A 144179-nucleotide genomic window follows, 5' to 3' on the forward strand; every position below is an offset into this window, starting at 1 on the left:
TCCCAGGAGGTAAGTCGGATCAGAAGCAATGACTCCGCCAAAGACCTCTGGGAAAAATTCTTGGAGCTCCACGAAGACACCTCAGAAGCGAAGTTAACAAGGTGGGACATCCTCCGGGCTTAGCTTACAAATCTCCGGATGAACAATGGAGAGAAGGTAGCACAACTCCAAACAAGAATCAAAGAACTAATAACTCAACTGAACAACTTCGGAGAATCGGTAACAAATCGAGACTCGATCTAGTACACACTCAACGCCTTCCTAAGAACTCTAGAATGAGCATCCTTAGTAGATGCATACTACATCTCTAAGGACTTTGAGATAAGTACGCTAGAAAATTTATTTTCTACCTTCGAACTTCACGAATCTCGAATTATAGAACCTAAACAAATAGAGAAGTAAAATTTCAATATTGCCCTATAAGCCGAGATGGACGATCCCGACTCTAAAGCGTCAATCGACGAAACTGAAGCAATGGTATTGGTAAGAAAGTTAAATAAGTATATTAAGACTAATAAATTTAGATCGCAGTCAAGAAAGCATCAACGAAATAAAAGGACGGTCCGTTGCTACAATTGCAACGAAGAAGGGCACATCAAGTATGACTGCCCAAAAATAAAGAAAAGGGACAAGGAGAAGTCTCAAAGACCGACGTCCTCTAAACGCAAGAGTCTAAAGGTTACATGGGATGAATCATCATCCTCTGAATCTGAAGTCGAAGCCTACGCTGGACTTGCTCTAACAGCAATCCATCAAGAAGAAGATGAGACCAGCTCAGAAATGAGCATAGATGAAGGGAGAGGATCATTAGAAGAAGAAAGCTGCGATGAAGGGGGAGCATCAGAAATTGAGGTAAGTAAGGTACGTGCTCTAACTCCCAAGCAGTCCTTTCAGTTCATTAAAGTGCTTACTAAATATTTAGTTAAATTTAAAAAGAAAAATGATGAGTTAAAATTAAACTTAGCAAAGACATGTCCTCTAGAAATGTACGATAATCTAAAATTAGATAATGCAAAATTGAAAATTAAAATTGAAAAATTGAAAAAATGAGCATGCCTGCTTAAATAAATTTCAAAAATCAAAACTTAATTTGTATGAAAAATTAAACTGATACATTAGAAAACATCAGGGACAACTTAGAAAAGTTTCCAAAAATTATGTACCTTCTAAATACTTGATTATTCTAGTAAGAAGGAATCTATACTGAGTTCCAAAACCTTTTCTAGATTAAATTTTTGTGAGTTAGCGATTTCAGCAAGAAAAATTAAACAGTTAATTTCTTTATGAGACATTGTCTAAGAAAATGGTTGTTGCTCCAATAACTAAGAAAGCCTAGTGCCTCGCCACTGTCTGGAAGTCAAAATATTGAAATAAAATATTTAATTAACTTACTGATAAAACATGAAAATAGAAATTAGATAATGCTTTAACAAGTTTTTTTTTTAAAACATTTTTGGAAATTTCTCAAAAATATTTTGTTTAAATTGCCTAAAGGTTAGAGTTCTTTGTTAACTTAGAATTTATTTTGAAAAATTCCTACCCAATTTTTGCTGTGATAAAAAAGGGAGAGATAAAAACAAGTTTAGGGGGAGTTAATATTTTGAGAGTTAATATATTTTTTAAAAGATTTGGTTTTAAATTTTTTTTTAAAAAAAGTTGGATAGGAACATGTTAATATTCTTTTCTCAAAAAATTACAAATTCTATTATTGCAATCTTTATGCTTAAAATGTTACTTTAGTAATTTCTTTAAATTACTTATTGTCTGTTTTTACCCTAACTTGAACTTGGGTTGATGCACATCAAAAAGAGGGAGATTGTTGGTCCCAGTGGTTGTTTTGATGTGATCAACAAAGTTAAGTTAGGTCATGTTTGGGTTTGATCCATATGTCTAAGTGCGCAGAAGCTTAGAAGCGCAGGAAGTCGAGTGGAAGACGCAGCTAGTGAGAAGGACGACATGGGAAGGGAGCTACAAGCTCGGTGCGTCTGAAAGACGAAAGAGCTGCGGAAGAGTACACAAGTGGACGAGAAGAACATGAGTGACGTTTGAGGGACGAGAAGCCAGAGCGGAAGCCTGCTCGAGGACAAGGGCGGAAATTGGATTCGGGTGAGCCCTATTTCGGTTGGCCGCAATCACCCAAGCAATCGGAACTTCGGAAGCTAAAGAGAAGATGAAGAAATGCTGGAAAAGTAGCTGGAGGCGACCTCAATAGTCGTTGGAGACGCCTCTGCCCTCTTAGCTTGAGGGCACCCTCAACAACATTGAGGGCACCCTCAATTGAGTCAAACAGACCATTTGCGAGCGGATAAAGTTTTATCCGCTTATCCCCTTGGAGACGCCCTCAACCCCTTTGGAGGCATCCTCAAGACTCGAGATAGGATTTCCAGGAGCTATATAAAGGCCCCTGGAGTTAGGAATTATTCATTTAACTTTGTATTCAATTCCTAACAACGCTTAAGAGATTTCATTGTGTAAAAGGCTTCTCCGCCTTCAAAGAAGGAGATTCTGTCTGAGCTGTTCAACCGCCTTAGATTAACAACCACCTACGTTGTAACCAAGTCAAATGGCTGAGTCTCTTATTTTATGTTTATTTTATTTTATTTGTTATTATTTTATTGTTGCTATTTTAGAGTTGAAAGAACGAGGAGGGTATTTTCTTATTGCAGACAATTCACTCCTCCCCTCTTGCCGACCCCACTGTACCAACAAAGGCAGGTGCTATAAAACCATCGCATAGGGAGCCGCTGAAGTTGATAGAGCGGAGGGGTCCCGACCAAGCGACTACCCCGCTCGACCAAGTAGCGGGACTTGATCGTGGATGGAGCGGAGTTCCGACCGAGCGGCTACTCCGCTCGGCCCAACAACGGGATCACTGTAGTATCTCTCGACATCCTTTTGGGAGATAGTGTCGTTGAAAGAAGACATGGTCGATAGGCGGATTGTATGGCCAAAGCATCTACTGTCGCATTAAGGATATGCATGCTAATACGAATATATTTGGAGGACCCAGTGGAATTAAGGAGAAAGGGGAATGTATTTTGGTAAAAGCACTGTTTAGGACATAAGTGGGGGAGTGAGCACTGTCCACAGGGGGGGGGGGGGGTTTGGGTTTCGTGGGTTCTCTTCTCCACTGCGACCACAGCTGTGAGGGGCGCACGCCGCCACCCCCATTCGACGCCACCTCGCCGGAGGTTCTCGCCGCCACCTCACCGGAGGCTCATACACTGCTCTCTCACTCACTTTTTTGTGTTTTCCACTGCCAGGGGGGAAGGCAGCGGAGGGAGGCTTGTGCGCCACCACCTCCTCCCTTCTTTGTGTCGACACCACCACAAGTAGCCTCCTTTTCTTCCTCTCCACGCAGATGCTGCCGATTGCTCCGCACGTCGCTTCCCAACGCTATTGACGCTATAGCAGCAGCCTCCCTCTTCCTCGCCCCCGTGGCTTCCAGCGGTCGCCGGCTTTGAGCGGCTGCTTCTCGCATACAAAGACCCTGTGGCCGCCTCCAGCAGCCATCACCGCTTTCGGCGGTTACTACCCCAACCGTTCACCCTTTGTCTTCCGACCAACACCCTTGCTCCAACCGACCGACACTTTCCACGCTGAGCTAGCCTTGCTAGCAACCTCCATCAACGATCTAGTGCAAAACCTCCACTGCCGGTGCGGATTTGCCCAAGTCGTATGCTTTCAGTGTTGGTCGGGCCTTCTAGCTTCCATTGCTGTGCACTCCCTTAGTGCTTCGAGCCTTTATTGTGGATCGGGACTCGTAGCCCTCATTGCTATTGTGTTCTAATCTGATTTGTTGTGTTTAGACCTTCGTGCCGTTACTACTATCTGACTTATGTGTTGTTATCCTATCTCAACCTGTATACCAATGTCATATCCCGACCTGTGTGCCGCTATTATCTCTCGGTCTGTGTGCCAATATTATGTCCCGGTTTGTGTGTCGATGTCATAGCCCGACCTGCGTGCCGAGGTCACATCCGGTTTCGTGCCATCGTGTCCGACTCTGCGTCGTCAGATCCAACTCTTCACCCTGTTCAGAGTCATCTACTCTTTCGGGTCACGATAACTCGACCAATGTCCTGACCAGCTCACCAATCCATCCGACGGCGCCGCCTGGGCCAGGGTACGTTCTCCATTCTTATTATATGCCCATTTCATTATTATATGTCTTAATATGTTACTTATATATTCATTGGATTTGCCTTGATTATCGGGGTACCAGAGACCGGGGCGACCTGGTTGCTGGTTGCAAGTGGTGTTGACCAGAGGACTTCTGACGACTCAGTCAACATAGAAGTCATCTCAGCATACCCCCCTCCGGGACATCGCAATTTGGTCAACATTCTATCCACCTCACCCGGCGGTCCGTCTGACTAAGATTCCGGACAGGATCACCTGTCATATTAAGGTATGGTGTCAGGGATACTTTCCTGACAAGGCCCTTTCATGGGACATATGGGAGAACATGTCCATACCTCGAGAAGCGTGTACACTGCCCACCATGGCTCTATATAAAAGGGGTCTTTCACCGATGGAGATACGTGTTACTATTGAGTTCTATTGTTGATACTATTGCTTCACTTTTCTCCATATTCCAGTGACTGATTTAAGCATCGGAGGGCCAATGTCGGGGATCCCTTCCCTGGCCTGGCACTAACGCCGTTTGTTTTGCAGAGCGGAACGAAGTCCATGCACTGTCAGTGAAACCACCACCTCCTATCTTTCCAGCTTCACGATTTCAGACAGGATCATTTTGGCGCACTCTGTGGGAACACAACTTGCATCCGAATGGGAAAATGGAAGACACTGGACGATTCACGATGGTGACGCTAACTCAAAAGGAGCTCGACATTCTGATACAAGCCCAAGCAATGAAGATAGTGGAGCAACAACAACAATAGGCTCTGGACGACTCCTACTCCAAGGCCCGCGATCGTTGATCGCTTTCGGCGGACAATCACTAATAGTTTGGAAATCTTTTACAAGTAAGCAATTACAAGTATTAAAAAATTAAAGTATACCGACAATAAGGAATTAGGAATTTGTTATTCGGTTGTCGGAGTAGTGTTGAAGAGAGCAGCAGTTGTTTGTTCTTGATCTCAATAATTGTGTTGTTGAAGCAACTGGTCGAGCCCTCCTTAAATAGCCAAGCTAGGTCCGATCTAGATCCACTGATCTCGGGATTAAGTTTGACTCATCGCTAATCGGTCAATCGATCCCTTGGTTCGGTTAACTAATCCTGCCTGAATCGATCCGTCTTCCCGTCCAGATTTAGCTTCGGATAAGTCCTTATTCGGTTGACCGATCCTATCGTTTGGTTAACCGATCTCGCTATGCTCGATAACTTATCTAGTCTGATCCAATCAATCTGACTTGATCACGGTCACTATATATCCACTGTTCGGTCGACCGAAGTCGATCGATCCTTCAGTCAAACCCGTTCATCTGGCTGGAAATCTATCTGTTTGCTTTAGAGGTTCAGTTGACCGATCCCTGGTTCGGTCGACCGATCAAGGCCGAAACTAACCCTACACAATTGTTAGTTTCCTGCAAAATAGAGTTAGATAAAATAGCAAATGATATATAAATCAATAACTTGACAGCCTTCAAACTGTCCGGTTCTAATTTCGGATTTCCTCCAGAAACCCTAGGTCAAACTGACGCCTACTGTTCCCTCATCGGGGAACGCGTTCTCACCACTCCTCTTAGGAGAAGTTACTTGTTGTCAAACCGGTCCTCCATACCGACTGGACTTTTCGCCTAGGGTTATAGCCCCTTACGACCTAGGATTACCTCCCCTATAACCTAGAGTTACCACCTCCTAGGACCTAGGGTTACCTCCCCCATAACTTAAGGTTACCACCTCTTAGGACCTAGAGTTACCTCCCCTAGGGGTTTTCACCTTTTCTAACCGTAGCTAGGGCTTTTCATCACCAAGGGTTACCGCCCCCTAGGACCTAGGGTTACCTCCTCCTAGGAGTTTCCATTTGCCTAACAGCAGCTAGGACTTTTGGCTAAGCCAACTTAGGACTTTCCTGCAAGTTCAATCAACCTTGTTAGATCACAAGACAACTTAACTTTGGACCCTTTGATATAATCAAAATCCAAGTTTGATTGTATAATGCTTCCCGCACCAACAGTGCTAACTCTGTTTTACAGGATCTCTTGTTCTAACTCTGTGTTATAGTAATCGAAGTTTTTCAGTCGACCGAACAAAGTTGACTCAGACCAGAGACTAGTTCAAACCAAAGTAGAGCCCGATCAAAGCCTGATCGGTCGATCGAACCTTGATAATGTGGCATAGATCTCACCGAGCCAAAGCAGAGAAGGAAACCTGGCTGATCGGTCGACCTAACCAGAGGATCGGTCGATCGAACGATCGCTACATTAATGAAGCATTAAGTGTGAATCTTGGTGAATAGGAAAATTCACTATTCGATCGACCGAACAAGGTGTTCGGTTGATCGAGCCATTAAATGTCATCAATATCGGAGATCAAATCTCAAAGAAGAAGAAAGGGAGAGGGTTCGGTTTACCGAACCCAAGGATTAGTTGACTGAACATTGATGATTCTTATAAAAAGGAGCTCAAAGTCCGAGGCTGAAAAACAATCAAGCCAATCAAGGTTTCTATTCACCTCTGTGCAAAAGTTTCATGCAACTACTCTGTAACAGTTCTTCAAGCAAGCTACTACTTTATTCAAGTGTCGATCGAGCTTCATCGATTTTCTACTATCGGTATAATTTTATATTGCTTGTATTGTACTTAGTTTCAATAAGATAGTAGGCTGTTACTATCTTATATTATTCATTGTATGAATTCCTTCTTTCTGAAGGTTTTGGAAAGAACAATTATAGTGAATTGTCCAACGGTGTGATCAAGGATCGCGAGTCTTGGAGTAAGAGTTGACATAGGCTCTGAACCAATTAACTACCCGAGTCGTCTATTTTATTTTTCGCTACTTACTATGATTATTTTTATGATACGATAGGAAGAGTTTTTAAAGAGCAATATTCACCTCCTTCCCCTCTATCGCTTTCTATCGATCCTTCACAATATGTTGTTGAACTTCTAAAAATCAACAACTCTTTGTAGCAACTATGAAATCATAGGTGCTACAACATAAGATATAACTTCGAGAGACCATAACTTTTGATTCAGGTGGAACTATAAAACTTATAATATATCAAATCAAAGATCTCTAAATGAGTTCAATTTGATATATTGTGCGTCTCATGGCTTAATTCCAATCAAAAGTTATGATCTCCCAAAGTTTATGATTTAACACGTTATTACTGGTCTTTATTGCTAAATTTTTGAATACCAACATGTTGTTGTTAATCTTTTGAAGATTTACAACACGTTGTAGCAACTACGAAATTGTAGTTGCTACAACTACGAGTTATAACTTCAAAAGACCATAACTTTTGATTTAGGCTGAACTACGAAACATATAATATATCAAATTGAAAATCTCTGAACAAGCTTCGATTTGATATATTGTGCATTTCGTGATTCAATTCTAATCAAAAGTTATGACCTTTTAAATTATATGATTGTATGATTCAATATCTTATTGCTCGTCTTTATTACTAAATTTCTAAAGACCATCAACATGTTGTTTCTAATCTTCTGAAGATCAGTGACACATTGTAGCAACTATGAAATCATAGTTGCTACAATTATAAGTTATAACATCTAGATGTCATAACTTTTAATTTAGATTGAACTATAAAATCCATAATATATCAAATCAAAGATATATTGTGTGTTTTATAATTCAACTCGAATTATAAGTTATGACCTCTTAAATTTGAACTTGTAGTTGTAGCAGCTACGGTTTCATAACAACTACAACGTGTATACTTTGTAAACTTTGTGAGATCATAACTTTTGACTTAATTTGAATTATGGTACACACATTAGATCAAATTGAAGAACTTTAAACAAGCTTCAGTTTGATATATTATGAATCCCATTATTCAACCCTAATCAAAAGTTATAATCTTATAATTTAAAGTCTAACACGTTGTTGCTTGTCTTTGTTGTTGATCTTCTGGAGATCAACAACACATTGTAGCAGGTATGAAATTGTAGCTGCTACAACTATAGGTTACAACTTCAAAAGGTCATAACTTTTAATTTGGGTTGAACTAAAAATTGTTAGTGCAGGATACACCAGAATCAAACCTGAGTTTTGATGTTATCAAAGGTTCAAGTTAAGTCTTATTGTGATCTGATAAATTAACTAAGTGTGCAGGCTGTTTACTCAATCTGAAAAGCCCTAGTCACGGCTAGATAGAAAAGTCTTAGTAGATCATGGAAGCCAGGCAAGAAGTCTAAGTGGGTTGAGTACCTGACACTTGGCAGTTGGAGTTTATAGGTCTGGAGGACATGATATCGAGAGGAAGTCCTGGTGAGCCGATCCGATGCTAAGCCAAAGTCCAAAAAAGTTTGGAGGACCCGATGTTTGACAAGTAGGTTGAGGTAAGCAACTGGAGTGGAGCAACAGGAAGGTCGTGTTCTGGGAGGGAACAAATACTAGGTCGTTGATCCAACTGAAAAAACTGGTAGGTTTCCAAGTTGAGATCAAGACAAGTTTTACTATCTTTCCTATTCATGCATTATTATTGTGCTAACTTTATGATATAGGGATATTTTATACTACTATGAAACTAACTCTGTTTTACAGAATTCAGGTGGATCGATCAACCGAACAAGAGGATCGATCGACTGAACCAAGCTGACATGTCACAGAGTCTAGTCGAACAGAGCACTTTTGGTATTCAAGGTTGATCGGTTGACCCAATCCAAGGACCAGTCGATCGAACATATTTTGGCAAACAAGCTGCAAGATCAAATCTCAACAAACATGGAATCAGGAGGTTCAGTCGACCAATCAATAAATGCTCATTAATTGCGCAAAGATCCGATCTCATCAAAGAAGGAAGTGAGCGTGTTCCGTCAACTGATAGTGTGATCGATAGACCGAAAGGATCAGTCGATTGAACCCTTTTTTCAATCGACCAAACAAGGCTTATAAAAGGACCTCAGATCAGCGTTAAAAATAGAACTTTTGATTCAAACCTCTGTTACACTTTGCTCATACCTCTGCGGTTCAACGCTTCTACTTCACGTGCAAGCTACTACGCCAAGAAGTGCCAACGAGCTTCAACTTGCATTTCATTGTCAATATACTTTATATTTTTACTTGCATTCATTAAAAGAAGATAGTAGCGTGTTACTATCATTCTTTTCATTGTATGAATTACTTCATTCTGAAGGTTTTGGAAAGAAGAATCATAGTAAATTTTCCAACGATGCGATCAAGGATCACGAGTCTTGGAGTAGAAGTCGACATAGATTTCGAACTAAGTAACCACCTGAGTCTTCTATCTTTCTTTTGCTGCTTTAATTTGATCTTTTTCTTATAAAAGAAAATATTTTTAAAGCGAGCGATATTCAACCCCCCTTCTATCTTGTTTTCGATCCTTCACAAATCACATAGAATATCAAATAGAAGATCTTTGAACAAGTTTTAATTTGATATATTGTGCATCTTATGATTTAACCCGAATCAAAAGTTATGATCTCTTAAACTTAAACTTATAGTTGCAATAGTTACGATTTCATAGATGCTACAATGTATATGTTTGTTAAACTTTGTGATGTCATAACTTTTGACTCAAATTGAACCATGAGACACAATATATCATATCAAATAACTTTAAATGAGCTTCAATTTGATAAATAACTTTAAACAAGCTTCAATTTGATATATTGTGTGTTCCATAAGTCAACCCTAAACAAAAGTTATGATCTCTAAAAAATTATAACTTATAGTTATAGCAGATATGATTTCATAGCTATTACAATCTGTTGCTAATATTTAGAAAACTAGCAACATGTTATTATTGGTCTTCTAAAGACTAGCAGCACAGTCTTCTACAAATCAACAAACATCAGCTAGTTTCGTGCCAAAAGTGGTTGATAGACCTAGGGATGTTTGATTCACTCCAAACAAACTCCTATTTTCTCGACTCAGTCTCCTTATTATACCCATGCCATCAAACACCATCTCGATATACTATATTGAGAGCATCAATTTTTTCCCAACTCGATTCATGTATGATAAATGATGTTAAAAATGCATTATAAAGTTCAGAAGAGCACTTTTGGGATGAAACCAGCTGATAGCTGCTGGTCTATAGAAGACTGTGTTGTTGTTCTTCAGAAGATCAACAACAAGTTGTAGCAGCTATAATTTCATAGTTGCTATAACTACAAATTATAAATTTGAGAGGTCATAACTTTTAATTATAGTTGAATTACGGGATGCACAATATATCAAATCGAAGCTCATTCAAAGATCTTCGATTTAATATATTATGCGCCTCATAGTTCAATTTAAGTTAAAATTTATGATTTATCAAAGTTTATCCAACATACACGTTGTAGCAGCTACGAAACCGTAACTATTACAACTACAAGTTTTACTTTAAGAGGTCATAACTTTTGATTTGGATTGAATAATGAGACACACAATATATCTAATTGAAGCTTGTTTAGAAATCTTTAATTTGATATATATATATATATATTTCATCGTTCAACCTAAATTAAAAGTTATGACTTCTCGAAGTTATAACTTATAGTTGTAGCGACTATGATTTCATAGCTGCAACACATTATCGCTGATCTTTATTATATTGAGACCAAAAGAATTCACATATCTCAATAATAGTATGATATTGTCTACTTTGGGCTTAAGCTCTCATGATTTTATTTTTGAGCTCTACCTAAAAGGCCTCATACTAATGGAGATATATTCATCCCTTTTAAACTCATGATCATTTTTTATGTCTTTCTAATATGGGACTTTAATTATATTTCTAACAATTCTTCCCTCAAACAAAGGACCACCATTACTCTCATGGTCTGAGCTTTCCTATAACCATCCGATAACTCTTGACCTACTTTAGGCCTTCCTACTGTTGGACCCCGTGGTTATTTTGGTGTGATCAACCAAGTTAAGTTAGGTCCTATTTTAGTTTGATCCTTGTGTCTAAGTGTGTAGGAGCTTAGGAGCACAGAAAGTCGAGCGGAAGACGCAGCTAGCGAGAAAGATGACACAGGAAGGGAGCCGACGGGCTCGGTGCATCTGAGGGATGAGGTGTTGTGGAAGAGTACACCAGTGGACGAGAAGAACGTACACAACGTTCGAGGGACGAGAAGCCGGAGCGGAAGTCTGCTCGAGGAGAAGGTTAGAAATTGAGTTCGGGTGAACCCTATTTCGGTTAGCCGCAATGACCCAGGCGATCAGAGCAGTAGAAGAGCGAAAGAAGCTGATGAAAACTGCCAGAGTCCCCCTCAACAGGAGTTGAAGGAGCCTCCAAGGCGCCCATGCGCCTCTGCCACCTTCAGGTGGAAGGCGACTCCCATGAGCATGGAAGACACCCTTCGTAAGCATGGAAGGCGCCTTTCATGAGCATCGAAGGCGGTTTCGACCAGGAACATTGACCGTTGCCAGGGGATAAAACTCTATCCCTTGGTGTCTCGCTGGAGGCGCCCTCTAAGCCCTTTGGAGGCTCCCTCAAGCTACGGATAGGATTTCCAGGAGCTATAAAAAGGCTCTTGGAGCTAGGAAATAGTATAACAACTTCTGTAATCACTTTCCTAGTTATTTCTGAGCTTTCAGTGTGTGTAAAAGGCTTCTCCACCTTTAGAGAAGAAGATTCTTAGTGAGTTTTTCAACCGTCTTGGATTAACAACCAACTATGTTGTAACCAAGTAAATAGTGGTCTTTTACTTGTTTCTTTAAGTTGTTAATTTTGTTTTTAATTGCGTTTATAGTCTAAGTCCCAGGATCGGGAAGGGCTTTTATTTTTCTTTTTTAGGCAATTCACCCCCCTCTTGTCGGCTCCGCTGCGCCAACACCTACAAGCATCTGGTCATTCTTGACCTACTCTGGGTCTCTCCTCAACTTCGTTCAAGGCTATCCCACATGACATTCAGATGAACCATAACTCTGATACCATTTGTTGGGACTAAAGGAATTTAGATATATGTAGAATGATATGATATTATTCACTTTGGGCGTAAGCCCTCATGACTTTATTTTTGGACTTTACTTAAAAGGTCTCATACTAATGGAGATATATTTATCCCTTTTAAACTCATAATCTTTTTTATGTCTTTCCAATATGGAACTTTGATTGTATTTTCAATATGTTGATCTTCTAAAGATCAACAACAAAGACTAACAACAACGTGTTGAATCGTAAACTTTGAGAGGTCATAAATTTTAACTAGAATTAAACTACGATACACATAATATATCAAGTTTAAGTTTGTTCAAAGATCTTTGATTTAATTTATTGTGCATCCCGTGGTTCAATCTGAGTAAAAAATTATGGTGTCCCAAAGTTTAAGTATGCAACACGTGTTGCTAGTTTTTTGAAGATTAACAACACGTTGTTGGTTTCTTAAGATCGGAAGCACGTTGTTGCAGGTTTCTTAAGATCAATAAAAATATATTGCTTACTAAACTTTTGGCTTAGATTAAATCACGAGATACACAGTGTATCAAATAGAAGCTCATTTAGAGAGCTTCAATTTGATATATTGTTCGCCCTGTGATTTGATCTGAATGAAAAGTTATATTCTTTCAAAATTTAAGTCAATAACACTTTATATTGCTCACTAGAAATGAAGTTGAAAGATTACAATAAATGGTATGACAATGATATTCACTATCTGACCCCATAAATAAATAAGACTCCCTTATGATAAAATTAAATTTTTTATTTTTAGAATGTTTAGGTTCATCCGTCACTTTTGTCCCAAGACCTAAAGATGTCCAAATGACTATAAAAATAATTATTATACTATAAAAATATTGATTTATAATTGTTATACCATTAAATTACAACAATAATAGCAATAATTATTTTATTGAGTTTTACAATAACAATACACATTACAACAATAATACACATTACAACAACAACACACAAAAAGAGAACAATAATTTATATAAAGCAACAATTAGCAATCTTTATCAATAACAATTATTTATACAACAATAATAAAATATTATAAATATTCCTCATCAAGATCCACAACAAACCAACATGTTTGCGATTATATTAGCTTGGAAGAGTAAAGTTCTCTATATTATCTAATAAAAAATTAAGCTTTCCAATCTTTTTAGGTATCATAAATGATTTCCCATAGTAAGATACTTTAAGTGGTCCTCCTTAATATACCCTTGTAAATTGAGCAGCCAAAGATCATACCTAGAAAGATAGAAAGAAAATGGAAATATAAAGAAGCTATAAATAGCTTATTAGAAGATTTATAATCAATACAAGTAAAATAAAAAAATAGAAAAATAAAATACTAATTTGTATATGAAAAATTGATTATTTATCTGGCTATAAATATCATAATAGACAATTTTTTTAAAAAATTACATAAATTTTAGGTAACACAAGTGGAATTTATTTTACTGTGAATGATAAATTACTGATACTTCATTACTAATGGAGAACTAATGACATGGACTTATAGTATAAATTTAATATGCATACTATTAAGTAAGCTTATCAAGCGTATACATAATCTTTTTTTTTTTCTAAAAAATCTAATCTACCATCTATTCTTCTTCATCTCCGTCTTGATGAGTTTCCTCCATCGTTGTTCACCATGACATTTCATCAAATAATTACTGGTAAAAAAAATAGAACCACCCTAAAACATATACAATTCAATTTTTAATCCGAAATCAAAAACTTACTTCACCATTATGGATGTACTGACACTTCTACTACCCGAGTCATCCTTCTATGAAGAATCAATGAAGTCAGTCTCATTATTCGGAAGCGCTTATTTTTCTCCTCTTATGACCGGCTGAAAATGTAATGCAACAGTGTAGAGATCATGAAAAGAGAGTGAATGAAATTGGGATGGAATGGTGAAGAAATATAACCCCCCGTGCCTATTTTAAAATTGATGGAGTTGGCCACCATGAATTGATCCAAAGCTTATGTTGGTAGTTTTGAGAGCATGAAAACTAAAACAAGTAATTAAAATAATAATGCGGAAATTATAAACACTCACATTGATCTCCCGAAGAACCGCAACCAAAGACGCCGGTCGATGAAGTTGCTGATGAACCGCCGGAGACGTCGCTGCTGCTGTCGCCGAGAAGATCACCACACGGAACCTTCTCGGACTCTTCCACAAACCAAATCCCACTCTGGATGTTCTTCCTTTGCTCGACCAAATCACCTCACAGCTCTCTTCTCTGAACACCTTCACAATTCCTCTACTCACCTTGATCGCACACATTTTTTTGATTGCCTTGGACACCACCATTTATATCAAGCAAGACATCGGTTACCAACCGATGCCTTGATGAACTTTCAATGGAGGAAGATGAAGGATTGGCACCCCTTCATCTTCCCGACGTTGCAACTGATGCAACGTCTAACATCTCCCACTCGTCCAAGTCAATCCATATGGTCACATAGACCATGTTAGTCACATAGACTACAATGTGATCAAGTCACGAAGACCGGAGCGAAATTAGTCACAAAGACCAAATAAGTCACGAAGACTTTATGAGGATTAAGTCACGAGGACCAGAGCAAAATTTAGTCACAAAGACCAAATAAGTCACGAAGACTTTATGAGGATCAAGTCACGAAGACCAGAGCAAAATTTAGTCACAAAGACCAAATAAGTCACACAGACTTTATGAGAATCAAGTCACAAAGACCAGATCAGAACATCCATTCCATACATTAGGGAAAATGGTTCGTGCGACAGCAAGCACAGTGAGCATTCAATTGCTAAGAAGATTGTCACACCTTACTTAGCTGCTCCATAGAACAAATCAGAGACATAAATGTCCATAGAACGAATCATAGACATAAATGACTTGCCTTTACCCCAAATTAAATTATTTACATCATCATGAACATCTCTAATCCCTCATATTGACCATATGTCAAGAGCATGTTCAACACCTCCAATCAAACAAATTATTCACAATTACATTTTATGTACTGAACTAAAAATGTAACCGGTACCAGTGAATAAATGTCGTAGATGTAAATCAATCTTAATCTTCATTTTTAGCTAGAATCCATTCACTCTAATCAGTTGCTTTCCTAGTTATGCTCCATAGACCGAATCATCCATAGTCAATAGGGAACATGCTAAAGTAGCAGACACTGATCAGAACTTCAAGTAGACAACTAAATAGTCACTTAGGGTAAAATCGAGATTAACTTATAATCTCAAGGGTCTCACATAGTAGAGAAGCAGGGATCCATTCTCCTACAACCCTTCTTGTCGCCATAGCACATGTGGTATGAATCACATGCTACGATGTTATTCTCTTTACCAAAAAGAGCGCATGTTTTTCCCAAATTTAACATCGTACAAATTTCGATCTAGACATTCCCAATGTCTAATCCTGAATTCAACATATGAATTCTAATCTGGCTTCAAGCAGATTCAGTAAATGGTGGGTGCATTTACTCCAATCATTACACAAATGATATCATCTTGACACAAATATCAAGGCGACCTTAACTTATGGGTATGTCTCTATTCACAGCTATAAAAGTTGTCCCATAAGTAACGGTCTTACCTCTATTCGTACTTAACAAATAGAGATGATTGTCTATGTGAGTGGACCAATCCCAATCTACCAACATGCTCATCGAGATTTTTATTCGAATGTAACCAAGACATATACACTGAATAGATCATGGAATTTTTCATTTATCAAAATGTCTTTACAATTGTTACATTCTCCGAAGTCCCAAAGACTTCATATGCCCATGAAATGACTCTTTAGTCAATGGCTTAGTAAAAGGACCAGCAAGCATTTTTCGTGTAGGGATGTACTCAAGAATAATCTTTTTCTTGTCAACAATATCCCTTATAAAATTATACTTAATTTCTATATGCTTGCCTTTGCTGTGATATTTGGGATCCTTGGAAAAAGCTATCGCAGCTTGACTGTCACAGTACACAGTAACAGGACTCCCACTATCCTCAGCAATCCTCAGATGCTTCAGGAACCTTCTTAGCCATACAGCCTCTTGCACAGCCGCTGCACAAGCCACATACTCAGCTTCCATTGTCGACAAGGCTACACAAGTCTGCTTCTTGCTGTTCCATGAGATGGCGTCATCATTCAGCAAGAAGACATACCCAGATGTGGATTTTCTGTCATCAAGGTCCCCTGCCCAATCTGCATCTGAGTAGCCACTTAGGCTCATATCTGATCCTTGGAAACAGAGGCAATAATCAGCTATTCCTTTAAGATATCTGAATATCCTCTTCACCGCTTTCCAGTGTCTCGATCCTGGGTTTGACTGGAAACGACTAACTAAGCCAACAACATAGCTTATATCGGGACGAGTACACAACATAGTGTACATCAAACTACCAATAGCACTGGCATATGATTTCTTCTTCATTTCGGCTATTTCCTCTGGAGTCTTGGGATACATACTTTTGCTCAAGACAGTACCTTTCGCAATAGGCGTCTGTTCAATGTTGCAATCTGACATATTGAAGTGTTGTAGCATCTTAGTGATATAAGCTTCTTGAGACAAACCCAAAAGCCTCTTTGATCGGTCTCTTACGATCTTCACTCCTAAGATGTACTCTGCTTCTCCCATATCTATTATGTCAAATTGTGATGAAAGCCAACTTTTGACTTCTATCACACTCTTTATGTCACTTCCAGCTATTAGCATATCATCAACATATAATGATAAAATGACAAGCTTTCCTTTTTCCTTTCTTAGGTAAATACAATGATCCTCATTGATCATTTCGAAACTATAAGATAATATTACTTCATTAAATCTTATGTTCCATTATCTCGACGCTTGCTTTAGCCCATATATAGACTTCCGAAGTCTACATACTCTTTTCTCTTGGCCTTCAGCAACATAACCTTCTGGTTGTACCATATAGATTTCTTCGTCAAGATTACCATTAAGGAAAGTCGTTTTTACATCCATCTGATGTAATTCCTGTTGGTGCGGGTAGCACTAACGGTCTAACCTAGGTTTTGATGAATGACAAATGGGTTAAGTTAGTTTTGTTGTTGTCTGACACTTTGATCGAGTTGGCAGGAGAAGTCCAGACAGGTCGACGGGCTGACCGGATGTCTGGCACGAAGCCCAGCTAGGTCGACGGGCTGACCGGATAGCTGGCGAGAAGTCCAAGCGGGTCGACGGGCTGACCGGACGCTTGGCGAGAAGTCCAGCTAGGTCGATGGGCTGACCGGATAGCTGGCGAGAAGTCCAGACGGGTCGAAGGGTTGACCAGACGTCTGGCAGGTAAGTAAGGTAAGTCACTGGAGGGGAGTGATTGCGAGGACGCGTTCCCGGGAAGGGAACATTAGGCGTCGATCCGGCTTAGATCCATTTCGGAAATCTAAGTCGAGATCGTGACTAGATTCCGGTCTCGGAAAGACGGAATCTAAGTCATACTTTTTCTATTAATTCATACTTTATAAATTGTGCTAACAATCTGTGTTGCAGGGTATATTTTGCCTCAGACTAACCTTGTTTTGCAGGAGAAGGAATCTCTGGAAAAAGGTGGTCCGGGTGCCCGGAGGCAACTTTTATCCTCTGCGTCGCCTCACCACGTGGAGCATCCTGACTGTACTTGCCACGTCGCACCAGGGCGCCCGGAAGGGATCCAGGCGCCCGGAGCAGCATATAAAAGAAGCCCCAGGGGTGGAGCTTCAAAAATAACTGAGAACTCTTCGACTGCTTGCTCTGTTGCTCTACGCTCCTACGACGCTAACAAAGCTCCGACAAAGTGCTCCTTCTTCTTTGGTTAATTTCCTTGTCGGTATCACTTTGTTTCATTAGCATTTCTTGTACTCTTTTTGTAATCATATTCAAATTGCTAGTGATTGCCCAACGAAAGTGGTCAAGGACCACGGGCCTTCGAGTAGGAGTCGTCACAGGCTCCGAACGAAATAAAATCAACTGTGTTCATTTACTTTTCCGCTGCATACTTTTACGCTCGAGTTTTCAAATCGATATTCACCCCCCCCCTCTATCGAACGATCACGGTCCTACAATTCCATGTCATAGTGTGCTACTATAACTAGGATGACATGTATTGACACAAACTTTACAACTGGGGAGAATGTCTCTTCAAAGTCAATACCCTCCATTTGGGTATATCCTTTTGCAACTAATCGAGCTTGTATCGATTAATTGATCCATCTGCTTTCCTCTTTATTTTGAGAATCCACTTATTCCCAATAGCCATTCGGCCCGGAGGAAGATCGACTAAATCTCAAACTTGATTCTTCCTCATTGACTCCATTTCTTCATCCATTGCAATTTTCCATTCTTTTCTAACTGAGCTTTCTCAAAGCTTCCTCAACTGTTCGAGGTTCCTCATCATCAACTGGGAGAACCATCAATGCCTCATTCTCAATATCAAACCTTCTCCGAGGAATAATCTGACGACTACTTCTTCGAAGGTTAGACTGTTGAGAAACTAACTTATTCAGTGGCAAATTACTCCCACTCGGTTGACTAGATTCAGGCATCTCCTGATTTGTTGATAAAGGAACATTATCCTCCTCCTCTATCTCATATAGAGGAATTGTCTTATCAACTTTACCTCGTGTTGGGAACTCAGTTTCTAGAAAAGTAGCATCTCTTGACTCTATCTCAGAGATGGTTCCATCTTGTCGCTCACCAATAAAAACATAACCCTTAGAAGTCTCAGAGTACCTTATAAAGATACATTTCTTACCTCTGGGTCATAATTTTTCATATTCGTGAGTCTTATCATGAACATAGGCAGCTGACCCCCAAGGTCTCAGATTACTCAAATCCAGTTTTCTGCCTGTCCAACGTTCATGTGGGGTAGATGGAACTGACTTTGAAGGCACTTTGTTAAGTATATAGGTCGCAACTAATAATGCATCTCCCCAAAAGGAGATTGGCAAATTAGCCTGCGCCATCATAGACCTAACCATTTCAAGAAGAGTCCTATTTCTTCTTTCAGCAACCCCATTTTGCTGTGGAGTTCCAGGGATTGTAAGTTGTCTAATAATCCCTTTCTCATTACACATTATCTTGAACTGATCAGACAAATATTCTCCTCCACGATCAGTGCGCAAGGTTTTAACCTTAGGTTCCAATTGATTCTCAACTTCGTTCAAGTAACGAATAAAGCAATCCAATGCTTCAGATTTGTGAGAAATCAAATACACATGACCAAAACGTGTGAAGTCATCGATAAATGTAATGAAATAAGAACTCCCATTTCTAGCCTTCACATTCATTGGACCACAAATATCCGAATGAATTAATTGCAATGGTGATTCAACCCTAATAGCCTTACCAAATGGTTTCCTAGTCGCCTTTCCAGTAAGACAATGCTCACATATAGACAAGTTAATCTTAGCATGAGTGCCTAATAGGCCCTCCTTAGCTAATATATTCATTCGTTCTTGTCCTATATGTCCCAATCTAGCATGCCAAATTTCATCATTAACATCAGCATTACTAGTAAGAGCAATGTTTGAAAAACAACTATTATTATTTGGTTCTACATCAAGAACCATAAAACCATTTGTTACATAACCATATCCAATTAACACAGAGTTAATTCGAAGTTCGACACAACGGCTATAAAAATTTACATTGTAACCTAAATCAAGAAGACAAATAACGGAAACCAGATTCCGTCGAATCTCAAGAGCGTACAGGACATCATGTAGAAACAAGGTGCCTCCACCACGTAGGTTGAGCTTGCAAGTGCCAATTCCTTTGACTTCAATTCTTGCATTGTTTCCTACATATATCCATTTGTTGCCAGCTGGTACCCGACGATACTCCACATATGTAGCTCGATCACGAGCTACGTGGTTCGTTGCTTCTGAATCTACAATCCACAAAGGATACGAATCAGCTAACAACACTGTACTTGCAACATATTGCTCATGGAAAGAAGACAAAAATGGATCTACCTTTTTAGGCTCAGTACAATCCCGAGCAAAATGACCCTTCTTGCCACAGTTGAAGCAGGTCAACTTGCTCCTAGGTTTTTGTCCATATTTCTTTCCTTTCTTCTTGATTTGGTTTTTCGCAGCAACAGCATTAGCCTCCTTTCCTTTCCCCTTTCCTTTCTTAAACCACTTGTTCTTATTCTTGGAACCAGAATCTTCAGCTACAAAAGCTTGACCCGAAATCCTTGCGGGTTCAATCATCTCCGCCTCAAGTTCCACATGGCGTGAGACATCAGTGAAAGTCTTGATACTCTCACTATGGGTCAGGTTCTGTTTCATCGTTTCCCAAGAATCAGGAAGGGAACGGATAACTACCTGAACTTGTTGTTCATCGGTCAACGTATAACCTGCAGTCTTAAGCTCTCGAATCATGTTACCCATCTCCCTGAGATGTTAGACCATGGTAACATTCGAGCACTTCTTACAACTATCAAACTTGATAGTTAGCTGACGGAGCTTACTCAGACTGACTCCATTGTACTTCTCTCTAAGGGCTACCCAGACAGCATGAGCCGATGGTAATGGCTCATACTCAAATACCAGGTCATCCACCATTGAACTAATCAATATACCCTTAGCAATGGAGTCCTTCCTTTTCCATGCCTTATAGGCATCAAGGTCACGTCTGTGCTGTGCTGTGGAACCCTCAACCGGTTCCTCCATGATTTGGTTTACAACCTTCAGAACTTCTTGTTCCTCAAGAACATATTGTATCTTGAGGTGCCAGATTTTGTAGTTATCCCCATATAATTTCTCACCCTTATTGAGTTCAGCTATGATGTTTTTAGTTGCCATGATCTACATAAATAAACAAATTATTTATTATTTCAGTGTAATTCATATATGTGCAACTATTTATTGACTCAGTGTAAATTAGAGTTAGTTTACAAAATCAAGTGATAACATTGTTTCCACTCATCATTTGTATGTTCTAATCTAATCAACACTGATCAATTATATTACACATATCCAACTAATGAACAAATCATTTTATATAAACGAATCATATTTATATGAACTAATCATATCATGAAATGAACTAATCATTTCCAAGTTAGTTAACATATAACTTAACTTTTATTATATAATTCTGTTCGTACAAAACAACAGAAATTATTACATGACTCAAAAACTAGATGAGCTAACACTGCCTGTACATAACGACAGTAAACAAAACACTAATAAACTAGATAGGTCAGCACTGCTCCCACTAGGACAAACACTAGTATAGCAGCCAACACTATCCCTATTAACCTGGACTCATTTGGGATAATCTCAGATGGGGTAGCTGCAGGATTCTCCATTAGATCCATTTCTGGATCTTCCTTGAGCATCTCCTGGTCCTCTTCAGACTCTTCAGGCTCTTCTTCACCCATATGGTGAAGTAGTTCCTCACACAGTACTGAATATGTGACACGCCCTTGATGACGCCCCCATACATAGTCTGCTATTTTCCTGGGATACTCTGGCAATGAATGCATCAATGCCCAGATCCTATAACTGTCCAGGACTGGAAACTCTTCTTGTTCAAGTTTCCAAAATAGTCTATCCAGTCGTCTAACATGTCCGTCAACTCCATAAGCAGACTTATACTCTATCTCCTGAATCTCCTCTCGGAGCTGGTTTCGCCGCACTTCGCGACGAGTCAATGTGGTAATCGTCCGTGCCATCTGAAAAATTGAATTTAAATAAGTCAATACAAAACCGACTAACCAGTACAAAACCAGTTTAATTCAATTTATACAGGCATACCATCATTATAAATCAAGAAAAACAAATCTTCTCGATTTTGAGGAGTTTAAGTCGACTGACCCATTAGACCGGTCAATCAGGAGTCTGGATGTTAAACTTAGTCTATTGTCCTCATTAGAACTAATCTAATTGGACCTATGTTCTGTTCTCATTTAAGCTCATTTGAGTCAATCACAGACTTATGAATCAAACTCAGGTTCGTTTGACTCGTCCAACTGCCCATTGGATTAAGTCTGACTCATTAGAACAAATCCAATGTTTCTGATCAAATTTCGACACAACGGAACTAATCCGGTCATATTTGATCAGCCCAACTTTTGTAATCAAGAATACCCAATTAATTCAATAATAAATCGGACTGGTTAAACCAACAAATAATTTAAACCAGCTTTAGGTATTATTAAATCAAATTGGTCTGCTTAAATCAATCAATAATTTAAACCAGATCTGGGTTTGATCGGACAAGTTGGTCTGGTTCCATTTTCAGTAAATTGAACTATAAATTAATTAAATATTTATTTATTAATTAATAATATATTTTTTTATGTATTTAATTAATTAATAAATATATTTAATTAAAGTTTAACTCATGCACTGTTTATTGAATTTATTATCAATTAAATCTTAAACAGTAGTCTGCATGCAACGATTACAATTTACTTTGCTTGGAAGAAAAACAAAATTGTTCATGCCTTTAATTGATTCAAGGATACCTGAATCGATTCAGTTGATGATTTTTTTTTTTCAGTGCTTCGTTAAAAGCACTGTTCATCCCGCGATTTTGAATCGATTGAAAAACCATTTCAATCGATTCAATTGGTTAATCGATTCAATTGATGAATAGTATCGTCTTCTTCGCAACAGAAGAAGAAAACGCGAGCTTTTTCGCGTCGATTTTCATGCTTTCAAAAACTATGCATGCTCTGATACCATTGTTGGTAGTTTTGAGAGCATGAAAACTAAAACAAGTAATTAAAATAATAATGCGGAAATCATAAACAGTCACATTGATCTCTCGAAGAACTGCAACCAAAGACGCCGGTCGATGAAGTTGCTGATGAACCGCCGGAGACGTCGCTGCTACTGTCGCCGAGAAGATCACCACACGGAACCTTCTCGGACTCTTCCACAAACCAAATCCCACTCTGGATGTTCTTCCTTTGCTCGACCAAATCACCTCACAGCTCTCTTCTCTGAACACCTTCACAATTCCTCTGCTCACCTTGATCGCACACATTTTTTTTATTGCCTTGGATGCCACCATTTATATCAAGCAAGACATTGGTTACCAACCGATGTCTTGATGACAGCTTTCAATGGAGGAAGATGAAGGATTGGCACCCCTTCATCTTCCCGACGTTGCAACTGATGCAACGTCTAACAGCTTAGCCTTCTCAAACTGTCGCCGACTTACCGTATCTCTTTGTGCTACTTGGTGGAAGCGAAGGGATGATGACAAACAGTCACCGTCAATGCGAAGAGTAACAGTCATCGTCGTTGCGACAAGTAACCATCACCGTCGGTGCGACGAGAACCGAAGAAATAGAGATAAAAAAAAGAACAGATAGAGATTAAGTTTTTTAAAAAAAAATAAAATAAAAAAGAAAAGGGGTATGATGAAAAAGAAAATGAAAATTGATATATGATTTGATCAATTCCAAAATACTTTTTTTGGGTAACTTGTTCGGTAAATCGCCGATGAATAAATAAACAAAACTGTCTTGATTCTTAATTCATTTTTCTCAATCATTTCTCTCATTAGGGCATTAGCCTTTCGTCCTAACGCGGAGACAAAGAAAGGAAGAAATTGACTCGAAGATTCCCAGTCATTGCTTCCCTTCTTCTCCATTGACCATGTGTCTCCGTAGAAGTCAATCTTTGAATAAGTCAGCACAATGCTTTCCGTCTCTCTACTCAACTCTTTGACCATTGACCAGTCAAAGTCCCTTCGATTCCAGTAGCAGCAACCTGAATCCCATTCTTCTCATTAAAATCGTCACTTCAGCCACTTCATCCTCCAATCCAGCGAGCATCATCTCGTTCTTCCATTGGTAGGAGGGGCTAGATGTCGCCATCATTCCAAAATCTCTGTTCCAGTTGAAGTAGTTCTTGTTGATTTGTCTTTTTTTTTTCTTGGTCTGTTTAAAAAAAGATAAAAAAAAAATAAGTTTGGGAATGGAGGCCACCGCAGATGATGGCTGGGATTTCGACGCGCTGGTGGCGGCGCTGACGCAGGGGGAAGAGCAGCTGCGACAGCTGTGTGCGTCCATTGCTGAGCGGTCTCCGGCCGAGCAAGAGAAGAAGCTCGCTCTGGGGGCGCATTCCTGCTTCAAGAAGGCCATCTGCATAGCCCAAGCGATGGACTCCGGCCGGCTCCGGGCGGCCTCGGCGTCGGACTCGCCGCGCTCCAACAGCTGCCGCAGCCCGCAGAGCGACAGCTCGGAGCGGGCAGTCAAGGAGCACGAGCGCAAGGAGATGTGCAAGAAGAGGTAAACGAGAGGCGAATCGATCGATTAGCAACGACGACGACGACGACGACGACGACAGTTGAATGTCGCAGGCGTTTGATCAAATCGCTGCTGACTTTGAAACAGGAAGACGCTGAGGAAATGGACGAGCCGTGTCCGGGTGTCGGGATCGGATGGCCATGACGACGGATTTAGCTGGCGAAAGTACGGGCAGAAGGACATCCTCGGCGCCAATCATCCAAGGTCAATCACAAATCGCCATTTGCTTTGTAGCAGGTGATCGAAATTTTAACAGGAATGTTCTAAATGTCGCCGACGATCTTTCGACAGAGCTTATTACAGATGCACCTATCGCAATGCCACCGGATGTCTTGCGATGAAGCAGGTGCAGCGGGCGGACGACGACCCTTCCGTCGTCGACGTCACCTATCGAGGAGAGCACACTTGCCTCCAGAACCAGAGGCCGAAGCCGTCGCAAGGATCGCTGAGCGTCGCGGAGGAGAAAGAGGCTCCTCAGGACCAGCAGCTTCTCCTGAACTTCCAAGCGAGCCTCAAGGTGGAAACAGAGGGCTTGAGCTCCGACAACTCCTTCTCCTTCGCTTCCACGCCCGTGAGCGGCGGCTTCTCACCATCCTTCGTCTCGCCCGCGACCCCTGAGTCGAGCAACTTCTTGCTATCGCCGTGGCGAATGAGCGGAATCGGGGATTTATTCTCTGCCGTGGCTCCGGCGGATGCCTACGGCTCCGATGTCGGGTTCATGCTCGACTCGGCCGGCTTCGATGAGACTTCCCCGTTCGAAGCTGCTGACTTCTTCCCTGACTTATAAGCAAGCATTCGATTGTACGGAACTGGATTCCAGCGGCCGACCGTAGTTTTCCATGATGTTCTAATTTCCCATAACATTCTTTATGCAACGGAATAATCTGAACAGAGTTGCTGTTTTTTCTTGTTCTCGACGAGGTTGATTGTTTTGAATAAAAAAAAAATAATATAGGGTCAATCATACCTCTACTAAAACTATAAAAAAAATAAAGAAAAAAAATCTTCCCTATCAAACTCTAGGAACTTGTTTTGAATCATATCTTCTAAATAATATTTGTCTGCACCTTTTATGAATACATACACAATATACAAAACCCTCAAGATCAACTGGCGATCATAATCCTCAAGTGCACAAGAATGCCGCAGGCTTTCTTATCTGCTTCATTATGGGTTTCTAGGCTTTCTTGCATAAAAATGACCAAAGAGAAGGAATTTATTGCATCTCTAGAGCTCGATCTATACCTCGGGTAGTCCTGAATGATGAATCGGTGTCGCTGCATCGGAGAGTTGTGAATTGGTGATCCCCGCCACAGTTTTGCAAAGAGGACAAAGTGCATTTAGCTTGAGCCACTTATCCACACACTCCTTGTGAAAAAAATGAGTGCAGGGAAGCTCACGCAACTCGTCATTGTCCACATATTTTGCTAGACAAATGCAACAAACCTACAGCAAGCATAGCAGAGTTTTGCATTCAGCTGAGAGGATGTATCTCTACATTCCAAAGATTACCGAAACAGTTATGTATACAGTCATGATGCGCATTTAGCTAGAGAAACACATCAAATACTAGTAACAATTTATCCTGATCTTTGGAATATACAGTCGTGATGCCAAAATTACCACCCTATGCATTTCTAGGACATTATAGATGGCCTTTGTACTTATATCTGAAACATTGCTATCATGGCGAAATGAAATCCCATTATTCTAACACTAGAGTGATGATGATTTGGGTTAACTAAAAAGCAACTGCAAAATAATAAATCAAAAATTGACTTCCATATTGAAACATCGTGTAAAATCGAAAGATTTTGCATCCTTGTATCCAGAATAAAGCATAACAGAAAACTATGCTGTTTCTGATTGCTCCATTTTCTTTCTCCAGCAGTTGGAATAACTTGAGACCTAATTTTATGCTGAGTAAGGGTTTGTTCAAGTTATCCCTAGCTAGTCGGGTAGGAAAGGACTATAAGCAGATTGAATCCATGACAAATAACTGTTGTCTTTTCACCCTTAAAATAATTTCAGATGCTAAGATTTGTTGATAAAGAACATTTAGTTTGTAGGTCTTAACAAAAAAAAACAAAAACCAAATGAGGAACTTATTTTAAGATCCTTTAGCATCTTCATCAGGTGTCAGATGATCCTGCAGTAGAAATGTACGACACAATGGGCAATGGAATTATGTTTAACAAACGGCAACTACATAGTAGCTCCTTCACTACACCCAACCCAACTTACTAGTGACCTAGCTTCAATGATTTCAAGATGCTTATGGTTCAACGTGGTTTGGACTGTACAGTGACATCAGTGTCAGGTCACAAGGAGTCTGGAGATTGAAGGCCATTAACCTACATATGTACAGAGATTATTCTAACTGTCTGCAGCGCTAACTTAATGGCCATATGACCAAGTTGCAACTAGAATGAAAACTGAATGATTGTACTTAATATACACTAACTAAGCCGCAAATAGTTAAACTTCAGAAAGTGCCACTGTCTTCCGAATAATTACCCGCAACACATTCAAAAAATGAATAACAGTGAAAATAATAGCAAACAAAATTCTTACAGCATCTTCAGCAGAAATAGTTCTTTCCTTGTCAGTACCAGCAGCCAATATCCCATCTGTGGAATGGCCATCCAAGCTTCTTTCTGAATCCCCTTTATTCTTACGCCTCTTAGTTTTGAACTTATAACTAGGGAGTGCATTGATTGATTCCAAGGTAGCACCTCTATCATGGATCATATCCTCTCTTATGCCCAAAAACGATATAATGCAAGGCAAGCAACAACAAATCATTGTGCATAGAATGAAAGGCAAAGCATATCCTATACAGCTGAATGCAAGGAAGACAATACATAACCTGAGAACAAGTGAAAAAAGTGAATCTCCAAATTCTACATTATCAAGAAGAAAATAGCGTGTGGCGGTTATATAATACCTATATAAGTTTGGGGCATCATGGGGAGAGGAGCGCCCGCCAAACACCCACACATTGCCAACAACAAACCACACAGCAAAAAAGCAATCCAAGGCCATCTTCATATTGTCAACTATTGCATTTATCCTGGAAACAAAAATATGTGAACTTGATTTTGGTAACCAAATTCTATTATACATCAATTAGTGTGAACAAAAGAATGTTATAAATACAAATTAGCTTAAGAAAATCTAAGTCAGTAATAATTTTTCTAAGAGTATAAGCTTCATAGAATGTTCACCTCTACAAATGTTTCTTTGAAAAGAAGAATTAACCAATGCCAAACATACCAGAACCAGTGCTTCCAAAATCAATACTTCACTAAGCCTCTATTCAACTTTCCTGACTTTCACTTGTTTTGACCCATTTGATCATCAAGAAATGTATTGTAAAATCAAAGACAATGTCTTAGAATATAAGTCAGTGGACCCTAAGCACAACACCAGCAATATTTTATCATTGGAATGGATGATTTAGCTCAGCGGCAGAGCCAAAAATTATAATCTACCCAAGCTGATTGAAAAAAAGGCTGATTAAGTTTTTATAGCCTACATGAAGTTTTTCTCTTTCCCAACAACATTGCCCATTGTCATCTACCCTCTCCCTCTCTCTGTCTCTCTCACTCACACAACACATATTCTTTCTTTTTATATGATTTACCTCCCTTCACATAACCTAGGGACGGGCTATGAGGGGGAGTCTGAAGTGAACGTAATCACCTTTTGCTATAACGTTCTGTTGATGTGGGAAGTATCCGACGATTGAACCTGAGTTTTGATAATGGCAAAAGGTTCAAAGTTAAGGTTATTTGTGATCTAACGAGTTTGAATGAGATTGCAGGAAAATTCTAAGTGTACTTAGGCAAAATTCCTAACTGCGGTTAGGCAGGTGGAAAACCCCAAGGGGTGGTAACCCTAGGTGAGGAGAAGTCCTAACTTAGGTTAGGCGGGTGGAAAACCCTAGGGGGCGGTAACCCTAGGTCCTAGGGAGTGGTAACCCTAGGCGGAAAGTCTTGACGAGTCGAAGACTTCGGGCAAAAATCCTAGAGTCGGGAACTCTAGGTTGAAATCCTGGTGTCGCGAACCAGGTGGAAAACTGGACGGGTCATGGAGCGAACATCCAGCAGAAAGTCCTGAAAATTCGGACGCTGAGTAAAAGTCCAGTTGGTCTGGAGGATCAATCTGACAAACAGGTAAACTCTCCTGAGTGGAGTAGGTGAGGACGCGTTCCCCGGTGAGGGAACAGTAGGCGTCGGTTCGACTTAGGGTTTCCGGAGATGAAATCCGAAATCAGAACCGGACAGTCAAGAGACTTTCAAAATAAGTTTCTATTTATCTTATTTTATTGTACTAACCTTATTTTGCAGGATATACTGTGTTTGTAGACTAACATGTCTTGCAGAACAGAAATTACACAAGAAAAGCCTCGGATGAACAGTCCCGAGGCACCCCCCATGGAGCTTGGAGGCGCCTCGGGTGACTTGATCGACAACCCCACAGCAAGGCGCGAGGGCGAGCTCCATGGAGCTTGGAAGCGCCCTCTGGCGGATAAGCAGTGAAGATGGAGGAGCTTATCGACGCTGCGATTTTAGCGGGGTTGGAGGCGCCCTCAACAGGCCTGGTTCGAGCAGCAACTTGGAGACAACTTGAAATCCCAATTCTTCTTCTGTGTGCTGCCCAAAGAACGATCCGACAACGCCGTAACTCAACTCCGACAACCAAAAGCATTCAATTCTCATTTCATTATGTGTTGGTATAATCTTTGCATTGATTTTGTACTTCAAAGTTGTAATATTTTCCGAAGCTATAGTGATTGCCCATCGAAAGCACTCTTACGTATGAGCCTTGGAGTAGGAGTCGCCACAGGCTCCGAACCAAGTATATCTTGGTGTTTGCGTGTGTATTGTTTTGTTTTTCCGCTGTGTGTTTTACTCTAATGAACGAAATAGTCACGAGAGCTATTACCACCCCCCAGCGCTTTCGATCTTACACGTTCTTCCTTTCTCCCGCAGCAGTTCCTCCTCAACGTCATCAGCCCCCGGGCTAAAGCCCAGGTAGGCTAGCAGTTCCTCCTCAACGTCATCGACCCTCGACCTAAAGCCCAGGTAGGCTAACACGTGGCTCCGCCCTTGATGTAGCTGAATCAATTCTAATGGATCACTTCGATGCTAGGGAAGTTGATATGCGATCCCTCTCCTAATATCTTGAGATCTTGGAATAGGTGATAATGTCGATCAACTTTCAAATGGTATCTGAGAAAGAAGCAAGAGGTCGTTGTTCAAACCTTGCCTGTGATAATAATGTTACTTTAGATGAGTTATGCCCAACCAAATATGAAAGGGGAGCATTAAGATATAAATATATAGATTGATTTATTTGCTAATATCTTGAGTTTTTTAAATAAGTGGTTGACTGATCATTTTTAAGGCATGCAAATATGTAGAAATTTCAATTATGCAGAACCATATTATATAATCATAAGATGAATTGATGTCTTTGAAGACTTCTCAGTACCAAAAATTTATGGGACTCATCTATCTCATAGTTACTACTAGATCACATTTATCCTCATTGGTGTCATAAGTCAGTTTATGAAAATCTGAAAAAGTTTCATTGAGAAGTACTGTTAAGAAGATTTCTAGGGAATACTTTACTTTACAAAAACATGGAAATATCACATAATGATTTCTTTTAATATCTTGGATCTTTTTATTGATAAACGGTCCACTTCAAGATTTTTACATATATTAGAGGAAACCTAGTTATGTGGAAAACTACTGTGTTTTAGTATGGTTTATGGCTAAAACTGAAAATAGGCAATGACAGACATAAGTTGTGAAATGTGGATAGTCTTTCCTTAAGACCTCAATTTCAACAATATTAAACAAATGAATATGCATTGTGACTCGAACCCAATTAAAACACTCACCAGGGATACACTGGGTAAGCATGACTCAAATAAGGCTCCTAGAAACTTCCACAGAAACTTTCTATTCAGATCATCAAGAAAAATTCAAACTACCAATCACAAGAATTAATGAGATGAAGGAAAAGAGGGTAAAATCTACACCCTTACTAGCATGGATCTTTGTAACCACAAGAGTGCATCACACATGAACTCAATTGAGCAAGACAAAAAGAATAATCAGTGGTACTCATGAAGGAATGAATATGATCATGATTGAACAAAATAAAGCAATCATTAACAAGACACAAACATAACTTCCAACTACTTAAGCCAAGTGTCGGTCCTTGATCAATTGGCGGTGGCAGCGGCAGCGGCGGGGGCGGGGGTGGGGACGGGGGCGGTGGCGTTGGGCGGAGGCAAAACAAATATGAAAGCTAGAATGAAATACAAGAGTACAAGTGCTAACTCGATGATGTAACATGATTCGAAAATAAAAACTCCTACTCCACGAGGTGCCCGTGAAGTGGGCGATCTCTCAATCCGTCAGTGGATCAATCTCTAGCAAACTTTGGCTATCACCTCCTTGGTGGAGAAACCTTTACAAGAGTTCTCTTCTTCTTACAAAATGAAAGTACGGCTTAGGAAGACGACAGAATGAGAGTTTTTTTTCTTTTGGAATCACTTTGAGAGCTTATAACATGTATCAAATTTGAAAAACAAATCATTATTCTCTCCAAGTTCTAAAGCCTTTTATATATAAAGTTGTCGAGGCGAATTTCGAAATACCTGAAAACCTGATCACCAGTCGACTGATAACTCGTCTTAAGCAACAACTACTGTCACAACCGGAATTTCCTGGATTCTGAACGTCATCAACCCAACGACATTCTACCAATCGACTATCCACGATGAACCAATCGACTGGTCTTCATGGGCTGAGCAAACAAAGGTATTCTGTTCGCTCTTAGTTGACTAACCAATCGACTGGTAATTGATGACTTTACTAGTTCACTGGCAAAACCCCTAACTTGGGGTTTTGCTCTTGAGTATTCGCCCTTACAACCTTCATTTTGCCTTCTAGCCTCCTCCATCAGCCTTGCATCCCTCGAATGCTTTCCCATCCTTCACGCCTTGCCTTCAAGAGCCCCTTTTGCTTTGTCCTTGTTGTCGGGTCTTCTTTTGCCTAGAGGCTTCTCATCTCCGGGACTTCACCTTTGCCAAGAGCTCCTTGCTCCGAGACTTCAACTTTGCCAAGTCACACTTGGACTTACCTTTGCCAAGAGTACACTTGGACTTTCCTTTGCACCTGCCACTTGCACACTCAACCGTGCATATCAAATACAGATGCAAATCCTGACTTAAACCCTTTGCCCAAACATTAAAACCTAAGAGTACATTGATTGCTCCAACAATATCTCTCTTTTTGATGTTTGACAACTGTTTAAGTTAGAAAAATAATATAGCAATAATATAGCGATAAATATGCAAATGAATATGTAATCTACTCATGCATATGCAATGGAAAGACTCCCCCTCCATTTAAGCTCCCTCTTAAGCTAGGATTTCCTGTAACGGTATTTAGATTTCTCACTTAAACCAAAATCTTCTCCCCCTTTGCCACACAAAAAAAAACAACAATATCCCAATTATTTGACCTTTATACCCCCAATGACCATACTTATCATGCTTGTACCCCCATAAGATGGCTTTTATGGGTTAACCAATTCCAATTGCTAAAAGCTAGTTTCAGAGTATATCAGTCAATTAAATAGTACACCAGTACTGATATTCAGTGAATGAAACTTAAGAGGCATTCTGTGTGCAGGAAACTGTGATATCAGTCGAATGTCAAACACCCCAGTCGACTAGTTCTTGGTTTCTCTTCTAGCAACATTCTGAGTTATACTTCAGAAATGCGTAAACAATAGAGGACATGAAAGTTCACACTAAGATAAATAGACATAGTCTTATGATGTAACAAACATCGCATACTAAAAATCAAAGTTACTAAAGGAGTTTTTACCGTGTTTGAGATAGATATATAAAAGGAACATGTCTAAGAAAAAGACACACTCAACACCATCTATAAGGAGCTAATACTCTTAGGCATTACCACTAGATGGAGGGGGAGGAGCCTGGTATGCCAGATCCTAGTGTCACATCATCTCATACATCTTTATCTGACACTGCTAATAGAAGCCCATGTCCTAACGGATCCTCTGGATCTCTTGACGGACCGTCTCCTCCAGATGAGTCATTCGATCAGCCAATGTCATACGTGCCAGCTCTAGAGCGGGATCATCCTCCTCATCGTCAGAGTCTATCGCAGCCTGCCCATGCCTGTGACTCCATACCATCATGCCCTAACGGCAATCAATCCCTGCTAGAGATAGCTGTCGGGACCCAATCTAATCAAAATCCTTAGATAACTGATGTTGTTGACCCTTAGTGACATCTATACATCTAGATACGAAAAATGAGTTCAGAACATAGCAAAATGACATGTACAACTTCCCTTGTAGAGGGTCAGAAAAATACACGATGGACTCAAAGATTTGTAGAGCTATGTTGATGCCTACCCTCTACTCTAATGCATACATCATAACTAGATGCGACAACCTTATCTTGGATTGCCCTTTTGTAACAATGGGCAAGATACATGTAATAACAACCTTATACGTATGGCCTCAAAGATACGCTTAAGTGGGGCTCTAGGAGGATTAAAGTAATGCTGATGTATCATCTCTATGAACAAATGGGAAAATAACTCAGTGAGGGGCTCAATAACATGAGAAAAGCATGTGAACATGCTATCCAACCTCATACATCCTAAGAATGACCCTAGAACGCTAGGATTGAACTCAATGGAGGTCCCTCCAACATAAGTCGTATATGCTAGACCATCACTACTAATAAGATGTAGGTTATTATAGAACTCTTTACAAAGTTCTACATTAACCCTATGCGTGCAATAGACCAACTTATCTAATCCAAAATGCATGATCATGTCGTAAAATCAGTATTCTCAAATTTTTGCCATTCTTCCTCGGAGGGAAAATGGGCTGCATAGGAACTTGGGGGGATTACTGGGAGGTGCCTTCTCCCGCCCTCTGTTTCTGCCTAACTCTAAAAGCATGTAAATGCAAGACAAATGAACCCAAGATTGATCCAATCAAGGTGATTACCAAGGCAAACATGCACAAGAACTAGGGTTAGCCACTAATTAAGGAAAAATGGATGTGTTCCATTTGACTCGAATTTGAGAAGTGATGAGGTTTTGATGCGATTCTCAAAGCAAAACCTAACACTTAAACTTGAAGCTTGAGTTTTCCCAAGAAAGATTGAAGAGGAAGGTGTTAGGAAGTTGATCCGAAGATTTTGGAGTTAGAGGTGGCTGGAGGGGTTGAGCAAGGGTTTGCGTGGGATGAGAGCAGCGAGCGGCGACTGAAAATAGGGTTTCTGTCGCCACTTGCCCACACGTTGGTTTTATAAAATCCCACTTACCAGTTGATTGATATACTAATAAGTCGACTGTCCTCATCGAATCAACCTCACAGAGGCATTCTGTTTTCAATGAACAGTGTTTCTAGTTTCTGATGCAGTTGACCGGTACATAATTTCAACCCAAAATGCATTTCTGAACCCAATTTCAGAAATATATAAGAAATTCTGTAGACCTCTAAAAATTTCTAAATTTTGATGGAAAATTTTGTTTTACCATTGTCTATTTAGTAAAAATATATTTAAAAATATATATAGCTTGGATCCTAAGATAGACACAAAATCTAAAACTATCTAAATGGTTCAATTGAACCTTAACCTAAAGTCCTAGTTTTGACTTTCTCTTAATGTATCTGCTCATACTAAACTCATCTCTTACATTAGTTCATATAGCATCTATACATTTAAAATTAATTTTCATACCATACGAACTCAATTTCATATTTTCATGCAAGAGGCTCACATCCCAATTGTGCCAACCAACTTGACTAGAGACTCAAGTCCATCTCTAAACCCTTTGACATATTTCATGACCCAACTAGAATCCCAAGCAAGATCCACTTGAGATTTATTGACCAAGAGTCACAAATTAACTCTTTGAACTCCCCTAGAGCCTTAGATCGACACAAACTTGGAACCCTCTAAAAGCCCTAGTGAATTTCTACGGTTGGTACCACAATAAACATACTTCTCAATAATTGAAAATTTCAATCATATTCTAGGAGCTATGGACACATTAATTTTACACAAACTTTCCCAATGATTGGTCTAATAAAAGATTAATGTCTCTAGATGACAATTTGGTAAGGTGATGCATCATAACTAGCATGATGAACCAAATCATCGCTCTAACATCTCACATGATATCTAAGTTAATACCAATATCAAGGATTCTTAAGGCTTTTGTGAGATGTTGTGAGGTATATACCTAAAGTTAAGTTATGGGATCATACAAGGCTATACCCAATTACTTCACAAGGCACATACTAAGCCCTCTCCTAAGTGAGGTAAACTCTGCTTCGATTAAAGGCTTGGTAAAGGTGTCAACAAAGTTAAACTTAGAATCAACATAAATAAGTTCAATGTCTCCTCGTCACGTAATCTCTAATGAAGTGATGTTTCACTTCAATGTGCTTTGTCCTAGAGTGATGCACCGGATTTTTGGTCAAATTGATGGTGCTCACATTATCACACAAAATTTTGACTTTAGAGTAGTGAAGTGCGTAATCCTCTAGGGTATGTATCATCCAAAGTAATTGAGTCACACGGTCACCCATAGCCACATACTCGGCCTCGGTTGTGGACAAGGCAACACAAATTGCTTTCCACTACTCCAACTCACTAGGAAGGATCTAAGAAATTGACATCCAATACTAGTACTTTTCCTATCCAATTTGTAACCCGCATAATCGAAATCAGTGTACACTACCAAATCAAAATTTTGAGTCCTAGGATAACAAAAACCTACATTAAGAGTACCTTTAATATATCTTAATATTCTTTTAACTGCTACTAAATGAGACTCTTTGGCACAAATTTGGTATCTTGCACACATACCTACGACAAATTAAATATCCAGTCTATTAGCAGTTAGGTACAACAAACTACCAATCATACTCCTATATTGCTTTGAGTCTATTAATTTTCCTTCTAGATCACTATCTTAGTATTAGTTCCCATAGGATTAGACACTATTTTAGCATTTTCCAAACCAAATTTCTTAATAATTTCCTTAGCATACTTGATTTGATAAACATGTGTTCCTTCACTAGTTTTTTTACTTGTAATCCTAAGAAGAAGGTTAATACTATTACTCATCTCAAATTCATTTTCAACATGTTTGATGAAGTCTTTAAGGAGCTCATCATTTGTTGACCCAAAGACAATGCCATCAACATATACTTAAGCAACAAATATATCCTTGTCTTTAGACTTTAGAAATACAGTTGGGTCAATTTGTCCTTTTGAGATTAGGAAATTTAAGTCTTTTATACCAAGTTCAGGGAGCTTGTTTTAACCCATATAAGGCTTTCTTAAGCCTATAAACATGGCATGGGCAATCTACATTCTCAAATTCGGATGGTTGTTCTACATAAACTTCTTCCTTAATAAACTCATTAAGGAATGCTGATTTCACATCTATTTGATGAAGTTTAAAATCCATGTGAGCGACATATCCTAATAAGACCTAGATTGACTCTAACTGAGCTAGCGGAGAATAGGTTTCATCATAATCAAGTCCCTCAACTTGATTAAACTCCCTAGCCACTAACTTAGTCTTATTTCTAATGACTCTATCTTGATCACCCAATTTGTTTCTAAAGACTCATTTTGTTATAACAATTGTACTATCATTAGATCTTAGGACTAACTCTCATACTTCACTTCTCTTGGCTCAACTCTTTTTGCATTGCTAGGATCCAATCTGTATCAAATAAGGCTTCATCAACCGATTTTGACTCAATTTGAGAGATTATGGCAATTTGACTAGTATGATCTCTAAAGTAGGATCTAGCCCTTACATGGTCAATATGATGATTTTAATGAGTCCTTAAGATCTTAGGAACTGTGAGTACATCACATTTAGGATAATTATTGTTTACACCGGTCCTTTCATCATCGGAAACAATTCCCCCCACCCCCCCTTTTTTTATAAATACCTCCTAAATGTAGATTTTGAATTCCTTGGGTAATATTTTGATTTCTTTCATTTATATCCTTATGGAGGATTTCCTAGAGTGGGTGATAGTAGATTCATCAAATTCAACATTAAATGATTCCTCAACCGTTTGAGTCTTTTTATTGTATACTCTATATCCACTACTAGTAGATGAGTATCTAATGAGGATTCCTTCATCTGACTTAGACTCAAATTTTCCTAAATTATCTTTGGTATTTAGGATATAAACCTTGCAACAAAAAACTTTAAAATAATGAATGATAGGAATAGTCTCACTCCATAATTCAAAAGGTGTTTTTCCCAATAACCTATGAATTAAGACATGATTTTGGATATAGAATGCGGTATTTATCGCTTCCGCCCACAAGTAACTAGGTAAAGAATATACATTAAGCATAGTCCTAGCCGCCTCTTGTAGAGCACGATTATTCCCTTCCACTACACCATTTTGTTGAGGTGTTCTTGGATAAGAAAATTCATGCTTATATCCATTCTCTAAACAAAACTTAGAAAATTTAAAATTCTCAAACTCTCCACCATGATCACTCCAAATTTGATTGATTTTGAGATTCTTTTCGTTTTCTACCCTTTTGCTAAATCCTATGATTATTTCTAGAGTTTCATCCTTATGTTTCATGAAGTAAACGAAAGCATATTTAGAAAAATCATCAACTATCATCAAGCAATATTTGTTACCTATCAATGAAGGAGTACTATGACAATCAAAAAGATCTAAATGCAATAATTCTAACTATAATGAAGTACTAGTTAGAGTTTTACCTTTGTGTGATGACCTAAATTGCTTGCTCTCTTGGCATGCATCACACATTTTGTCCTTAATGTACTTGATTTTTGGTAGTCCCTTTACTAACTTCATTTTTGCTATCTTGGCTATATTCTTCATGTTGATATGTCCAAGTCTTCTATGCGTCATCCCTCCTCTTCTTTTGATATTAAATACTTAATAAAAAGATCAACATAATAAAGATTTGTTTTCATATATCCTTCAAACACAATTTTCTAAGCTATTATGTTTAACCAAGCATTTATTAGAATGAAACTCTACATTATATCCGGCATGACATAATTAGCTAACACTAAGCAAATTAAACTCCATATTTTTAACTAAAAGGACTCTATGAATGATGATCGTAGGTGATACCTCAATTGTACCTCTACCTATGATCTTGAGCTTCCCACTATTCCCAAATGATACCGTTCCTTTCTTTATATAATTGATTGTGGAAAACTTACTCACATGGTCATATATCTTGAGCAACAACTATCCACAATCCACATACTTGAATCCTTCTTCTCTTCTACCTAAACAACATGAAAAACACAACTTTTTGTTACCTATGCACTTGATCCGGAAATATCATGCAAATATTTCTTAGGTACCCAAGCTTATTTTTTCTTGCCCTTAAGGTTTTTCTTGATTTGGTTTCTAGATGCATCATTTCTAGTTCCATTAATAGGGAAATGTAGGCAACTTCCTTTTCTTTAGGTCTATAGCCTATTCCGACCTTGTTATAGACCGCTCTTTGGTCTCTAATGATCATATCTAGATATTTTGATCCAGTTGTGAATTTCTCAAAACATGTTCTCAATTCAATCACTTGGTTCTTCAAGTCATCATTTTCTTCCTTAAGCATATACATGCATCATTCCTAATAAACTTAAGTTCTACTTTTAAGGCATGAACCCTAGATTGTGACTTAACTAGAGCATTCTTGAGATAAGCAATAGTGTTATAAAGAAGTTCTATTTTTGGAGATTCTTTTACCTCATCGTCACTAGATGACAATTCATCACTTGATTCTCCACATAAATCTTCTTCTTGACTTGAAGCTTCCTTGTCATCTTCAAATGTCATAAGTGTCATGTGTTGAGTGACATGCCATAGTTCCTCCTCATCCGATGACTCGTCGAAGATTTTAGTATCCCAAGTAGCTTGAGCTACCATGGCCTCCTCCTTCTTTTCCTTTTTCTTCTTCTACTTTTCTTCTTTCTTCTTCAATTCTGGGCAATTCGGCTTGATGTGCCCTTTCTTGTTGCATTCATAACAAATGACATTAGTGTTAAAACTTGAACTTTACTACTCTTACCTTTTGAGGGTTGAAACATCTTCTTCACATCCCTCCTTTTGAAACTTTTTGCTTTTCTCATCATTTTCTTAACATAGTGAACTACTTCACTAGCCGACATTTCTTCATCGCTATCCGATGATTCTTGTTCAGATTCAGATGATGAGAATTCCTCCTCTTTCTTCTTCTTCTTCTTCTTCTTCTTCTTCTTCTTCTCCTTCTTGTCCTTCTTTTCTACAACAAGAGATAAACTTTTCTATTTTTAAGATATGTTAATTTGTTCATGAAGTTCAAATTCACAAAATAATTTATCAATATTAACTATGGATAGATCTTTAGATTCCTTATATGCATCAACCACTGATGTCCATAAGGTATTTCGAGGAAAGGCTTGAAGAACATAGCTTACTAGATCTCGGTTTTCAATCTAATGTGCATTTGACTCATGGTTTCATTTGTCTTCATAGTGAAAGTTTGAAGTTGACCGACCAAGAGATTCCTCTTGGCTCTCCTTGAGTCTTTTGATCCTTTATTCAACTCGATGAGCTTTTCCCATAGCTCTTTGGTGGAGTTGAATGATCCTACTTTGCTTAATTGCTCCTTGAAGAGTCCACATTGTAGAGTTGTTATGGCCTTTGCATTTGCTTGAGCCTTCTTTTAAATCTCTTTCGTCCAATCCTTGGTTGGAAGAGGTGCTCCAAGTGGATCCAACGGTTTTTCGAACTCATCTACAATACTAAATCAATTTTCAATATCATTTATTAAGTAATACTTCATCCTACCTTTTCAATATGCAAAGTCGTTGCCGTCGAAGAAAGATGGTCGAGTGGTGATATATCCCTCTTTTAATGTCATTTTGAAGCTTCGGCTGAAGGTTAGTTCTTCCGAGGCAAACCTCGCTCTGATACCACTTTTTGGTCTTTGATCAATTGGGGGGTAAATAGTCGTTCTTTGATTTCTTCCTACGACTTATTAGCAGAGGTAAAGCAAATATGCAAGCTAGAATGAAATACGAGTACAAATGCTAACTCAACGATGTAACGTAGTTCGGAGATAAAAACTCCTACTCCACGGCGTGTTCGTGAGGTGAATCCGTCAGTGGAACAATCTCCGGAAAACTCCGGCTATCACCTTCTTCTTGATGGAGAAACCTTCACAAGAATTCTCCTCTTCTTCTTACAAAATGAAAGTAAGGCTTAGGAAGAAGAGAGAATGAGAGCTTTTTTTTCTTTTGGAATCACTTGGAGAGCTTATAACATGTATCATATTTGAAAAGCAAATCATTATTCTCTCCAAGTTCTAAAGCCTTTTATGTATAAAGTTGTTGAGGCTGATTTCGAGATACCTGAAAACTCGATCACCAGTTGACTGATGAACTCTTAAGCAATGACTATTGTCACAACAAGGATTTCCTGGATCCTGCGGCATTCTATTAGTCAACTGCCCATCATGAACCAATCAACTGATCTTCATGGGCTGAGCAAACAAAGGCATTCTGTTCGCTCTTAGTTGATTGACCAGTCGACTGGTATACCAGTTGACTAATGACTTTACCAGTTGACCGGCAAAAACCTTAACTTGGGGGTTTGCTCTGAGTACTCACTCTTACAACCTTAGCCTTGTCTTCTAGTCTCCTCCATCAGCCTTGCGCCCTTCAGATGCTTCCTCATCTTTCATGTCTTGCCTTCAAGAGCTTCCTTCGGCCTTGTCCTTATTGTCTGGTCTTCTTTTGCCCAGAGGCTTCTCATCTACGGGACTTCACCTTTGCCAAGAGCTTCTTGCTCCGGGACTTCAACCTCGCCAAGTCACACTTAGACTTACCTTTGCCAAGATCACACTTGAACTTTCCTTTGCACCTGTCACCTGCACACTCAACTGCGCATATCAAATACAGATGCAAATCCTAACGCAAACCCTTTACCCAAACATTAAAACCTAAGGGTACATTGATTGCTCCGACACTACATATATCCCAAATAATCACTAAGACTATTACTGCTAGTACATGAATGATTTAAAGCCTTTTTAGCTATCAGGTAGAAGTTTTTTTGTCTCCATACTACTATAGTAAACAGCCAACCCCACTTAGTATGGAAAACGCTTGGTTGTTGTTGCATAATACCACAATAAACAACACATTTTCAACAGTAATTAATCCAACTTATCAAACAATACAATCAATTAGCCTTATGAACATATCCATAATATTTTACTTTCATGCAATTATTTGTAAGAACTCTGACAAATTGCTCTTCCATAGTAGGATCTTAAGCATATTTGTATCAGAAGTATAATACTATAAATGTAGACAATTCTATAAGCTCTCTGATGCATCAAAAATTCAAAATGTAATTGATTGTAATATGGTGTAATAATATCCAATCCAAGAAGAACAACATAAAGCAATCAGAATATCATGATACAACAAAATAAAAAAGTGCAAGAATATAATGTTAGGGTAAAAATAAGTCCATCAAAATTTTCTAAAAATTGTTGACACGATCAAGCTCGGAATAGAATCAATAAGAAAGGTGTCTTTTAAATTGTTGAGAGAAAGTAATTAAGAAAACACTATGGTGGTGTTTGGTAGGGTGTAATTTGTCTTGTAATGTAACCATGATTACATTACAAGACTGATTATTTTGTTTGGTCTACTTTTAAACTTGTAATGTAAAGTAATCTTGATTACAAAAGGTAAGTGAAGTTTTGCAATCTGGATTACAAAGCAAATACTATGTAATCCGATTACATTATGAGGTCATCGTTTAACCAAAATTTGAATGCCGAATATACACCTAGTCCGCCAGCCGCCGCCGGCCGCCAGCCGCTGTCATCACCCGCTGGCGACAACCGACGGTTGTCGCCGCCGCGGCCGGCGGTGGCGACCGCTGGTTGCCGGTGGCTGCCACAAGCTCCGGCAGAAGTGCAACGACCGCCGGTAGAAGTCACAGAATATTTTTGTCATTTTATAATAATACGAATTACATTCCTTATAAAAAATAATGGACACCAAACAAAAGATGTAATCACCCTTGTAATCAAAGATTACATATATTACATTACCAAACATAGTAATATAATCAAGATTACATTACATTACAAATTTGATTATATTAAAAGATCGATTACATTACACCCAACCAAACGTAGCATAAACTGCACCCAATAAGAAAATTTTATTTAGTCTACTGACACTGATCAACAAAAAAGTTATATTTTAAATGGTTCAAAATATGAATAATTAAGCAAAACATTAAAAAATGAAATAAAAAATCTTTATTTAGTTTACTGAATCAGCTACTTTGAAGTACCTTGGACTAGTGTTTACACTGGTTTGCTCAAGCTCGGTTGTAGGATTGTGAATATTTTGTTGCTGTGGGTTGTGTGTGCCAGCTCCATCAGCATAAGCATTAGAGTCATGATGGTTATTCCCTGTAGTTTCCTGGTTGGAATGTGCTGGATCTTGCTCAGTTCTCTGAGAACTGCGATGAAGGTAGCGCCAATACAGATGTGGTAGTGTAACAACGCAGCCTGCAGTATACCCTATGATCCACACAGTTAATGGAGTCCGGGGATGCTCATGTCTTGACAATGATAACACAATGACAGCTGCTAGAATTTGGCTCACATTAGCAACAAGCTCAACCGTAATCCACAAACCAGAGTTCAGAGGACTTCTGTTGTGATGACCATAGTTATCTGTTCTTCTCGTCAAAGATGAATTTGTTGAATTAGATAGATTTGGTGATGACAAAGCTAATTGGGAGGCAGGAGGTGGACTGCTTGTTGAAGGGTGATTTTCACTAAGTGTTTCATGTTGGCTACTGTGATCAGTTCGTGCAGGGATGGAGGTCGAAGCATCATTTGTGTCCAGTATACCAATAACATACTCAATTCCATTTAAGTTAGTTGCTCGATCCATCAGCATAAGATGTGTATCACTTTGATGCTCACAAATCATTCACTACGTTAGCATTTATAACCATCTGATAATGGGAGAGAAAAAGCAGCATCTGAAACTAGATGCGACCCACTCCAAACTTGTTTATTTCTGGGACAGCCTATAGTTTCTTCACAACTTGGTAGATATTATTGGGAGCACTTTAAATCCAATCTTTCAGCTTTGTTAAACTATTTTCTGAGATTTGCTTCACCTAATCCTTTATAAGCAAACCAAATAGCCAAAGGAGGAAACCCTTCAAGACATTCTGCTTTACAAAACATTGGAGAATAGTGTATCCATCCTATAAAAAGTGTGTATTCTGCACTCAAAACTGTAATATTAGCCAATAGCATCAACTAAAGATGCAAATTCAGGAGAAAACTAAATACAAGCACGTGCGTATCCAGAAATTCTGACTGTTCACAGAGAATAAAAGGAGAAGCTAGTTATTGAACGACATACTCTGTTGATAATAAACCGAGCCTAGGCATAGACAAGCGTTGGAACCAATATTCCCTCGTCTCTGCAACCTACAAGAATTTTTTATCAGGTTGAAGAAGGAATCTCACCAGCATTGAATAGAAAGATAACTTCAACATGAACATTTTTCCACTAAAAGCTGCCATATCCTAATGATACGATGTATGATTTACGCCATTGCATCCATAACCTACCAATTGTGGAAGGCAATGAACGAGGAATAATTAACGCGACGCAAATTAGCGTCAGAGCAAAAATCCTACCAAATTCGATATTGCCTTCGCAAACTAATCAATAAATACACCGATCGGAATCAACGGAGGTCAAACAAAAAAATTGATAAAAATAATTTCAAATCATAATTGATCCCACAAGAAATACACCGCAACCCGCCCGTGGATGCAATCTACAAGAGAGGAAGAGCCGAAGAAGGAGAATTAACGAACTCACAGGAACCCTTGATTCCACGCCCGTGCTCCTCCCACGGATCGGAAGCTCCCTCCCACACCGCGCTTAATGTCGCCCGATTTGGGGAGCTTTTTGGTGGAAAAATTAGCCCTGGCAGCGTCCGATCGATGAGGACGCGACGGAGAGCTGACTGGCTGGAAACGGTCCCAGCGACTCCGTTTTTATTTGGTCTGACCGGAATCCTCGCCCGTGCTACTGCACGGTCAGAATCCTCGGGCGCCCTTGTGTATTCTGGGCCACTTATTGAGCGTAGGATCGTGATCGAACGGCCTGTAATATACTTGAGCAACATTAGGCTTCTCGTTGGATTAGAGTAAGCTACATGTACTAGTCGACGCTATTGCAGGGCATCCTCAATAGTCAAATGTTTGAATTTGTTTTTATGATTTTAATATGTCATGTTAATATTATAAAATATCATTAAAATATCTCTAATAGTTAAAATTTTAAATGAGTTTTTTTATGATATAACTCATAGCATATAGTTACATGGCTCTATAAATATATATCAATTTAATACAAAAGAACAGGTTTGAATTTTCACTACTGCTCTTGAACTATAAACCTCAAACCTCATATGTACAATGATTTAAACTTTTTTATTCAGCTTTTTTGATTTTAAAAACCTCTCACAAACTTTGCATTGGAGATGCTCTTAGTATCATCTAGTCCCCTCGGGACGGTTTAGTAGCTAACGCATGAGGTGTTGTCATCATGAGGTCTGGAGTTCAAATCTCGGCAAAACTGAGATAAATGTCTCCCTTATGTGCTAGTCATTATTTCAAAGGTTAGTAGTCACCCGTGATTTACCTCCTCCGTGTTGGACGAGTTGACGGGAGCGCTAGGGACGAACGTATTCATCTTTTACCACCATATTTAGTATCATCCAAGCGCAAGAATAAATTTAATATTTAATTTAATAAATAATTATTATGATAATTTAATATATATAAGATCAAATAAATGAATAAATTTAAATAACTTATTAAATTAAATAAATAAATTTATATGCGTTTTAGTTGCTCATGAATAGAGATTATGAGTAATACTTGTAAATTTATTTATTAATAAAACTCCTATGATAAAAAAACAAACAAACTCTTATACTTAAACTCATTAATCTTTCTTGTGAACATGTAACTAAACATTCTATTTTTTTTTTTTTTTTAAATGTGTATACAACATAGTAAAATTAAACTTTGAAAGCAATAAATAGCATTAGTCAACTTTTAGAGCACGAACTGAACTAAATAGGCTTCACTCTACTATCAATCAAATCAATGTAAGGTGACAAACAACATAATAAACAGTACAAATATTTTTTTAAAAATTTATTTATTTTAATTGACATTAAATATTCAATTTTTTGAACTTACTAATCTTGAGGGATAACTAACCCGATCTTATAAAAATTTCCACCAACCATAAAAATAAACCAAGAAAAATAATAGAAGCCAACATTCTTAGACTAACTTTTCAACGAAGGAAAACAATCTCCCGTAACAGTTAAAATTTAAATTTTAAATCTCTTAATTATTTGTTAAAGGATTTAATCATTACTTCTAAAAAGGAAAAATTACTTACTCGTACAAGTAGAATGTTTAGGAGCTCGCAATCCAGACACTGATGTCTTATTACAGAAAATCAACTCCAGCTCAAACTTGCATTACTTGACATCAAATATCTATCCTCCTCTATTTTCATACCCACTTGACATCAGATATCTATCCTCGTACTACTACTAATTAAATGATTGAATATCTTTTATACTAATTTTTTTTTTTAATTCAATTATCATCATTCAACAAAATAACACCGTATTTTATATATATATATATATATATATAAATTAATCATCTATATAACCTGACACACAAAAATATAATTAGTGGATTTTTTTTAAAAAAATCTTTAATAAGAAATATAAATCTGATGGATGAAAATGTTCCATTCGAGATAAATTTTGCAGGAGATGATTATACCACAATGTCGGTGTCTATATCACAGTTTGGATACTACTGACTTGGCTAACAAAAATACATCTAAAATCTTGTTACTCGCCGCCAATTGGGCAGCACCCACCTTATTTTCCACAAAATTTTAGTATTCAGTAAAAGTAAATTTCCCTATGTATAGCCCATAATCGTATCGCTTGAACACTAGGAATTTCTCCTTTTCTTCAGTCGATTTCTAGCTTTCATAGCCTTTTCTAGGCTCCTAATCCGCAGGCTGATAAGAGTTGATGTCGATAGCCTCTTCCCAGGCGTGTTAGATTGTTCGGATTCTTTAGCTGGTAGTGGAGGGGCAGTTGGTGCCATTGGCTTCGATCCACCAAAAGTAGAGAAATCTGGCTGAGCAGCAGGAGCTGGTTGAGAAGCTAAATCAGGTAGCTTCAAAAACTTCCTGACCGGGGGTTGTCTCATGGCTGTCAACAAGTTAGATACAATACTCTTTAAGAATGCACTACCATAATCATTAATCCTTGTTACTGAACACACGAGCACAAGTAAAAGGGCTAAAATCTAACAACTCACCAAAGCCATGTGCAAGCGAGAAAAGGTTGGATGTTATCCAGTAACAGAAAATAGCCTGGAAATTCAAATAAAGGTAAATTCAGCAGGGGAAAAAGTGAAACATCATATCCATCCACCTTTGAATACTTCTACATAGATAACCAAATTACTTTAAAGGGAATAATTACATGAATAACACCACATTACCATCCTAATAAGATGTCTTCGCCAAATTACTACATCAATGAAAGAAAGTTACGACCTAAACATATTCAAATTTAAATAAGAAACATGGTTACCATATAGAGCTTCTACAAATGCGAGAGATAGACTGGAGGTTTCATTAGCACCAGAACAAGTTAATACCTTCATCATATATGTTATTTGTATGTGATCTTGGATAAATTAACAAGAGTTCAATAAGAATAGATGTGAAGTTTTGAATTATGGAGATAAGCTTTAGAAACAAAAGGGATTATGCTGACTGTGAGTCAACATATAAAATGTAACTTCAATTGTAATAAAAAAGATTAAAATAAAAGATTCTTAAGTTGAATGGACAAGAATGTAAGAGATAATATTACACTTATTGCAATCTATGTAAAGCATCTGTCATTGAATTCTTATGTAAAGCATCTATAGCGATTTTTTTTTAATTTCAACTAAAAGAGAATTTGATAAAGATATAATTTATACGATGGTTATTGGATCATTATGCAAAGTGCATGTTCTCAAACCATCATAATTGCATTTTGGCATGCAGGCTACTATGCAGCTGTTCTGAAAATTATGATATTAAGTGTATCAATAACGGTAAGCTTAAGAAATTGTTCACAATTAAAAAAAAACAGAAGCCTACAACATAAAAAGGGCAGCCCGGTGCACGAAGCTCCCGCCATGCGGGGTCCCGGAGAAGGATCCATTGTACGCAACCTTACCCTGCTTTTTGCAAGAGGCTGTTTCCAAGATTTGAACCCGTGACCTTTTTGCCCACAAAGCAACAACTTTACCGTTGCGCCAAGGCTCCCCTTCAACATAAATGACAAATTAAGATCTAAGATTGTAATACTTCCTATAAAACATGTACATCCTATGAGAATTTTTTTAAAAAAATTATCCTGTTAACTCTAAGGTGTCTACCATACAGATATTATCCCTATTGAACTTTATACGAGACATTATTGGATTTTAGTATTCAACAAAAAAATAAAATGAGAGATCGATGAAGACATCATCTTTATAGGATAATGATGTGTTTCATGTTGTGTAAATAAATTGTATGTGGTCAAATCACCACTATGCAGAATCATATGCAGTGATTATGAAAAAATCCTTAACTATTGTTTGTAACCAAAAGTAAATTATTAATGGTCAGAGAAGATAGTGGACGCCCACCATTTATATAACAAGGTAAATAAGAGTCGCGCCCATTCTCACAAATTAAGAGCAAGAAGACAGAAATAAATGGAAAAAAATAGGAAATCCACATGCCACACCCATTCTCTGTAACTTTGTAAATGATAATATCTTCTAGAAAATGATATTTTGTTACCTAATACTTCTACAATGGTAAGAAAAGGCTCCAGATAGTTCAATACCTTCGGAAAATGGGCTGTAAATGGGACAGTCATAAGAGCAATAACTCTGGAGAAGTTTTTCATAGTATTCAACATCGGATTTCCTTCCATTCCTTCTTGCATGTTAAGCTAAATAGACAATAAAAAATAACTATTTAGTTTTACTAGAAATAATATCAAATTACAAGAAAAAAAACTATTTCAGAAAAATAATTCTAATAAGTCGAAGAGAAAGAAGAACAGAATAATTAAATACAATTAACGTGAATTACTTTAAGACATTACTAGAAACAAAGATGAAGCTTTCACCTTAATAATCCTGTTTTAAGTACCATGGCAAACACAACAAAAAATATGCTTGCATTGAACATTGTCTTTGAGATGAAATAGCATTGTTTGCAAACTCAGCCAATCTTGATATGGATCGACTAAGTTGGCTGGAATCAGTAATAGTCAATTAAATTGTGGATAAAGATTTCAGGCATATGCCAGTCACTAATTTGAGGGTTGTCAGATATTGAAATAACAGTGGAATAATCATTTGAATGAAGTAAAAAATCATTAATCCAGCTGCCGCAACAGCGGATCTTCCGCTCGAACGGCCGCCGATCACAGTCGCTTCGGAGTTAGCTACTTCCCAGCGAACCCTTGCGACAGCGAAAGAGACGCCGCACGGAAGCGTCCTCCCGTTCTGCGACTTCTACCTTGCAGACCCCAACACCGGTCGTCTCTCAACCCTCCTCCGAGCAAAGCGAGACCTCCATTCCTCCTCTCGAGCAAGAAGTCGGAGAGCTTCCGGCTTCTGTGTCCTCCGATCAGACATCCTCATTGTCTGTGCTGCCTCAGGGGACAATTTGTGCGCCGCCAATCGCTTTCATGCCACCATCTTTGGCGATGACCCAAGTGTCACGCATCCGACCGGTTCCAACGTCCCAGTCTTCTGGCAGGGCGACTTTAGACCCTTTTGGCCCGAGCAGCCAGAGGCAAATAACGACAATCATCCATTTGCCGACCGACGAGTATCGCAGTACAGACGACCCAGCGTCCCTCACCCCCGAGCACTAGATAAGGATCCAAGGGTCGCTCGCACAAATATGGGTTGATGCCCGAACCCATGCGGTGGTCATCTCTCCGGGGGAGCTCGCCAACAGTCACACTCAAATGTCCACTGGGGTATGTACGCTGCTTTTGTATTTACTTTTTATCCGTTCGACACTCACAAATTTCTTGTTGCTACAGTTTTGGGTTGAGAGCCTAACTATGTGCCATAGGCTTGCCTATTTGGAGCACGAAGTCCAGCAGCTACGTGCTCAAGCGGCCAATCGGCTAGCTGCTCAAGCGGCCAATCGGCTACTTCACAGGTGCGCGTGGAGCAGATGGGCGCTGAAGTGGCCCAATTAAGGGCCGATCTGCATAGGAGCTCCGAGCTGTTGGGCAGAAAAGGGGAAGAGTGTCGAGCAGGCAACACGGCGAGGCTCAACAAGCAGGCTACCTCCTTTGAAGCAAAGATCCACTCGGCCAACGCCAGGAAGCTCTGAGTTATCGAGGATTTATAAATCAAGAACAAAGAGTTTCGGGTGTTGGCTCAGAACCTGAAGGAAGCGGAGGCCTCCTTGACTATCGAGCAGGAGGATCGATCGACCGAGCGCTCTACTGTGAAGACCAGCTTGCCGAAAAGGATGAGGAGCTGGCCAAATTGAAAGCGGACCTAGAAGCATCCCAAGCGGCCCTCGAGGTTTATCAGGGTGCTGAGTCTAGCCGGTTCGAGCTCATGAAGAGGGACTACCTCCGCTCGAACGCCTTCAATGATCAACTCACCGACCGGGCACTCTGTCTCTTTAACCTTGCCATCGACGAGATGCTCGACCAACTGAAGGGCGGCAACTATATCCCGACCGGTTCGACAAGTAGGGTCATCATCCGCGACAAGATGACTGAGTCGCTGCCCGACGAGGTGCTGGATTACCTCGAGTGAGCCCGCTCCTGCGGTGTCGGCCTTTTTGTATTGCTCGTTGGGCCTCTTCTTGTATTGCTCCTTAGAATTTTTCTAAGTGCTAATGGAAGATCACTCGTTCGACATGCTTTTTCTTTTATGCAATGATTTCCGCTCTGCTCGAGTAGGCCCACTTATCGTTTTTGCGAAAAATTTATTAAGTGTGGCTCCATGGACTACTGAGCGGCGACTTTATATTCGTCGATCGTCTTTATACGTAGTATGCTTAGCTTTAGAACAGTTGATCAACCGTTTTTTGTTGTAGTCTCGGTTTAGAGTCGCCGCTCGACCGTTGATGAAGATCAGGGTTTAACGTCGAGGGTTTAAGGTCGCCACTCGACCGCTAATGACGACAAGGGTTTAAGATCGTCGCTCGACCGCTGATGACGACAAGGGTTTAAGGTCGTCGCTCGACTGTCGATGAAGACTAGGGTTTATAATCGCCGCTCGACTTTTAACTTGGTTGATTGGCTCACGAGTCTGGAACACATGTGATTTTATTCATATTTGTCCTACATCCAGAAGACATACATGCACTTATACAGGTACATCTATATTTATTCACGCACCTCTCACCCCGCCCTATAGGATTGGAGATGGTTCACACTCGAAGGTCGCTCGAGCTGTCTTCCATCTTCATCCTTCCGATAGTAAGCTCCCGAGTGAAGCTTCTGCACGACCTTGTAGGGTCCCACCCAGGGGGCTTCGAGTTTGGTGACATCGCCGACCGGCTTTATTCTTTCCCACACTAGATCGCACCGACTTAAAAGGACCTCGGGATCACCCTCCGGTTGTAGTTCTATTTCATCCGCTGTCGGTACGCCATCAGCCGAACGACAGCCTTATCCCGTGCCTCATCCACCAAATCGAGCTTCATAAGTCTTCGATCGACGTTTCCCTCATCATAAAGTTGCACCCGATCGGATTCCACTCTGACTTCCATTGGGACTAACGCTTCACCGTCGTACACCAAATGGTGTTTCGCCGATCGCCTCCTTTGGAGTCGTGCGAAGGGCCCACAGGACGCTGGGGAGCTCGTCGACCTAACTGCCTCTTGCGTGGTCAGAGTCAAGCTCGTAAATATGTAAGGATTTCCCTATTAGTGACTTCCGCTTGGTCATTGCTCTAGGATAAGCTACTGAAGTGAAAGCTTGCTGAATGTCATAGCCTTCATACCACTCCTTGAGCTTCTAACCGACGAACTGCCTCCCGTTGTCTGAGACGAGCCGGTAGGGAATACTAAACCGGCACAAGATGTTCTGCCAAACGAATTTGATGACCATCTGCTCAGTTATTTTTGCTAACGGCTCGACTTCCACCCATTTTGAAAAATAATCCACGACGACGAGCAGGTCGCCATTGGAAACGGCCCAACGATGTCCATACCCCATTGGTTGAATGGGCAAGACACCGTGGACGCCTTCATTTCCTCGATTGGTCGATGCGAGATACTGTGATATTTTTAGCAGGACAAGTAGGTAGCTACCGTCCGAGCAGCGTCCTCTTGAAATATGAGCCAAAAATATCCGACAAAAAGGATCTTCCGGGCTAGTGAGCGGCCGCCCGGATGACTTCTGCAGGAGCCTTGATGTAACTCTTGGAGGATGTACTATGTGTCTTCTGATCCAACACATTTGAGCAGTGGCCTCGAGAAAGTCCGCTTATAAAGTTGGTCCCCGATCAACGTAAATCGTTCAACTCTTTTTTTCAATAGACGAACTGCTTCCTGATCGGACAGTGTGCTTCCTGATCGGAGGAATTCGATCAACAACGTCCTCTAGTCGATTGGAAAGGAAATTCCTTCCATCCGGTCGATATGCGCCACCAGTGAGACCTGCTCGATCGACTGGCTTATCACGATCGAGGATAATGAACTAGCTAACTTAGCCAGTTCGTCTACTGTCTGATTGTTTGATCGAGAGATCTTCTGTATAATGACTTCTTGGAAATTTGCCTTCGGCTTCTCAAAGGCTTCTGCGTACAACTTAAGTCGGGAGCTGCTTATTTCGAACGTTCCCGATAGCTGCTAAGCGACTAACTGGGAATCCAAGTGGATGAAGATTTTTGTAGGTCCGACGAACAGAGTTGCCTGTAGGTCGGCTATCAAGGCTTCGTATTCGGCTTCGTTATTCGTCGCCCGATAATCCAACCGAATGGACAGTTGCATCCGGTCCTCTCGGGGTGAAATCAACAGAATGTCGATCTCGCTGCCTTACCGAGTGGATGAGTCGTCGACGTATATCTTTGAAGTTACATCTGGCTCGATGTTCTGGACCTCGGTGATGAAATCAGCCAAGGCTTGGGCTTTAATCGTCGTTCAAGGTTGGTACTGAATATCAAACTCACTGAGCTTGGTCGTCCACTTGATCAGCCACCCAGACGCCTCTGGGTTTAGAAGGACTCTTCCCAGGGCGTTGTTGGTCATCACGACGATCGAGTGTGCCAAGAAGTATGGGCAAAGTCTCCAAGCGGCTAGCACGAATGCGTATGCTAATTTTTCAAGATAGGTGTAGCGGGACTCTGTGTCTTTCAATATATGACTCAAAAAATACACGAGTTGTTGTTCGTGGCCGTTTTGTTTTACCAATATCGAGCCAACCGCATACTCGGTGGATGACAGGTAGATCCAAAGCGACTCGTTAGCACTTGGCTTGACCAATACAGGCAAGGAGTTGAGATATTCCTTAAGCTCTTCCAGCCTTGTCACATTCTGCGTCCCATTAGAATTTCGTCGCTTGGCACAACACCTTGAAGAACGAATAACTTCGGCCAGATGACTTGGAGAAGAACCTTGATAGCGCGGTGATCCGTCCGGTCAGTCGCTGGGCCTCATTTAAGCTGTGAGGTGGGGGCATGTCTTGTTGTGCCTTCACCTTGCTCGAATTCACCTCGATGCCTCGTTCGGTGACAATGTATTCGAGGAAGCGGCCACTCTTCGTGCCGAATAGACATTTGCCTAGGTTCAGTTTTATCCCATATGCCCTTAAGGTTCGGCATGTTTCTTCGATTTTTGCACAAAGATCAACAGTTCAGAGGGATTTTATTAATATGTCATCGACATATAACTCCATATTACGGCCGATCTGCCGACGGAACACTTTATTCATCAACCTCTAGTAGGTGACGTCAGCGTTCTTCAATCTGAACGACATCACGTTGTAGCAATACGTTCCATCGCCCGTGATGAAGCTAACCTTCTCTTGATCCTCCCGGGCTAGCGACACTTGGTGTTACCGTTGGTACGTGCCGAGCATGCAGATCAGCTCGCAGCCTGCCGTAGAGTCTACCACCTGATCGATCCTTGGCAGCGGATAGAAATCCTTTGGGTGCGTCTTATTTAAGTCGCGGAAATCGATGCAGACCCTCAATTTGTTGCCCGGCTTGGAGATTAGAGGTGAGCATTCGGTTAAAACTAAACCGAACTGAACCGAATTAACCGAACCGAACCGATTTTTTTTCGAACAAACCGAACCGAACCGATTTTCAATAAAAACTGAACCGAACCGAACCGAATTTTCAATAAAACCGAACAAACCGAACCGAGCAAACCGAATAAACCGATTTTTTCTAAAAATTTGGTTTAGCTTAATAAAAATTTGGTTCGGTTTAAAATTTATAGTCTAAAAAACCGATTTGGTGCAAAAATTCGGTCTATTGTGTTTAATCGAATAAAAAAATTCAAAATCGAACCCGAACCGAATTAACCGATTTTTTAGAAATAAAAAATCGAATTTCCAAATAAACCGAACCGAATTTTTAAATTCGGTTGGTTTATTCGATTTATTCGGTTTAACCGAACTTTTGCTCACCTCTATTGGAGACCAACAGAACATTAGCGAGCCAACTCAGGATTGGACTTTTCGGATATGCCCGGCCTCCAGCAATTTTTCGATGTCCGCCCAAATGATCAAATTCTGTTCCGCGCTGAAGTCCCTCTTTTTTTGCTTCACAGGCCTAACGTCCGATCGGACATGAAGCTCGTGTTAAGCCACACTCGGTGAGATACCATGGAGTTCATGTGTCAACCAGGCGAACATATCGTAGTTTTGTCTAACGCATGTGACCAACTCTGCCTTCTTGTCATTCTCCAGGTAGGTAGTTATAAAGGTGATTGCCTCTGATCGGCTTGAGTGAATTTGCACCTCCTTCTTCTCGTCATAATCCAGCGTAGGAGGTTTCTCTGTGATAGCGTTCACCTACAAGCACGGGTTCTTCTGACTGGCCCTTGCTTCGGATTTGACCATCTCGACGTAGCATCGTCGAGCGGCAAATTGATCGCCTTTGACTTTGCCCACCTTATCGTCCACCGGGAATTTGATCTTCTGACAGAGCATGGATACCGCTGCTCGGAACTCATTGAGTGTTGGTCGGCCGAGTATGATTGCGCGTCCACCACAATGAAATTTGTAGTCCTTGTCCTTTTTAGCGGCTCCTCCCCGAGTGAAATGGCCAAGCGGACTTGGCCGATCGGCAACACTTCGTTGCCTATGAAGCCGTAGAGTGGAGTCGCAGCAAATCACTCCGATCGATTTACAGTTGATCAAACACCTTCTTGAATATGATATTCACTAAGCTCTCTGTGGTAACAAAGATTCGGTGAATAACGTAGTTAGCGATTACCGCTCGGATGATCAGTGCGTCATCATAAGGGACCTCCACTCCCTCTAGGTTCCTCGGGCCGAAGCTGATCTCGAGTCCTTCGTTCCTCTCCTTGCTATAGCCGACAACGTGAATTTCAAGTCGCCTAGCGTGCAACTACCTCGCTCGGTTGGAATCACCGTCGGTTGGCCCTCCGACAATCATTCCTATTTCTCCCCCAGCGGCATTATGTTCTCCTCTCGAGCCGAAGGCCTGCCCCGCTCAGCGGATGCTCAGACTGGGCTTGGGTTGTTCCTTCGTTGGGGCTAGTGGTGTCGGGGCTTGGATGTCGTCCTTTCTTCTTCCCTTCGCCCAACTAATTGACGCCTGTCTCCGATCAGGAGATGGTGATCGATGGCGATACCCCCGGGGTAGGTCTATTGGCTATTGACGTCAGGTCATAGCAGTCCTGGGTGTTGTGTGTTGCCAATTGATGGAAGGAACAAAACATTGACGCCCATATTTTGCCTTTGCAGCCTTTGGGCGACCGGTTGCCACATGCTGCATGGCATGCGTCCTGGACTCATGGTGTGGCTGGGCTTCTCCCCATCGAGACCCCTTAGGGGGTTGATAGTTGTTCGGTTGCCGCCGTTCAGATGCTCTTGCGGGCTCGGCGGACGTCTCCCTCCTCGTCGCCTGGGCTTCTTTCACGTTGATGTATTCGATGGTCTTCTTTTACAGGTGGCCGAAGTCCCTTGGCGGCTTTCGAATGAGCGATCGGAAGAACTCCCCCTCAATGAGCCCCTGGGTGAAGGTGTTTACCAGAACGTTTGAGGAGACCGCTGGAATGTCCATGACCACCTAATTGAAATGTTGAATGTAGACCCTCAATGCTTCCATGAACCCCTGCTTCAGCGAGAACAAATTCCCGCTCGTCTTCTGATGGCGACGGCTGCTGGCGAAGTAGTGTAGGAACGCCGCTCGGAAGTCCTTGGAAGTTGTGGATTGATACGTCCGACAACCTCTTGAACAGCATTGTGCTAACCTGGATAGAGTGGTGAGGAAGACACTTCACTCTATCGGTGTACTGATGAAGTGTGGTTACGTTGTCGAACTTGGCCAAGTGATCATCTGGATCGGTAGTTCCGTTATACTCTCCGATCGCTAGTGGCGTGTAGTGCCTTGGCAGAGGGTCGTTCAAGATCCCCTGCGAAAATTGCTAATTGATCTGCGGGGCGAATCACTCTCCCTAGGTGCCTTTCCTTTCCTTGCGTCCCGAACAGGCACATCATCTGAAGAAGACCCCCGGTCCTTATCCGCTCGGACCCGTTCCTCCAATAGGGTCTTGAACAGTGCTCGGTGAAAGGGGATAGGGGGCACTTCCCCATACGTGTCAATCGGCTTCTTGCTATTACCCTGAGCGGATATTCGGTCCGCTCAGTCACCGTGTTCAGCCAGTCGACCAACGGCTAATGCTGCTGGCTCTTGCGCTTAGCATTCGGCCAACACCTGTTGTTGACTGCTCACTATCTTGGCCGCTCGGGCTTGTATTAGCATGCCAAGCTCCTCTTGTGTCAACGTCACCGTGGTGAATCGTCCAGCGTCTTCCATCTTCTCATTCAAATGCAGACTACGTTCCCATAGATGACGACAAAATAATCCTGTCCGAAAGCAGGAAGGTGGAAAGCTGGGGATGTGGCTGTTTCGCTGACCGGATGTAGACCTCGTTCTGCTCTGCAAAAGAAGTAGCATCAGTGCCGAGCCCGGAAGGGATCCTGACGTTGGCCCTCCGACGCTCAAGTCAGTCACCGGAACTTGTAGAAGAAGTGGAGCAACAGTAGAACTAGCACCAAACAGTAATCGTGCGTACCTCTACCAGTAATAGACCCCCCTTTATATAGAGCCCTGGTGGGCGACGTGCACGCTTCTCAAGACATGGGTGCGTTCTCCAATACATCCTATGAAAGGACCTATCAGGAAAGTACCTCTAACATCATACCTTAACAGGGCATGCATATTCTTGACAAGATAGTAGAAGCTTCCGTTGTACGATCCGCCTATCGTCCATGCCTCGTGTCAGTGACACTATCTCCCAAAAGGATGTCAAGAGAGACTGTAGTGGTATCGTTGCTTGGCCGAGCAGGATAACCGCTTGGCCGGGACTCCGCTCCGTTGATGGCCAGGTCCCGCTACTTGGCCAAGCGGGGTAGCCGCTCGGTCGAGAGCCCTCCGCTCTGTCGACCTCTGACTGTGTAGTAACATGCACTCCTTCGTTCGGACAAACTATCTGGTTTTCTTTGGCGTTCTGCTGCTCCGTACTGAGTGTCGGCTATCTTACGTATCATCCCGAGCAGACTGAGCTGGACAGGCACTCTGCTCGGATATGTCTCCCTTTGGTATGGCCCTTATTAACCCGATCGGCTATTGCAATTGTCCTTCGTTAGGCCCTTTGCCACCTGAGCGTTGACCACCTTGACTTTAATCTCTACCTTGGCAGTTGACCCATGCCAAGTGGGTCTTCCTCTATCGCCGCATCAATCATGGTAGCAAAGAGACAAGGTTGCCACAACTACAAGGTTTTCTGTTGTCAAGCTCTAAAAATGTAATAGGACTATCACTTGTCACCTGACAAAGAGAGTGCATGGGAGAAATCTAACTCATGAGAGGAAAAGCCACTGAGTTGGACTTCCTAAGTATATTTCACTAATCCATGTCCCACAGGAAGAAGAGATACAACTTCAAATGTGGGTGAATGGTTTTGCATCATTATATGTACCATATTATTAGTTTACAACTAAGTCCTTATATTAGTGTATATTTTAGTATGGCTAGTAACTATGATGTTTAATTATTTATTATTAATTTGTTCATTAATGAAAGATATTTAATAATTATTAATTTAAACTAAAGAAATGAATCGGTAATCTATTACTATAATTAAGACTATTTATTACTAGTATTATTAAAAATACATATTAATAATAGGCAATATTAATTTAATCAATTAATAGCAGTATCAATAAGCAAACATGAATTTGTATTAACATAAACAAGAAAATGAACTAAATTAGGGGTTACATTATTAAATATTTACTAATTAATACATAGTAATTACTATTGATCTAATTTAATATCACATTATTTACTATCTGAATTGTCTCCTAATATTAGATCACATGATATTAATTCTGATACTTGATTAACTTAAATTATATAATTTATTTATAGTAGTTATTTAACCATTTATTAGAATTATTTATTTTTGTTTAGTGATTCATTAATAATAACATATTAAACGTAATGATGATATTTTAAATATAAAATAGTAATAAAAGAACACATCATGAATCAGATTAAAATTCCAAAGTAAGTTCATATCATTGAAAACAATAATAATTATAGTGTGATACTTGTACAATATATAATAAATGAAGATTTTTTTTAAAATTTTTTTCTTGCTAATCTCAATCTGACAATACTTGATCGAAAAACAAATACTTGAGCTTTTGAGTTGTCTGATACACTTTGACAACCATGTAAAAGAAACACAGATTTTAAAAAGTATCTTATTTGAATGTTCACACTATTTTTTGAATAGGATTACAAGGCAGTTGATAAGACGTTGCAAGCATAGCTCCAAATGATGAATGGAACCATATATCCTTAGACGCAAATGACTTTATAATTCTGACCAATTCTATTTGGCTATAATTTGAACTGATTTTAACTAAAAAACAAAAAGTAATTGACAATGAAATTTTAAAAAATATAATCAAATTTTATGAAAAATGGAAAATAAAAAATAAAACACAAGTAGCAAAAAAGTTGAATCGTAATTCGAGCCCATTTAAATAAGAAATTTGAGCAACATTTCCTCTACCACCTGAAAGCTTATGAGAAGTATTAATATTCAGTTCACACCAATCATGATGTATGTCCACCATACAATTTGAAAGAATAGATTTTATCAATTAGATATTGAGTAAAAGACACAAGACACTTAACTGCGTTAATCCACATACCATAGCTATGACATGCCTTATCTAAGGTTACGAAGGTTACCTCTACAGTTGCTAGAAAGGTTAGTGCTGCTAGTGCTGGAAGCATGTACTGGGGATCAGGAGTCGTCAAATCAGTAAACCAAAAAGCACCGCCTCCTTTAAAAGATGGAACTTTCTCAACCATGTTTGAGATCTAAAACATAAGATAAAAAATAAAAACAGAAACTAACTCTGTCAGCAGACATCCAGAAGTTGAACGATGTCAACGTGGCCAAATAGCTAAAATTACCTAAAATGAGACAATGAACTTACAGCTAAAAAGAAACAGATGAAAATAGGCCCTTGGATAAAAAGCCCCTTCAATGGTGTGAACGGAGTGACACCATACCTAGAACCACGCACACACAAAATATATATAAAAAAACCACGTAAGCAAATAAAAAAGACTAAGAATCGGAACAATGCCCATTTCTGAATTAAGTATAGTTGATTGTAAAATGCTCAGAAAATAGAAATTTCTCCACACTGTATATGGATGATAAACCAGGAAAATATTACAGGTGTTATCATGGAACTCTTTCACACTCCATAACATCCACACCAAATGTGTGACTAAATTATAGCATAATAGAGAGTTCTCAATTTATATTTGATGTGTTTTTTACATTCTTTTAGCACAATAGATAAGGATATATAACTAAAGAAGAACTAGAAACAAACTGTAAAAACAAAATGGAGCTCAGCAATGGTTAAGGTATACACTCTGCTTCTGCCTATTTTAGAAGACCAAGTTTGACAAAGTGCCTCCTAATCTGCATCCTTTCAACTTATGCTGGTTAAGATTTTTGTGTACACATACATCCTTTTCCAAATTTACACTCATATGAGTATATTCATTGTATATCAAAGGAATCATGGTGTAAAGGGTTCTCATCAAAACTACCAAATAAATCATTGCAACACACATCTAGATCTAATATCATATTACTTCAAATTATTCTATCTTCCTTAATACCAAATCATGTCAAACTTTGCTCATAGTATGCACCCATCATTGCCATAAACACTGTTATAATGCATGGTTGCATGTCAGTTTACATGACTGAAACATTTCATTCTCTCAGCCGATTAGAACGTGGAACAGTTGAAACCCTGAAAAAGTACCCAAGTCTCGTTCTGTCTTCACATGACTCATCTTCTTGTGTCCAGAACAACTTCGTCTTCTTCACAAGACTCGTGCTCTCCATCCAAGGCACATTTGGGACAACATCAAGGTAAATGACACATGTTTTCTTCCCTCTCCAGGTTCTTATTATCTCCTCGTTGTTCTTCTCTTGTTGGTAGGGCTCAACACAGAGACTCAGAACCATCATACCTCGTTCAGACCAGATATCAATGCCCCTGCACTAAACTATTAAGCATTGGTCCTAAATAAGATGCATTATGAAGACAGGAGGCAGACAGAAACTTCACTACTTGCTCCACAAATCAAATTATGGTTCAGGGAGGATGGACTGATCTATAGCGCTCTATAATCTGAACTCTTTTGCTCCTATCAGTGTCAAGGTATTTACTTGGCTACTAATCCATGAGAGGCTCACTACAAGGTCGATGCTTTGGAGGAAGCGTCTTCTGCTTGAGGATGTTTCTTTCATAAACTGTGATGGATCTGAGGTGGAAACTTCCAGCCATTTATTCTTTTTTTTTGTCCTCATGCATTGCTTGGTTGGAGAATTATCTTCGTCACTCTGTGTTTGCCTTGGAGAGAATTTTTAACAGCATTCATCTGGATCGAAGTGGCCGATTTGTTGACAAGGAGGAAATGAATCATCTTCTGCACTCTAGTTCAATCATGGCTGCACGTTATTTGGAGGCTCAGATGCTCGACCAGTTTTGCTTCTGATCCAGTGGACGAACTCACAACTTGGCAAGATCTACTTTGCCTGGGGCAGGTTAGAGATCCTAGTTCAATTCAGTCTGATTTCTACTGCGTCCTGGGAGACTACAGAGAGGAGTATAAACAAAGCTATACAAACTTAGTTAATTAATTTCAGCTGATACAGGCTACTCTACTCCTACCTGTAACTTTAACACTCAAATCATGCTCATGTAATGCATAATAAGTTCTTATCTAAATATAAGTGAACCACATAGGTTCGCTCAAACCCTTGTAAAAAAAAAGAAAGAAAAACAGACAGATGTATTGACCTCAATCATTTGTAACCAATAATCATGTCACTATATCAACACAAAATGTCATTTTGGCATTTGGGTTACTTCTAGGAATGCACAACCATTTATCCTAATGTAATTTGACACGTCATGTTATAGAGCTTAATGTTGATTTAAGATCCATATAACCAACATCAAATAGTTGGGACAAACACAACTCGTTACGTTGATAGACCCAATATCCCGATTGAATGTTTGATTACTCAGAGACCCTCGTGAGTTAATCAGAGACCCTCGTAAGTCAGGATAGAAAGTTTCTTCAATCCTTTACAGAAGTTCTAAATGGATTTTCCATCAGCCTATCCAATCTAATTCTAGATAGAGTTAGTAGACACAATTTTAATAGTGGTAGTGAAAAATAATTAGGAATTCTTGATACTCTTTCATACAATCTTTTCTTCAATCCTTGGAGAAAAATGGATTGTCTTTTAGGAACCTTTCGATACTTTCGACCTTTGATTTTCATCATTGTGAATCTCAGAATTGATTCTCACTATTTTTTTTTTGAAAAAAATAATGAGAGTCAATCATATTACTAAGTCACAGTTCATCTTTATTTGTATTAGTTTGGGCCACCCCCAAGGACCAGATTTCGAGGGGAAAAAAACTATTGATAGACTTATACTTCTCCGGCTCCAGGGACAAAATTTGTGATAGCTTTTTCACTTGATCCACCAAGCCAAGTATAGCTGACATATATGCTCCTTAAACATGCTGGATTTATATGTAGATTGAATTTATCTGTCATGTGAGAATTGCCCATCATACCATACCAATCATGGTCAATTATGTATGTTGATTTTGGATAGAGGAATAAATGGTTGGGTCATGCCTAGCCCAATCCCCCAAATGGATCCATGTTGTGCATTGCAAATTAAGTCAGTGTGTTGCACATAGAACAAGGCATAAAAGGAGCAGGGTGGACTAAGCATGGCCTGACACAGGCCCATAATGTTCCTCCACCAAAGATTTGACTTTAAACTCCATTAAGAAATCCTCTATTCCTAGAAAATAATAAAATATAAAATAAGGGTATAAATGATCATTTCACTATAAAATTATCACCATGAAATTTTAAACTACCTATTTAGACATTCCTAGAAATTCTCCTAACCCAACCCCACATGTAAATCACGCAATTCATTTCCCCATTAACATATGTAATTTTGATTTTATAAAAAATCACAATTAATTCTTCAATTATTTTAAAAGATTCTGAAATAGTTTTCATTTTTTATGTCTAGTTAATAAAGAAATTGAAGTATTATATTTTTCACAAAATGGATTACAATCTCATGAGAAATAACTAATCTAAAACTAAGGAACTAGATAAGAAAACATAAGACTAGGTTATTTTTAGTTATTCTACCATTCCCTCAAGTTAGAGAATAGATATTTATCATGTCCAACTTCTAGTTATATAAAGATATAAATTGAGCAAAAAAAAAACAAGCTAGGTAAATACATTGGTAAATTTTTCCTCAAAAGACATTCATTTTCTTAGACAAAACTACATCACAAATACAATGATAGTCTACCTCAATGTGTGTGGTGAGTTTATGGAACACTAAACTATTTACGATGTACTAGATTATTTGTAATGTAGATATAGTCACTATTGATATCTATTAATTCGGTAATGTTAGAGCCGATATCATCAATCTCAAAGGTTGTATGTGTCATTGGCCTGTGTTTTGCTCAAAGTAGATCATACTACCACATGTTATCTTTTGTTTTTCCATGTTATAAAGTTCTCTCCAACATAGGTAGTCTTGAATGGGATCTTTTATCAATATTTAAAACAGCATAATCATCATTAGAAAAGATATTAGTATTTAAATGGTTATGCTTCTTGAAAAGCAATCATTAGTATGGATATCATTTGATATACTGAATATTTAACAAAACTTCTTGGATTGTTGAATATCTGACTCAACACTGATTGCAAAGGATAAACCCAACCAAAAGATTATGAGATAGATCAGTTTGTCTACTAGTGTTCAATAAAAACAAAAATCATCCTAGTATGTTTGCATTCAAGCATGTGAACTTCTTGCAAAAGATCCATTGTCTTTAAGGATGTTCCTTGAGATCTATAAGAAACTTATACTTCAACAAAGTAATGCAGGCTTCCCAAATCTTTAATTAATTGGCACCAAGGATTTTTTAGAAAACATGGACATTGCTTTTTGATACAAGAATGTCACTAACATGATCTACCAAAATTAGGATACTAAATCTGCCTCAAATAAAAAAAGAATGGCCTACTTTGCTCCATTAGAGACTGACTTAAGTAACTTCCTACCTATCCTTTCCACTTTTAAGGATTTTATCTTAGACCTTAAGTTACTTTTTTGAATGTGCATATTTTAGTCTACCCGGCAATGAAACATGGAGGAAGTTTCATGTGAACTTCAAAAGGGCCATCAATCATTATAAGAATGCATTGTAACATCCAACAAAATTATTTATAAACTCTAATTTATTATTAAGGGGAAAAAGTACAAGACTAAATGAAAATATCTTAAACTAATCCTCTCTATAAGTTTGGGTATACTTGGCAACTACTCTTACTTTATAACGATCATGTTAATCATTAAGAAGACACTTTATTGTGAATAGTCATTGACAAGATACAGTGCACAAACCACTTCCTTAATTGTCATGGTTACTAAATACTGATGGTTGTCATGTGTATAGATGGATTAGACCTTAGAGCGGTTATTAAGGTACCAAGTTAACTGTGATTTTGTGCAACAAACCTCGTAATTAAGGTAGACTCTTATCCTGCCCCCATGATCTGGCACAGTTGGTACTTGCATGTGGTGTTGCTGCAATAGGTCATGGGGTTGATTCCCAGTGTGTGTGAAATGTATCGTGGGTCACCTGACCCCATTCAAAGGGTCATTGTGTTGGGCGAAGCTCCCTGTGATTTGCCTCCTTTCCAGATTGCATGGGGCAATCGGGGGTTGTCATCTTCTGCTGCAAAAGGTAGACTCTTATCCCTATTTCTTTGTTGAGGGCAGTCATATGGTTGGAGGCCATAGAATGTGAGTTCTGATCAAATTGAATCAGGAGCTTTGATATGTAGTCGAGGTTGCCCCAGGGCGTAGCTCAGACGGTGGGCGCATGATATCTCTGACGTAATGGTCAGGAGTCGATTCTCAGGAACTAACGACATGGGGTTTATCCTACCATGCGCCTATGGCCTGTGTACTTGCATATACCTCCCTCCATATCCGTGGGACCGACACTAGGGGGGCGCTAAGGTAACGGATCTACCTTTGATATGTAGTCGAGGTTTATATTGTAGAAGAGAGAAAATACTGGGATGATAATACATTGACAATAACATTAAGTTATATTAGTTGAATATTTGATTGAGAGAGGTGATTGAGGTTGTAGAGGAGCTAACATATAATAGTGGGATGATTTGGTGGAAATTAAGGGTTTTGATCGTAAGGTTGATCTGATCAAAATGAACTTTTATGGAGTGTTGTTAACTTAGATAGTACAATGATGATTATGAATAGATATGGATTTTTAAGGATAATTATTTAACCATTTAAATGATTGATAATGGCATTTAAGTGTGAGGACATTAAGATGAAATCTGATCAATATTAAATCAATATTAAGGATGAAATTAGCTTATGAATGATGTTCTAACTTTGAGGATCTGAGGCAATTTATGAAGGTTATTTGTGATATCAATAGAGAGGTGATCTTGGATGTGTATAACCATACTAACTAAGAGGTTGGTCTCGACGTGTCAGATCATAGAGAGAACCTTAGTTTATTATTGTATTTGCTCATTGCTCATGTTGTTCTACTACCCCTCAACTCTTATTACCTTCTGTCCATTATGTTGTTGATTTTCATCATATGCATACATGCAAAATCCAATGATTTATTTTCATGCAGTTATATAGTAATAACACATTGTACTTTCCATTGTGTAGTTAGTTATTCATGCACCTCTTTATGCAGTGAACATGTGATGTTTGTGATGTGTAATCTTAGATGCATCATGAAATTTAATTTTCCTTTGTAATTAATGTAAAGTAGATGAATGTGATGATCTCAGAACATATAACAGTTTATATAACTTTCTTTTGACCTTGATCAAACTTAACTTACCCGTGAGTGAGCAGCAAGTGTGATGTGTTGGACACAGCATGCTCAAGCTACCTTTAGTAGGCGTGCATGTATGGTGATACACATGGGCACCACTCTGTACTGCAGAAAGGGTAAGTACAAGGGATTACACACTTTGGATGGGTCCAAACATGCTCATTAATTGGTGGATTGCAATTAGTAAATAAATTCTTTAAATTAATCATTGTATTGTTTATCACTTTTGTATTGTGAGTATGCTTAGCAGCTTGTATTGTAGTCGTGAGGTTGTATTCATTATGGTTAACCTTTTCATTTGTACTTAGTTTCATTTCATTGCATTGTTTAGCCTTATGTTACACATATGTTCATGATGCCCTTTATGCCTACCTTTTACATTTGTGATCACTATCCCCATGTTGCTTATAGTTTCAAGTAATTGTTGGTTGCACTAGATATTCATGATGATTATTGCTTATCGAGGTATAGATTTCTTCCTCTAACATGGCTCCAGATGATGCTCATCGAGGGAGGAGCTCTATCATTTGGTAGATCGACCTCAGGCAAGGCATGACAGAGGTTTGGACTATGTTGGAAGGTGGGTTTGAATTGCATTGGTGAGCAAGAGTAGTTGGTTGGCAAGGAGGGAGCGATACTGACTTGATGTTGAGAGCTGCTTGCCTAAGTCTGGGCAGGAAAGGGAGTATTGTTGACTCGGTATTAGGGGAAGGGTGATGGTGTTGACTAAGTATTGAGAGTAAGGAACATTGATTGGAAGATGTGGGCAAGATTTCCATCAAAGAGAAGCGTGGCACTGTTGGGAAGGTCCTGGAAACAACCTCTTGCAAAAAAAACAGGGTAAGGTTGCATATAATGGATCCTTCCCCGGGACCCCATATAGCGGGAGCTTCGTGCACCGGGCTGCCCTTTAAACTGGATTATAATTAGTGTATTTGCAGGCTCTAAAATAATCAACTAATCTAAAACCTAGAAAACTATATCAAGTTATTTGTACCTATTCTATGCAAGATGAGTTTTTTTAAAAGGAAATATTGTTAATTTAAGTGAAGTAATGGACCACCAAGCTGGCCTGGGCACAGCACAAGTTAGTCATGCTTGAACACATGTTGGGCATGAGGTCCAATATTCTTCACAACACAAGTTGAGGCAAATCAAGCGAGCTCATACATTGCCACAAAATCATTGACAGCCTTACAGACAATATCTACACATATGCTATCTAATAAATACAGAGAGAATGTCTATTTTTTCTCACTATACCTTTTTGCTGCAACTAGAAAAAGGGTTAATTCAAACTAGCATTAGGAACAACAGCAAGGATATGCTGTCTTTGTCCAAATTCTTTACTGTTATAATAATGACTAAATTTCCCTCCAAATACTCATCTTTGGAAAGGCTAAGGAATATGTGGTGTGCACAAGATAGATACATAAGGCACAGTTGACAATCTCATAGTGTTGCATGTAGATAGATGTGCCATAGTTGACAATTTCATTGTGTCGCATGCCTCTGCGGGCTATCTTGAGAGAAAGAAGAAAGATTATGACAATAGAAATTGTATCATTGCTAGAGCCTTGAATAACAGAAACAGGGGGATGAGAGCTTCTTTTATTGGCTTTTAAAATAACTTAATCTCATTAAAGCTCAAGAAAAAATAGATGTATCAAAAATAGTAAAAGTAGAAATAATAAAAAATTGCATTGTAGACAATGGAATATTTGCTTTATTGGACCAAATTTGTTTTTAAGTGGTATATTGAAAAGACAAGGGATTCTTACTGTTCAGTTGAATTAACTTAGAAGAGTTTAATTGAAAAGAAAGGAGATATCCGTCCTTTCTCTATATACATCCGTATTTGATTGGACCAAATTTGTTTTGAACTGGTATCTTGAAAAGAGAAGGAATTATTACCATTCAGTTGAATTAAGTTAGAAGACTTTAATTAAGAAGAAAGGAGATATTCCTCCTTGATACACCTATGTGCATATTTTCTGACTAATCATAGTAGCAATTGCACATCAATACTTCACGGGGGTTTTAAATGCCAAGTCGAGCCAATCAACATAGGTAAAATGGTAAATTCAGTTTGTGGATTGTCACATAAAACAGATTTAATACCAAAACTCTACAGCAACAGTGAAGATCACATGAGAGGTTTCCAATGCCAACAAGGTTTCTTCTTCGTGCTCCAACTTCTGAGACATTGGGAGAGACGAGATCATGCGAGTATGAAAAAAAAAAAACAAAAAACAAAATAGGGTTCAATGAGACTGTGCCGAGCTTCTTCTCCTCCTCCTTTGCATCTTCTCTTATCTCCCATTCAGGCATCAAGGAGTGAATGCATGATGATTTCAGTCGTCATGCATTCACATAATTAGAGATAGGAGTGAGCAAAAGTGGTTAAACGGAACAAATGAACTGTAGTTAATTCAGTTCGGTTTCGGTTTTAAAAATCCTTATTCGACCAAACCGAAACTGAATAATCTGAAATAAAAAAATCAAACCAGTAAATCTCCCACGCTAAAAATATTCAGTTTCGATTAAATCTCTCATGATTCTATCATTGTTAAGAAAAAATCGATTAATTTCATTTTCGACCGAATTAATTGATATTTTATTATTCAATTTTTTTTTGAAAAATTCAATTTATTCAGTTTCAGTTAATTCGGTTGATTTTAACCAAATACTCACCCCTAATTAAGGATTTAGATGCACTAATTACATAACTTAATAATAATTATATGTTATATAATTTAGAATAGAAATTATAATTACATAACTTATATAATTATAAGATATAATTATAATTAATTAGTAATAACTTAATTAATACTATAACAACTTAGTAAATAAGTAACTTAGTTATAATAGCTTAGCAAATAAGTTATGATAATTTAATTATAAAATTATATAATAATACTAAGTTATGATGATTTATTACAAATTTATAAGTAACTTATATTACAACTATTAAAAAAAACAACCCGAGCACGAAGCTCCCACCAATGTGAGATCTCGAGGAAGGGTCTCTTGTATATACTCTTACCCTATTTTGCAAGAGGTTGTTTCCAGCAACTTTACCGTTATGTCAAAGCTTCCCTTCAACTATTATATAACATAAATATTTTAGTAGATAACAAATAAATTTATAAAGTATATAAATATACTTACAAATATCTAATTCTTTTATTGAACAATCCTATCAATAGCATAATCAATTATTGTTTAATCAATCAACGGGATTGATTAAAAAAAGGGCAACATGTGAAACTCCCACCAATGCAAGGTGCTGGGGAAGGATCAGACCATATTGGGTTAATTGTACACAACCTTACCTTACATTTTGCAAGAGGTTATTTCTGCGACTTGAACTCGTGACCTTATGGTCACATGACAACAGCTTTACCATTGTACCAAAGCTACCCTCCAATAGACATGAATGATTTACTCAAGTATAAATCAACCACATCTAAAATACTAGCATCAAAAACATATTGAGATAGTACAATCTGATAACAATATAGTATTATTCTAGTCATAGACTGAACCCTCATACAACTCAAGACTTTTAAACCTCAAAACTTCACAAAGTAACAAAAAAAAAACTGAATTTTAATTGAAATGAATATGATGCTACGATTTTAGAACCCATTTGCTTGAAATATCTCTAATAAGAAATTAGCTTTATCAAAAGCCTATGTACTTTCAATTTTTTTCTGAAATTTGTTTTGTTTCATTTTGATTGGCATGCCAAAGAAACCAAAATCTATTTGTATAACAAAAATGTAATATAATATCTAGAGATAGATAAAGATAAACAAAAACATATGTATACATGCATACGTACACAGCTCATAAACTCATTCCTGTGACCTATAGCCAGTCCAAATCCTAGATAAGGAGGTGGGTTAGGCCATTGTGTACTGACTACCCAAGTAACGATGGAAAATCTTTAAGCAAGAATACAGCAGATTTACACAATTAGTCAGGACATCAGGCAAGTTTAACAAAGAATTATCACTTGTCCAAACTCAAAGTAAGAAGAGTTGTTTCTCACAAAGTAAACATTTCAATTGATTTTTTTTCAATTTAATAATGCCTTTGAATGTGACGCTGTGACCACTTTCTAAATGGGTAAATTCAACTCAATAAGAAAAAGGTTATTTCTATATTCCTGAGCATCATGAATCTTACACAACTTAGGTTCAAGTAGAGAAACTCTTCTAACAGCAAAGAAACCAAAAGCAAGAACAATTGACACAATAAGGACTGATACAACCGAAAACATACTTGAGGAACAATGCCTTCATTTGTTGTTGCCCCTCCTGCACAGATTGAGGATCCATTGGCTGCAGCAGATAATCCAAGTATCCAACACAAAACAGAAGATAAGCATAATAAAACAAATTTGAAATTTACCATGAGAATTTGTCACATTGGCAATCTAGTATTCAATGATGACTAAACTATTCTCATCACAAAATATGCATAAAAATGGTGGCTCTTTTCATAGTGAGGCCATGTTGAGGAATCTAAGAAACATACATTCATCTGTTCTTTAATTTGATCTATTTCCGGCCTCATCATCTGCAAAAAAAAAAGACAGAAAGAAAGAAAGGTGAAAACAAATACGAAGTTTTCAGTACCCACAAGACCACAAGGATAGACCCAAGACAGAAACATGAAAAGATAATAAGAAACAGGTTGTTATTCGAAATAAGTATACTTAGGATATCCATTGATACAATAAAACTCAGAAAGAAAAATAGCTTGCACCAGTAGCTTGAGATTCCTCTGTTGATCTTCCCCTTAGTATCTCGAACCCCATTTCTGTAGTCAAATCAGTCATCAACCATAACTGGCACCATCAAGCCACCGTTACCACCTATCATTCGTCATCCAGTGGACCTAACAAGATATGATCTGAGATTTCGACCTCATGCTTTCCTTTCAAATTATCCTTTACTATTGCATGTTTTCATCTCCACGAGCCAGTGTGTTAACCTTCTAAACACTGGAGTTACCTAACCAGACCTAATAAACTAAAATGTGAAGGCTTCTTTCTATTTTATGCATTAGTCACCATGGCCAAACATAAACCCATAAATCCATCATCAGTCGTTAGTAACTTCATTGATTTTGTTTGCATCATCGCTCTTGGTCACCTACTATCCTCCTGAGAATGGTTCAAAGTCCATGGTCCAACTGATTTCCATGCTTGCTCCAAATTTCATAGTCAAATGCAGCAGAGTAAAGGATGCTCCAGATGCATCAAAATTGTCATTATGTACAAGAAAGATCAATGTCATCATTGTTTATATTGTAAAGTGATTTTCACTCAAAATGGTTTCTTAATTTGGTTTTTTAAGTGGGTATTGAAGATTGCAGAATATATACACAAGTTCGATTGATCAATTAATACCCTAACCTGAAAATTCTAGAAATGATTGAGTGACTATTGTCACAACCCCATGAAATCAGCAGAATATTGCATGGATATCATGGTCGAATCATTGCTTGTAAGTTGATATTTATAAGCTCATATGTTGCAGAATCAGCCCTTGCGATGTAGCATCAAAATTACACCATCCCGAACAATGAACCAAATTTGTGAAGGAAAATTTATTAAACTGAAGATGATTAACATTAGGGATTCTCTCCTAACAGCTCCAACTAAATAAAATTAAGAAATAAACTAAAAATATTCAAGAAAAAAAATAATCTGTGCCAAAAAGGCTAGATCAAAATTCGAAATAAATCTCCTGTTCTCAAAATGAGAAAAACTCCAACTCAACAACTACCTTCATTGACTAATTCTCCTGAATAAAAGAATACCAAAATAAACTTTTGCTTTGGACTTTTAAAATTAAAAATCTTATTTATCATTACTATTCCCCCATTAAAAGTTTAGGCATTTTACAGAAAACCCAGAAATTCCAGAATAGTCCCTGTTCCAAAAGGATAAATTTTTATTGCAGTAACAGAAACTGGGAAAAAAAACTATTTTCCTTTGAGTCCCTTCCCCAAGGACTGGAATTTTACAATGGGACTCAACATGTTTGAGGACTACATTGTACAAACTTTGCAACAAAATAATTTTTATTCCCTCATTGAAAATTTCTTTTGTTTAATTTAAGCCAATATACCACAATTTTTGTGCATTTACCACTTTCTCATAATCACTATTTTCATGAAATTGATTGTGTTGCTTATTTTATAATTTGTATTACTTATTAAACCTCTAGATTGACCATGACAAAAAATTCCAACAGCCAAAGTAATAGATGTCAAGTGTAAGTTAGTGGAAGAGAAGCTTAAGATCCGTCGAGTGGAAGAACTAGAATAGAATAGCTTAAAGGACTACTGTTGACATAACAAACAAATTGACAAAAGGTAAATATGCTGAATGGCAGAACATTCATCTCACCTCACCTCCACAACCTTCACTTAGCATAACATGCATCATCCTCACTATCCTTCTAGGGAAGGAAATCACTTTCTGACACGTGGCCTAGGTCTAGACATGAGTCAAATACTATCCACTTGTCAAACTTGACACCCCTAGTTTCAAGGGTCGGTTAGACCTCAAAGGATAGAGTTGCATCAACTCTAATTGCGAACACAACACAAAACTATGGTAATAGCCAAGATAAAACTATGTCAATAATCTCATATTATGAATCTTAGCTTTCATTAAATATAGTAGCAAACAAATTACAAGTCTAAGAACTTGAAAAATCCAAAACTTTGCGGAAAGACCTACAAATCAGCTGAATAAACTAAAATTCAACATCTAATAACACTCAACTTGGTGAAAACAGAACCCAGTTTGACCCCACCCAATCAGCTCGAGTCCAAAACAAATCAGGCTTTCAATTTGATCATTCTCCAAACTTAACATGCATACATCCCTTATTGATACTAGCCAGTGTATTCAATAAAAAATTTGCCATTATACATGGCAATTGCACCCATGTGCAGAATTGGGATCCAACCATGGAATTTTGGCAAGAACACCAATGCCTTACCAACTCGATGATGGTGGGATTCTACTATTAGTGTTACTTTACCGTATATCCTTTATGTGTATAGTGATAATTAGCTCATGCGCACTTGCTCCACAAGACAACTCACACTAAAAATTAGCTCATTCAATCTCTTTATAGTCTAACACTTACTCTATCCTCAGATTATTAACACCTATGATCAACAAAATTAATAAATTATGACATCACAGTGACATAATTGAAAGTTTTCAATATTTTATAGTATGTCATTTTCAAAGTGAGTAATTAAGCAATTTACACATTGAAAGGATAAATATGTAGAAACACTAAAATAGCAAAATTTGAACAACTCCGAATGTCCGCCAAATATCAAAATCTTAATATTGAATACAATTATAGCGTTATGGAGAATTACTCCTTTACCAAAATGATATCAGTCAAATAGATAAACTATTCAACAAAATTTATGAGAAAAAAGATAAACATTGACCAATAGCAACTCACATTAAGCTTCACGGTGGATTTCATTTGATTCAATATAAGTGGGATGGTCGCCACTCTAATTAATACAGTTGTCAAAACAATAGCAGCCCACCTGAAATTGAAAAGTAACAACAAATTTGGAACTTCCATTTCCCACCAACATCTAAGGTTCCAATTTGCAAAGAAAATAATGAAAATCACTTGAAAGAAATCTACTTATTGAGAATTAATATGTATTCTTGTATTTGGAACATAATTACATAAATATGAAATTTGAATTCCATTGGCCCTATGGTTAAAAATGTTAATTGAACTTTTGGTATGAGTATCCAACATTGGTGTGAATCTAAGTGTCACAGGACTATTACCAAATATTATTACCAGTGACTAATAGGAATGTCTAGTATCCACTCAGTGCGCCTGACATAGATACATGGCACCATCATCGCCTCTCTCTCTCTTGCAAGTGTGTGATCTCCATCTCGGCTTTCAATTGTAAGTTGGTAGTCACTCCTTTCGGAATAATAATTCTTCTCAAGAATTCCAACTAAATTTCATGGCGATCAATGTTTCTCTTTCTCATCGAAATGCAAGGACAACTCATCCTTCTCTAACCCAAAAGAATCCCTCTTATAAAATCCGGAAGTGCTTCCCTTGCATGATATGTGCTTGGCTTATGACTACCATGGATGTATTTTGAAGTTCCAATCTATTATTAAAGAAATTTTGGATTTTCTTACAAAAGAATGTTTCTCAAATTTATACGTTACATAAAAAAATCTCTTACTCATTTACAAGATGCCCAACTTATACATGAATATTCTGCATCACTCATATGGAAGAGGTATGAATTAACTTATCATACAGTGACAAAATCCAAATTGAAAATACCAATTGAAGAACTTATTGTCACAAGCTTCCTTCCATATTAGATGATTCTTCCGGTGCTACTCACAACCAACCACTTCTTTTAATATCACAATTTGGAGAGGCCTCCTCCGTGTTAGCCCTGGGACGGGTTGACGGGGGCGCTGAGAGCGAGCGTATTCACCTTTTGCCATCACAATTTGGAGAGGACTCTATTCTAGATGCTCTATATTGCAAACAGCACTCATAGTGGTTGGGATTGAATTCTCTACCCCGAGTATTCATTTTGGTTCAACCAATCATCTCTCATAGCATTGTTGCCATTGCTCTTGTCATTGAGTCACTTGAGTGTGCTCCCACCAGTGACATTATTTCTGATATTAAATATCAGTTGTGAGACATTCTAGTTCCTCATGCTTAGCCATTATTTCACTAACAATCCAGTGTTGTCTCTTTCAATCTTTTGGGTCTGCTTGGCTAATTGAGTCAATGTTCATGAAAGTACATTTTTTTGCCTTTTGAGCATATGTACATGTATGTTATTGTGAGACTTGTAAGGCAAGCATCATCATGGTTTACCTCACAAGCAAATAAACAGAGTTCTTCTCTCTTTGCTCTTATACACTGATGTTTAGACTGAGTCCAATCTCTATCAATGCCTAATTTTAGATGCTTTCTACTCACCGTTCTCTATTATATCTGAATGACTCTATCAACTTAAAGTTGATGCGGCATCTTTCTTGTTCTCAAGGTTTTATATCATGAAATAATAACACTTCATATCGTTATTAAAATGTTGCACTCTCATAAAAACCTCATTACTTTACTATACATGCAACGAGCCTTCAATACCTTTTTTATCAGTCTCATCAGCGTATTCTTCATCAGAAAGCTTGAGAACACATAGCCATTTGTATTGGCAAAACAGGATTGTTGAACATAATTGTTATTAATGATAGTGTGTCATATACACATTTCCATACACTTAATGGAGATGTTTTTATGGCGTTCTTAGATCACCCCATGTTTTCATAATAGACAAACTCTCTTAACTGTTGATGAATTTGCTAGTGTCTTTTCCAGTTGTCCCACAAGTTTTGTGCATTATTTAGTACTGTATCAGGAATAAGTCCTCTCTTGATTCAATATGATTTTTCCTCAAGTATTCCTGGACTCAAAATGACTATTTGTTTACGATTTTGCCACACATTATAGCCTTATCTTTGACGATGTTACCTTTTTTTCACGAATATCCACACTTCTTCAATTATTCTTGGGCCAATGCCACAGCCACCACATGCTCCACCCATTGTCATAGGCACACTACAACCTTAATACCAACCTCTGTAGGTGTGCACTCATCACACATAGCGACCATTTGTTCACAGGACAAAAACCATCTACAAATCAACCACCCCATCCTTATTTCATCTAGAATTACCTATTGCTCCATACAAAGGTAAACAGTCATTTACTTATCTCCCTCTTGCTCGTTTATTTATTATAATTGGTTATCCCATATGTATCTTGCTTTTCTTGTCTTTATTTTGTTCCGTACACATATTTTATAAGGTTATGTTTGTGCTTCCTGGAAGAGTGTGATGGATAAGAATGGATACCCTCATCACTTACAAAATAAGAGTTAGTTTCATCTCCTATATGTCCCCAGCCAGTTATTTGTGGATGAGTTTTGACTATAGCTATCGTTCAGATAGAACAATTAAGCAATACAAAGAATATTTTGTTGCCCAAAGAGTTCACTCAGACCCACCTATAGGGTGGACTGTGTTGAGACTTTTAACTTCTAGCTCAACTTAGTAATCTCAACTTTGTTAATTGAAGATGGTAGGCGTTCAAATGGATGTAAAAAATGTTCCTTTTCTGCAATATGATTCGAGAGATCTACATTGAGAAACCATGAATATGTTTCTCAGGTGGAGATTAAAGTATGCAAGTACACAATTTATGAGTAGAAGCATGACAGTAGAACATGGTTTGGGAAAAAAAAAATCCACAAATAAAATAAAAGATTGACTAAAAAAGCAATTCATTCTATCATTCTATATTGGTGTGGAAAACTCGCTCTGAGACAATCATTCTTTCTGTGTATGTCTTACCAACAATGATAGAAAGGGATCCCATAACTTAAAAAATATCTTGATGCTTGATTTATTATTAAAGATGTAGGATTCAGGTCGTCCATTTTTATAAACTTTTTTAAAATTTTGAGAATGATTTGTCAACTCCCATCCTCAAGGTCAAGCTATCTGAACTTCAGAAAATGTTGTTGCTTGACATAAAGTAGGCTTCAAGTCCCACATCAACTCCTTGAAACTTGTTATTCCACCTAAGGGTGACTTAGAGAACCATGTATGTGTTGCTCCCCAAATGTTAGGAAATTCTGAAACATCAGAGCATTAGACACTAACCTGTTAAAGAACATGTAGGAGTCAAAAGGCATGAACATATTCTAAAGGATCTGTGCTTCTGCCATACGTGTCAATATTTGGCATCTGTCATATGTGTCCACATTTGGCATCTAAAAACATTTTAAGGTATTGGTATAAGGTGGAGGTTGCTTGGATCATTTTGTCGTTAATATTCAATCTTTGATGTTCCCACCTAGCCACTCAACCACTGCTTAGACACACAAATTATATCTTATTCTTCAACACTATAATTTCACTTCATCCCCATTACTCTCAACTCTGACATTGGCAATTTTACCGTCTCTCTCCAACTTCAGGAATGCCCTACCTAACATTCATGTTATCATGTTTAGCTATTATGAGTTATTACCTCTCTCAGACTTCTCTGTACACTACTGTTGAATCCCTAGAGCCTCAGAGGTTGGAACCCGAGTTGTAGTGGAGCTTTGGGATGAAGAGATCCTGAGGTTTTGCCCTCGAAGGTCCAAGTTCCCCTTTTATAGACCCCGAAGCATAGACCTTTAAGTTGTTCCCTTTTGCAGCACTATCTCTCTGCTTGGTCATGTGTTTCCTCTTGTAGTCCGATCCACTTCCTTGAATCATGCTCCGTTCACACTGATTAAATCCTGCTCCATACACGAGCACATCCAACAAATTCATAGGAGAGTGGGTAATTTTACCCACGTTGAATACCAATAATAGATTAACTTGAGGAGTGAGTACTAGGAAACACTGAAAGAACGGAACACCTTGGACTGTCTGGATGAGGGTTGTAGGTCTTTCCCTTTGTTTGATCATGTATGTAAATTTCTTTGTAGTGCCATCTCCAAGTGAAATGAAAAAACGAATTCATCAGAACGCACAAAATCATGAAAACAAATACCATTTTTGTGATCCAAACAAGCAAACTGTCAATGCAACCAACATAAACAAGGAACCTAACCAGTTCAGACCGCTAAAACTATGGACTGCATCGATCAAATGCTGAAGAGCCGCCACCGGGAGGAACGAGTCAGCAGCTGCAGCAGCCACCTCACCAGGCACAGGAACCGGGGGCAACGCAGCGGCTGCGGAAGCAATTTCTACGCTGCTGTCCGACAAAACCACTGCGACATCATCGACGCTGTCGGTCTCGCTGGACGGTTCGTTGCTAGAGGAGTAGCTCCGGAGGTGGCACGGACTGAGTCCCAGAGGAAGAGAGAATCCGAGATCTCTACTGCCGCCGAATGGGAAAACTGGTGATGGAAACGCGGAAGCGTGGCCGCTCCGGAGGAATGGGATAGTGGGGAAAGGAACGCGGTTTGGAAGCTCGTTGCGTTCGTGATCGTCCCGGCGGATGTGGGCAAAGGAGGGAGTTAGACGGCGGGAGAGAAGGTTGTAGTTAGAAGTGAGGGTTCTCCGGCGGCAGCAAGCCATTCTCGGAAGTGCAGGTATATGGAAATGGAAATGGGTCGGGGAAGGGTTTGGTGCTTAAATACTTGAATTACATTTACACTTTTTTGTTTTCCTTTTTTTTTCTTGCAAAGAAAACTCGACGATGTGATTTTTTAGTTAAATAAAAAAATAAAATTATTTATTTAAATAAATTAATTCTTTTTTATAATCCACACATTCAACTCTTATGATTTTACAAATACTAAGATGACGTTTGGTTCTCCTATAAATCGAAATGAAAATAGATATTATAGTATTATGGAATATGAATGGGTATTAGTTTGGGTATTGTTCTTAAAAATAATGTTTGGTTAGTTGAATATTTTCAATTGGAATAAACCTAAATTTTCTTTTTTTACCCTTAGAAGAAAATAAGAGAAAAAATTAGATGGAACAAGGGAATGGAACGTATTGGAGAATGCACTCATGCCTTAAGAAGCGTGCACATTACCCACCAGGACTCTATATAAAGGGGATCCATCACCGGCGGAGGTACGCATGATTACTATTTTGTGCTAGTTCTATTGTTGCTCTGCTTCTTCTATAGTTCCGGTGACTAACTTGAGCATTAGAGGGTCAACGCCGGGAATCTCTTCCATGGCTCGGCACTGACGTTACTTGTTTTGCAGAGCGGAACGAGATCTATAGTCGATCAGCGAAGCTGCCACATCCCTAGTTTTCTACCTTCCCGCTTTCGGATAGGATCATTTTGGCGTCATCTGTGAGAACGTAGCCTGCATCCGAATGAGAAGATAGAGGACGCTGGACGATTCACCACCGTGACGCTGACACAAGAGAAGCTCGTCATGCTGGAACAAGCCTGAGTGGCTAAGATAGTGGAGCAGCAACAACAGCAGGCGCTGACCGAGCACTAAGCACAAGAATCCGCAGCATCAGTCATTGGTCGACCGACTGAATGTGGTGACCAAGCGGACCAAATATCTGCTCAAGAGAATAACAAGAAGTCGACCGACACGTATGAGGAAGCGCCCAATGCGCCTATCCCCTTCCATCGAACGTTGTTCAGGACCCATTTGAGGAACGGGGCTGAGCGAACAGGGAGCGGGGATCTTCATCAGACGATGCGCCCCGTTCGGGATACAAGTGTTGGAATGTATACTAAAAGCCTAGCTTTTTGTATAAACATTTACTTAGAAATAAGAATCATATTGGTCAAATATCTACATTTATAAGTTAAGTGTAGTTGTTCGATTAATTTATATTGTAGATAACATGGTGTGTAGTGTCACACACAGAAGATCATGTTATCAATTCCTTATAAATTATAAACAGTAGCTCATGACTGAGATGAAAAGGAACAAACCATTGGAATAGTCGTAGTGTAATTAGGTATTAGTTTATCTCGACTGATAAATTACACTAGTATACTCTGAGTGTATTGAGCAGGACCATTTAAGGTAAGTTCTTTTTATACTGACTTAATAAAAGAACAAGACCTTAGTTATTATGGAAGTGTGTGCTCTTAATCTTAATATAATAACAAGTACATATATTTAGTATTTATTTCATTGACTTATCAAAGGGTGAGATTTAGCTCGATAAATCAATAGACCCGATAAGTTGAAAAATGATATTACTTATAGTGTGTGTTGTTGATTATAGAAGGAAATTGTGTCTTAGTAATCTAGGTTGATAATGTCCCCAAGAGGAGCTCATAAGGATTGTCATGTTAAACTCTGCAGGTGAACTTAGTCCGACACGACAATAAGGTTGAGTGGTACTACTCTTGGACTAAGATATTAATTAAAGTGAGTTGTCAATAACTCAATTAATTAGTGGATATCCGACATCTTAAACACAGGGAGATTAACACATCATAATAAGAAAGAGCCCAAAATGTAATTTGGGATTGGTGCGGTAGTTCAATAATAATTCTTTAGTGGTATGAATTTTATTGATGAAATTAAGTTGGGTGTTCGGGGCGAACACGGGAAGCTTAATTTCATCGGGAAACTAAAATCAATTTATCCTCTCGGTCCCTATTGTAGCCTCTTGTATATAGAGAATTATACCCACCTATACCCACCTTCTTACCCACTCTTTGGTGGCCGGCCAAGCTAGCTTGGAGCCCAAGCTAGGGTCGGCCAAGACCCAAAGATTGAGCCAAGTAGGGGTCGGCCAATGCTTGGAACCCAAGCATGGTGTGGCCGGCCCTAAGAAAAATAAAAGGATTTTTATTTTAAAATTTTTCTTATGTGGATTCCATGGTTTTAAAAGAGAGTTTAAAATTTAAATCTTTCCTTCTACAAAAGATTAAGAAAAGATTTGATATCTTTCCTTATTTGTAGATTGAGAAGAAGATTTTAATTTTAATAAAACTTTCCTTTTTTGTAACTATGTTCATAATTTAAAAAGAGAGTTTTAAAATTAAATATTTCCTTTTATAATCTTCTACAAAAGATTAAGAGAAAGATTAGATATCTTTCCTTATTTCTAGATTGAAAGGAGATTTTAATTTTAAAGATAACTTTTCTTTTTGGAAATCAACCACATGTTTAAAAGAATGATTTTAATTTATAAAATTTCCTTTTATAACCAACCATGAAGGGATAAATTATTAGAAAAATTTTAATTTTAAAATTTTCGGAAACAAATAAGAAAGTTTTAATTTTGTGTTTAAAAGTTTCCTTATTTGGAGCATGGGGATGTGGTCGGCCATAGCATGGTTAAAAGGAAATTTTAATTAATTTTTCCTTAATAACCAATAACCAAAGGCCAGGAATATAAGATAATTTTAATAACAATTAAATTTCCTTATTTGCTAAGACCAAGGAATATAAAAGAGGGGGTAGAGGTGCCTTCACAAGAGAACATCTAATTCTATAGTTCCTCCTCTTTTCTTTGGTGTGTGGTCGACCCTATTTCCTTCCTTTTCTCTTCTTCTTTAGTGGTCGGATTATCCTTCCCTTTGAGCACTTGTTGGTGGCCGGTTCTAGCTAGGAGAAGAAGGAGAGAAAGGAGGCTTTGCTCTTGCATCCCTTGGAGCTTGGTGGTGGTGGCCGGACCTCTACTTCTCTTGGAGAATTGGTAGTGGCCGAATCTAGCTTGGAGAAGAAGGAGCTTGGTGGTTCTCGTCTCGGAAGATCGTTGCCCACACAACGTCCGAGATTAGAAGAGGAATACGGTAGAAGATTAAGAGGTTATTTGCTTACAAAGGAAGGTATAACTAGTAATTGTTTTCCGCATCATACTAGTTTTTCTTTGTATGAATTCCAAAACACAAGAGACATATGATTCTAGAGTTTCGAATTTGTGATTCAAGTTTGTGTTTTTTTTATTTTTCGAATTTGTGATTCGATTGTTCCTTTTGGTTAAACCTAGAGTTATATAAGGAAATTAAATATTAAATTTTTTTAAAAGACTTTGTCTAGGAAGTGGTGGTTGCTCCGATATCCAAGAAGACCTAGTGTCTCGCTATGTTTAACCTGAAAGACAATTTTGAAAATTAATATTTAATTGAATTTATAACATAGGTGGATTTGGATCAATAATGTTAAGCATCGTTTGCGATCCTAATCTAAACCATTAAGAACAGATAAGTTAAATTTTGAATCAATAATGTTAAGTTCTGTTTGCGATTCCTAATTTAATTTCTAAATAACACAATAGGTTGTTTAGGAAAGGTTCGACACTTGTATAAAATTTTTGTACAATGGAACCAGTACGATCTTCCTAGGACCAACCAACAGCAAGGAAAGTGAAGGCACCGAGGGACGATGATTCACCTGAGCGAATCAATCAGCAATTTTCACAAGGGATTCTAAACGATCCCCTGCCCCAATATTATACTTCGCTGGCGATCGGAGAATACAACGAATCTACTAACCCGGATGATCATCTGGCCAAATTTGACAACGCGGCCATACTTCACCAGTACACCGACAGGGTGAAATGTCGGATCTTCCTTACCACCCTCTCTGGATCAACGCAACGTTAGTTCAAGAGACTGCCGATCAATTCTATCTATAACTTCAAGGACTTTCAGGCGGCATTCCTGCACCATTTCGCTAGCAGCCGTCGACACCAAAAGACGAGTGTGAACTTGTTCTCATTAAAGAAAGGGCCCAGAGATGCATTAAGGGCCTACATTCAACGCTTCAATTAGGTGACAATGGATATCCCAGCGGTTTCCTCAGATGTATCGGTGAACGCCTTCATCCAGGGGCTCACCGAGGGGGAGTTCTTCTGATCGCTAATTTGGAAGCCACCGAGGGAGTTCGACCACTTACAAAGGAAGGTCACAGAGTACATAAATGTGAAAGAAGCTCAAACGACTAAAATAAGGGAGGTGTCGGCTGTGTTAATACTCCAAGATAGTTTTGATGTGATTAACCAAGTCAGGTTAGGTCCTGTTGATATTTAACCCCTGTGTCTAAGTGTGTAGGAACTTAGAAGCACAGGAAGTTGAGCGAAGGACTCAACTAGCGAGAAAGACGGCACGGAAGAGAGTCGACGAGCTCCGTGTGTCTGAGGGACGAGGTGCTACGAAATAGTACGCGAGCAGACGAGAATGAGGTGTGCGACATTTCCGAGGGACGAGAAGCCGAAGCGGAAGATTGCTCGAAGGCCGGAAGTTAGGTTCGGGTGAGCCCTATTTCGGATGACCGAGATCATCCAAGCGAGCAGAGCCGGAGCGGAAGACCCGGACCAAGGCGAGCGAAACCAGAGCGGAAGACCTGGATTGAAAGTCAATAGGATGTTGACTTTCTTGGTCCGGGCACCTCGGACCAGGACTTTTATCTAAATTCGACGTAGCGCGAGTTGTCGCGACGGGGATAAAATTTTATCCCCTTCTAGGCATCTAGAACCCTTCTAGGCGCCCCGAACAGGGCTATAAATATAACCCTGATTCTAGTGGTCTAGAATAACTTGTATACGAGTTTCTTTAAGTGTTCTATGACTTTATGTGCTTTCAACGCTTGTAAGAGGCTTCTCCGCCTACAACAAAAGGAGAATTTGGGTAGTGCTTTAGAATCTTGGATTAACAACCTTCCCAGTTGTAACAAAATAAAAAATCGGTAGTCTCTTTCTTTTTATTTTATCAATTTTTTTTATACAAGTATCTTATTATTTCAAAAAACTGAGAAAGGTTTTTTTTGTTATTATTGTATAGGCAATTCACCACTCTTATTGCCCGCACTGGTCCTAACAATTAATATCAGAGCCAGACCCGCTTCAGAAGGACTAACCGCCATCTGAAGCAAAATAAATGGTCGGATCCAGCATCTACCCGTTGAAAATTGAGGGAGACTTCACAACTTGGAAGAAGCGCATGGAGGTATTCTTCAAAACTGACTTCAAAATTCTCTTAAGTATAAAATACGGATCAGCACGGAGCCGAAAAAGAAGAATACACATGGACAAAGAAGGAGCAAACCGACTCTGTGGCTAATGGAAAAGCAGAGTTCCATCTACTCAACGTTCTTCCACCCAAGGAGGTCAGCCGGATTGAAAGCTACGACTCCGCCCAAGATCTCTGGAAGAAATTCCTGGAGCTTCATGAAGATACTCGGAATCCAAATTGGCTAAGCGGGACATCCTCCGAAGCCAACTGACGAACCTCCGAATGAACAAGGGAGAGAAGGTAGCCCAACTCCATGTAAGAATCAAAGACCTGATCACCCAGCTCAATAACCTCGGAGAAAAGGCAACAAATCATGACTCCTTAAGGTATGCACTTAACTCCTTTCCGAGAACTCAAGAATGGTCATCCTTAGTAGATGTTTACTACATCTCTAAGGACCTTGAGGTATGTACTCTTGAAAGCTTATTTTCAACTTTTGAACTTCACTAGTCTCACTGTATAAATTCTCAGGAAATATAGAAATCAAATAACATTGCTCTAAAAGCTAAGAAGGATGAATCAGACGTCGACAACTCCTTCGACGACGATGAAACAACATACATGATAAGGAAATTCAAGAATTTTTTTTAAACTAATAAGTTTAATCAAGTGCGGGCAATGAAAAGAAGAGCAAGGAAGGTAAGATGTTATAACTACAATGAAGAGAGACACATTAAGGATGACTACCCAAAGCTAAAGAAGGAAAACAAGAAGGGACCAACCACAACAAAGCACAAAGCCCTAAAAGTGATGTGGGACGAGTCGTCATCAGAGTTAGATCTGGAGGAGTATGTTGAACTTACACTAATGGCAAGCCATCAAGAGGAGAGCATAGATGAAGGGAAAAGCTCCTCAGAGGAAAGTAGCATAGAGGAGGAAAAAACAAATTTCAGAACAAATATGGTAAGTGAGGTATGTTTACTACCCCCTAACCAGTTATATTTAGATATTAAATCCATGACGAGATCCCTATGTAAACTAAAAATGAAAAATATTAATTTTAAAAAGGAAGTTTTGGAATTAACAGCAATCCTAGCAAAAACATTCCCCTAAAAATGTATGATAAATTAAAAGATGAAATGAAAATTTGAAGGACCAAATTAAAAAATCAAGAAACTTTGCATGTATTAATCAAAATACTTAGGAAAATTATAGAAACTTAAATTGATATCTTAAATATCATAAAGGTCAAAATAGAAAAATATCATAGAAATATGTTCCTAGAAAGTTTTTGATAAATCCGGTAAGAAGGAATCTATTTTGGATTCCAAAATCATGCTTAAATTAAAATTACTCTTTTGATGCATGACCTGTTAGACTTAGGACTTTCAGAAAGAAAATTAAATATTTAAATTCTTTAAGTGACTTTGTCTAGAAGTGGTTGATGCTTCAATAACCAAGAAAGTTTAGTGCTTTGCCACAACCTAGAAGCCAATTACTGAATTGATTATTTAATTAACTTATTGTAAAGTATTTAACTAATGCTTTAAATTGCTTATCAAAATTTCTGTTAGAAAATTTTCAATGAATTAGTTATCAGAATGCAAGTTTTTTGTATGAAATTTTTTTCCTAAAATTTTAATTTTTACCCTTGTTAAATCTTTTTAACATTTAAAGTTTTTTTTGTTAATAAAAGCAGAGTTTTTAAAGATTAACCTTTCATTTTTTTTCTTAGACTCTATATTTACCTTTTCCAAAGTCATTAAAAGAGTACCCTATTTTTAATGTGATCAAAAGGGAGAGTAGTGAAGATTAAGTCTAGGGGGAGGATAGTTAGTACATATTTTTAAATTTTTTACTTACAATTTTTTTTTTCAAAAAATTATAACTTTTATTTTTTAAGTTTACCCTAACTTAACTTGGGTTTGCTCACATCAAAAGGGAGAGATTGTTAGTATCACAAGGCAGTTTTAATGTGATCAACCAAGTCAGGTTATGTTTTGTTGGTATTTAACCCCTATGTCTAAGTGTGCAAGAACTTAGGAACATAGGAAGTCGAGCGAAAGATGCAGCTAGCGAGAAAGACGACATGGAAGAGAGACGACGGGTTTAGTGCATCTGAGGGACGAGGTGCTGCAGAAGAGTACGCGGCAGACAAGAAGGAGGCGCAACGTTTCTGATGGATGAGAAGCTAGAGAGGAAGATTGCTTGAAGGTCGAAAGTTGAGTTTGGGTGAGCCCTATTCCGAATGGTCGAGATCACCCAAGCGAGCGGAGCTAGAGCGAAAGACCAGGACCAAGGTGAACGGAATCAAAGCAAAAGATCGGGACCGAAAGTTAACAAGATGTTGACTTTCTTGGTCTGAGCGCCCGAACTCCGAGGGCCCGGACTAGGACTTTTTATCTAAACTCAACGTGGTGCGAGTTGTGTTGGTGCAGCGGGACCGGCAAGAGTGGAGGGGTGAATTGCCTGAAAATAAAGAATGCCCTCCTCAAACTTTCAACTAAAAAATAACAACAATAAAATCAAAAATAAATAGTAATAAAAGAGAGACAGGAAATTTAACTTGGTTACAACCCAGGGGGTTGTTACTTCAAGTCAGTCGAACAACTCCACTAGAATGTCTCCTTCACTGTAAGCGGAGAAACCTTTTTTATACACTAAGAATGCTCAGAAGTTGCTAGGAACTTAATACAGAGTTGATTGATTTATTCCTAGCTCCAGGGGCCTTTATATAGCTCCTGGAAATTCTATCTCGGGTCTTGAAGGTGCCTCCAAGAGGGTTGAGGGCACCTCCAATGGATTTGACCGGATAAAACCTTATCTGCTTCATAAACGGTCATCTAGACTAGATCTGAGGCGCCTCCAATGCCCTTGAGGCGCCTCAGACAAGGTTGAGGCGCCTTCAAGGTAATAGAGGCGCTTTCAAGACTGCAGTCAGCGCAGGCGCCTTCAGCACTTTGTTGAAGGTGCCTTCAACTAGCTTTTTTAGCTCCTTTTCTTCTTCCGAAGTTCTGATTGCTTGGGTGATTGCGGTCAACCGAAATAGGGCTCACCCGAACCCAATTTTTGGCATTCTCCTTGAGCAGGCTTCCGACCCGGCTTCTCATCCCTTGAACGCCGTGAACGTTCTTCTCGCCCACTGATGTACTCTTCCGCAGCTCTCTCGTCCTTCGGACACACCAAGCCCGTCAACTCTTTTCCCGTGTCATCCTTCTCGCTAGCTGCGTCTTTTGCTCGACTTCCTGCGTTCTTAAGCTCCTGCACACTTAGACATAGGGATCAAATAACAAGCAACACCTAACCTAACTTGATTGATCACATCAAAACAACCACGGGGCCCAACAATCTCCCCCTTTTTAATATGCATCAACCCAAGTTCAAGTTAGGAAAAAAATAGACAAACAGTAATATATATATATAAATTACTAAACTAACAGTTTAAGCATAAAGATTGTAATAATAGAATTTGCAACACTAAAAAAATTTTTTTTTTAATTTTAAACTCTCCTTAACTTGTTCCTATCTCTCCCCTTTTGATCACAGCAAAAAAATGGGGGTCATAACTATCAAGTAGAAGTTTTCTAAAGAAAAGTTCAAGTTTTAAAAGAAAACATTTTCAAAATAATTTCTAAGTTAAAAATAATTTTTAAATAAAATTTAAAATAAATCAGTTTCAAAATAATTGCTAAAAAATTTTTTAACTTAGACAATTTTGAAAATTTCTTTTGAAAATTTTCTTAAACTTAGGTAAGATAATTTTCAAAAAAAAAAAATTAAGTAAAAATTTCTAATTTCAGAGGAAATTTTACCTTAGGAAATATTAGTTTAGAATTTTTTTCTAAGTAAAAATTTTATGCATGAAAAATTTTCTAAGTATAAAAATATTTTTGAAAAAATGTTTGAATAAATTTTTAAAGCATTATTTAATTATAATTTTAATATTTTACCAGAAAGTTAATTAAACATTTTATTTCAATATTTTGACTTCCAGGTCGTGGCGAGGCACTAGGCCTTCTTGCTTATTAGAGCAACAACCACTTCCTTAGACAAAGTCTCATAAAGAAATTTTAACGTTTAATTTTCTCGCTAAAAGCTTTAACAAAAAAAAAATAATCTAGAACAGATTTTGGAACATAGTAAAGGTTCCTTCCTACTGGATTAATCAAGAACTTAGGGGGTACATAACTTTTGGGAATTTTCCTAAGTTGTCCCTGATGTGTTCTAATGTACCAGTTTAATTTTCCATATAACTTGAGTTTTAATTCTGGAAATTTATCTAAGCATGCATAATTATTTTTTAATTTTTCAATTTCATTTTTCAATTTCTTATTTTCTAATTTTAAATTATCGTACATTTCTAGTGGACATGCTTTTGCTAAGTTTAACTTCAACTCATTATTCTCCTTTTCTAATTTAACTAAGTCTTTAGTGAGAACTTTTATGAATTGAAAGGACTGCTTGGAAGTCAGATTACGTACCTCACTTACCTCTATTTCTGATGCTCCCCCTTCATCGCAACTTTCTTCTTCTGATGATCCTCCCCATTCATCTATGCTCATTTTCGAGCTGGTTTCTTCGAAAAGATGGTTGGCCATCAGTGCTAATCCCGAGAATGCTTCGTCTTCTGATTCCGAGGATGACGATTCATCCCATGTAGCCTTCAGACTCTTGCGCTTCGAGGACGTCGGCCTTTGAGACTTATCCTTGTCCCTTTTCTTTAGTTTTGGGCAGTCGTCCTTGATGTGCCCTTCTTCGTTGCAGTTGTAGCATCGGACCGTCCTTTTGTTGCATTACTGTTTCCTCGACTGCGATCTAAATTTATTAGTTTTAATAAATTTATTTAACTTCCTCACCAATAACGTCGCTTCAGTTTCATCGATCGACGCTTCAAAGTCGAGATCTTCATTTTCGGCTTGTAGGACTATGTTGAGATTTGGCTTCTCTACTTGTTTAGGCTCTGCAATTCAAGATTCGCGAAGTTCAAATGTAGAAAATAAATTTTCTAAATTACTTACGTCAAAGTCTTTAGAGATGTAGTATGCATCTACTAAGGACACCCATTCTGGAGACCTTGGGAAGGCTTTGAGCGCGTACCAGATCGAGTCTCGATTTGTTACCGATTCTCCGAGGTTGTTTAGTTGCGTTATCAGCTCCTTAATTCTTGCTTGAAGTTGCGCTACTCTTCCGCCATTGTTCATCCGGAGATTTGTCAGCTGGGTCCGGAGAATATCTCATCTTGCTAATTTTGCTTCTGAAGTGCCTTCGTGGAGCTCCAGGAATTTCTCCCAGAGGTCTTTGGCGGAGTCATAGCTTCCGATCTGACTTACCTCCTGAGGTGGTAGAATGCTGAACAGATGAAATTCCGCCTTTCCGTTGGCCATGAAATCAGCTTGCTCCTTTTTTGTCCACTGATGCTCTTCTTTGTCTTTTGGAGCTATAAAACCAAATTTCATAGTTAGAAGAATGTCAAAATCCATTTTAAAAAATACCTCCATTCTTCATCTCCATGTAGCGAAGTCTCCGTCGAATTTTGGGGGATGAATATTTGTTCCGACCATCGTCTTGATCTTTGTGCTTTAGTCAGCGGTCAGTCCTTTTGAGATGGTCTTGCTCTAATACCACTTGTTGGTGCAACGGGGCCGGCAAGAGGGGAGAGGTGAATTGCCTGAAAATAAAGAATACCCTCCTTAAACTTTCAACTCAAAAAATAGCAATGATAAAATAAAAAATAAACAGTAATAAAAGAGAGATAGGAAATTTAACTTGATTACAACCCAGGGGTTGTTAATCCAAGTCAGTCGAACAACTCCTCTAGAATGTCTCCTCACTATAGGCGGAAAAGCCTTTTTTATACACTAAGAATGCTCAGAAATTGCTAGGAACTTAATACAGAGTTGATTGATTTATTCCTAGCTCCAGGGGCTTTTGTATAGCTCCTGGAAATTCTATCTCGGGTCTTGAAGGCACCTCCAAGAGGGTTGAGGGCGCCTCCAATGAATTTGACCGGATAAAACCTTATCTGCTTCACAAACGGTTATCTAGACTGGGTCTGAGGCGCCTCCAATGCCCTTGAGGCGCCTCAGACAAGGTTGAGGGCGCCTTCAAGGTAATGGAGGTGCCTCTAAGACTGCAGTCAGCGCAGGCGCCTTCAACACTTCGTTGAAGGCGCCTCCAGCTAGCTTTTTCAGCTCCTTTTGACTCCTTTTCTTCTTCCGAAGCTCCGATTACTTGGGTGATTGCGGCCAACAGAAATAGGGCTCACCCGAACCCAATTTTCGGTCTTCTCCTCGAGCAAGCTTCCGACCCGGCTTCTCGTCCCTCGAACGCCACGCACGTTCTTCTCGTCCACCGGTGTACTCTTCCGCAGTTCTCTCATCATTCGGACGCACCGAGCCCGTCAGCTCTTTTCCCGTGTCGTCCTTCTCGCTAGCTGCGCCTTTTGCTCGACTTCATGCGCTCCTAAGCTCCTGCACACTTAGACACAGGTATCAAATAACAAGCAGGACCTAACCTAACTTGGTTGATCATATCAAAACAGCCACGGACCCCAAAAAGTTGTTGCGACGGGGATAAAATTTTATCCCCCTCTAGGCATTTGGAACCCTTCCAGGTACCCTGAATAGGGATATAAATATAACCCTGATCCTAGTGGTCTAGAATAACTTGTATACGAGTTTCTTTAAGTGTTCTACGACTTGTGTGCTTCCAACACTTGTAAGAGGCTTCTCCGCCTATAACGAAAGGAGAATTTGGGTAGTGCTTCAGAGTCTTGGATTAACAACCTTCCCAGTTGTAACCAAATAAAAAATCGGTAGCCTCTTTATTTTTATGTTATCAATTCTTTTTATACAAGTATCTTATTATTTCAAAAAATCGAGAAAAGTTCTTTTTGTTATTATTGTCCAGGCAATTCACCCCTCTTGCCGGCTGCACCAGTCCTAACAGGTCGAACCCACAGTAGCACCTGAGCGACGTTCGTTGAACATCCATCAGCCTCCCAAGGGGCCTCGATTGAGGGAAGCACAACCACATAACTAGCCAAGGACGCATGTCGTGCAGCATGTGGCGGCTGGTCCCCCAAAGGTTGCAAAAGGGAAAGTATGGACATCAATGTTCTATTCCTTCACCAGTCGGCGACGCATAACACACGAGACTGCTACGACCTGATGGCAATAGCTAGCAGGCCAGTGTTACGGGGATATCGCCGCCGATCCCCATCTCTTGAGTGGCGACATAGACATCGATCAACCAAGCTAAGGGAGGAAGAAAGGACGGTGGCCAAACTATGCCCTCATCAATCTTAAAGGGGGGAACAACCGGAGCCCTACCCGAGCTTCGACCTAGTGGGGCAGACCTTCAGTTTGAAAGGAGGAGAACAGAGTAATGACGCTCAGGGAGAAATATGAATGATCGTTGGTGGGCCAACTGAGGTGATTCGCACCGAGCGAGGAAGTCGCATGCTCAGTGACTTGAGATCCATGTCGTGGGTTGTAGCAAGGAGAGGGACGAAGGACCCGAGATCAGTTTTGACCCGAGGGACCTAGAGGGATTGGAGATCCCTCATGACGATGCGCTAATCATCTGAGCAATAATCGCTAACTACGTTATTCACTGAACCTTTGTTGACACAGGAAGCTCAGTGAATATCATATTCAAGAAGGCATTTGATCAGCTGCAAATCGATTGGAGTGATTTGCTGCCCATGACAACTCCACTCTACGGATTCATAGGCAATAAAGTGTTGCCGATTGACCAAGTTCGTCTGGCCGTCTCGCTCAGGGAGGATCCGCTTAAGAGGATAAGGACCACATATTTCATTATGGTGGACGCGCCGTCGGCCTACAACGTCATATTGTGCCGACCAGCACTCAATGAGTTATGAGCGGTGGTGTCCACTGTTAGCGCAGCGAGGTCGACAAGAGGGGGGTGAATTGCCTGAAATAGAAAAATAAAACCCCCTTCCAATCCTTGGACTCAGACTAGAAACGTAATTAAAAATAGAATTAACAACTTAAAGAAATAAGTAAAAGATCACTATTTACTTGGTTATAACATAGTTGGTTGTTAATCCAAGGTGATTGAAAAGCTCACTAAGAATCTCCTTCTTTGAAGATGGAGAAGTCTTTTACACACACTGAAAGCTCAAAAATAACTAGGAAAGTGATTACAGAAGTTGTACTATGTCATAACTCCAGGGACCTTTTTATAGCTCCTACAAATATTATCCGTAGCTTGAGAGCGTCTCCAAAGGACTTGGAGGATGCCTCTAGCGAGGCGCAAAGGGATAGAGTTTTATCCCTTAGCAACGGCTAGTTTTCCTAGTTGAAGGCGCCTTCCATGCTCATAGAGGGCGCCTTCCATGCTTACGAAGGGCGCCTTCCATACTTACGAAGGGCGCCTTCCATGCTCAAGGGAGGCGCCTTTTGCCTGAAGGTGGTAGAGGCGTGCGGGTGCTTCGGAGACACCTTCAACTCCTGATAAGGGCGCCTCCAGCAGTCTTCATCAGCTTCTTTCACTCTTCTGCTGCTCCAATCGCTTGGGTGATTGCGACCAACCAAAATAGGGCTCATCTGAACCCAATTTCCGGCTTTCTCCTCGAGTAGGATTCCTCTTCGACTTCTTGTCCCTCGAACATCGCGTAAATTCTTCTCTTCCACTGGTGTACTCTTCCGCAACACCTCATCCCTCAGATGCACCGAGCCCATCGGCTCCCTTCCCGTGCCATCCTTCTCGCTAGCTGCGTCTTCCGCTTGATTTCCTGTGTCCTAAGCTCCTACACACTTAGGCACAAGGATCAAACCAAAACAGGACCTAACTTAACTTGGTTGATCACACCAAAATAACCATGGGGTCCAACATCCATCTTCTGTCATAAGATCAAATTCCCGGTAGACGATAAGGTAGGCGAAGTCAAAGGTGACCAGTTGGCCGCTTAGCGATGCTACGTTGAGATAGTTAAATCTAAAGCAAGGGCCGCTCGGAAGAACCTGCACTTAGAGTTGAACGCTATCACAGAGAAACCTCATACATTGGTATATGATGAAAAAGAGGAGGTGCAGATTCACCCAAGCTAGTCGGAGGCAACTAGCTTTGTCATCGTCGACTTGGAAAGTGAGAAGAAGGCATAGTTAGTTGCCTACCTCATACAAAATCACGACGTATTTGCCTGGCCGACATATGAGCTCCCTGGGATTTCATCAAGCATGGCTGAGCATGAGCTTAATGTCTAACCGGACGTTAGGCCCGTGAAGCATAAAAGAGGGATTTCAGCGCGGAGCAGAATTTGATTATCCGGGTGGAGATCAAAAAATTGCTAGAGGCCGGACATATGCAAGAAGTCCAATTCCTGAGATGGCTCGCCAATGTCATGCTAGTCTCCAAGCTGGGCAACAAGTGGAGGGTCGGCATCGACTTTCGTGACTTGAATAAGGCATGCCCGAAGGATTTCTACTCGCTACCAAGGATCGATTAAATGGTGGACTCTACGGCAGGTTGTGGGCTGATCTACATGCTTGACACGTACCAAGGATACCACCAAGTACCGCTTGCCCGGGAGGATCAGAAGAAGGTTAGCTTCATCACGGTCGATAAAATTTTATTGCTACAATGTGATGCCATTCGGATTAAAGAACGCCGGCGCCACCTACCAGAGGCTGATGAATAAAGTGTTCCGTCGGTAGATCAACCGTAACATGGAGGTATATGTCGATGACATATTAATAAAATTCCTCCAAGTTGCTGATCTTTGTGCAAATATTAAGGAAGTATGTCGAACCTTAAGGACATATGGGATAAAGCTGAACCCGAGTAAATGTCTATTCGGCATGAAGAGTGGCCGCCTCCTTGGATGCATCGTCACCAAACGGGGCATCGAGGCGAATTTGAGCAAGGTGAAGGCACTATAGGATATGCCCCACCCCGCAACTTGAAGGAGGCCCAACAGCTGATCAAATGAATCACCGCGCTGTCTAGGTTCATCTCCAAGTCATCCAACCAAAGCCATCCATTCTTTAAGGTGTTGCGTTGAGCGACGAAATTCCGATGGGATGCGAAGTGCGACAAGGCGTTGGAAGAGCTTAAGGAGTACCTCAACTCCTTACCTATATTGGCCAAGCCGAGCTCTGGTGAGCCGCTCTAGATCTATCTGTTATACACCAAGTATGCAGTTGGCTCGACATTGGTAAAGCAAAATGGTCACGAACAATAACCCATGTATTTTTTGAGTCATATATTGAAAGATGTAGACTCCCGCTACACTTGTCTTGAAAAATTAGCATATTCATTAGTGCTAGTTGCTCGGAGACTCCGTCCATATTTCTTGGCTCACCCGATCATCGTGATGACCAACAACACCTTGGGAAGAGTCCTTCTAAATCCAAAGGCATCCAGACGGCTGATTAGTAGACGACCGAGCTCAGTGAATTCGACATTCAGTATCAATCCCAAATGGCGATTTGAGCCCAGGCCTTAGCTAATTTCGTCACAGAGGTCCAAAACACCGAGTTAGATGTAACTTAGAAAATATATGTTCATGTCTCATCCACTTGGCAAGGCTATGAGATCGACATTCTGTTGATTTCACCCTCAGAGAACCGAATGCACTTTCCGTTTAGCTAGATTTTTTGGTGACAAATAATGAAGCCGAATACAAAGCCTTGATAGTTGGCCTACAAGTAGCTTGACACGTTGAAGCTACAAAAATCCTTATCCACTCGGACTCCCAGTTAGCCACTCAACAACTATCAGGGACGCTCGAAATAAGCAACTCTCGACTCAAGCTATATGCAAAAGTCTTCGAGAAGCTAAAGGTAAATTTCCAAGAAGTCATTATATAGAAGATCCAAATGCAACTTTCCGTTCAGCCAGATTTTCCGGTGATGAATAATGAAGCCGAATACAAAGCCTTGATAGTTGGCCTACAAGTAGCTTGACACGTTGAAGCTATAAAAATCCTTATCCACTCGGACTCCCAGTTAGCCGCTCAACAGCTATTAGGGACGCTCGAAATAAGCAGCTCTCGACTCAAGCTATATGCAAAAGCCTTCGAGAAGCTAAAGGTAAATTTCCAAGTAAGTCATTATGCAGAAGATCCTCCGGTCATACAACCAGGTAACGAACGAGCGAGCTAAGTTAGTTAGTTCATTATCTCTAGTCGTGATAAGCTAGCCGATCAAGCAGGTTTTCACTGGTGCCCCACATCGATCGGATGGAGGGAATAGTTTTTCCAAATGACTAGAGGACGTCGTTGATTGAATTTCTCTGATCAGGAAGCACACCATCCGATCAGGAAGCACCTCGTCTATTGAAAAAGAGGGTCGAACGATTTACGTTGATTGGGGACCAACTTCATAAGCAAGCTTTCTTGAGGTCATTGCTTAAGTGCGTTGAGAAGACACAGAGTACATCCTACAAGAAGTATATCAAGGCTCCTATGGAAGCCATCCGAGCGGCCGATCATTAACCCGGAAGATCCTTCTGGCCGGATATTTTTAGCCCACACTTTAGGAAGATGCTACTCGAGTAGTGGCCACTTGTTTGTCGTGCGAAAAATATCATAATATCCTGCACTGACCGACCGAGAAAATAAAGCCGTCTACAGTGTCTTGCATGTTCAACCAATAGGGTATGGACATTGTTGGACCGTTTCCAATGGTAATTGCTCAGTGAAGATTCCTATTCGTCGCCATAGATTATTTTTCAAAATGGACGGAAGCCGAGCCGTTAGCAAAGATAATCAAGCAGATGATCATCAAATTCGTTTGGAAGAACATCTTATGTCAATTCGGCATCCCCTACTGGCTCGTCTCAAACAAAGGAGGGAGTTCACTGGTTAGAGGCTCAAGGAGTAGTGTGAAGACTATGACATTCAATAATCCTTCACCTCAGTGGCTTACCCCCAAAACAACAGCCAAGAGGAAGTCACTAATCGGGAGATCCTCAGAGGTCTATGAGCTTGGCTCGACCAGCTCCCCAGCGTCCTATGGGCCCTTCCTACGACTCCAAAGGAGGCGACCGACATAACTCTATTTATCTGGTGTACGGCGGTAGCATTAGTCCCGGTGGAAGTCTACGTAGAAACCAATTGGGTGCAACTCTACGATGAGGGAAACATCGAGCGAAGAGTTATAGAGCTCGATTTGGTGGATGAGGCATGTGATAAGGCTGCTGTTCGGCTGATGGCGTACCGGTAGTGGATGAAGTAGAACTACAACTGGAGGGTAATCCTGAGGTCCTTCCAGGTTGGCGATTTGGTGTGAAAGAGTATAAAGTCGGTCGATGACATCACCAAACTTGAAGCCCCATGGGTGGAACCCTATCAAATCATGTAGAAGCTTCGCTCGGGAGCCTACTATCTGGAGGATGAAGACGGAAGATAACTTGAGCAGCAGTGGAGCATGAACCATCTCCAATCTTATAGGGTTAGGTGAGAGGTGCGTGAATAAATATAGATGTACCTGTATAAGTACATGTATGTCTTCTAGATGCAGGACAAATATGAATAAAATCACAAGTGTTCCAGACTCTTGAGTTGATCGACCAAGTTAAAAGTCGAGCGGCGACTATAAACCCTAGTTTTCGCTGATGGTCGAGCGACGACCTTAAACCTTTGTCTACGTCAGCGGTCGAGCGACAACCTTAAACACTCATCTACATCAACGGTCGAGCGACAACCTTAAATCCTCATCTGTGTTAACGGTCGAGTGACGACTATAAACCCTCGTCTGCATCAACGGTCGAGCGACGACTTTAAACCCTCATTTACATCAGTGGTCGAGCGACGACCTTAAATCCTTGTCTACATCAACGGTCGAACGGTGACCTTAAACCCTCGTCTGCGTTAACGGTCGAGCGACGACCTTAATATTGGTGCAGGGAGCACCAGACGATCGAACCTAAGTTTTGATTTTTTTTTTAAATAAATGAATTAGCTACGAGCGCTATTCACCCCCCTCTAGCGCAACGTCCTACACTTAAACCCTCATCTATGCAACGGTCAAACGGTAACCTTAAACCCTCGTTTATGTCAATGGTCGAGCGGTGACCTTAAACCCTCGTCTACATCAGTGGTCGAGCAGTGACCTTAAACCCTAGTCTACGTCAGTAGTCGAGCGACGACCTTAAACCCTCATCTTCATCGATGGTCGAGCGGCGACCTTAAACCCTTGTCTTCATCGACAGTCGAGCGACGACCTTAAACTCATGTCTATGCATTTCAACCATTTAGTGACGACTTTAAACCTTGATCTTCATCAACAGTCGAGCAACGACTTTAAACCTGGGGCTACAATGAAAAATGGCTGATTGATCACTCTAAAGCTAAGCCTAATATGAATAAAGATGATCGACGAATATAACATCGTTGATCAGTAGTCCATGGAGCCACACTTAAGAAATTTTACGTAAAACGGTAAGTGGCTCGTAGTCCTACTCGAGCAAAGTAGAGATAAATGCATAAAAGGAAAAGCATGCCGAACGAGCGATCTTTCATTAACACTTAGAAAAATTCTAAGGAGCAATACAAAATGTGACAAGATTTGCAGGAGCGGGTTCACTCGAGGTAATCCAGTACATCGTTGGGTAGTGACTCAGTCATCTTGTTCCTGCTGATGACCTTGTTTATTTGAGCGGTTGGGATATAGTAGCCGCCCTTTAGCTGGTCGAGCATCCCATCGATGGCAAGGTTGAAGGGACAGAGTGCTCAATAGGTGAGCTGGTCATTGAAGGTGTTTGAGCAGAGGTAGTCCTGCTTCATGAGCTCGAATCGGCTGGACTCAGCACCCTGATAAATCTCGAGAGCTGTTCAGGATGCTTCCAGGTCCACCTTCAATGTGGCGAGCTCCTCATCCTTTGCGGCAAGCTAGGTCTTAATGGTGGAGCGCTCGACCGACCGACCCTCCAACTCGGCATTCAGGAAGGCCTTCACCTCCTTTAGACTCTGAGCCAACATCCAAAACTCTTTGTTCTTGATTTCCAAATCCTCGATATCTCGGAGCTTCCTGGTGTTGGTCGAGTGGATCTTCGCTTCGAAGGAGGTGGCTTGCTTGTTGAACCTCGCCAGCTACATTGCATGCTCGGTACTCTTGCCCTTTTCTACCTCTAGCAGCTTGGAGCTCCTTTGCAAGTCGACCTTTAATTGGGCCACTTTGGTGCTCATCTACTCTAAGTGCGCCTATGAAGCAGACGATTGGCCGCTCAGAGCATGCAACTATTGGACTTCGTGCTCCAAATAGGGGAGCCTATGACACATACCAGACTCTCCACCCAGAACTACAATAATAGGAAAATTGTAAAGTGTCAAACAGATAAAAAGTAAATGCAAAAGGAGCGTACATACCCCAGTGGACATCTGGGTGTGACTGTTGGCAAGCTCTCTCGGAGAGATGACTGCCACACGAGCCCGGTCATCGGCCCATATCTGTGTGAGCAAACCTTGGATCCTTATCTGGTACTTAGGGTGAGGGGCGCCAGGTCATCTGCACTACGTTACTCGTTGGTCGACAATGGATAATCATCGTTATTTGCCTCTAGCTACCCGGGCTAGAGGGGTTTGAAGTCGCCCTGCCTGAAGATCGGGCTTGAGAGGAGGAATGGAGGTCTCGCCCCGCTCGGAGGAGGGTTGGGAGATGGATAGTGTTGGGGTCTGCAAGGCAGAAGTTTCAGATCGGGAGGACCCTTCCTCTCGGCGTCTCTTGCACTTTTGCAGGGGTTCGCCGGATGTGGTCGACTCAGAAGCCACAACAATCGACAGCAAGGAGGGCCGTTCGAGAGGAAGGTCAGCCAGTATGGTCGCTGCGTCATTTGTCGCTGTTTGACTTCTCCCAACTTTGCTCCCGAGTGCTTGTGTTCCCTCTTCTTTACCGAGCAGATCCTCGTAAGAGCTGACCGACTACTACGACTCTCCAGCTCGGCCATGATCGCAACATTGATCTTTGCGTCCGTGAGCTTGCACTTGTCGGCCAGACGTGCTCGCAACATGATTTAAGCTGCAAAAGAGGAGGAAAAATCAGTTAGTTTCAAAGATTGGGGAAAGAAAGAGCATACCTAGGCTGGATGGAAGCTTCGTGTGGATCGAACTCAAGCCGAATACATAGAGGACGACCTCCAGTAGCAACTTATGGATGTGGTACTTTTAACCGGCCAAGCTTGAGACTACTTGGAGATAATCCGATCGGCTTTTGTACTTCTTGAGTGGTGGTGGCTTCGTCACTTCTAGCTACCACCTGGTCAGAAAATCTGACCGATTGGGAAAGCAAATGAAGCAATAGTGGTTCCTTCAATGCATATTGGAGGACGACATTTTATCAAAGAAAATCAAGTCCACTTGGACTTGGAATAGAAAGGTCCTCGACTCGGACATTTTTAGATAATAGAAGTAATGGAAGAGCCAAGTAGTCAGAGAAATGTCATGCAGGAGGAACAAAACTACGACCCCATACAGCAGCCGAAAGGAGTTCGACACTAATTAATTAAGAGAAATACAGAAATATTTATAGATCACGGAAAAGAACGGATGAACAGGGAACTGCAGACCAGCGATAAACTGGTCATTAAAGAAACACAAAAATCTTGGTGGAGGTGTGTGCGGCCGATCATACGCAGAAGGAATGACAACTTCGTAGTCGGATGGAAACTCATAGATGGATTTCAGGCTTTCAATATTGTCCCCATCGAACCTGGACTAGGTCAAAGTATACCAAAGCCTAAGGATAGGGATGGGAGGTTGCGAGGAACTGGCCATTGAAAACAGAGGCGAGGAAGAACAATGAATAGATTCAAAGGAGAAAAAGTGAAAGAGCTTACGGGAAAGATCGCCGGAGAAGAAGAAGAAGCGAAGCACCGTGGAGAAAGCTCGAAGACGAAAGCATGAGGAAGGAAGAAGACAATGACACACGTGGGTTTATAAGCCTCACGACCGATCGACTTGAGCCATCCAATCTAGGGTTGTGAAAAACTAGGAAAAGATCCAACCGTTGAATTTGAAAAAGTGCTTGTCACATCGCTAACGGATATCCACTTGTCACATCAAACGTACGATGGCAGAAAGGGGGACACATGGTGTTCAATCACCGGGAGTCATTAATGAAGCTTAATTAAAAGGTATGGCCACATGCTCGGTCATAATGATCAAAGATTTACACGGTCTTCAAGAAATTTGGATGACGTCAAGACGTTCAGTTGAGGAGGAGCAAGGAATGAAGAAAATTCGTCAAGTGTTGTTGTTCATCGTCCTGACCAGGCACAGATAAAGGATTAGTATACAACCGAATGACCAAGGCACAATCTGCTTTGAAAGGCGTGATCCGAGTGGCAGTTGCAGGCCAGTATGGTGATATGAAGCAGAACGACGAAACCATGGAAGCCGCCAAAGACTCTACTGGTCTAGTCAGTCATACTTATAGCCGCCTTCTACTAGAATTAAAGAGGAGGCTTGTGATGCGGCGATAGAGGGAGGCCCACCTGGCACAAGGTCAACTACCACGGTAGAGGTCAAAGTCAAGGTGGTCAACACCCAGGCGTCAAAAGGCCGAACAGAGTACAATTAATACGGCTGGTATCGGGGCAGTTAAGGCTCGACCGATGGGAGGCATGCCCGAGCCAACCACTCGTTCAGCTTGGGATTATACGTAAGACAACTGACGTCGAGTACGGAGGAGCAGGACGCCAAAGGAGACTAGATAGCTCATTCGAACGGAGGAGGGTATGTTATTATACAGTCACTGTATTGAAGAACTGAGGTTGACAGAGTGGAGGGATCCCCGTCGAGTGGCTACCCTGCTCGGCCAAGCAACGAGACCTGGCCATGGACAGAGCGGAGTTCTGGCCGAGCGGCTATCCCGCTATGCCAAGCAACGGGACCATTGCAGTATCTCTTGATATCCTTTTGGGATATAGTATTGCAAACACGAGGCATGGTCGACAGATGGATTATATGACAGAAACTTTTATTGTCTTGTTAGGGATATGCATGTCCTATTAAGGTATGGTGCTAGAGGTATTTCTTGACAGATCCTTTCATAGGATGTATTGAAGAACGTGTCCATGTCTCGAGAAGTGTGCACATCGCCTATCAGGGCTCTATATAAAGGGGGGTCCATCATCGATGGAGGTACACATGATTACTGTTTTGTGCTAGTTCTACTGTTGCTCAACTTCTTCTATAATTTCGGTGACTGACTTGAGCGTTGGAGGGCCAATGCCGGAGACCCCTTCCCTGATTCGGCACTGACATTACTTGTTTTGCAGAACGAAACGAGGTCTACAGTCAGTCAATGAAGCTGCCACATCCCTAGTTTTCTACCTTCCTGCTTTTAGACATGATTATTTTCAAAAGCCTCATGGTCGGTCGACCTCAGTCATCCGATCTAGGGTTGCGAAAAACTAAGAGAAGATCTAGCCATTGAATTTGAAAAGGTGCCTGTTACATCGCCAGAAGATATTCGTCTGTCATGTCAATGTGTAACAACAAAAAGGGGGGCACGTGGCATTCAATCACAAGGAGTCATTAATGAGGTTTAATTAAAAGGTATGACCGTGTGCTCAGTCATAATGATCGAAGATTTGCACGATCTTCAAGAAATCTGGATGATGTCAAGACGTTCAGCCAAGGAGGTGCAAGGAAAGAAGAAAATTTGCTAAGTGTTGTCGTTCATTGTCCCGACCAGGCACAGATAAAGGATTAGCATATAGCCAAACGGTCGAGGCACAATCTTCTTTGAAAGTTGCGGGCCTAGCCTGACGATATGAAGCTGAATGGCGAAACCATGGAAGTCACCAAAGACTCTACTGGTCCAGTCAGTCGGATTTACAACCTCTTTCGACTAGACTTGAGGGGGAGGCTTGTGATACGACAATAGAGGGAGGCCCACTTGGCACGGGGTCAACTGCCAAAGTGGAGGTCAAAGTCAAGGTGGTCAACACCCAAGTGTCAAAGGGTTGAAAGAGGATAATTCACAATTGCAACGACCAGTTGGGACAATCAGGGCTCGACCAGTGGGAGGCATGTCCGAGCCGACCACTTGTCTAGCTAGGATGATATGTAAGACAGCCGACGTCGAGTATGGAGCAAGAGGACGCCAAAGGAGACCAAATAACTTGTCCTAATGAGGGAGGGCATGTTACTATATGGTCACCGCATGGAAGAACTTAGGTCGACAGAGCGGAGGGGTCCCGGCCGAGCGACTACTTGGCCAAGGAACGAGGCCTGACTATGGATGGAGCAGAGTCCTGGCCGAGCGACTATCCCACTCGGGCAAGCAATGTGACAACTACAGTATCTCTTGACATCCTTTTGGGAGATAGTGCTGCTGATACGAGACATGGTCGACAGGTGGATCGTACGACAGAAGCTTCTACTGTCTTGTCAGGGCTATGCATGCCCTATTAAGGTATGGTGTCAAAGGCACTTTTCGAATAGGTCCTTTCATAGGATGTATTGAGAATGCACCCATGTCTCAAGAAACATGCACATCGCCCACCAATGCTCTATATAAGGGAGGTCCATCACTGGCGGAGGTATGCGTGATTACTGTTTTGTGTTAGTTCTACTGTTGCTCATCTTCTTCTACAATTCTGGTGACTGACTTGAGCGTCGGAGAGTCAACGTCGGAGACTCCTTCCCTGGCTCGACACTGACGTTATTTGTTTTGCAGAGCGGAACGAGGTTTACAGTCAATCAGCGGAGCTATCACATTCTTAATTTTTCACCTTCCCGCTTTCGAACATGATCACGGAAAAAATCAAAAGGTTCTTCTAGTCCATATCTTTCGATATGAGATATTGATTATAAGAGTTCATTTCGTCCCCTATTGAATCTTTTAGTGATGTAGGTTTAGTATAAATTAGTCTCGGACATTATTTGTATGGTAGGAATTTTGTGGAAGAGCATATACCATGGCATCCTAAAAAACATGAACCCTTGGACAATGTATCAGAGAATCTCCTTCGAAACTAGATTGTAATAGCTACTGACCGATAAGAAAACTATCAACAAGTTCTTTCTAAATTTCTTAAGAGAGCACCATGAAAAACCCTCCCTAGGAAGATACAAATTCATTGGAGTTTTAGATATTTTCAAATTAGTTAGTTGATCACCTCCTAAGATCTTGATCGAACAATTGTTGGAAGCAATTTGTATATAATTCATGGAGGTGGATGGCGTTGGAAGGTAATCCAATTCCACCTAATGTTTTAATTATAGACTTCATAAATGAGTCTATTCATGCGGCTCCTTTGATATCTTACTTGAGAGAGTTTGCAAGTCCCTAGTATTAGTAAATGAGATAGATGAGGATAGGGGGTGTAAATGAACCAAGTTGCTCATGAGCTATTCGAAACTTGATTCGATAAAAATTTATTTGAGCTCGTTTAATAATGCTCGTTAAGATAAACAAACCAAATTCAAGCTTCACAATATTCGGCTCGTTAGCACGTGAACATGCTCGTTAAGCTCATAAATCAACTTTTAAATAAAAAAATAATAGTTTTGATATTGAATTTATAGATTTTACATTCTATTTATGAAAAATATAGATAAATTTATTAACTTTATTTATTAGAATAAAATCATAAATTTTAATAAGAATATTATAATTTTCTCTAAATATATATTTTAGTTTTTAATGAATATTTAAACTTATAATTTATATTTATTAAGTTTGTTTAGGCTCGATAAAAGCTCGAAAAATTCATGAGTCATGAATATATTCGTTAAATAAAGTTCGAGCTCGACTTGATTATAAACGAGCCAAACTCAAATATTTAAAAGTCCGGCTCGACTCAGCTCGATTACACCCTTAGATGAGGATGAATTTTTGGAACTCAATCAATATAGAGGAAGACCAAGTTAGCTCATGTAATTCTATGTAAGTTATCAATCATTTTTACTAAGTAAAAGATGATTACATTCTTTCAAGATATCCTTTATGGTTAATTTTCAGATTACGTGAAGGAAAATAAATTATAAAAAATTAACGACCACTCAAACCATTAGTAGAACTAGGCAAATCATTGACATGCGTTGGGGCTTAAACAAAAGCGCTAGTATTATTTTTGCCAGGAGTGAAGCTTTCTTAAAAGGAGAGTACAATACAATCTCCGTTTTGTTCAAAATAAATTTTCCTATTTTTGGGTTCATTAACTATTTGTCATGTTGAAATTCCTTAAAACTAAGTCACATGAGATGAGAACAAAATTTACCTAAAACTCCAAACTCTAATTTTTTCTAGAAATCGAAAGTCTAGGTTCGATTTAAATCTTTTCGATATAAATTTAAATATTATCATTGCATTTGTATGTAGATAAAATTTTATTTGTCTGTATTTGTTTGGGTAAATAAAAATTCATCTAATAAATCATCTTCCAATGTACTAGTGTTCTAGTTCCATTTTTTTTTTAATCTTTAGAGCCATCTCCAAGATAATGGGAGTTGGTCTTTGCTCCCACAAGATGTCTCGGTTTAGAAGATGATAGATTTAGTATAATGGAATTGAGATCAATTTTTAATAGGTACATGTATTCGGGAAAAACTTCTCTTATGTATCCTTAATTATTTGACAGTCGGCTATAAATTAACTCTATGATTCATGCAATATAGAGACACATTATAAAGGATGTCTGAAATAAATGTAAACATATAATTTTTTTACTACAATAGGAGTTGGTCTTTAAAATGTCTAAGGAAGGCCAATTATCTACTATTGTGTCGACTCTCTAAGTAATAGAAAGTGATGTAGAAGCATCTTGTAAGAGAAGACAATTTCTACTCGAATCAGAGGGCAAAACGAATAACATTACTTGTTATTGCTTCTTTGAAGCACAACATAGACAAAAAAATTCAATGAGAAAATATTTTCAAGACATTTTCTCAACTCTTTTGAAATATTTTCTACGAATAAAAGGCTAAGTCAACTTTTCTATCAATGGCATGCTCCTCAAGTATCAATGATACGAAATTTAATGCGTTTGAGCATATCTTCTGTATTAATGGTTAATAGTCATCCGTGATTTACCTCTTCTGTATTAACATAAGGACGGATTAATCGGGTCACTGGGATGAGTGAATCACCTTTTGCTATATATATTAAAGTTATTAGATTTTAATGACAATCTTTTAAGACATTTTCTCAACTCTTCTATTTGTTACTTCAAAGAAGCATTTTGTTTAACAAGTGAAGCTTGTTTTTCGTCATTGCAAGTTTGAGTCGAGCTAGCCTCTTCTGTTTTTAGCCCAACATCTCATCACGAATTCTCTACTTTTCATGAGATATCATTGAATCTAAGAGTCTATGGATGAAGTTGCTACAATTTTAAAAATTTCCATAGCAATGATAATGGTTTGAATGTGATGACTAAACCTTCGTAGTTGTGAGACAGCCTCCACGTGAGTTTAAGGGAAATTGTTAGTGTGGTGCTACCATGCTAAAAATAAAATAAAATAAAAAATACGGTCGTATATCTTATATATGTATTTTTTATACAATCCAAATATCCGCATAAAAATTTTAAATCAAAAATATTTGCAATTGTCCATCTGGAGCAACTAGTGTTCTTAGGTTTGTCATCCAATGAAAAATATATTAACTGGGATTTAAACTTTAGATGTCTGGTTAACCACTAGAGTGTTTGACCACTACACCATTGTCCCATGGACGTATCTTATATATGCATTGTGACACCTTCTCACTCGAGTACCAACTCTCCTATGCGAGGGCATATCTTATATATGCATGAATCCGAGAGAGAGAGAGAGAGAGAGAGAGAGAGAGGGGGGGAGGTGGTGGTAGGAAAAGAGAGAAAGGGAAAGAAAATTAGGGTTTTAAATGTTCTCAAATGAAAACTAAAGATTTTTACAACAAGTCTTTCTTTAATCTTCACTTATTCTGCTTTGAGATCGCTTGATGGAAGAGCCACGGGTGAGGTGTTGATGAAGTCATGATGACTAGGAGGAAGGTGGGGTGAGATGTCTTCAATATTGACTGGGTCACAGAATCTCCGAAAAAGAGGGTGAGCTAGAGGAAAGTCTGAATCGTCTAGAGAGCCCACGGGGAGTATGAGTGAAGGAGATGGTTAGAATGGATGCTAGGGATGCCCTGACTCGTCCACTCCAATGCTCAAGTCAATCTCTAGTGGGGGAGATGAAGAAGATGAACAGTAATAAATGTGTGTATATAACTGTATTAGAACCTTGGCTCGTGAGGGTGAGATTTTTTTATAGTACGAAGGAGTAGGATGTGAGTCGTGGCATCCAAACAATAGGGTCGATCGAAAATGAACCATGTGCTCAGTAGGCAAGGGTCAAGTGGAGAGCTAGGGTCGAAGAGGACCTCAGAGACATGACCTAAACCGATGGCTCAAAGGTCGGAGGTGTTGGTGTTAGAATAGGTGCCCTGCAAAGCCAACTGTTGGCTAGTGCTTTATTGACTCTTGTAAATAAACAACCTTTATTTTAATATAATTCATTTCAGTTTGACATTACTTTATCTTTATACCCATGCTATATGCATAGATAAAGTCCTTGAATATACTATAGTGAGATGTGGTGGTACATATGATGGTCATCATGAAATACATCAATATTTACTGTATATTCTAAATTTGTTCCTAGTCAATTGGGTCGCCTAATAAACAAGGATAAAAGACTGCTTGAGATAGAAACTAGTATCTATGATGCATTGTACTATGTTTCATTGGTAAGGACATAGAGATGTTCAAACATACAGATGGGTGATCATATGATGAGTTCATCGAACATCCCTCACACAGACTTTCCAAGTGGTTATCATTTATCGAGTGGATAAGTCTTTGATTGTGGTTGTACAATAGTAGTCCTTATAATCCGGGACAACACTGAGACTCTATATGCTGGGGCTGCACTTTGACTCATTTACCGACTCTATTAGGGTCATCTGGTGGTGAGATTGGGTGTAGTAATGAAGCATATAGGAGTCAGTGTATTGTAGTCGGGGATTCACCACACACCTACAGGCGTGGATATCCTATGTAATATATTATTTTATAGTGAATGAAGTCTCTGATCAGAACTGTAAGATGTACTTTAGGAAAGGAGTTTCCTAATTGCACATGCGATATCGCTATAAGATATATCACATGGTTGTTGAATCAATATACAATCCTCGATGTACCAATGATTGTACATTCGACCGGGATATATGAGATGAAGGGACTGGAGTGTACGTTAATCATAATCGACTGCTTCTTGCAGGCACTACTCAGTGATACCTAGGGAATCATGGGGCGATGCTGCTAGGCGCTCTTACCATGATTCTTTGGGCTCTAATCAGAATTAGTTCTGACGTCTTATAATTAAGGAGTTAATCATAGGATGAGGCTATTAAGGGTATGCCTGAATAAAGGACAAGTATAGTCCTGAATCACAAAGAGTTGTGAACCCATGGTTGATTGTATCCTTGAACCATTGAGGGTCACACAAGTATTGGTTTCCCTATTTCCTTTGAGAAAGTCAAATTCAAGTAGTTGAATTTGGCGAATAAAGTTTCATGTGATCAAACAGTATATTGACAAATAAAGTTTGATATGATCAAATGTTAGATTGATTTCCAATCAATAGAAAACAAGAAGAGTAGAAGAGTTCCACATAAACTCTATAAATTATATTTATATTATTGTAATAGAGAGTAAATGCGTTTGCCATGTCAACAATATTGGATCGTTGATATGATTACAATGGACTTGTACTATTGGGTTCTATAGAAGTTCTAAAAATCTAATAGGTAAACATGGAAGAGATATTGGGCTTTAAAAGTTTAAGCCTAACAGGAAATGCAATATATTAAATATTGCATCAAGAAAAAAAAAGGAAATGAGATTTGGTTTTCAACGTGACATGAAAAGGAAAAGAAAATGTTGCCACTCACTCATTCTCTCCCACTCATCCACTAGCCCACTTCCATCACGTTTTGTTTTCTTCTTTTTGCTTGCTAATTGCTTGATAGAAAAGATATACGACAGCAACAATTTTGAATATAGTGAGAATAGGTTGCTTCTTCCATGGAGTGTCTTCGGTGGAGAGAAGAGTTTCGGAAGTCAATTTTTGAGTCTTGCCAAAATTCGGACAACAAGCATTTTTCTCTTTTCCTTGAGAGTTTTCAGCAGCCACTTCCAGAGAAGAAGATAGAGATCTTCTTCACTCACTTTCATCGAAAAGTTCGATCTCCTTGTTTATTACTTCTCCTCTTCGAGAAGCATTGTCGGTGCCCACCTTCTTGCAGAATTTTGGAAGGCATAGCTCCTTGTTGAGGGCTATTAGACAACCCCTTGTGAAAGGTAATTAGACAACCCCTTCCTCATCTTCGAGAAAGTCATTTTGATCATCTCAACGAAAAACGACACTTGATCTCTAGTGCGATCAAGTGTTGGAAAGAGGATTATGATCGTGGACAGGATTAGACGAAGGAAGTACGAACTCGTGACAACAACGAGGAGCTATTTCGCTACAACCGGAATAGTTGGAGTCATCCCCAAACACAGGCTATTTGGAAGGTATGTTTATGCTTGTACTATGATTCATATATATGTTAATACATGTTAATAGTTTTATTTATGTTATGCTTAAATGAACTAATATGTTTATTTTAGATAGTTTAGCATGTATAAATAAAATGATTAAATTAACATTATATGAATCAATCACATGATAGTGTATCTTTGTTTTGCTTTTAGGATCTCATTTATATTGTTAGATTGTAATGCATGTTTAGATAAAGATCATGCTTATGTTTGTTTTAAAAATCATACGAGTACTCCTTTGATTTAATTGTTAAATCACAAATAAAATATTAAATTTTCGCTATGCATAGGAGTGTAGAACCACAATCATTGAATTTCTAATTCGGTCCCAACAGTTGGTGCAGGGTGCACCTGAATCTAACCTGAGTTTTGATGTCGTTAAAGATTCAAATTAAGTCTTGTTGTGATATGATAAACTTGCTAAGTGTGCAGGCTATTTACTCAACCGGAAAAGCCCTAGTCATGACTAGACAAGGAAAACTTAATAGATTGTGGAAGCCAGACAGGAAGTCCAGGTGGGTCGTGAGGACCTGACACTCGGCAGTGGAAGTCCAGGCGGCACTACTAGAAAACTAGGCTTTTGAGACAAAATTTTTAAGATAGTTATAAAATTTGTCTCAAATACGAAGCAATTAAGACAATAATAATAGTTGTCTCAAAATTTTACATGAAGACATTAAATTTAAGATTTTGTCTCAAATTCAATTTAATAAGACCCCTAACAAAGACGGCTAAAAATATAATTATATAAGACATTCAAATATGACAGTAAAAAAAGTTTTTGTCTCAAATTATCTTCAATACTCTAGAAAAGTTACTTTTAATGACGAAATATTATGACGGTATCAAATACTGTCATTATTGGTGGTTCGACAACGACTGCATCTAGTGCCCGTAGTTGATGTATCATATATTAATGATTGTATTTTCCCTCGTCGTTGATATTTTATCATCAATGACTATATTTTTTTTATTTTGATTGTTAATGTTGTATCTTTAACGATGAAATTTCTATCCATCATTATTGCAAGACCTTTAACTATAGATTTTTTCCTCTGTCATTATTAGTTTTTGATTCTTTTATTGAGTCAAAATTCTAAGTTGATTTTTTATTTGACCAATTTTTTTTTTTTTCATTTTCAATCTTTTCCCTGCTTACTTGGTCGAAACCTGAGGTTTTACTTGACCTAAAATATAAAAGATACAATTTTTCCCATTTGTCCTAGAAACAAGACTACTTCTTCTTTGCCGCCTCTTTTTAGCGAGCCTTAAAGCCTTTTCCCTTTCCTCTTCTAAGTTGCTGGTAAACTTCTTGTCCATTAATATACTTATTTGAGATTTTTTTTTTTGCACTATCGACAAACGACATTGCTGCCTCACCGTTCACAAGGAGGCCTCCGCGAGCAATGCTCGCGAGGAGGCCGCCACGAGTTGCGCTCGCGAGGAGGCCGCCGCAAGTGAGATCAGATCTCCTGGTCCACAAAAAAGTGGACCAGGAGATGCTCCACTCCTAATTACGACCAAATCGTAATTGTGATCCGGTCGTAATTGGTTGTGATCTCTTCATGGGTTCACCGTCTCCACCAGGTTATAGTTTGGGTAGGAGTGGACAGCTGGAGGCCGCCCCTTGCTCAGCGTCCGACAACTTGGACACTTACCCACTTCTGGCTGCCTCCGAGCGGTCTCCGGCCGCCCACTCCGACTCAAATTATAACCTGGTAGGGACGGTGAACCCATGAAGGGATCACAACCAATTGAGGTCGAATCATAATTACGATCTAACCGTAATTGGGAGTAGACCATCCCCTGGTCCACTTTTTTGTGGACCAGGAGATCTTCTCTCACCGCAAGCAACACTAGCATGGAAAGTGAAAGTTAAATGTTAGAAAGTGAAAGTTAAGTAATTAAACATATAACTTTTGATTAAGGGGAGCATAAGGGAGATTTTTTTATTATTTTACTCATGCAAAAGTTCTACTTAACTTTTTTATTATTTTTTTTATTATTATCATGTTTTATTTAACTTTGAACCAGATTGTCATAATCAAAGGGGGAGATTGTTGGTACAGGGAGCACCAGACGATCGAACCTAAGTTTTGATTATAGCAAAGGATTTAAAGTTAAGGTTACTTATTGTCTAACAAGTGTGAATGAGCTTGTAGGAAAGTCCTATTTGATCTTAGGCAAAAGTCCTAGTAGATTCTAGGCAGGTGGAAAACTCTAGGGGGAGGTAACCCTAGGTCCTAGGGAGGTTATAGAAAGTCCTAACTGTGATTAGGCAAGGTAAAGTCTTGGCGGGTTAAGTCCGCCAAGCACTTTGGGAGAAATCCTAGAGTCGAGGACTCTAAGTGAAAATTCTGGTGATCGTGAACCAAGTGGAAGTCTGGACAGGTCATGGAGTGGACGTTCAGCATGAAGACCTAAAGTATCAAACGCTGAGCAAAAGTCCAGATAGTCATGGACGACCGCTCTGGCAAAAGGTAAATTCTCCTGAGAGGAGTAGGTGAGAACACGTTCCCCGAAGAGGGAACAATAGGCGTTGGTTCGACCTAGGGTTTCCAAGAAATCTAAAAGTCAGAGCTGGACAGTCTGAAGGTGGTCAATCACTTATATTATTTATATTTTATCGTGCTAACTTTGTTTTGCAGGGTATATTTTGTTTGTGGGTTAATATGCCTTGCAAGAAGGGTTGCTCAAGGAAAAGCTCGGATGAACAATGTCTGAGGTGCCTCCGGGGCTGTTGGAGGCGCCTCAGGTGCCTTAGCCGAAGGCCTCGTGCAGCAAGGTGTGAAGGTGCCTTCAAGGAGCTTGACAACGCCTTGAACACCCGATGGAAGGCACCTTCCATGGGATGAAGGCACCTTTAGATGGATAAACAACGCAGATCACAGAAGCTATCGTCTCCGACGCTGCAGGGATAAGAATCGAGCTGGAGGCACCTTCTCTGGAGCTTGAAGGTGCCTTCAACAGCCTATATAAGGCAGTCTCGACCAGATGCACAGTAACACTTGATTTTGCGATTAATCTACTGCGCGCTACTCTAAAGACGATCATGTGACTCCGTGACATGACTTCGACGACAGAAAGCACGACCTTCCAGATCCTCAAAAGTCATCTGTATAGTTTTAATTACTGCACCTACATCATAAATACATTTTACTACTCTTTGTAAATACTTTCTGAACTGATAGTGATTTGTCCAAAGTAAACACTTAACAAGTGTGAGTCTTGGAATAGAAGTCATCACAGACTTTGAACCAAGTAAAAATAAACTTGTTAACGATTGTTTTTCTTCCGCTCTTGAATTCTTTTCCGCTGCGTTTATCTCTGATCATGTTTTCCCAAAAAGTATGAAAAAGTCACAAGTGCTATTCACCCCCTAGCGTATCTCGATCCTACACAACCTAGCTGATATATTTACTAAATCATTACCTAAATATGAATTTAGTAATCTAAGATGATAATTAGGAATGTGTCTTGTAGAATAGGATTTATTTTTCAAAACTCATTTTTTAAAATTATTTACTTATTGTTTTCAAAACTTATATTTTTAAAAATTATTTACCTATAGTTTTTCAAAACTTATTTTTTCAAATCTTAAATTTACACGGAACTAGCCTAGGTTTTACCAAAGACAATATGAACCTATAGTTTTAGGTAGCCAACATATCACAAACACACTAGGATTCCTTGTTTATGTATTGTGAAACTTAGAATGGGATGAGATGCTTTTGATAGAGCTTAAGATTTTAGATTCTTATATCTATGCATCGATATAAATTTGGGCTTTAAATAAAATATTAATCAATTTAAGTAGAAGCTAAACCCAACACTCAAATTTACTAATCTTAGTCAAAAGCTGATATTTTGTGATATATAGCCAAAAACTAAAATTAGACATTTTAAATAAGGAATTTTTTAAAGATTTTTCTTATGTTAAATATATTTTCAAAATCTATGAATATCATATCTTGCTTGGACTCTAGGTTACAATAATTGAGAATTCTTCTTAAAATAGATGTCAAAGTAAGGGGGATCAACCTAAGTTATTTTTTTAAAAAAATTCTTTAAATACTTTAAAAATATTTCTAAATTTTTCTAAGGTATTTTCAAAATATTTATATTGTCTTTCAAATAATTCTATCTCTACTTCTTAAAATTACTTTTAATTCTTTCAAAATTGTTATTTTTTAAAAATTATATTCAATTTTTCAATTCTCAAATTCTTCAGAAGTTTTCAAAGTTATTTAAAGTTCATTTCAAACATCTTCAAAGATAACTTAAAAAACTTCTTAAACTTTTAAGACTTAGATTATTTTTTTGAAAGTTATCTTTTGCAAAATAGTTAGGGCATTTCAAAACCAATTTTAAAATATGTTATGACCCTGATTTATGATGTGTGTCGAAGGGGGAAAGTTTAATTTGAGGGGGAGTTCACTTAAAACTTAACTCTAAAATATTTAACTTAACTTTGAATCTGAATTCTTAACTCTAAAACATTTAACTTAACTTTGAATCTGAATTACCAAACCTCAAAAAAGGGGAGATTATTAGTGCAGGGAGCACTATAATCAAATCTATGTTTTGATGTTGTCAAAGATTCAAGTTAAGTCTTGTTGTTATATGATGAATTGAACAAGTGTGCAGGATGCTTAACTCAGAAAGTCCAGTAGGTCAGTTGAACCTGATACTAAGCAAGCAAAGTCTCAGCAAGTCATGGAATTAGGCAGAAAGTGTAGATGGATTAAGTGGATCCGACATTTAGCAGATGGATTCAATAGGTCTGGAGGACCTGATATTAAATAAAGTGGAAGCCTTAGCAAGCTGATCTGATGCTGAGCGGTTAAAGTCCAAATAGGTATAGAGATCCAATGTTTGATGGGCGAGTTAAGGTAAGCTTCTAGAGGGAGTGTAGTAAGGTTTGCCCCATTTAATTTGAGGGGGAGTTCACTTAAAACTTAACTCTAAAATATTTAACTTTGAATCTGAATTCTTAACTCTGAAATATTTAACTTAACTTTTAATTTGAATTGTCAAACATCAAAAAGGAGGAGATTATTAGTGCAGGGAACACCATAATCGAACCTATGTGTTGGTGCAGGGTGCACCAGAATTGAACCTAAGTTATAATGTTGTCAAAGGTTTAAGTTAAGTCTTGTTATGATATGATAAATTAACTACGTGGGCAAGCTATTTACTCATCCAGAAAAGCCCTAGTTGTAGCTAGGAAGGAAGTCTTAGCAGATCATGGAAGATAGGCAGGAAGTCCAGGTCGGTCGAGGACGTAACACATGGTAGTTGGAGTTGATAAGTTTGGAGGACCTGATATCAAGAGAAAACCCTAGTGAGCCGATCTGATGCTAAGTCGAAGTCTAAGCAGGTTTGGAGGACCCGATGTTTAGCAGGTAGGTTGAGGTAAGCAATTGGAGAGGAGTAATAGGGAGGTCGTGTCCTGGGAAGAGACAAACCCTAGGTTGCTAATCCAACTGAAGAAACCAGGAGGTTTTCAAGTTGAGATCAAGATAAATTTTGCTATCTATTTTTACTCATGCATTATTATACTGAGCTAACTCTATTTTGTAAGAGTATTTTAATACTTATGGAAATAACTTTGTTTTAAAGAGACTAATGGGATTGATCGACTGAACAAAATGATCAATTAATCGAACCTAGCTGACTAAGCTCAAAGTTCTGATTTAGCAGAGCACATTTGGTATTCAAGGTAGATCGATCGACAAAACCCAAGGATCAGTCAACCAAATATAAAATAGGAAGGCACAAGCGATCAGATCTTTGGGGGAAAGGAAATTAGAGGATCAGTCGATCGATCAAGTTTATCGGACGATCAATCATTAAATGCTCATTATTATGTCAAGATCCGATCTCAGCAAAGAAGGAAGGTAGCGTGTTTCGTTGACCGATAGGATGATTAGTCGATCGAAAGGAACAATAGACTGAGCTTTTCGGTCGACCGGACCTGACTTATGGACCTCGAGATCTGAGCTGATGATACAACTTTCTCCATGTAATCCTCTGTCTCATTCTGCTCATGCCTCTGCTATTCTGAGCTTCAACTTCACGTGCAAGCCTACTACGCCGAGAAGTGTCGACATGCTTCGTCAACCATTCTTTGTCAGTATATTTTATATTTGGTTTGCATTATTTCTAAGAAGACAATAGTGTGTTACTATCATTCTTTTCATTGTACGGATTACTTTTTTTTCGAAGGTTTTGAAAAGAATAATTATAGTAAATTACCCAATGATGCGATCAAGAATCACAGATCTTAGAGAAGGAGTCGACATAGGCTCCAAACCAAGTAACCAAACAAGTCACTTACATTGCTTTTATTTTTCTATTCAATTGCTTACTTTGATAAAAGATAAAAGTTTTTAAAATGAACGATATTCACCCCCTCTATCATTTCTTTTTGATCATTCGATTGGTATTAGAGCCAGGTAGCTTTGAGTAACTTAACAATTTTTTGAACAAATTTCAAAAACTTTTTCTTTTTCTTTAAAGGTGTTTTTATTTAATCTTAAATAATATTTTTTATTTTTTATCTCGCACTGCTAATCCCAAGACAAATTCTTAAAAACTTTTTAATTCTTTTTTTTGCAAAAATGTCGAACTCATACCAAGGGGCTAGAACACAGTTCATCCTCGACTATTCAAGGGAGATAACTTTAGTTACTAGAAGAATAGAATGGAGTGCTACCTCATGTCCTACACCAAGCTCTGGTTTACTATACTGAAGGGATACCCACCACCAATGGCAGATGGAAAGCCTATAGAGCTTGAAAATTGAACTCCCCCAATGATCAAGAAGGCACAAATGAACTACAAGGCCATAAACAACATTCAGTGTAGCCTAACCATGGAGGAATTAAACCAAGTAGGACCCTACGAGAATGCAAAAGGGCTTTGGGATCTCCTGGTAAAATTACATGAAGGAACAGACGACTCCAAGGCAACGAAAAGAAATCTCCTACTAAATAACCCAACTCCATGCACGACTCAAATATATTCTCAATGACCTCCACTTAATCAGGCATCACGTAGAAAACCATGATATGATAAGATATGCCTTGAATATCTTTCCTCGAAACGCTTTGTGGGCATCAATAGTAAATGCTTACAAAGTCTCTAGGGATCTGTCAATTATTAAGTTAGATGAACTCGTTTGTGAATTAGAATTGCACAAATAGTTTAACTTGAGTCAAGCCGAGAAAGGAATTGCCTTGTATGCAAGACCAAGCAAGGTGATAAAATCCTGAATAAAAAGTGAACTTGAAAGTGAGTCAGATTTAGACTCAACAAATGAAAAAAAACTGATGAACATGATTTAAAGAATGTTCACTAAGAGGAAGTTCAAAAGAAGCACTAAGAAAGTACCAATCAACCAAAATCAAAATAAATCAGAAGCAACGTGCTATGTATGCAATAAGAAGGGTCACTACAAATATGAGTGGCCAAATCAGAAAGAGGAGAAGCCAAAATCCATAAGAAGAAAGAAAGCTCTCTAAGCAACTTGGGACGAATCTTCTTAAGAATTCGAAATGGAAGAACCGAAGAACTCGGTTCATCTTGTTTTATGGCAAGAAATGAAGAATCGGAGTCCGAGAAAGCGTACAAGTCCGAGTTTGACACCGAGTCCCAGAGAAGCCATGGATCCGTATCCGTTTCTGAAAGTCCCGATATGGTAAAATTTTCTTCCAAGTCAACTTATTTAAAATTATAAAATGCTTGTTTAAAAAGTTAACCAAATCCGAGGAACAAAATAATTTACCACTTAAAGAAATAGATCACCTTAAGGAGCAAATTAACTTGAGTCAATCAACTGACCAGGTTCAAGTTGGAACTTTAACTCAAGTTGCAAAACCTAGGCCATGAATGACATATGTTATGATGTTGTTGGTGGAAGGATAAATAACTCTACCCTTTACGACCTTAGCTCATGGGCTAAAGTGGTCTATGATCATTTGAGAACTCTTAGGGGGAATCCTAGTTCTACTTCTTCTATTGAGGTACAGTCGTTAAGATAAGAAAATCAAGAACTAAGGGATTGACTATCCATAATGGAGTAGACGATGTTGGACCCCGTGGTTGTTTTGATGTGATCAACCAAGTTTAGGTTAGGTCCTGTTTGTCTGATCCCTGTGTCTAAGTGTGCAGGAGCTTAAGATCGCAGGAAGTTAAGCAGAAGACGTAGCTAGCGAGAAGGACGGTACGGGAAGGGAGCCGAAGGACGAGAGAGCTGCGGAAGAGTACACCAGTGAGCGTGAAGAACGTGCGCGGCGTTCAAGGGATGTAAAGCCGGAACGGAAGACTGCTTGAGGAGAAGGCCAGGAATTGGGTTCGGGTGAGCCCTATTCCGGTTGGGGAAATTACCCAAGCAAACCGAACCAGAGCAAGTCAACCGGGAGTTGACTTGATAAGTGTTTGGTCGACCGAATCCCATGATCGGTCGACCGAACCCCTATCTTCAGAAGCCAGCCGTTCTAGCCACGTCGGCAACCAGCAGGTGGCTGATCGGTCGACTGAACCTTCTGATCGGTCGACCGAACAGAAGATAATCAAAGACTTGTTCGAGCGATTTGATCGGGTCAGATCGAGTGGAGACCATTGGCTGATCGGTCGATCGAACGCGAGGATCGATCGACCAAACCTAAGCTCGATCCAGAGAGACTACACCTGGACGGAGACTAGGCAGGTACAGCAGGTTCAGTGGACCGAACCTGGGGATCGGTCGACCGATCCCTCTCAAGTCAAAACCTGATCCCGAAGATCAGGTGATCTGATAAGCTCTGGAACCCCTATATAAAGGCGCCTCGAGCAAGCAACGAGACTACAACTCTGTAACTCATTTTCAAGCAACTTGTAAAAGCGTTCAAAGTGTAAAAGGTTTCTCCGCCTTCAGAGAAGGAGACTCTTTTAGTGCGCCTTTCCACCGCCTAGCTAGGATTAACAACCGTCTTGGTTGTAACCAAGTCAAAATCGCTGAGTCGCTTCGTTTCTTTTCTGTTAATTACTTTTATTATTCTTGTTGCTTTCTTTGAGAGTTGAAAGTTTGAGGAGGGTATACTTTTTATTTGCAGGCAAATCACCCCCCTTTTGCCGGTCCCGCTGCACTAACAGACGATGCCCGCATGGGCTGTAAGAGATGATGTTGCCTTAGCCGAGATGCATGCATTCATTGCTCAATGGACCCAATCACAATTCACAATAACATCTTGAGTCACAGGAGACTCAAGACCCACAGGGCCATGTTAATGATCTTATTCTGAGGTATATTCAACTACAACTTAGCTATTTTGAGATTTGATATTATAATCTGGTTATTTCAAATTGTATTATATTTTCTTAGGAAGATTTTGTCCCTATGATTGATATATTCATCATCATCAGCATCATATATCCAAAATATGATCTATGTACTTTTTTTTTAATGAAAAACTAGTTATACATTACAATTTTTTAGTTATACATATATTACATTTATATCGTATAATTCTGATCATAATCACTTGTAAATTTTCTTTTTGCAGGATTTCATAATACTATCTCATAGGATTATACTTGGATGTGTTTGTAGTGGATTTCTATCATGGTATGAATGTCTTAGATTTTTTTTTATATCTATTGGATTTGGATACTTTATTGTTGATATTTGGATAGTATGTTATTGACTTTTGTGAATGTTTATGAGATTAGTTTGTTTGTGTATGGGTGTGATTGTTTGTATTTATTCTGAATGTTTGTATGGATTGTGATTAGTTTGTGTATGAATAGCAATTTTTTGTATGGATATCTTTGTATGTGATTTTTTATTTGATTATTTTATGTATGGATCGTGTTTGTATCGCTATCATTTGTGATGGTTTATATTGATATGAAAAATGTAAACAGGTTAAATTCTAAATATAAAAATGTTTATGTAATTTTTTTTATAATTACCGATGGAAACCTTAAAGGGGAGCCTTGGCACAACGGTAAAGTTGTTCTCATGTGACCAAAAGGTCACGGATTTGAATCCTAGAAATAACCTCTTGCAAAAAGCAGGGCAAGTCTGCATACAATGGATCATTCCCTGGGATCCTGCATGGCGGGAGTTTTGTGCACCGGGTTGCCTTTTTTTTTTACCGATGGAAACCTTGATTTCCATCCGTAATTATCGACGGAAACCATGATTTCGTCGATAATTATCGATACAGAATTTCGATAACTTACTGATGAAAACCATGATTTTATCGATAACTACAGACGGATCGAAATCAAGATTCCGTCGGTAGATATTGACAAAAACTATAATTCTGTCGATAGGTACTGGAGGAAACCGCAATTTTGTCAATAGGTATCGATGGAAACCATGATTTTGTCGATATGTACCCACGAAAACCACAATTCCATCGGTAAGTATCATAATTAAAATAAAATTTTAAGAATAGATTATCGACGGAATTCACGTTTCCGTCATTACTTTCCAACAAAATTTATGATTCCGTTGGTAATTAGCATTACAGAACAAGTTTCTGTTCACTAATTACCGACGGAATTATAACTTCCATTAGTAATTATCAACGGAACTACAGAATTTCGATAACTTACTGATGAAAACCATGATTTTATCGGTAACTACAGACGGATCGAAACCAAGATTCCATCGGTAGATATCGACAAAAACTATAATTCTGTTGATAGGTACAGGAGGAAATCATAATTCCATCGAAAGGTACCGACGGAAATTAACCATGATTTTGTCAATATGTACCGACGAAAACCACAATTCTATCGGTAAGTATCGTAATTAAAATAAATTTTCAAGAATAGATTATCGACGGAATTCATGTTTCTGTTACTAATTTCCAACAAAATTTATGATTCCGTTGGTAATTAGCATTACAGAACAAGTTTCTGTCCACTAATTACCGACGGAATTATAACTTTCATTGATAATTACCAACGGAACTCTAATTCTTTATCTAAATATATAAATGGAAAACTAATTCTGTAGCTAAATTCTGTCGGTATATTTAGTTATGAAAATTTATTCCATCATTAGATAGCGACATAATGTAAATTTCGTTAGTAAAACTATTAATATATATATTTTGACTACCATATATTTTTCGTCATAATTTCATCACTAAATCAATATAGCGACTAAATAGCGCTGTTGTGAAGACGGATTTTTTTGATAGTGGATGTTACTTGCTTCTAGACATATATTGTTATAAATTTAAAATATTAGGAAGGATGTTACTTGCTTCTAAGTTCAAATTCAATTTCCTTTCCGCTCCTTGCATGTGTACCATTTATTGAATCTCAAAAACATCATATCATTCCATCCTTCTTTAATCTCTAACATATCTTAAGCCATCGAAGCACACAAACTCACCACGCCATGTTATGATCGACAAGCTTTGTGTTTGTTCTATCAAGTCCTTATGCAACTTAACACACATTAAACATATAGACAGACCTAATTTAACTCATTTGCCAAACCTATCAAATAATATGCTCGAACACGACTACTCAAGGTAGGATGACACTAACATTAATACCTAACTTTAATTTGGAACATCATCGAGTCAATACTAGAAGCAAGTGTTAGTTATAAATGTACACGTAACAATTTCAAAAATGGCCATAACATTTTACCTTTGCTAAACATGATTTTTTTGACAGTACACTCAAGTAACTTACATAGAATGCAAATATGTATATGATAGTCATTTTATTACATTATTCAAAGTAAAACCAGTTGCAACAATCTTTGGTAGGATGATCCTCCACTCAAGTGGAAAATCATTATTTGTCCATAATTATTAGATAATTTCCAACATAACATTAGCTAAGGTTTATGCATTTATTAATCTCATTCATAAATCTTTGCTCATGCTCCTTCATGACTGATGTTCCTTCAAAACGCACACCGTCCTTAGGCAAAGGCTGCTTTAGAATGATGCCGCCAGCAAGGGGAGAGTCATGTATTATAGGCCAAATAGAATGGGGTCTTCCCCATCCATAGTCTGTTTCATAAAACTCTATCCATCTCCAATCTGTCAAAGTCAAATTATTGTAGCTAATTGAAATCTTATATGGATCTTCCTTGAAGTTGGCTGAAGCCCATTCCTTAAACTTTGTGGGTAAACTTTCTTTAGCATCTCTAATCAACCTCACCAATTCTGCAAGTGATGCCTTCATGATTTGCTCACTAGCTGCTGTGGCTGTTAATAAATAGATGCAATTTCCATAGTAGCCCCGCGCCTCTGGCAACTGATCTAATAAATGACGAAAGTCAGCTACAAAGCTAAGAGAAACATCTCCTATGGCATCGATTGCTTGTGTTCGACATTTCCATATAATTGCACTCACGATTTCAAAGGTGGTGAATTGAATATTGGATGTCTCTTTTGCGATTTGTTCCTTCAGTCTTCTAATTGTTTGAATTGAGAAATCATATGTGGAATTCACAATGCCAAACTTAGTTGTGATAGATAATGAATCTGACTTCGAGAGCATTGGAGGGTCTGAGAAGACCTCTCTATGCCAGATCGGATTGACAGAGGGATGAGTTTGGCCGCATGCAATCTCACCGATAGCTTTTAAGAATTGTCCAAAACCGAGGCCATCGAACACCAAGTGATTGAATTTGATTCCGACAATAAATCCACCACACTGAAAATGAGTCACCTATGCATGCACATTTAATTAATTTACTATCAATAAATATTTGATAATGATCTATGATTGTAAAAAAAAATTCTAAATTGCACAAGAAGTGTTATTCAGAGAACTTTTTTTTTTTTTTTTTTTGCAACTACATGCATTACTTTACTTAACAACCTGACTGATTGATTTGGAAAAATAAATACAGAAAGAGATAAAATTTTATTTTATATATCCCAACACAGTGAAAAAGATACACCAACGGAGATTGAAATTTTACGAATATAAATTTCATCGGTCAACAATATCAGAGCTATGGTTAAGATGTGGTCGCATGGGGAACTTGATAAACTCTCGAGGTGATGCTCTAGGTATTTCACATGGAGAATTATTATGATTAATTATAATTAAAGTCTCGTATTAAAAATATATGCAACAGATTATAAAATTACAAGTGGAAGATATTGTCTACGAAAATCACTTGAATATAGTCCTACTTAATTGCCTCAATGTAGACAATATCATAGAGTATGTTAAAAAATAAACTTAATTATAGAATAGAATAAATGAGCTGGTAGTGGATAGATATAGAATGGATGAGGTGACAATCATGATAGGAATAAGAGTTTTGTGGAGATAAAATAATAATAATAAAAAATAAGAGTCATGATTATCTGAGATTGGGGGGCGTTTGATTTAGGGTAATAGGAGTGGGGAATGAGAATGAGAATGAGAATCATTGATTCCCATTGTTAATGTTTGGATTATAGGAATAGGAATACAAATAAGGGAATAAATCCTTGAAATTGGGTAATGACTCATTCCCATGTACCTCCCCTTCAATGAACCATTACCCTATTTTCATCAATCAAAATATTCCCTTATTCCAAAAATACCCTTGACTTAAAACTAAAATTTTCTCCATTAATATCAAATATCAAAATATATTTATTTATTTTTTCTTTCATATCACTTATTTCTCCTTATTCTCTCTCATTATATTTTCTCTTTCATCATAGTTTCTCTCTCATCATTTTATCACACACTTTCTCTCTCCTTAATCTCTCCTATCACACTCTCTTTCCTCTTTTTTTTTCTCATTACACTTTCTCTCTCATCATACTTTCTCTCTCCTCAATCTCTTCCATCGCACTCTCTTCCTTCTTTTGTTCCTCATCACACTTTCTCTCTCATCACACTTTCTCTCTCCTCAATCTCTCCCATCACACTCACTTTTCTCTTTTTTTCTCATCACACTTTCTCTCTCATCACATTTTCTCTCTCATCACACTTTCTCTCTCATCATACTTTCTCTCTCTTCAATCTCTCTTATCACACTTACTCCTTTTTTCCTCAACACACTTTCTCTCTCCTCAATCTCTCCCATCATATTCACTTCTCTTTTTCTCTCACCATACTTTCTCTCTCCTCAATCTCTCTCATCACACTCTCTCTCCTCATTTTTTCTCACTATATTTTCTCTCTCTTCATCCTCTCCTATCATACTTTCTCTCACATCATATTTTCTCTCATCATGCTCTCTCCAATCACACTTTTTTTTTTCATTTTCTCTCATCACACTTTCTCTCTCTTCATTCTTTCTTATCACATTTTCTCTCTCATCATTCTCTTTCATCATATTTTTCTCTCACATTCATCTTTCTCTCACATCTAATTTTTTCTCTTATTTTCCTTTAAGGGTAAAAAAGGAAACTTTGATTTATTCCGATAGAAGATATACAACTAACCAAACATTGCTTTTAAGAGTGATATCCATGCTCATATCCATTCCCATTCCACAATACAATGATTCCCATTCTGATTCCTATTCCTAGGAAAGAACCAAACGCCCCCTTGATGTTTATCCAATAAACCTATAAATATGTATTTTTTTTTATGAATGAAGAAAGTTAAGTTTTTTGTTTTATTCTCCTCCTCCTCCACATTTTTTCTTCTATAATCCTTTTATTTCTTCTCCCATAATTTCTTTTCCAACAAAATGATATCAGAGTCATGTCGATGCTTCCTATCCCTCATCTTGCTGATTTGAAGTATGGTAATTGGAGTATCCAAATGAATGCCTTACTGGAGAGCGAAGGCTTGTGGGATATTGTTGAAAAAGGCTATAAAGGGCCTCAAGAATGAGTCAACCAAACGGAGGCACAGAGGACGGCAATGGCGGAACAAAAGAGAAAAGATAATAAAGCTCTTTCTTTATCTATAAAGCTCTTGATGAAGCTACTTTTGAGAAAGTAGCCGAACCTACAACTTCCAAAAAGGCATGGAAGATCCTACAAATAGCATACAAAGGCGATGAAAGGGCAAAAAGTATTCGCCTTCAAATTCTGAGAGGGGAATTTGAATCGTTGGAGATGAAAGAGTCCGAAAGTGTATCAGACTATTTTACAAGGGTATATTGGTAATTATCAACCAGTTGAAAAGAAATGACGATGACATTGAAGATAGTCGCGTCGTAGAGAAAATTCTACGCTCGTTGGAACCAAGGTATGACTTTGTAGTTGCGGCCATAAAAGAATCAAAAGATGTGAAAGAAATCAAGGTGCAAGAACTATTAAGCTCTCTACAAGCTCATGAAGCAAGAATGCGAAGACGGAGAGAGCCTATGGAGCAGACTCTACAAACCAAGCTCACGATTATTCACCAGAAAGAAGAGTCAACGACCGAAGGTTCGCAAGAAAACGACGGTGGCCGTGGTGACTTCCGTGGACGTGGCCGAGGTAGGGGTCATGGCAGGGGCTCTGCTTGAGGTCGAGGAAGAAGTAAAGACAACAATCAAGGTAGAGACCAAAGGAATGACAAAAGAAATGTAAGATGTTATACTTACAACAAATTTGGACATTATGCAATGGAATGCCGTTCCAATAATGTGCAAAGGAATGCTAATTATGCATCAAAAGAAGGCAATGACAATGATGAAATTTTGCTAGCAAGAAAGGATGGAGATTCCACAACCAAGAATTTGTGGTATTTAGACTCCGGGGCAAGCAATCATATCTGCGGGCGTAAAGATATGTTTGCCAAGTTGGATGAAATGGTGAATGGACAAGTCTTGTTTTGAGACGCGTCCAAAATCCAAGTAAGAGGCGTTGGTAAGATTCTCATCAAACTTAAAGATGAAGCTAACACATACATCACCAATGTTTATTATGTGCCCGACATGAAAATAAATATTATTAGTCTTGAACAATTGCTTGAGAAAGGTTTTAATTAATATGCAACTAAAAGATGGTAGTCTTCATTTGAGAAAGCAAAACAAACTTATTGTTCATATTCCTATGTCTAAAAATAGGATGTTTTCTCTTGATATTAAGCATGTTATTGCAAAATGTTTAAGTGCATGCATAAAGAATAGTACATGGCTATGGCATATGAGGTACGGGCATATAAACTTCAAAACTCTAAAGCTTCTCTCAAGCAAAGGAATGGTGAATGATCTTCCTCATATTAATGCTCAAGATGATATTTGTGAAGGGTGTGTTCTGGGCAAACACCCTAGAGCAAGTTTTCCGAATGAATCGCACAACCAAGCTAAGAAGCCTCTTGAACTCATTCATACAGACATATGTGGGCCAATCACTTCGACCTCCTTTGGAGGTCGTCGATATTTTCTAACCTTTATTGGTGATTTCAGTAGAAAAATTTTAGTTTATCTTTTGATGAATAAAGATGATGCTTTTGAGAAGTTTGAGGAATTCTAAGGATTGGTAGAAAATCAATCCGGCTATACTATCAAGGCAATGCGGTCAGATCGTGGTCGTGAATTCACCTTAAAAGAAATTAAAAAATTCTCCAAAAATCATGGCATCTGGAGGCCTTTAACTGCACCTTACTCCCCTGAATAAAATGGAGTTGCTGAAAGGAAGAACCGAATTATTCTTGACATGGTTCGAAGTATGCTAAAAATGAAAGAAGTGGCTAAAGAATTTTGGGCCAAAGCCGTAAATTGTGCGGTGTATTTGCTAAATAGATCTCCTATAAGGAATCTAGAAGGAATTACACCTCAAGAAGCATGGACCGGATACAAGCCATGTGTATCTCATTTGAAGATTTTCGGGTGTATGGTCTATGCACATATTCCGGATCAAAGAAGAATGAAACTTGATGACAAAAGCTTATCGATGCAAGATCGAAGGCTTACAGACTCTATAATCCAGTGAACATAATGATTATCATAAGTAGAGATGTTAAATTTCAAGAAGATAGTGCTTGGAATTAGAGCACTACAATGACGATGATTCAAGAAGAAGAACAAATGAAGGAGAAAGAACCAACTCCACCACCGTCGCCTACTTCTTTATCATCCTTGAATGAAGAAAATCCTCTATGCTAAAAGACAAGGAGTCTTCAAGAATTATATGAGGTGACAACTCCACTTAATCTCATTTGTCTTTATGCTAATGAAGAGATTGTATCTTTTGAAGAAGCTATTAAAGATAGCAAATGGAAGAAAACCATGGATAAAGAGATGAAGACAATTGAAAAGAATGAAACTTGACATCTTACTACTTTTCTCGATGGTCACAAATTCATTGGTGTGAAGTGGGTTTATAAAGTAAAGAAAAATGCTCAAGGAAAAATAGAAAAGTACAAAGCGCGACTTATGGCAAAAGGCTACAAATAAAAGGACGACATTGACTACGAAGAAGTGTTTGCTCCTGTTGCCCGAATGAAGACTATAAGGTTGATAATCTCTTTAGCCGCTCAACTAAAGTGACAAATATAATGAAGTAAATTGAGTTTTTTGTTTTATTCTCCTCCACGTAGAGATTCTCCTCCTCTCTATATATATTTTTTTCTATAATCGTTTTATTTCTTCTCCCATAATTTCTTATCCAACAGAGCATACATACGATCAGGAAGCTTACGAAATATATAAATATATCTTAACAAACCTGCATCATCAGTATCATCTCCTCTTGCTTCATGTAAGCGGGACTACTCGGAAGCAACTCCTCTTTGACGATGCTGTCAGGTATCGACTCCCATTCGTTCATGTTGCCCAGGCTGTCATTTGTTACTGCCGCCTCCACAAACCATACGCCCTCGCCGTTGCAGGTCACCTCCACATGGCCGCCGTCGGAGTAGACAAGGCGTCCTGCTACGGGGTAGTACGGGACAAGAGCCTTGGCCAAGGCTTCCCGGATGACCTTCGCCGCCGTTAATGACGAACCATGAAGACGGTGCTCACGGTTATTGTATGGATGCACGGAGATCATCTCTACCATAAAGGCCAACCCCAGGGCGTGGTCGATGGAAGAGAGAGGGAGCGTGGCGCACGGCGTGGGCTCGAATGGTACTAGGAGCTCCTCCCGCACCTTCGTCACCCTACAGGGCGCCATACTCATATCCTACCTACGCCTTCACTCTATATATAATTCTGTATATATCCTGATTAGTGAGAATCGTGACGAAAAATTTTATGAATGTATTAATGTGGTATATTTAATGTTTTTTTTAATCACGTGATTAAAAAAAAATCCCGAGAAATATTTAAGACCATGAGATTTAGACCGCACAGTGCCGTCTCGACTCTTCCAGAGGCCTAGGCAATCTTTTTAAAAAATATATTTTTTAAAAAAAGTAAATATTAATTTTTTTATAAAATAATTTTTTCTTCTAATTTTTGAGAAGTAAAATTACTAATAAAATTATATATTCAAGTTTTAATAATAGTTTTTAAATTAATAAAATATAAATTATTTAATCTTTAAACATTATAAATTTTTTTATTAATTTAAATTTAAATTATTTTTATATAAAATTTAATATCTCAAGTGTATTTAATTCCAAATTTATTATTATTTTTTTAAAAAATAATTCTAAAAATAAATCTACCATCACTATCGAATAATATCTCATATTCTAAAAAGTATTTAAGATTCAAACCTGCAAAAACTTTTCAAGGAGAAATTAAAAATAGTTATTTTTTTAATTTATATACTGAAAAAAAATTAATTTTCTGTTTACAAAATTAACACACTATTTTACATAATGAACGAAAATATCTACTGTTTTTGATCATCCATACTTTATTTATCCAACACCTCTGTACCTCAATCGACATATCATCTAGTCCAACTATTTTTTATTTTACAATTCATTTAAAACTTGTTCTACTTTAAAAGTTTAAATTCTACATTAAAATCTAAATTTCTATACTCATCATGAGTTAACTAAGTAAAATTTCTTAAAAAATTGATAAAAATACATATTTCATCACTTTTTTATTTTTTCATCATTTATTAGTACCCTATCACATTCATCTTTAATGCTTATTTGGATAACATCTATTGACTTTTTCTCTCTCATTTTTAGCTATTCTGTAAATGTCTCTTTCCTTTTTTTTTTAAACTCTTTTTTTTGTTAGAACCTGTGCGAGCTAGAGGGGTGTTAATAACTCTGATCGCTTCTCATCGTTGAATGTGATGAACAAACTTTTATCAACTTCGACTCCACATGCACAACTCTAAGATTTTACTTGGCATTTGCTTCCTTAAGATGACTAATCCAAGGATCCACTCTAACGATCACTTCCACTATGAACGCCCTCCTTCTCGAAAACATTCCGGAGGCAGAGAAGCCTCGTACAAACTTGTTCTTACAAGAACACAACAAGAAAAGAAAATAATATTACGAAAGAAATCAAAAACGATTCTATAATGAAAAATCTTACTTTGCTTACTCTTTTCTTGCTTTGGTTGCCTCTTGGTGGTAGGAAATGTAATAACACTTTCTCTCCAAACTCTCAAGAACTGGCGATGACAATCCTCCTCGAAATCCCCTTTATATAGATGTTGTTCGAGATGAAAAATGCCTCCCAATCGATTGACCTTATCCCCAATCGATTGTCATGTCAAATCTGACCATTCAAACCTACAGAACGACTATTTTTTGCTTGACCAATTGATTGGTGAGTCATATCAATCAATTGCTTAGCTTCCAATCGATTGCCCCAATCGATTTTGAAACATTCTATTCTCTCAAGAAAGCATTGTCAATTGATTGACGATTAGTGACTAGCAATTGGCAAATAGCGATGCCAATTGATTGCCCCAATCGATTCCGACGCCTTCTGTGCTCCCGAAATAAACTCTTAATTTATTGCACCAATTGATTGTCCAACCCTAAACATTGAATCTGTGTTTAGGGGTTACTAATCAATTGCCACCTCTCACTAATCAATTGGTAACCCTAAATTCAGCATTTTCAAGGTTGAATTCGCGTCTTGCCTCGTATTCGGTTGACTTCAACCTACTAGAACTTTCTCTACTCAATATCTAGTTATGACTTATTAGACTTTTCATTGCCCAATATCCGATAAACCGTGATCTATCGAGACTTTCTCACCAAGTGTTAGGTCAACTTTTGACTCACTTGGATTCCTCTCCTGCAACTTATCGTTAGACTTTTGATCATCAAGTGTCTGGTCCTCCGTGACCCACTTGAACTTTTTCCTTTCCAACTTCCTGTTGGACTTCTGATTACCAAGTGTCCAGTCCTTTGTGATTCACTTAGGCTTTTTCCTTACCACCTTCCTTTGAATTTTCGATCACTAAGTATTCGGTCTTCCATGACCCACTTGGACTTATTCTTTGCCAACTTTCGTTGGACTTCCGCACCAAGTGTCCAATCCTCCGTAATCCACTTGGACTTTTCCCTTGCCAACTTTCCGTTGGACTTCTGACACTGTCAAGTATCGAGTCAATTTTGACCTACTTTACATCTTACTAATATATTGATCAAATTGAAACTCAAGCGGCCGGAGTCAATTCAAACTTAGTCAACTTTGCCTCAAGGTCGATTGTGCCAAATTTTTTTATTAATAATAAAATAAAATAAATTAAAATAGCACCCTTACAAGATTATCAAAGGATGGTTTATTTTAATTTGTCATGAACCTGTGCCTAAAATAATTTTAGTTCCAAAAGATTGGATCAGTCTTCTCTTAGCCTACATTTTATTTAACTATTGCATCATTTCTTCTCACTATAACTAGTGTTTGTTCTCCATACAAACACTATTTTATCTCTATCATTAATGCACTCTTTTTTTCTCTCGATCTACAGTAGTCTTCTTATCTATGTATTTATATTTTCATTTTCGTATATACAAGTTTGTTGCATGTAGAAGCATTGTCTACCTTATAAACCTGGTAGAAATCTCAAAATAAGTAGATCATGGCCTCCTAACCCTCACTTAAATTGTTCTTGTTTTTTTTAACATCCTTGAGCTAACTTTGTCAAAACAACTACACATGCTTGTACTTGTATAAATTGAGAAAGTAATGATAGCAATTTTTTATTACATCTAATTAACCGAAGGATGCGTGCAAACACTACTTTTATCTCTATCTTTAACCTATAAATCCTAAACTCTATGCAAATATATAGTAGTTTATCTCTATCTATCATCAATGAACTTTTTTCTCTCTTTTTTTATATACACTATTGGTCTGACGCAGCGGAAGGAACTTCGGGTGTGACGTTCAAATTTGAGATTTACAGAGAAAGACATAGGAAGATAATTCACAAACAAAAAGGAGTCGTCTCTAGATTTAAATGAAAATAATTTATTTGTTCAAATCAAAGCCAAAATCAACATCAACTATCTTCTTTTTACAAAATCCTAATTCTTTTTAAATAATCTACAAAATAAAAAAAAAGTCACAATAGAATAACAAAAAGTAAAAAGAATTAATCTTACAAAAAAAAAAAAAAAAATCTAAACTAACTTAAATAGAAAATTAATCCTAAACAAGAAAGAGATAAAATCTATATTAATTTTTAGAAAAGAAAACTAATTCTAAAAATTTAAAATAGATAAAAGAAAAGTCAAAAAACTAAATCTAAAATTTTGATGACCTAGTTAGTCGATTCTGTCTGAAGTCTGAATAGAGTGCAATCATGTCAAGAGACTATGAACTAATCATCTTCCTTGTAAGTAGCCTCAATCGTCCTTTTTTAAGATCTAAAAGGGAGGTTGGTAGTATCATTTTCTTCTCGTAACCACGTTGGAAGATATGAGATAATTGTGTCTTTGGATGCACCTGCATCAGACTCCCTAGGTTGAAAAGAACTCATCTTTGAGTTCAAAATAACATCTTCAACATCCATAGTCTCCCTTTTCATTGCATTGTCTTTCAATATGGCACGAATTGCATCTTCAAATAAGACCAAACATAAAGTACCTTGTCAACTTCATCATCAAATACCAGTTCACCAAGTGCTCGATCTCATGTTTGTCGTAAATTGGATCACCGACTATTTCAATCTTGTCGTCCATATCTTTCTCAACAAAAATTTTATCCAAATTAAAATAAAAGAACTTACAACCTTTAAGATTTCAGACACTACAATCATAGTGTGAGACTTTCTCAATCGGAACCTGTCTATCACGACCTCGACATGAACCTCATTATCTTCAAGATCTTGCACCATTAGATGTTGGAATAACTCCATGACTTGTTTCTGTAGATGTTCGATGAGTTCGTAAGATATACTTCAATCTTGGTGTGAGACTTTCTCAGCCGAAACCTGTCTTTTACGATCACGACTACGATGATCATCCATGGATCTAAGGTTCTGATACCAACTCATGCAAGGGAAGGAACTCCGGGTGCAGCATTTGAATTAGAGATTGGCAGATAAAGACATAGGAAGATAATTTGTAAACAAAGAGAAGCCGCTTCTATGTTTAAACGAAAATAATTTGTTTATTCAAATCAAAATCAAACTCAACATCAACCACTTTATTTTTACAAGAGTGGTAATCCTTATTTAAATAATCTAAAAAATAAGAAAAAGTTGCAATAGAAAAAGAAAAAGTAAAAAGAACTAATCTTTAAAAAAAATAAAATCTAAACTAACTTTAAAAAAGAAAACTAATTCTAAAAATTTGAAACAAATAAAGGAAAAGTCAAAAGACCAAAATTTAAAGTTTTGACGACCTAGTTAGCCGATTTTATCTCGTATGGACTCCTAATAGAGTGCAATCATGTCAAGAGGTCATGAACTAATTATCTTCCTTATAAGCAGTCTTAATCATTCTTCTTCAAGATCCAAAAGGGAAGTTGGTAGTCTCATTTTCTTCTCATAACAACTCAAAAGGGAACATAACCGTATTAGATGATATGAGATGATTAGATGATATGAGATGATTGTGTCCTTGGATGCTCCTGCATCATGTTCTTATCTACCTATTTCTATTTTCATTTTCATGTATACAATTTGTTGCATGTTGTTCATGTTATAAACCTTGTAGAAATCTCAAAATAAATAGATGATGGCCTCTTAACACTCACTTATATTGTTCTTTTTTAACATCCTTGAGAACATGTAGTAATTTTGTCAAAAGAACTACACATGCCTATACTATAGTATAAAATTGAGAAAGTAAGACATGAAATTATTCTTGAGAGTCAAGGAACATAAAAGAGTGTTTATGGTGAAATTTGATCATCTAAAGTCCATGTATCAATTTGGGAAAAATTGTTATATGGACCTAAAGTTTCTAAAATTGATTTTTCGCAACATTCTATTATTCTATTCATAGAGCGCTGATCATTTATAAATGTAGATCCGTTACATTAACGACTTCCTTAGTGCCGGTCTTATGGATATGAAGGGAGGTACATGTAGGTACACAGGTGTCAAGCGCATGGTGGGGTAAACCCCAGGTCGTTAGTTCTTGAGAATCGACCCCTGGTTATTTTGTAAAGATGTTATGCACTCACCATCTATGCTACACCCTGGGAGCAAGCGCTGATCATTTATGATTTTCTCACTAGTTGTTGTGATTGTTAAAGTATAAATACGGTGGGGTTGCTCACTATTATTCTATTATTCTATTCAGTGTCATGCTCTTAGGGAGTAGCGCAGACAGTAAGCGCATGACATCTCTAGCATAATGGTCAGGGGTCGATTCTCAGGAACTGACGACCTAGGATTTACTCTACCATACGCCTATGGTTTGTGTACATGTATATACCTCTCTTCATATCCGTGGGACCGACATTAGGAGGACCGCTAAGATAGTGGATCAATTTTTTTTTTAAAGCATAAAAACAATTTCCATAGTAGCCAGCCTTTGGTAGTTGACATATTAAATGATGAACATTAGCTGCAAAGAGAGGTAGACATTGCCTATGGCACTGATTGCTTTTGTTCGACATTTCCATATAATTGCAGCAACATCTCAAATGTGGTGAATCGATTGGATGTCTTTTTTGTGATTTGTTCTTCAGTCTCTTAATGGTTTCAGTTGAGAAATCATATATGGAATTCACAATGTCAAACTCGGCTATGAAAAATGAAAATGACTTTGAGAGCAATGGAGGCGCAGGGATGCTCTCTCTATACCAGATTGGATTGATAGATGGATGAGTCTGGCCACAAGCAATTTCACCAATGCCGAAGCCATCAAACACCAAGTGACCGAATTTGAGTCTGACAATAAATCTACACATTGAAAATTAGTTGCATATGCTTTCACAATTTAATTTATTTACAATCAACAATTTGATTATGATTTATGATTATAAAATCAACAAATTTGATCTATTAACATCAATCATATACAATATAATTTTCTAAATATATAATAAACATGTATATGCTAGAAATACAATCACAATTCTACATTGAAAAATATAAAAAAGATCATGAATTTAAAAGATCTAAGATATTTCTATTAGTATGAGATTTTTTTAGATAGAACCTAAAAATAAATCGAAGAGAACTTAATCTAAAGTGGACAATATTATACCATTGTAGAGATATGTGGATTCTTTTGTTCTTAACAAATAGTGTAAGAACAAGGTCGTTCTTCATCAGAGTAACTACCGAAAAAAGCATCGAACTGATCATCAAAGGAGCTCAAGTTTACAAATAGATCCCGAGATGGATACATCCAAGTACCTCCGTCATTCAAAATGGGAAGCTTTGAGTATCAAAAATCAAGAATGAAGTATTTCTTGAAGATGGATACAAAGCAATGGTAATACCATAGAAGGATTTAAAGCTCCCAGAATACAAAATGAAAACTTATTTGGAGGAGAAAATGGAGCGAGGAACAAATTCAAAAGTCTATGAAAAATGAAAAGGTAATTATATTATTAGTTAATATTTTTCCTAATGCGATTATATGTTAGATAGGTATATATCAAGATGTCAAGGAGTTATGAAGTAAGTTGGTCAAACTTCATGAAGATTCAACCTCAATGTAAAGTGAAGATGAATTCAAAAAGGGAAACTCTTTGGATCAAGAACAAGACGATTCATAAGTTGAGAGTATTCAATATCCTAGAAGGAAATTGAGGAAACTTCAACCTCAAGGATTGAGGGGGAGAGGTTTTTGACATTAGAAAGAGGAGAAGTCTCAACACCCGGAACAAATGAAGAAGAATCATGTGCCACCCCTATGATTAAAGAAGGTATAACATATTCAATTCATAAAAATAAACATCATATAATATGCTTTGAATGTTGGGAGAAAGGACACTATAAGTGCAAGTGTCTAAAATTAGTCAAGAAAAAGGTTTAAATGACACCCAAGGTGAATGAGAAATCAAAAGAGGCCGGCCCCATGATACGAAAAGGCAAGGAGCACATTGTGTGCTTCACATGCAACCAAAGAGGACATTACCAGAATCAATATCCAAAGGGAAAGCACCAATATAAACGTAAGAGAGGATGCTCAAATCAAGGGGGAGTTTCTAAGAGTAAATCTAAGCTATCATTTTGCAATGCAATGTTAATATATCATGATAATGAGTATGTTAAAAATATATTTTATCATCTTAGTGTCAATTATCATGAAAATAGAAAATATGATAGATCTAAATATAATTTTAGGATATTTAATGGCAAACTTGATCTAAGAATAGGAAAATCTAGGCAAGAACCCTAAGAAATTTAGACATATGCCTATAAAGAAAAATGATCAAGGTATTCATGAAAATTCAAGGATTAATGACGTAGAAATAAAAAAAATTAATTTTTAAGGTCAAGACTTGATAAGTTAAAAAAACCCTTAAGAAAATGATAAATGAAGTTAAAGGTTCCAAGAAGAAAGATCTAGGCTTAGATAGACAAGTGTTATCTAAGGGCAAGAAAGGTTTGAGATACAAACCTAATTCCAAGGAAAGCATAGTCTCATACTATAGAGTTTCATAAAGTTATGAAACTAATTAAGTCTAAGAGTCAAGTTAAGGTTATAAGGATGGTTATCCCTAGAGTTGACCTTAAGGAGATTAACATGACTAAGGCCTTAAAGAAGCTAGGAAAGTCATAAGAAATGTATCTAGGGAAGTTATCCCAAGTGAGTTATAGTGCACCTAAGGAACTTCAATAGGTATTGGGTCCCTAAGAATGTGATTTCTTCACACTAGATGAATATAGGTGCGTCAACTCTAATTGAAAAGGCAGTTAACCCAACCATAATAAAGTTGGTATTTTAGGGCATTGTGAGGTATAGTGATACGTTAACAATGAAATTTCTAATTTAATCTTGAGAATTTTATAGGGTGTCAATAAGAATTGAAGTCTTAAGATTGATTAAAATTGGCACCATAGGATGGTATCATGAAATGTGCCAAGTGTGAATTTTTGGCACATTCAAGGGAGATAGGGTCGCCTATATCAAATTGTAAATTTGGCATATTGATTAGTTGATGAAACTTAGATGAAAATATAGGTAATTTGATATTAATGTAATCATATGCGATGACATCATATATCTTCCATTCATCTTGATACAATAAGTATATTATTGATTTTGATACATGGTGTATGAAATTGTTACATGTCATGTCATAAATGAATCATTTAAGTTATGATAGATTTCAATTTGAAGTTATACATTTGATTTATGTCATACTCATTTACATGCATAAATTTTAATTTCTTTTAATTGATGATAATAACATTAGTTAACATCTTAGATAGGATGATCAAATTTAAAATGCTTAGTTAAAGATACACGATCTCTTAATTTTAGAAAAATATCAATTTTATATTTCACAAAGACTATAAGATGACTTTTATGTGTATTGAGATACATTAGATATAAGTGAGATGTTAGGATGATGAGCAAAAACTCAAGATGTTGATTTAGTACATCTATTTGAGTTACGTTTCATCAAAATAAATGGATTTTGTGTCGATCAATCACGAAAAAAGTTAATGTGCAAGTCATGTGTATTTAATCCATAGATCATGGTTGAAAATTGATTTTGTAAACCATTTCAAGATTAGTTTTGAAAAGCTTGGTGAAGTCTATTTGTTTATAGAAATCACCATGATTATATGGCTACAAAATTAGAGTAAAACATTGAAGTTTTCAATGATTTCTAACTTTGTGTCATTTTTTGAAAATAAGATTTTTTTTATAAAAAAATATTCCTCCCTCCCCTAATAGTATTTGACATAAGTAATGTCTATAACAAATTTCATGATTTTTTTAGAAAAATGTAGAATTAGTTATACATTTGTGAAGTTAATTTGAAATTGATTTGTAGTTTTCAAAATAGTAGTTGACTAATTTAAAAAATTATCAAATAGATTATGTGGTTTTGACTAAAATAGATTTGTTTAACTCATTTAAGCTCACTTCTGATATCTTAACTATATTTGACTCTCCGATATGCTTTGATAAGTATTCAAAAATAATTTTATTGATAAAAAGAAAGAGATGTTAGAAATATAAGAAATGGAATTGAGAGGGAGATTTATATTCAAGATTGAATCTTTAACCTCATAACTATAATTTTAGATTTTCCTAAAGATTTAAAAACTTCAAATCATTATTGGTGCAATTGGAGCATGCTTTGAGGGGAGGTCCTCCTTAAAGACATGATTTTGATATGAAAGTTAAAAATGGAAGAATAGAATGAATTTTTAGAAAAGGTTTTGATGTGTGCCGAAGGGAGAGAATAAAGGGTTCAAGTTAGGAAACCTTCATTCATGTCTTGACATGAGAGGTAGGATGTTGGACTAATGATTTATTTAACTTAAACATATTGTCAAACATTAAAAAGGAGGAGATTGTTAGTATAATCGATCCCTAGTCAAGGATGACTAAGATGATCAAGCTCGAGTTGACTCGAGTTAGGGTTTCTATGTTTGATTAAATATGTTAGTTAGTCGAGACATTAAGTTAAAGTTGACCAAAACTTGACAATCGATCAATATGTTAAGTTAGTTGAGCAAAAAATCAAGTAAATCAAGGTTGACTGGATACTTGACAAGTTATGAAAAATCTAAGTGGGTCACAATTGACCGAACATTTGGCAGTATGAAGTCTAGCATGAAGTTGGCACAAGACTAAAAGTCCAAGTGTGGTCACGGTTAACTGGACACATAATGATTGGAAGTCCAACATATAGCTGTCAAGAGAAAAGTCCAAGTGAGTTATGATTGACTAGACACTTGGCGGTTGGAAGTCCAACATGGAATTGACACGAGCCAGAAATTCCAAGTGGATCAAGATTGACCAGATACTTAATGATTGGAAATCCAATAGGGAGTTGGTGTAGGACTGTTGGCACGTGAGGGGGGGGGGGTGTGAATCATGTGTATTTAAAACTTTTTTTTAACTTTTAAATTAAGTGTACAATGGAAAGAAGAAAATAAAGCATGAGACAGAATCGAGAACACAAGGGTTTGTACTTAGTTCGAAGCTTTTGGTAACTCCTACTCCAAGACACAGGTTCCTTAGACTTTTTGAAGGATAATTCACTAAATTCTCTATTTGTAAACTCCTGGTAGAATAATCAAATACAAGATAAAGAAATAGGAAAGTGTAACAACCTTACACTTTCCTTTTGCAAGTGTAAAAGATATGTAATAAATTAAATTGTTACCAATACTTAAAAGAATGGAATTTTATTGAGCTTGTGTGTTGATATTGGTCTGCCGCCAATGGTCGAGCTAGTAGAGTCATAGAAGTTGAAGAACGAAGTGGTAGAATGATCAAAGGTAAGTGTAGAGGAGTTGTGTGGAAGTTCATCTGAGGCTACTGGTCAAGGTGTCTTTTATAGGAACTTCTGAGCGCCTAGACCACCCCCGGGTGCATGGATCGATGCCTATTCGATCCTGCTTCGTCGTTGAATTATCCATCTCTAAGTGCTTGTACCTGGTTTGAGCATTCAGACTGTTGACGTGTTTGTGCCTAGCCTCGTCGAAACTTTATCTTTGAAAATTCATCCATCTTCTGGCGCGTGACCAGTCCGGGCACCTGGACCTTGATGTGTGCTGGCTTATTAGAGTCTGCCATCTCAGCTTAGCTAGTGTAAGCCCTAAGAGCCAATCAAGAGTTGATTAACTTAGGATATATTATATCATATTTCATTAATAAAAGATAAAAGTTATGATTATTATATTTACTTCAGATATGTGCCAGATAAATAAATATAATAATATCCTAGGGTAGTAGGTTCTAGTCTATAATATATTAATTGGTTGAATTAATAGTGGGAGGTAGTAGATATATATAGAATACTATAAACTATTTCTAGTCAAACACTAATATATAAGGACAATATTACTGCGTTGAGACTAGCATATAGGTCAATTGATGACTTAATCTCACAAGTCATGGATATAAGATATCAAGTTGACATATGAGTATATATTAGAGAATATGTACTAAATTGACCCACCATGAGAATGTTTCATGAATCGTTATATGAGTATCATAAATATTCTCATAGTAACTATTGAGATGAATAGTCTTTAGACCTAAAATCACTATAGTTCCCTACATAAGGAATTGTATACTTTGGTATCGACAAATGCCACCTATAACAAGGTGGATTATAAAGTCGATCACTAGGTATACAATAAGTTATGCAAGGGATGTGAGTAATGTAGATGAGATATATCCCTTTTATATGATAGAAGTCATATCAATGGGCTCCTGAATTAAGTAGAACTAATAAAATGCATGACCATGATCAAACAAGTCAATATGAGATATTGAGCTCATTTGGTTAAGTGAGTCTACTTAGAGATCTAGAATCATAAAGATTGATAAAAGGATGGCATTGTCAATACCTCATTGATGAATCTAGATATCGAGGATAGAAGGACCAAGTCATATAATATAATAGATACAGAAAGGTTAGGTTGGATCTTGACATTCTTATCACTTGGGTAGTAATAATGTATTACTAGATGTCACTCATTGCTTATGCATCTAAAATATTATTTTAGATACATTGTCAACATTACGAGAGCCTATTGGGTCACACACAAAGAACATATTGATTTGGAGATGAGTTTATTTTAATTTGAATAAAACATGATGGACTCTAAAATTATGGGGTTAAGTCTAATATGAATTAGACTCATTGAGTTAGACGTAAATGAATTCGGATTAGAATAGGTTAGACTCAATGACTTATTGGATTAATGGTTAATCTAATATACTAAAACCCAATCCATTAAGAAGATAATGGAGATTAATTGATATCATTATTGGAAGAAGATCAAAAGGCAAAAACTCCTTGTATTCCTTGAAAGTATAAAAGACCTTTTGAGTGAGAATTTTCATTGGTGACTCTTGATCTTCTTCTTCCTCCTCTTCTTGCTCTTGGCCGAATCACCTTGTGTGGCTAGCACCACGAAGGTGACTTTTCCTCAATGGCTTAGTTCATGTGATGAACGAAGGACATGCTTGTGTGGATACTATGGAGGAACGAACATTCTGATCGTGCTAAGATTTGCATCCTAATCAAAGTTGCTGTCAGGAGTACTATTTCACGCAACAAAGGTAACCCAACTATGTGATAGACTAGGCAAGAATGAGTATACCATATTCACAAGGATCTCTGGAGTGATCCTTTTTCTATTGCATTATGTATTATTTTGTGCATAAGATTTGTTGGACCCTTGGTGGCCTGCTTGACGGAGTGAATAACACTACAATAAAAAAAATAAAAAACCTTCCTCAAATTTTTATAACTTAATTAATATTAACACTTACATAAACAAAAATTAAGAAACTAAAAAGAAGAGGCACAACAAATTTACTTGGTTACAACCAAGGAAGTTGTTAATCCAAGGAACATGAAAAGCTCAGTAAAAATCTCCTTTGGGCAGAGAAGTCTCTTACAACAATTAAATCTCACAATTAGAAAGCTAAACTCAAAAGGAAACAATAACAAGTGTTGTTCTCAACCTGGGACCAGAGTTGTATTTATAGCCCTGGTTGAGGTACCTGGAAGGGTTTCAGGTGCCTGGAAGGGTTCCAAGCGCTTGGGAGGGGATAAATTTTTATCCCCATAGCAATAGAACATGCCACATCGTGTTCTAGATAATTTCTTGCTCTGGGCGCTCGGACCAAGTCCGGGTGCCTCGGACAGGTCCAGACGCCTCCGGCCAGCTCGGGGCACCCCAGACCAAAAAATCAGCTTTTGTTGATTTTTTTAGTCCCGGTCTTCCGTTCCATTACCGCTCGCCTCAGTCCGGGTCTTCCACTCCGACTCTGCTCGCTTGGGTGATCTTGGCCATCCGGAATAGGGCTCACCCGAACCTAACTTCCAGCCTTCGAGCAATCTTCTGCTTCGACTTCTCGTCCCTCAGAAACATCGCGCGCCTCCTTCTCATCCGTCAGTATACTCTTCCACAACACCTCATCCCTCGGATACACCGAGCCCGTCGGCTCTTTCCCATGTCGTCTTTCTTGCTAGCTGCGTCTTTTGCTCGACTTCCTGTGCTCCTAAGTTCCTGCACACTTAGACACAGGGTTAAAAATCAACAAGACCTAACCTGATTTGGTTGATCGCATCAAAACTATCTTGGGATACTAACAATCTCTACATTTTTGATGTGATCAAATCCAAGTTAAGTTAGGGTAAACAAATAGCAGTTATAATATTTGCAAAAAAATACAAGTACTAAAATTAAGTACAAATTAAAATGGTACTACCCTCCCCCTAGACTTAATCTTACCACTCCTCCTTTTAATCATATTTAAAAGTGGGGTATGTTAAACATATTACTTGGAAGGTCTAAAACATCTAAGGGAAAAACAAAAAATATGAAAAGTTAAGTTTCAAAAATTTTGATTAAAAAAAACTTTCATAAAAACTTTAACAAGGGTTGAAAAAAATTTACAGAAAGTTCATAAAAACTTTAAAAGTTAAAAAATTTACATTTTGATCACTAGTTTATAAAAATTCCAAAAGATTGTTTAGATTAACCTTTTTAAAAAATGTAAACAAATTTAAATAATTAGAATAAATTTTTCTAACAAAAATTTAAAATATTAGTTAAATACTTCACAATAAGTTAATTAAACATTCAATTCTGTAGGATAAAAAGAGTGCGATAAAGGGGAGTGAATATCATGCTTTTAAAATTGTTTCTTTTACTCGTTTAAATCAAAGTCGTGCAGCGGAAATTAAATAACACACTTCGGTTATTTGGTTCGAAGCTTAGGTCGACTCATACTCCAAGGCCTATGATCCTTGATCGCACCGTTGGGTAATCTACTAAACCTCTTTTCTCTGAAAACCTCAGAGAGAAGCAGATCGTACAATGAAATGAGTAAGATAGTAACAACCTATTATCTTACTTTAGATTAAGTGCAAAATAAACTAAATAAATATATCGATTACTTAGATAGAAGATGCAGCTCGATCGGTACTTCTTGGATGGTACAACAACTTGGTTGATGGATGCGTCGAAGAGTAGTAGCATGAACAACAGCTTGTGCAGAGATGAACTTTGAACAGATCAATTTTTGTTACCCAGCCTCAAACCTCGAGCTCACTTTTCTAAGAGTCGTCGATGTTCGATCGACCGATCCTTGGGTTCGGTCGATTGAACCAACTCCCTTCTATCTTCGCTGAGATCTGATGTTGATTCAATCTTCGACATTTAATGACAATTAAGTGTTCGGTCGACCGATCCCCTTGTTGGGTCTATTGAACAAAGATCCTTCCATGTTCACTAAGATCTGGAATTAATGTGCCATTAAGTAATGATTGTTCGGTTGACCGATTCCCTGGTTCGGTCAACCGATCAGTCGCACTTCCTTCTTTGCTTTTGTTTGATCTGAACTGTGCTGAGTCATTAGGGTTCGGTTGACCGATCCTCTGGTTCAGTTAACCGATCAAGCTTTGATCAGACTCTGCTCTATTTTGGTCTGAACTGATATCTTCTCTGGGTTAGCCTTGTTTAGTCGACCGATCATCGGGTTCGGTCGACCGATCAAGCCGCACCTGCAAAAAAGTGTTAAACAATAATCTTGCAAAACATATATTAGAACAGTAATAATATATCTAATGCATGAGTAATAATAATAGATAGTTCAACTGTCTTGATCTCAACTTGGGTGGACGGGATGCTGTCGGAGTACTCCTGTCCTGTGACCCCAAATCATAAATGGGGGAGCTCAATGCTCTCATCTCCCGGTACACGATGACGGGGAGGTATCTCTGCCGGCTACCACGCTGAGTCACCTGACCAACGGAGCCAAACAGAGTCCACCGTCTGCTGGCTACTACGCTGCTACACTAAATGCCAGCGGAGCCAAACAGAGCGGAACTGTCTGCCGGCTACCACGCTGAGTCCTCAGACCAACGGAGCCAAACAGTAGAACCGCCACACACCTGTCTGATATACCACTAATCCATGAGTGGTGGTGTGTGCAGTACATGTAACTGGCGATGTGCTCAACTATAGTGGAGCCGACAATCGCGCAGCATGCAATCATGATGCATGACACTAAGCATAGTCATAAACTGATCAGCATAACCATATCCATATATGTATAATATGGGTACCACAGTATCAGTGAGTTAAATCCACGAATCTAGGGTATACAGATCCTCTATGGTATAACAACCTAGATCCTAAACATATCCTCCTTCCATAACATATGTACCAACAATATACATAGATCAAAGAATCAGAGTCTAGGTACACGAATCATATATGATATACAAATAGAGGTACACAAGCCAGGTATGACATAAAAACCTAAGTATCAGATAATTTAGATACACATGCCAGAAACAAAAATCCAGAGCCTAATCCTAACCTCAGTAAAGCATGGTATGTCACTCTAGAAACTAGAATACTCATGGCAACAAATCACGAGACATAAGCACGGATACATTACATGCGACAAACCTATCATGTTATGAATATCAAACCGTGACCTACCAAAGGCAAACATGTTCATTGTTTGTAGTTATAAAATACTATGCATATCCAAATGACAATATCATAAAAGATAAGTCAAGAGGTACCCGCCTTCAATGGGAAGGTCCAATCTAGTCCAGTCCAACGTCGAGATGCTCGTCTCGTATCAAAGTCCTGTAGTATATGGTATCCAGATTTAGCTAATTTCATATAAATTAATTAGCTAGATCAAATCCTCGAGAAGCTAACAAAAGTCCAGATCCAATTATAAATCCTAATTGGATCAATTAACTCCTCAATCGACTTTAACTAATCCATACGAATTAAAACTTGCAAAAAGCATAATCCATCACAACAACTTAATCTAAACAAAATCATAAGAACTCACCCAAATCCAAGATGGCTGCTGATGGCTCACGGTCAAAGGGTTTCCCTGCCCAAAACAGAATGACCGGTGCTGTGGATCGCCAGTGAACAATGCTGGCCAAGCTACAAAGGCTTAGAATATAGCCGAAATAGAAAGCTTACAGCCTTATAAACCTCCACCGATAGCTACCAAGAATCACCTACACATCCATAAAGTATACGCGGATCAGTCAAAGTCTTACCATTAAGCATCAAATTAAATTAAGCTACCTTTACCAATTCTAATAATCCATTCAACTACTACTAAGGTGCATCAACAAACTAAGCATCCACCATCTATAAATTTCTCAATACTAAATACCCTCACCTCTTCCTCTTCAGCAACTAGCAAGTGCCATGGATCAGGTAGGGTCAGCAACAAGCCACTGGCGTCATGGTAATCGGAACCAACTAGTTCACTGTCTTCTAATCAACAACCAGAATCAACTCTACGAATGAATTAACTGCCCAAATCTAATACAAGATTTAGATCACTTACCTTCATCTTGTGCCCACAACCTCCTCTCTACCATCAACAGCAAGCACCAAAAATGAAGTAATAACTGATAGTGGGGAAGATCGGGTGATTGGCAACGACTAATCGGAATTAGGGCACAGCTTGGGAGGCTTCGGGTGGCTGGCGGCTAAAGCACAGGGAACTATGATGCTGCTCGGAATGGATGAGGAGGAAAAATCAGGGAGAAGGGTTCGACAGACCTGGTGGCCGGCGCTCGAAGAAGAGGAGGAGTCGGTGTCTGCGTCGGCCATGGAAAGGATTGTATGTGTCGGGTTAAAGAAACCGCTGCGGGCGGCAGCTGTTAGGGCAGAGGAGTTCGGCAGGGAAAGAAGAGGGCGCCGGAAAGGGGCGCTGGTGCCGACTGTCGTCGCTAGGGCAGAGGATGCTAGGGGATCAGGCGGCTCTTGCTCAAACGCTGGCGAGGAGGAAGAGAGGGGAAGAAGAAGCTTGGTCGGCGTTCGATCGGAGAGGAAGAGGTAACCGCCGGCGCAAGGAGGTTAGGGCACGGGTGAATTCGGCGGAGGAGAAGAAGAATGGCACGCGGGGAAATTTTTTTTAAAAATGAGGGAGAAAAGAAATAAGAAAGGAAAAGTAAATAAATAAAAATCAACTTTTCCTCACTTAAATGGGTAGCCTAAATAGGCTTTCCCGGGCCCCGTTTTTATCCCCGTAAACTCGTCCATACGAGCTCCGAAAAATTCTCAGAAAATATCTAAAAATTCCAAAAAATTCCCTTATCATTATTCGCCATTTTTTTCGGTATTTTACATTCTCCCCCACTAATAAAAATTTGGTCCCCAAATTTTGTTCTCTACCATAAGCAAATACTAACAACAGGTAAAGAGTACAAAATGCTGAACGGCAAATTAAATCACACACCTCAAGTAAAAAGATGGGATATCGAGCTCGGATAGTATCCTTGAGCTCTCAAGTAGTCTCCTCGTCCGTATGATGCTGTCATCCGACTTTAACCAGCCGGATTGTCTTGTTCCGCAACTGACGCTCTTTCCGGTCCTAAAATCCGTACCGGAATCTCCTCATAAGTGACGTCAGGCTGAACTGGAACTGAGATATCAGTCAGCGCTGTGTTGGGTCAGGTATATACCTCCACAGCATAGACACATGAAATACGTCATGAACACCCGCCAAAGCTGGTGGTAGCACTAAACAATAAGCTACCGCTCCAACCCTTCCCAAGATCTGGAAAGGTCCAAAGTATCGAGGAGCTAGCTTGCCTCTGAGGCCAAATCTCTTCACCCCTTTCGTGGGTGAAACCCGCAGAAATACATGATCACCAATAGAGAACTCCAAAAGTCTCCGTCTCCGATCAGTATAACTCTTCTGGCGGTCCTGCGCCTCTGACATCCTCCGTCTGATAATACGGATCATCTCTGCCTCATGCGGAGCTCTATGAGGTCCCGATAACTGGGCCTGAGGTCCCGACAACTGGGCCTCCCCAACCTCATCCAGAGGGTGGGTGTCCGACAAGGCCTACCATACAACACTTCGACGGTGGCATTAGGATAGTCGAATGCAACCCGTTGTTGTAGGCGAACTCTACCAATGGCCAATGATCCGCCCAACTGCCTCCAAAATCCAATACACAAGCCTCAACAAGTCCTTTAGAGTCTAAATGGTCCACTCTACTATCCATCTGTCTGCGAATGGAAAGTTGTACTGAAACAGAGCTGCGTGCCCAAGGCCTGTTGCAGACTCTGTCAAAAAAAATGAGACGTGAACCGGGAGTCTCTATTCGAAATAATAGTCAATGAGACACCCCGTGATTTGATGATCTCCCGACAAAACAGATCTACCAATCGATCGAGGGAATCAGTCCTCCGGATCGCTAAGAAGTGCGCGGATTTGGTTAATTGATCAACGATTACCCAAATCGCGTCATGGTCTCGTCATGTCCTCGGCAAACTCACCACAAAGTCCATAGTAATATGTTCCCATTTCCACTTGGGAATAGGAATCCGCTGAAATAAATCGGCAGGTCTCTGGTGCTCAGCCTTCACTTGCTGACAGACAAGACATCTAACTACAAAATTCCGCGATGTCTTTCATCATACCGTTCCACCAATAAGAACGTCTCAAATCTCGGTACATACGGGTACCGCTTGGGTGGATCGCAAATCGAAAGTGATGAGTCTCCTGAAGTAGCCCCTGTAAGACCGGATGAGACTGAGGTACGCACAATCTGCCTCGGGAGTATATAATACTCTCCTCGTCTCGTGTGAACTCGGTCTGCTGCCCGGAGCTATCTGGCTGCTAATAAATTGCAAATGCTGATCACCAACCTGGGTCTCTCGGATCCTCGTCCTGATCAACGACTGAGCAACTATGGTAACAAGAATACTCTATTCTGTCTGTCCCTGCTCCTCAAGGTCTAACTCGGAGAAACCCTAAATCAAGTCTGTGACCACAACTCGGTGGTAAGCTACAGTCCCTCTATACTTCTGGCTAAGTGCATCGGCAACCACATTAGCTCTCTCTGGGTGATAGCTAATGGTACAATTCGTAATCTTTCAAGAATTTCATCCTTCTCTTCAGTCAGAGATTAAGTTTCTTTCTAAGTGAACAACTATTTGAGACTCTTATGACCAGTGAGAATCTCAAATGTAATACCGAACAGATGCTGCTGCCAAATCTTCAAGGAAAAATAATGGCGGTCAGCCACAAGTTATGTACTGGGTAGTTCTCCTCATGCTCCTTCAACTGCCGAGAAGCATAGGAGACTACTCTATCGTGCTGCATCAGAACAGCGCTCAAACCCTGAGTAGATGCGTCGGTGTAGAGGACATATCCGTTCTCTCCCGAAGGTAAAAACCAAAATCGGAGCCGACACTGGTCTCCGCTTTAGCTCCTAGAAGTTGGTCTTGTAGTCCTCGAACCACGTAAACTTCACGCTTTTCCTAG

General features: G+C 38.7%; 4 protein-coding genes across 6 annotated transcripts; 1 reads left to right on the forward strand and 3 right to left on the reverse strand.

Annotated features, from left to right (window-relative positions):
* The first annotated feature begins 23730 nt into the window (after positions 1-23730).
* LOC121971595 (probable WRKY transcription factor 41) lies at positions 23731-25256 on the forward strand. Its single transcript, XM_042522931.1, has 3 exons — positions 23731-24321; positions 24427-24543; positions 24631-25256. Exons 1-3 carry the CDS (start codon positions 24008-24010, stop codon positions 25124-25126), a joined length of 927 nt encoding a protein of 308 aa, XP_042378865.1. The 5' UTR covers positions 23731-24007; the 3' UTR covers positions 25127-25256.
* A 77-nt stretch (positions 25257-25333) lies between these two features.
* Positions 25334-43530, reverse strand: LOC121971594 (E3 ubiquitin-protein ligase At1g63170-like). 3 transcript variants are annotated; one of them, XM_042522929.1, is made up of 6 exons: positions 43374-43530; positions 42906-42973; positions 41812-42762; positions 27287-27412; positions 26914-27097; positions 25334-25785 (listed from the first exon to the last, which is right to left on the reverse strand). In XM_042522929.1, the coding sequence occupies exons 3-6, from the start codon at positions 42459-42461 to the stop codon at positions 25579-25581; spliced, it is 1167 nt and encodes a 388-aa protein (XP_042378863.1). In that variant the 5' UTR covers positions 42462-42762; positions 42906-42973; positions 43374-43530; the 3' UTR covers positions 25334-25578. The 3 variants fall into 3 exon arrangements, with proteins under 3 accessions (XP_042378863.1, XP_042378861.1, XP_042378862.1); XM_042522927.1 differs by having other exon boundaries at positions 26914-27208; positions 43374-43529; XM_042522928.1 differs by having other exon boundaries at positions 26914-27208; positions 42906-42966; positions 43374-43527.
* Positions 43531-45341: 1811 nt separating this feature from the next.
* LOC121971596 (mitochondrial inner membrane protein OXA1-like) lies at positions 45342-76641 on the reverse strand. The gene is made up of 9 exons (XM_042522932.1): positions 76152-76641; positions 71934-72024; positions 68968-69009; positions 68713-68771; positions 58366-58441; positions 58115-58246; positions 47503-47610; positions 45926-45980; positions 45342-45816 (listed from the first exon to the last, which is right to left on the reverse strand). The coding sequence occupies exons 1-9, from the start codon at positions 76622-76624 to the stop codon at positions 45551-45553; spliced, it is 1302 nt and encodes a 433-aa protein (XP_042378866.1). The 5' UTR covers positions 76625-76641; the 3' UTR covers positions 45342-45550.
* A 41578-nt stretch (positions 76642-118219) lies between these two features.
* Positions 118220-124542, reverse strand: LOC121971597 (acyl transferase 4-like). The gene is made up of 2 exons (XM_042522933.1): positions 124082-124542; positions 118220-119192 (listed from the first exon to the last, which is right to left on the reverse strand). Exons 1-2 carry the CDS (start codon positions 124532-124534, stop codon positions 118347-118349), a joined length of 1299 nt encoding a protein of 432 aa, XP_042378867.1. The 5' UTR covers positions 124535-124542; the 3' UTR covers positions 118220-118346.
* Positions 124543-144179: the final 19637 nt, after the last annotated feature.

This window comes from Zingiber officinale, chromosome 4A (genome assembly GCF_018446385.1).
Source record: "Zingiber officinale cultivar Zhangliang chromosome 4A, Zo_v1.1, whole genome shotgun sequence".
Classification (NCBI taxonomy): domain Eukaryota; kingdom Viridiplantae; phylum Streptophyta; class Magnoliopsida; order Zingiberales; family Zingiberaceae; genus Zingiber; species Zingiber officinale.

What these genes read in the sequence shown, in the direction of transcription:
- LOC121971597 (XM_042522933.1), bottom strand. Translation starts at nt 124,534, where the DNA reads ATGAGTATGGCGCCCTGTAGGGTGACGAAGGTGCGGGAGGAGCTCCTA. An exon ending in AGATGATACTGATGATGCAG is followed by an intron (nt 119,193 to 124,081) that starts GTTTGTTAAGAT and finishes GTGCATGCATAG; the next exon opens with GTGACTCATTTTCAGTGTGG.
- LOC121971596 (XM_042522932.1), bottom strand. Translation starts at nt 76,624, where the DNA reads ATGGCTTGCTGCCGCCGGAGAACCCTCACTTCTAACTACAACCTTCTC. An exon ending in TCATCTGTTTCTTTTTAGCT is followed by an intron (nt 58,247 to 58,365) that starts GTAAGTTCATTG and finishes CTTATGTTTTAG; the next exon opens with ATCTCAAACATGGTTGAGAA. An exon ending in CTCGCTTGCACATGGCTTTG is followed by an intron (nt 45,817 to 45,925) that starts GTGAGTTGTTAG and finishes ACTTGTTGACAG; the next exon opens with CCATGAGACAACCCCCGGTC.
- LOC121971594 (XM_042522927.1), bottom strand. Translation starts at nt 42,461, where the DNA reads ATGATTTGTGAGCATCAAAGTGATACACATCTTATGCTGATGGATCGA. An exon ending in AGTGTAAACACTAGTCCAAG is followed by an intron (nt 27,413 to 41,811) that starts GTACTTCAAAGT and finishes TTTTGTTTCCAG; the next exon opens with GATAAATGCAATAGTTGACA. An exon ending in GATGCCCCAAACTTATATAG is followed by an intron (nt 27,209 to 27,286) that starts GTATTATATAAC and finishes ACTTGTTCTCAG; the next exon opens with GTTATGTATTGTCTTCCTTG.
- LOC121971595 (XM_042522931.1), top strand. Translation starts at nt 24,008, where the DNA reads ATGGAGGCCACCGCAGATGATGGCTGGGATTTCGACGCGCTGGTGGCG. An exon ending in AAGGAGATGTGCAAGAAGAG is followed by an intron (nt 24,322 to 24,426) that starts GTAAACGAGAGG and finishes ACTTTGAAACAG; the next exon opens with GAAGACGCTGAGGAAATGGA. An exon ending in CTCGGCGCCAATCATCCAAG is followed by an intron (nt 24,544 to 24,630) that starts GTCAATCACAAA and finishes ATCTTTCGACAG; the next exon opens with AGCTTATTACAGATGCACCT.